The 144,179-nt window shown below is 35.2% G+C and overlaps 2 long non-coding RNA genes across 2 annotated transcripts; one reads left to right on the top strand and one right to left on the bottom strand.

Annotated features, from left to right (window-relative positions):
* The first annotated feature begins 34,518 nt into the window (after positions 1–34,518).
* On the top strand, positions 34,519–114,019 carry LOC144297009 (uncharacterized). The gene is made up of 3 exons (XR_013364018.1): positions 34,519–34,596; positions 90,096–90,190; positions 113,385–114,019. It is a non-coding gene; the product is annotated as an uncharacterized LOC144297009 (long non-coding RNA).
* LOC144297008 (uncharacterized) lies at positions 41,007–132,471 on the bottom strand. The gene is made up of 3 exons (XR_013364017.1): positions 132,340–132,471; positions 42,040–42,102; positions 41,007–41,470 (listed from the first exon to the last, which is right to left on the bottom strand). It is a non-coding gene; the product is annotated as an uncharacterized LOC144297008 (long non-coding RNA).
* Positions 132,472–144,179: the final 11,708 nt, after the last annotated feature.

Here is a 144,179-nt window from a genome sequence, read left to right as displayed (position 1 = left end):
CTTTTGGGAAATGTAAGCCCAGTAGTGTAGGTCCAATGATTGTTTATAGAGGGTTTCTAATATTTGATAATCTTAAAAATCCAAATTTATTTTTTATAGTATTGCCCCTTCTGATTGAATCATTCACAGCCTCATTATCATTGTTATTATTATTTTGTAAAAGCATTTTGTTCTGCATGATCTTATCCTTTCTTGTATGCATGTATTTTTTATTTTACCCAACATTTCATATCCAGAGTGCCTCACATCAAGAAATACTGCATCCAAAATCTATAAGCACTTACCAAACTCAACACCCAAAAAAACACATAATCCAGTTATGAAATGGGCAGAAGACATGAATAGACATTTTTTTTCACAGAAGACATACAGATAGCTAACAGACATATGAAAAAATGCTCAACATCACTCATCATCAGGGAAATACAAATCAAAACCACAATGGTATTTATCCAAAGGATACAAAAATACTGATTCAAAGGAGCACATGTATCCTGATGTTTATAGCAGCTTTATCAACAATAGCCAAAGTATAGAAAGAGCCCAGATGTCCATCGACTCTTGAATGGATAAAGATGTGGTGTATATACAATAGAATATTACTCAGCCATCAAAAAAAATATATCTTGCCTTTTACAATGATGTGGATGGGGCTAGAGTGTATTATACTAAGCAAAATAAGTGAAAGAAAACCAATTACAATATGATTTCACTCATTAAGAAACGAAACAGATGAACATGAGGGAAGGAAGAAAAAAAAAAGGAAGGAGGCAAACCATGAGAGATTCAACTATAGAGAACAAACTGAGGGACAGTGGGTGGGGATGAGCTAAATGGATGACAGGTTTATTAAGGAGGGCACTTATTGTGATGAGCCCCGGGTGTTATATGTAAGTCATGAATCACTAAATTCTTCTCCTGAAAACATTATTATACTATATGTTACCTAACTAGAATTTAAATAAAAACAGGGGGAAAAGAAATACTGCAATAGGAGTGGATCCTTAGATGCAGAGGATAAACTGATGGTTGCCAGAGGGGAGGGGTGGGAGATGAGTAAAATGACTATCTGTCAACAGCCACTCCTGACTCCCAAGTTCTTCAAGTATAATGGATACAGGTCTTTGGACTCTGGAATTCATACTGAGTGGGGGGGCCTAGGACTGCTACAGCTGCATGACAGCCAGGGACAAGCCAGTTTGGCTCCTTATGGGAAGCCAGTCTGGGGAACTGTGTGCCAGTTCCAGTTTCAGCAGTAATATCATCTTGTGAGAGGGAGACATTGCAACCATAAACTCTATGCAGAAGCTATATGCCTATTATAAAAACAATACTAATAAAAAATAGAAGTATATTTTACATTAATTTTACATTTTTAATATGCAGTCAACTTGCATCTATTTCTAACAGCAGATTTAAATTTTAGTTAAGAAGTTAATAGTGAGCCTATGAACTGTGAAGGCATTTCTCTAAAAAGATAAACTAAATGGTCTAGGTCATTTTCCAAGAAGCAAATGACTTAAAATAAAACTTAAAGCAGTGTTTTCCAAACTGAAAGGAGTACCTTGCTAGTAGGTAATGAAATGAGCAAATTAAATATAATTTTTTTTTTTAAATTTATGATAGTCACAGAGAGAGAGAGAGAGAGAGAGGCAGAGACACAGGCAGAGGGAGAAGCAGGCTCCATGCACCGGGAGCCCGACGTGGGATTCGATCCCGGGTCTCCAGGATCGCGCCCTGGGCCAAAGGCAGGCGCCAAACCGCTGTGCCACCCAGGGATCCCTAAATATAATTTTTAAAAATTATATTAGAAAACACTACAGCTTTAAAATATTTATGCACAAATATAGTATGTACATATCTGTTTATCGAGTCATGAAATAAAGTATATATCTGTGAGTCATAGACATTGAAAGTCTGAGTAACACAGATTGAAAATATGTGCTAACTAGTTTTTCTTGGACTTCATTCTCCACTTGACCAACAGATTTAATCAGGTCAATTAATTGTGATTTGGTACAATAGCCAAGAAATATTTGTTTACTTGTTTATAAATGTAAAACAAGTAGGCCAATACCTCTAGGTTCTCGTCATTGGTGGGGCTCATAGCTGAGACAAAGTACAATTTTCTTTATCATGTTAGCCCTGAAATTGTGGATGTCTTAGGGAAGAAGCATAAACCTTTTGGGGGAAAAAAATCCTGCCTTAATGTTGACTTAAATTTCAAATTGCTATGTAAATAAGATTGAAGCATAAACACATAAAATTTATAAATCCAATTATTTAGAAGCTTTGAAAGCAGAACAACAGAAATTTTAACCATAAGAAAATTAGGGGCATAGATTTATTTAGATTTAATTTTAATTGTAAACACAGTCAAAATAACATTGTCCTTATTTTTCCCCGAGAATTGTTGGCATTTCAAAGCCATTATGTAATTTTGCCAACGTTTTGCTATCAACTATACACAGTAAAAAAAGAAAAGAAAAAAGTACAGTTTTCCCATAAGAGCAGTATTTTCTTTAAAGAGAACTAGGAATTAGCATATTATAATCCTCAGACTTGTGATATGTTTTATTACACTACAAGACAAATGTACTTATTTTATGGTTGAGGGAGCCCATTAATTAAAATTGTCTTATAAATCCTCTAAACTCCTGCCTACAGAAAACAGAGCATCTGTCTTACTCAAAAACAAGCAACCTGGCTCTGAAATATGCACTGTTATCTAGCTTATTCCATAGGGGAAAATGATTTTTCTCTCACCTCTGACCTTTAAGCACTATGATTTAGAAAAAAAAGAGTTAATATTTAAATTCCAACTTAAATTTGTTCCTCCAATTTCAAACAGACGCTTTATGATAATAATTACTTTTGAATGTTCAGATGAGGTGTTTAAAGCCAAAATTACTCAAAAGAAATAAATTACAATGCTTCACAAAGGGAGCTCTTGTCAAGGCTATTTACCGAATGGAAACAAAGAATTTGGAATGTATGGAAATTTAAGAACTAAGATTTAATATGTAAATCTTCAGTTATGAGAAATATTTATGTCAACTGTTATTTAGAAACCAAAAGTTTTAAATTCCCAATTTATAGACAGAGATCAAGTTAAGCAGTGACAGTAACTTTGCTAAGATTTTACAGAGGGAGAGGATTGTTGATGTGGCTTTCTAAGATTGAAACAAATTTTACAGAATCTTATAGCTTGAAGGACCTTCAAGCACAGTATTGTCTCAACTCTGGCTACCCAAATGGAATTCCATCTGGAATCAAATGCGGAAAAGAAAAAATGTAGATGCCTGGCCCTCACCTCCAGAAAGTTCATTTTATTGGTCTGGAATTGGGCTGGGCATTGGTATTCTTGTTTAGATAGCTATCCAGATGCTGCTAATGAGCTGTTAGATGGAGCAAGATGGAGAGTCCCAAACCTGAGTCAGCCAACTGGTGCCTGTGCAAGACCACATTTCAACTGTGCACAAAAAAATGAGAAAAATAAGACTGGCAGAATGACCTCATCAAAACAGCTAATGTTACTCATATTGTCAATGCTGTATGATCCTTTCTTTTAGAAGATGTTGGTGATCATAGGTAACATTTATTTGTTGCTGCTTTGTTTGCTTACTTATTTTTTCATTTATGCAAAATAAAAATAGTTGTCAACACTATAAGAATCTTTCCAATTGGTTTTTCCTTCTTTTGGAAGGAAAAATCTGTGAAAACCAGAACACTAGGAATCACCACTCTTATTGAAATCCTTAATTTTATTGATAGCCAAACTTGTACCTACAGGTATTAAGTGACCATTCAGGGTCATATGTCCATTGAGGCCTACCATTGAGCCAGGAATCCAGTTTTCCTGAATCTTCCATTAGTCTTTCAAAGTAGTCTTTCATTAGAATGACTTAATTCTTTCTAAGGTTTAAAGCCAACAATGTTTTATGCAGTCTTTTTCATGCTAGAGTTGAGCCCAGATATCACATGCTCTATTAATAAAGAGCATGTTATTTCAGTTATTTCAGTAAAAGATCTGCTTGATTTTGACACAAAAGTAGGTTCATCTGATTTTTCTTTTTTGGTTTACTGAAATAACCAATTAAGATAAAAAGAGAAGGGCAATCAGAAATCCATTCATGAGATAAAGGACATTAATAGTAATGCGGACTTTCCTGATAAAACCAGGCCTGCTTAGCATTGTACTCTGGGCCTTCCTCAGTTTCCTCATCTCTTGTTCCTACACCTCTGCATTCCAAGCAGCCCTACTCCCAGCAGCTCTGTGTTCTCATCAACTTACCTTTGCAAAGTTTTTCTGTGAAAATACCTTCACGTTCTTCTCATCTCTCACTTTTATATAAATTGTATTAATCAGAGACTTATTTCTGACTAATCGTGGGACAGAAAATGATTGTTCAAGTGTCACTCCTAGATGCTTCTATAGAAATTTCTATCCTGGGGCACCTGGGTGGCTCAGTGGTTGAGCATCTGCCTTTGACTCAGGTCATGATCCTGGAGTCCTGGGATCGAGTTTTGGATCATTCTCCCCTCAGGGAGCCTGCTTCTCTTTCTGCCTATGTCTCTGCCTCTCTCTTTCTCTGTCTCTCATGAATAAATAAATAAAATCTTTAAAAAAATCTTTATCCTAACATTTAATGCAATGCATTGTAATTTATCTATTTCCTGGTTGTACCGAGTATGTCTTGAGGTCAGCCCTGTCTGTGTCCTTAGTATCTACCCAGTGCATTGCATATTTTCCTATACTTTCCATCCAAAAAGTGTTCCTTTACCAACTAATAAGAGTAGTGAGGAGTTCTTCATAACATGGAAAGACCATACTATGTGTAGAACTGAACCTTCCCAAACTCCCATATTCTCTCCATGTTGTTATCTCAGTCTCCTGAAACATCTCTTCCCTCCACTCCAAATGTCTAAATCCAACCCATGTATTAAATTCAATTTCCTCTGTGAAAGTATCTCTAGAACAGGCTATCTGTTTTAATCTGTCCTTCCTTTCACTCTGGAAACACTGAAATCTCCTTGATTCATTGGTTATATAACATATAATGCTTATTTTAGCACTAAACTGTTTTGTGTTTTCATTCTCTTCAATGTGTCCAGTATTCTTATTTGTTCCTTTGTGAAAATTTGATGAAAACTCTGAATTTGTTCTCCAGGGGAAAAAATGCACCTAGGCAGATACATACAAAGAATTTATGAACCCCTAAAATCCATTCATATGCCCTCTAGGGGTCCAGGCTGAGAAGGCCTAACCTAGAATAAAAAGTTCTTGAGAATGTGAAATGTATTGATAGCTAAGTCCCTCCAAAGCCTTATGCAGAAACTTGGTGAATCCTGTGAAATTAATTAAATGGATTCTGTTTGAACTTTAGGGACTCTGAGGACTATGTGGAGTGTGAGTGCAAAGAGCCCAGCATCCTTTATGATAAGAAAATTGTTTTTTTTTTTAATAACTCATTGGTTTGCCCACTCATTCACTCAGCAAGATTATCTTGAGTGTCTTATATGTTTCCAGTCATTCTGTTAGGTACAGGGAATTCGGGGAGAATAAGAAAAGGGTCTCAATTCTTGAGGAGTTTCCAAGAAAATAGTGATATTAAAAAATAGATTGTAATTATGGTAAGTGCTACTGAAAGAAAGAGAGGGAGGGAGGGTGACAGAGAAGGAGAGAAAAGAAAATGAAAATAACAAGAGCAGAGAGGATTGTTGGAGAATATTACTGTGAAATCAGCCTGGAATTTTTAACCATTAGAATTAGAAAATAAATCTCAAAAGGCAGACATTTATCAGGAAGTGGTCCTAGGGTAGTTTGTTTGCCCTTTGATTTGTTTAGTTAATTCAGTAAGCATCCCCGCAGTATTTCTGGCTTGAATCTAATTATTCTAAGAACACCATCATTTTCAGCAAAATAAATTCAATTCTTTATTCACTGAGCAACTAATGAAGCTTTGTTCTCCCTTATTGTAAGAGTGAAAGTGTTACAAATTGATTTCAGTAATAGTTAAGGTTCTTTTGTTATAAGTAACATAAATTATCTTTGACTAACTTAAGCAAAAACAAAACTTAACAACTAAACAAAAACATAAGGGTTATTGCTGGAATATTCTGGTAAATATTTACCTTGCAGAAATCAAAAAGGACTTCAAGTCTAGTTCTTTATTAACATTAATGCAGAAGCTTGCAAACACTGTATACAGACAGGAGTGGAAAGGCAGAGGAGGTAAAGCAAGGAGGCGGGTGGAGATGGAGGAAATTGAGAGTAGGAAGGACAGCTGGATGAATTTTATTGTTGGTTAGGTGGATGGAGCAAGAAAAAGAAGCTGCTTAGAGGAACGCTGTGCTGTGAGCTGCCTCAGCCTATAGTACATGGGACTTTTGAAACTATATTCAAGAATGTATTATAGAGGAACAAATTTAGTCTTATTAATTTACTCATTATAAGTTAACCTTCAAAGATTATGGTGCATACTATCACAAACATATTTCTACAAAAAGAAGTATAATCATAAAAATATTGGGGATCCCTGGATGGCTCAGCGGTTTAATGCCTGCCTTTGGCCCAGGGCATGGCCCTGGAGTCTCGGGATCGAGTCCCCCATAGGGCTCCCTGCGTGGAGCCTGCTTCTCTCTCTGCCTGTGTCTCGGCATCTCTCTCTCTCTCTCTGTGTGTCTCTCATTAATAAATAAATATAATCTTAAAAAAAATTAACAAAAGCTCAACTAAGAGCTGTGATTTTTTAAAAAGATCTTATCTATGTATTTAATATATAAAGATAGAGCACACAAGCAGGGGGAGGAGCAGAGAAAGAGAGGGAGTAGCAGACTTCCCACTGAGCAGGGACCCCAAGGTGGGGCTCCATCCCAGGCCCCTGAGATCGTGACCTGAGCCAAAATCAGATGCTTAACCGACTGAGCCACCTAGGTACTCTGAACTATGTTTTTTTTTGTTTTGTTTTGTTTTTGTTTTTTTTTTTTAATTAGCCCTTTTTTCCAGTTTTACTGAAAAATAACTGACAGATATCACTGATTAAGTTTAAGGTGTATAGCATGATGGCTTGATTTATATATATTGTGAAATATGAATAATAGGGCACCTGGATGGCTCAGTCAGTTAAGCATCTGACCCTTGGTTTCAGCTCAGGTCATGATCTCAGGGTTGTGAGGTCAAACCTTGCAACCAGCTCTCTCCTCAGCTTAGAGTCTGCTTGAGATTCTCTCCCTCTCCCTCTACCTCCCCCTGCTCACACACACACTCACTCTCTCAAATACATACATACATACAAGCTTTTTATTTAAAAAAATAACCACAATAGGTTGAACTATGATTTTATAATGCATTCGTGGCTAGAGACTACAAAGAATACTTTAGTGAAGTTTCACACACACATACCACATACACAAAGCACTAGATTCCCTGAAGTTCCTTGAAGAGCTGCATATGATTTTCCTCTGATAGAAAAATATTTTCTAGGCTCATTGATACTGTATAAAAAAACAGAGGACAGCTCTGCCATCCTTTCATTTTAGTTCTCTCTAAACCAGAAACATGGGGGCACCTGGGTGGCTCAGTGATTGAACATCTGCTTTAGGCTCAGGTTGTGATCCTGGGGTCCTGGGATTGAGTCCCTCATCGGGCTCCCTGAATGGAGCCTGCTTCTCCCTCTGCCTGTGTCTCTGCCTCTCTCTCTGTTCGTCTCTCATGAATAAATAAATAAATAAATAAATAAATAAATAAATAAATAAATAAATAAAATAAAAATAAATAAACCTGCAATATTCTCCCAAAGATAGAAAAATATGAAATTACTTTTAGATGGATGAGAAAAAAATTCTAACCCTATAAACTTTTCTAATATTTCATCTCAAAAGAAGATAGAAATCCTAACTAAAAGATACTATTTTGATTTAATGCTTTAGGGGCATAAACACAAGAAGTAAATTTACTTTGTGTGATGATTTGAAGTAGTAAGATTATATCTGAAGGCCATTTAAAATGTGTTATTTACAAAATTATTAAATAAAATTAAAAACACAGCTGAATGTAAAAGGTGCTACTAACAATTGATGTTCATGATTTTAAAAATGCATTAGTGGAGTGCTTTGTTTATTATCACTGACATGTTTATAGACTCAAATCCAATAAACACTGCAATTGTTTACAATGTGCTATTGCAGGAATAGTCATACAGTTGAGTGAAATAGAATAGCATAAAGAAATAGAAACATGCTTATAATGGAATATAATAAATGATAAAGGTGTTATTTAACTGAATAGGGAGAAACATGGAATATGCAATATCAAAGTATGGGACTGTTGACTAATTATTTGAAAAGAAACAAATATTTTTATATTATTTCTTCTATCAAATAAGTTTACATGGATCAAAATTGGATTATTTTTAAGTGTATTACTTTTATTAAGCATTCTTTTCCCCTCCTCCTAGTTTGGAAGAGAAATTGTACCAGATAAGAATAAAAATGCCTTTGATTCAGGATTTCCTTGGGATGCATTAAAAGCCATCTGTAAAACATTGTGTGGTTTGAGGCTAAATATATTTTTTTAATTTTTATTTATTTATGATAGTCACACACAGAGAGAGAGGGAGAGAGGCAGAGACACAGGCAGAGGGAGAAGCAGGCTCCATGCACCGGAAGCCCGACGTGGGATTCGATCCCGGGTCTCCAGGATCGCGCCCTGGGCCAAAAGCAGGCACTAAACCGCTGCGCCACCCAGGGATCCCTGAGGCTAAATCTTAAATGGATAAGTTTTTGGTCTATATTCCAAAGGGGGCAGATAACTTCTTAGCCTTATTTTAATAATTTGCAGGTTAAAATAGTATAACAGAAGTGGAAAATAATCTTCCAGATTGTACTTTCTCCTTTCTGTTTGAAATTACAATATAAGACAAGTACCACCATCCCTTTTTATTTTTTATTTTTTAATATTTTATTTATTTATTCATGAAAGACAGAGAGAGAGAGAGACAGGCAGAGGGAGAAGCAGGCTCCATGCAGGGAGCCCCATGTGGGACTCGATCCCGGGACTTCAGGATCACGCCCCAGGCTGAAGGCAGACACTTAACTGTTGAGCCACCCAGGCGTCCCCCACCATCCCTTTTTAAATCTTCCTAAAATCAATACTTTTCCATCTTTTTCTCCTCCTATTTTACAGAGAAGCTAGAGGTCTCAGAATGGAACCTGAGCCAACCTTCAACACCAGTATCCACACCTACCCGCCCTTCCCCTCATGCTGTTACGAAAAAAATCAGTGTTTCCCCACACATGCATTCCTCCCACTGTTATTATTCTTCAGTTCCCATACATCTGGATGTTTCTTGTTGGCGTGTTAAAATTCTCAAATCTTTCTTTTTCCCTAGATCCACCCTTTCCCCTTTCTTCCTTCCCTAATCACTGTTTCTCCCCCACCCCCCTACTCAGCCCACTCCTATGTACTTACTGCTGCTACTATTTCAATATCTCTAAGGTCAGCCATGACATCGATGTCTCTAAATATATTATATTTTTAGTCTTTTTCTTAGCTAATCTTTCAGAAGCATTTAACAGTAGTGACCACTTTTCTGGAATGGCTATTTTCAATGGACTTCCTTGATGATGCTGTTCATTTTAATCCAACTTCTCCTGCTGCGATTTTTTAGTTGCTTTGTTGAGTTTTCTCACCCTGTATCCAGTGTTTAATGTTGAACTTCTTCAAATCTTAGATTAACTACACTCTAAACTTTCTCCCTAGGGGATCTAATATACATGTATGGGAGATGTGCATATACAATAATTCCTAGATTTATAATTGCAGCTCAAAACTTTCTTCATCTGCATTTCAGACTTGCTTGTTTTACTAAAGTCTTTCTGAAATATCACTAACTTTTTACCAATTTTACCAGAAATTACTAATTTCTCATGAAAATGTGGTTTTCTTCCTGAGAAAGGACAAAATGCCCAGCACCTAGGAACTTCTCTGACACTGATAGCTTAACGGTAGCATTGCTAACAGCTGGCCTGGCCCTCACAGGCCAAATCATTCTCCTTTTGGACAGACACAATCTCAAAGAACACCAGTGTCACACAAAGTCACTCTCAAACCATGATAAAACAAGACCCCCCCCCCCAAAAAAAACCTACTTTGTGTCTTTTTCCAAGCACACAGAAAAGCAAAGTCTTTATGTAACTCACAAAATATCAAAATTTCCCTCCCCAGCCATTGCTTCCTTACCAATTGTAATTTTAGCCTTGTGTAATCCTGATATATAAGATTCATTGAGACACTATCATAGAATTGTCTTCACTCTCTGACAGTACCCAAACTGGAGTGAAACTCTGCTTTCTTGAATTAACCCCCAAATGACCCAATCAAAGCCAGTTTCTTTAATAGGGTTTTAGATGTCCCAAGGTTTCCCACAGCATACATTATCCCTCACTGGTGTGTATTAAACCCAATTTATTCAAATACAGATGTTTTCCTGGTGGTAGTTCACTCCTTCTTTTAGAACTTATCCCATAAATAGAACTTATCACAGAAATATGTAAATAGTTGTTTTATGTCTCTCCCATTCAAATACTAGCTCCCCGGGCATAGACCATGTTGGCCTTATTCACTGCTGTGTCTTCAGTGCTCAGAATAGCACCTCATGAATAGCAGGGTTCTTGTTGTGCTCTTAGTTATTTATCTCCTTTTATACCTACTAACTGTACTACACAGGGTTATAATAAATTAATTGCCAATGTCCTAAAACTGATATTTTGTTTCTACAATATTCCTAATTATTGGGTCCATTTCTCTCTAATTTCTCTCTAATTAGGTACTAGAATCACATAATTAGGAATTGTCTTAAGCTACTTGTTGATGCTACTTATCGATGAACTGTCCTAGGCTACGTGTTGATAGACTCAAAGCATATTGATCATAGGTATCAATTGGTAAGATATTACTTGAAACTTATGTAATTATTGAAAATGATTTTGCATCAGTGATTTCACCAGGGTGCAGTTATTTAATTGACCCTGTAACAAATCCAGGAGATGTTTCATAAAAAAGCTAAGGAACATGAGTTCATTTTTGCTATCTCTATTTACATCAGCGACATTTTGAGGAAATTCTTTTGTAAACTAGAAGACTGAATAATCTATAGATGTTATAAGGACACCTCTTGGTAACCAACATATTTTTATAATTAAGGAATTATTGTTTATAATGCACAACTATCACTTTTCATTGAATTTACTTTTGTGACTTAGCTCTATGTATTTAAGAAATTTTAATATAGTTTGAGGTTTTGTTGAATATTAAAATTTTCACTATTAAAAAAATTATTAGAATCTTTCACCAATGCATGATTTTTTATCTTTAGTTATCCTCTCAAGAGTAGGAGAAAAGATAAAGAATCCCCACATATTCCTCTGGGAAGGTTGTTCCTCTAAATCATCAGGAACTATTCACATCTTGTCTGGTCCTTCAGATCCATGTATATAATGTATAATGAGCATCTTCTTTTAGAAATCATACATAAGGGATGCCTGGGTGGCTCAGCAGTTGAGCACCTGCCTGGGTGGTCCCAGGATCTGAGATCAAGTCCCAGGATCTGAGATCAAGTCCCATGTCAGGCTCCCTGCATGGAACCTGCTTCTTCCTCTGCCTGTGTCTCTGCCTCTCTTTCTCTCTGTCTGTGTCTCTCATGATTAAATAAATAAATCTTAAAAAAAAAATCCTACATAAATACACTTCAGATACAACAGGTAGGATACGATTCATTGTCTTTCCCAAACATATTAATCTTTCTCTTTTCTTTATCATGTTAATGTAATATTGTATATTTATCTATAATAGAGATATTTCTGCATTTCCTCCCCAAGAACATCTTTTAATAAACACCAGTTACTAATTACTCTTTCTTTTAAAAATCTTCAGAAACAGCTCTCTGCTCTCCAATCCTCTTGTCACTATCCATAGTCTCCTGCCTGGACCACTGCAGGCAGTAATTTTCTGACATGTCCCTTCCCTGAATTTTATACTACTTATGCATATATACCTATTTCCCTTCACAGACTATCTTCCAGCTATATTAGACTAATTTCAGCTCTTCCAATGGGTCTGCTATCTTACACATCCTAGGTTTTATACATTTGAATCCTTCTACCTGCCTGCTCTTCTTTTGCTTTTGTTTGTTTTGTGTTTTTTTTGAACTAGAAAGTTATTATTATTTTATAGCCTTCCTTAAATTAATGAACCAAGGTGATTACATCTCACTTTGTGAAAATTTACTACTTATTCCTGCACTGCACTGTACTGATTTATTTATATCTTAATTTCTTATAAGAAGAGAAGATACTCAGAGGCTGGGTGCAGGTAAACATCTTTATATCCTAGCACCAAGCTCAGTGCCTAACAAAAAGTACGCAGCCAAATAATGTGTTGAGTGAATGAATGAATGAATGAATGGGTTCTGACCTCTAAACTTGCAAAAAAAAATCCAATTTTAATTTAACATAGGATATTTTATCTTTCCACATCTAAAATATTGAATCACACAGATTGAGCTATGAGCTAAAAGGAGACAAATGGTTCCTTTCTTTTTCCCTTCTCTCCTCCTTATCCTCACCCTCTGCTCCACCTTCCTCCTTCCCTTCTTTTTTCCTCCTTCCTTCCCTTTGCATGTTTTCTTAAGCATGTACTATGTTCTAGGCACTAAAAATACTGTTGAGGATATTTCTGAAACATTTATTGTTTTAATTTATTTAAATTAAACAATTTAAATCATTAAATATTTAAATTAATTTATTAATTTATTATTATATGATATATATTATTCCATATTATATTTATTAAAGTATTTTTAATGTATTATTTTAATTCATACCTGCCATAGTCAGAGAAATTTGATGGACTTGATAAAACTCATACCAGGATGGCATACATTTTAAATATTGCCCATCCCCCAAGCAAGGAGTGTTGTTATATCTCTGTTGAGTTTCTTGGAAAATTTGGAAGGCATCATTCGCAAACTGTTCATATAAAAAAACTGATAAGGTACTTTGGAATCACAAGGCTTGTAAAACCCGGAAAAGTCATTAAGTAAACGTTTAATGGAGGAGTCTAACATATTCCCCTGGCTGCAATGAGGAATATATTTATAAAGGTTAAGCAATTTGCCTTATAAAAACAATCTATGGATAGGGAAAGGGAAGAAAAAATAAAATAAGGTGAAAATAGAGGAGGAGGTAAACCATAAGAGACTCTTACCTCTGGGAAACAAACAGGGTTGTTGGAGGAGAGGTGGGTGGGGGCTGGTATAATTGGGTGATGGGCATTAAGGAAGGCACTTGATGCAATGAGTACTGGGTGTGATATGTAACTGATGAATTACTAAATTCTACTCCTGAAACTAACACTATATGTTAACTAACTTGAATCTAATAAATCTACAAGTAAAACAGTACAACAACAAAATAATCTATGGATGAAGACCTCTCCAAAAGTTTAGTAATAGTTTGAAATGTCTTTTCACAACTGTTACAAAATTTTTGCAACTTTCATAGTCTGTACTTTTTTCTAGATAAATATATTTAGCTGACATAAGCTGTTTTCTCATATTTATTCAAAAAATTTACTTTCTATTAGAGTAATGGCACTTTACATATGTATATTAAAAGGTGTTCTCATATTTATTCAAAAAATTTACTTTCTATTAGAGTAATGGCACTTTACATATGTATATTAAAAGGAGTTTTCATTTATTTTGTCTCCTTTTAAGCATCTAGCCTTCCCCTAAGAGCAAATCACTTTGACATAGACTTTTATTATTGATCTAATTTTGTCCTATACTATATCTCTTTCTCTTTTGAAGTTCTCAGTTAGACCTACTGAGTAACAAATGGAATTCAAGATTTTTAATAAGTATTTAAATCTGTTTGCATTTGGCACTTATTACACACAATGTCATTTTGAAATGTGTTGATTTTTGTCATTGAAATTTCAACTATAGGCACAGAAATACAAAAGCGAACCGATACATAGGCAGACATTAATAGATTTGCAGTTAATAGTCTTAAAATGTCTTGCTTTAAGCAGTAACTATCTTTGAAGTGCTGGGTAGTGTGGCAGTAAAGCTGAATTCCAGAGAGGATAAAAGGAAGGGATAGAGAAATTGGTTGGTTTACTGAAAGTTTACTCTGAATTTCTTGGATCTCAGTTTGGTACCTGCCATTATTTTTGGAAATTTCTCTGCCATTACTTACGTAAATATTCTTCTATCCCATTCTTATTTCTGGGATTTCAATCATGCAGATGTTATACTGGTATCGTCCTGTATCTTTTGTATATCCTGTGTTTTAATTTACTATTTTTTTGTGTGTTTCAAGCTGATAATTCCTGGTATCCTATCCCCAACTTCACTGATTGTTTCTCTGGCTGTGTTGAATCTGCTGATGTGCTTATCGAAGGTTCTTCACCTTTGTTGCTGTGTTTTGTTTTCTTTTGTTTTTCTAGTATTCCTAGATGCTTTCTTGCAACTTTCACTTCTCTGTGTTCATATTACTCATCTGATCATGAGTGTTTTCTATCTTGTCCAGTAGAAATTTTAACATATTAATTATAGTCCCAACTTTAACATATTAACTATAGTTCTAATTTAGTAATACCCAAATCTGTGTTAGATCTGAGTCTGGTTATATAGTTGCTTTGTCCCTTTGGAGTATGTTTCTTCTTGTCTTTTCGTATGTCCATTTTTTTTTTTTTTGGTCTGGAATTTGAAACTCTTAAGACAAATATATTTGTCAAATATATATATATATATTTGTGGAAAACTATACACAATGTAAAATTTTCTATTTTAACCATTTTTAAGTGTTCAGTGTAGTGGCAGGGGAAGGCAAAGTGGTGGAACTATTGGATGTTCTGATGAGGCCTTAGTCTTAGACAAAATTTGTTCTTGGGCCTTGAGGCTATGGCTTTTCTTCCCACTGTAGTACTGTGCCCAGAATGTATATCTGGCCTTCCAATGGGGATAGTGGTTCTTTCTGTTTATCTGTTTGTTTTCTGTTCCTGTCCTCCAGCTACAATGGCTTCCTACTAAGGTTGTAAGGTGAAAAGGGAGATGAGTCTATGTGGCTTGGCAGTGGGCTATTCCCTTCTCCCAGCCAGCATCAGATAGAAGATTGTTCTTGAGATTCTCTTGAGAAAGTTGGTAGTGGGAATTAATAGATATTCTTTAATTATATCCATAGTGTCATTAAGTCATAGTAAAGTGATTAGTCACTAAGTGTAAGGATGGGGGTGAAGCTGTTGGAAGTTCAAGGAGAAAGAAGTAGATATGCCACAATATTCTAGGAGAATGGAGATAAATAGATGTCAGAATACAATATAATTCCTGGGTGGCATTATAAACCCACCTAAGATTTATAGTCATAAATTTACACTGAGACATGTCAACATACTTGGGTATGTTTTATTTACATCTCTATCCAAACTTCTGTTTAACATAGTTACTGAGTTTTTTATTTTTTAATTTTGAGGATATATTTATTTTTAGAAATTCTAATTGATTTTTGTTAAATCTAATTATTTAACTACTTATGCATCTTTGAATGTAAGAGTTAAAGCAGCTGATTTGAGATCCATATGCTCTTTTTACTTGAGCAAATGCTCACAAAAGGAAAAAAAAGAAGGTATATGACTCAATCTAATCTTGTCAAATGGACCTCTTGGTAACTAGATTAATGATATTTGCCAAAAGAGAGAGACCTTATTTATTGAATGTCCTTAGTAGAATGTTCTTGGCTAAGAGATTACTTATAGCAAATAAACCCAGAATCTATGAATCATGACTCCCTGGAGAAAGTTAATATGGAATAAAATTCCTTGGAGCATAAAAGTTGGTAATATTTCATTATTTAAAAGTACTTTGTGCTGTAGAGAAAACCTTCTAAACCTCACTTGGTGATCTCCTGTATAATTGTAAGACAGAGTCTACATCCAATGCAGGATGGAAGGACTGTGGGAATCATACAAGATGTCCTAGACAGAGATGTCTCTCTGCATTATGTTTCTTTTCCTGGTTGCCTATGTTTCTTTAATAGAGCTTGATACTGGGTAATCAGTCTGATTTGATAATCCAATTCTGTATTTCAGCTTACCTCAGTATTTTCTTTTATTTTATAAACTGTTTCATGCATACTTTATCTTAAAGTTTCTTTTGTATTGTTTGTGATATTTTGATTTATAATAAGATGCATATTTGGTCTTCATCCTGGCAAGATCTTAAGACCCTTGGAATTTCCTAAGTGATAAAGTGCATCTAGAAGGATTTCCTCTTTATTCATAGAAAGCACCTTTCAATCAAATCTGAGCTCATGTTAATGAGATGATTTTTGGAAAGTTTTTAGATAAGCACTGAATGAGAGCTGGTTGCCAGGAAAACTAACCATGTGATGACAGGGTTGGAACTTCCAGTTCTACCACTCTGGGAAGGGGAGTGGGACTAGAGGTTGAATTTACTCCCCATTGGTCAATGATGAATGAATCATGCCTGTGCAATGAAGCCTCCTTAAAAAAAATCTTAAAGGGTAGAGTTCAGAGAATTTCCAGTTGGCTGAATACATGAGGTACTAGAAGGATGGCATTCCTGGAGAGTGTGTGAAAGTTCCATATCCCTTCCCAAATATCTTGCCCTGTACACTTCTTCCATCTGGCTACTTATTTGTATTCTTTGAAATAAAAGTAGTAAGTAAGCCATTTTCCTGAGTTTTGTGAGCCCTTCTAGAAAATGGTTAAACCCAAGGAGGAGGTTGTGGGAATATTTGATTTATAGGTAGTTAGTCTGAAGCACAGGTAAAATAGATTAGTGTCTGAAGTCTGGGAAAGAAGGGGACATCTTGTGGGTCTGAATCCTTAACCTGGGGGATCTGGTCAGAATTTGACTAAATTGTAGAACATTTAGCCAGGGTCTGCTAAAAAGTTGGAAAATTGCTTGGTGCTGTGAGGAAACCCATACATTAGGAGTATAGAGTATTCCAAGTAGCATGTAAACAAAAAATAGAGGAATTTTCCCTTTAAATGTTGTTTTTGATGTTATAAAGTTATAATGCTACTATTCTTGTGTGGATAATTTTCTGAAGCACTGCGTCAAATTTGTGCATAAGCCATGCAAGTCTTTACTAAATAGAGAGATAAACAGTTTATGATTTCTTAGATACACCAAAAGTATAATCCATAAAAGAAAAAAAAGATAAATTGTTTTTATCAAAACTAACAACCTTTGTGTTTCAAAAGCTACCATTATGAAAATGAAAAGACAAACCACACATTGCAGAAGATATTTGCAACTGATATATCTGATAAAGGACAATGCACCCAAAATATAATAGAAGACAAACAAAATGGCCAAACTATTTAAGGGATATTTTACTACAGAAGATGTATGAATGGCAATAAGCAAGTTAAACAATATTCAGCATCTTTAGCAATTACAGAAATGCAAACTAAAATTGCAGCAAGATACCACCAAAATGTCTATAATCAAAAAGACAAAATACCAAGTGTTGGTTAGGATATGGAGAAACTGCATCCCTTATATGAGATGGCCAGGAAAGTAGGATGATACAGTCACTTTGGAAAAGGATTTGACAATTTCTTAAAAAGTTAAACATAAACCTACCATATGATGCAACAATTTCACTTCTAGGAATTTATTGAAGAGAAATAAAAACAAATATAAATATACGGACAGGAACGCTCATAGCAGTATTTTTCATAATATTCCCAAACTCGGAACAATCTAAATGTCCATCAAGCAGTGAGTGAATAAACAAATGCGGTATAGCTATACAATCAAAAAGTATTTTATAATAAAGAAGTAACAAACTGCTGATATGTGCTACAGCATTATGCTAAGCATTATGAAAAAAGACAAATGCATAAAGACTACATAATGCATGATTCCTTTTATATGAAATGATCAGAAAAGGCAAATTTATAGAAACAGGAAGCAAATCAATGCTTCCCTTGGTCTGCTGGGAATAGTGTAGATTAAGTGCAAATGGCACAAAGAACATTTTAAGTGATGGAAATGTTCGAAAACTGGATAGCCAGATGGTTGCACAAGTCAATACATTTTCTAAAACTCACTGAATTGTGTACTTCCAATGGGGAATTTCGTGGTATATAAATTGTATCCCAATAAAGCTGTCAGAAATTTTTGAAAAAAAATTTCTAATTTGATGGGCTAACGGACAAAATCATATGGTACAAACATAAATCACTGCCTAGGGGATGCTGTTTCCTCAGAGAAACTCTTAAAAAGCAGTGATTCTTTGAGAAACCAAAGCTGAGGATTTGCTCTTCAGGTTCAGTAGGATAAATTGGATTTTTTTCTTTTGTATTACATCTAGAAGTTTTTAGATCAAATTGACCTATTCACATTCATTAAAATTATATTACACTGAATTATGGACAAAAAGCTAAAGTAAGGAAATACAGTTTCACTTACAAATGACAAAAATATAAGAATCCTTTATATTATAAACTGCTTTCCAATTTGTCTTTGCCATAAATAGTCAATTAACCAAGTGTATAGTGTTGAATATGAAATAGCAGGTAGCATTTTTGGTATTATATTCAGTGTGTAATAAAGATATATTTTATTGCATGGAGCTCTTTAGTAACTTCCATATGGTTTATGGCTTCCTACCATCCAACTTACCATCTCTTTGAAGCACTCATTTTATGGACTAAAGCAGTTTATGGTTATACACAAAATAATTTCTAATAGAGTAGCACCGTATGTGCAGTGCTTTCAGTTACATTTTAAGCATCAATTCATTTGTGTTTATTCCTTACACGTTTGGCATATGAGCCTTCTCTTCCTGCCATTATTCTTAATTATATAAAATAGCTTTTTTCCTGCCAATTCTTTTAGTTTCCTCTGATGCCGGCGTGTCAGTTACTTGATTGCTAAAGATTGCAAGGTTCAGGGAAGTTCAGATCTTGCTGTAGATGCATCCCAAAGGATGTGCGTTGTGTGTGTCCATTATTTTCCGTATTCTTAAAACATTGGCTTCAGAATTGGAAGTTCTGAAGCTAAAGAAAACTAATCTTTCATTTAACAATTTAGTAATTTTAGTAATTTCTTATAGATATTTAACAATTGCCTTAAAAGTAAATTTAAATAGTAATAGATGTATTGACATAAAATGACTAGGTATATTATATATTAAATACATACATATACATTCATATATATTATATATTACATAATATATTACATATTATATTATATATATTATATGTTACATAATACATTATATTATGTAATATATTATATTATTATAATATTATATATATTACATAATATTATATATTACATATGTAATACTATATATACATATAAAACATATATATACATGTGTTATACACATGTATATACACATTTATATACACATATAATAGGCACTATTTAGCCAAAGCACCATTATTAGAGTTTCAATTCTTTTAAAAAGAATTGTGGTACCATTTAATCAGTTCTATTTCTAGAAAGATCTATATGTAAACTAAAGCGAACGTGCCAGGTTGTTAACTCCATTTATTCATTCCAAATTCATTTTTTCCCCCGTAGTATATATGGAGTTCTTATTATCTAGAGATTGCATTAGAAACACAGACATAAGTTGGATCTCATTCTTCCATCTAGAAGTTTTTTGCCTACCAGAGGAGACAAATGTACAAATATATTTATGTGTTAATATGTTATAGATTATGTGATATGTTAGGGGAACATAAGGAAAACCTAATAGAAGATTGCTTCTCTCATTATGTAAAGGGGTTACAACATATGAGCAAAAGCTAGTAAGTGTAAGATAGCATGAAGAGGTTGAGAATAAGGGTAGCTAAGTAGCCAAATTTGGGAATTGGAAATAGAAATTAATGTAAGCTAATAACTAGGTTAAGAAAGTTTTAAATGTCATACTGAAGCATTGCATTAATCTTTTGGGCAGTGGGGAGACAGTAATTCATCTAAAAATGGAGAGTAACCAAATCTAATCTGTATATAACATATAATTCCCAAGAATCCTATTTTTTTGCTTTTGCCTATAAAACTAGATTACATACCCACTCTGTATCCAATTCTTTAGGCATAATCCCCCATTTGGTGCTGGAACTGCTTCCTAAAAGAGTCCCGCAGTTCTTTCCTAAACTGTTGTCTGCTAAGGTTCGAGAAGAAGCCCTGAGATTCATTATTTGTCAATCACTGTTCTGTTTTAGCTGACTAAGGGCAGAGGTGTCCCTGCTGAAACCTCACTCTCCCTTCAGCTCTACAGGGCATGTCACTAACCATGCAGTGACTTTGGTTTGGGGCTAATAGAGGTACTGCACAGAAACAAAAGCACAACCCCTTGAAGCAATGGCATTGAGCATTTGTAGACCCAAACGCAATGCCAAAATCCTATCCTCACTTTCTGCCTTTTTCCAGTGTTGTCTCCATGTAGCCAGAAAGAATGTATAATCACCAGGAAGAAAAAGCCTTGCAGGCAGCTCTATGCTCAGAGTCCTGACTTCATTATCTCACCTCTTAGTCCAAGGTTAGCTTTATTAGCCTTTCCCAGGCGAATATCTCTCCAGGATATCTTTCCAGAATATATTCTGAAATTCAGCTTTTTCCTTTTAGGGAAACTCTTCATCCTTACCTCTCTGAGACAGATAAAACAATAACAGAATTAATAAAGTTTACAATCTAGCTTATTTGATATTAAGTAAATAAAAATTGCTTCTATCTCATTCTTATTTCCAGAGATCATTGATTTTGCATATTTTCTCCAACCTCTTTCATTTAAATATACATATCCATGCATAAATAAACACACAACAAATATATTTTTTGCCAAACTTGAATCATTAATCTGCAACTTGCTTTTTTTCTATCTAGCAGTTTAGCAAAAATATATATATGTATATGTGTATATATACACACATACATCATTCTGTTAAGTGGCTGCTAAGTATTCCAATATATTGATATGCCATTTTAAATTTAAATCTGACCTTATTGATGGGCATTTTATTGTTTCCAAATATTCTGCTTTTATTTATAGTGTTTCCGTAAGCAAACTTAATTTGTATTTAAATCTATTCATGCTATAATTTCTCTAGACTTATTTTTGAGATATGGAATTGCTTGCTCAAAGGATAGGCATATTGAATATTTGAATACAACATTACCAATTGATTCTTCCATAATCACTATATAAATTGCTTATTTTCTAACATTCCAATAAACACTGGATGTTATTAGCCTTTCATATTTTGTTTAAATTGACTATTTTTTCACTATAGTCAAGCTGATCACCTTTTCATATTTTATTGGCCATATGAACTATAATTTATGATATTTGCATATGTTCATTCAGGTTGTCTTTTTTACTTTTTTATAAAAGTGCTTTATATAAAAATAGTGACCAATTATCTGTTATTACATAGGAGAGTTTTATGTATAATGGCTGAAAGCTATATTCAGCTCACTGTCAATTTCTCCCTTTCTCTTATTTACTTCTTACTTTGTAGTGAGTATCATTAAACTGTGTGTATATTTTGTGAGTGTAGTTGAATAGCAGTCTTATTCTCTATGATGACAGAGTTTTGTTTCTTGCTTAAGAAAGACCTCAGCATGAGATTCTAAAGAAAATCTTCTACTTTATTTCCTGGTTAAGTCATGATTTCTGTTCCACTTTTAGATCATTAAGCTGAAAATTATTACATATATATTAGAAAATATTTCATTTGTATTTTCTTTTAAATGGTTATGTAGCATTTTATTATGATTTTCCTGAGGCCTGGGAATCAAAGAAAAGAAAGAAAGTTTGCCCATTAATGAGGAGTTGTACATATACAGACACAGCTGAAATGGTGGGGAAATGGGAATGATTATATGGAAGACAGATTGCCAAAATGTATAACAGAGTACCCTGGTTGAAAATTACCAAAGTGATAGCAAACATGTAATGAGTGCTTATTTTGAGCCTGGCTGTGTATTAAGCATTTTTCGTGCATTTTAAAGAACTTCCCAATGACTCTATAAACCAGAATCTACAGATGTCCAGAAAAGAAATTGAAATTTTAAGAGATTAAATAATTTATCCAGGTCTTACTGAGCAGAAAGATCATACCTTAACCAATATGGCATTGGGTTTCTGGACATGGAAGTTTGTCTGACTGAATGAGTTTCTCTCATTCAGACAAAGGTCTAGGTGGAGGGATGGTGAGTACAGCAAGGCTGTACTTGATATCATGCTAATTCAGCCTTGTGGGGATTTATGTGCTCAGAGAATGGGAGAGCTGCTGGTTAAAAATCAACAAGAAAGAATGGACAAACTATTTCAATGTGCCAATATACATATTAAAAATTCACAAAAGTGTCCATCTTTTTGTCTCTATTAGCAATCTAATAGAACTGGAGCAGTAAAACTGAAATACCTGTTGGGGGTCAACATTGGTATCTGCTATCTGCTGAGGAATCCCTTCAAAAAAAAAAGGTGGAAAAAAGTTGTTGAAGGTGTTCTAATACAGGCTGAGAAATTAGTGATGGAGTGCTGAGAGAGATAGAAATAAACAATATAATATAATAGTATGAAGAACGTCTCCACAGATGGTAGGAAAGTCATGGACAGATGGAGGAATGGATAGCATGGTAGAGTAGCCTGGAGGGTATCTCCACAGATTAAGTAAGACATAGTGGACAGATGCAAATAGAAAGTGAAGGCAACATTCAGAGTGTCAAGATAACAGCTGGGAATACATGTGGAACCAAGGGAGAAGGCAATATTGTCCCACTAGGGTAGAGTTTAAGAGTTCGAAAACTTGTCCCAGTTAGTGATATGATAAAGTCAGAGTTCAAGAAATCTGTGGTCGGTGTCACCTGATCTGGCCCATAAACAATTAGTGAAGAGCAAGATCACCTGTTTTTTTTCTAAAAACTTTTGACTTAAAAATTGTTTCTAAAAACAATTGATCTAAGATCAATTGCACAGAATGAGTATTGTACATTATATTATTTTCAAAATTAAAGGTTTTTTTTTTTGGTCAAATTATGACATTGCCAGTGATTTTAATAGGCCTTTCAAAGCACTCAGGAAATTGGCCCACTATTTTTACCTTTCTCTGTTTTCCAAAGAGCTAGCATTTCCGTCAGGGTTATTTCCAAAAATAAGCCCACAAGCAATACCTTACTGCCTTTCACTTCTCCTACCTTCAGGCAGCAAAGGTTTAACTGTCTCCTCTGTATCTTTCAAAAGAGTAAAGAATACATCCAGAAATATCTTACCAATATTGTAAGTGATATTATCTACAGTATAGAGATGGACATAGCATTATCAAATAGATGTGAAATAAAACATGGAATTTAGTTAAATAAATGTAATTTAAGAAACTAACAAAATATTGTATAAGAAATTTACCATTTGCATACATTCCACTGCATACAATTTTGCAAGAAATCTATTACCAAACAGCCAAAAAAACTACGTAACAAGAAAGGGCCATGAGAAGTAAATGTTTTTATTATAGCAAGAAAAAAATATATAAAAATCTTTCCCAGTCACTGTTAAACTGATTGTGAATACTAACTTATGAAATACCCCTTAGAAAATGTATATGTATATTTTTCAGTGTGTGGATAAAATAAAAAAAATATCAGGGCTAGGAAAACCAGAGGATGTCGTTTTGGGCCACCTCTTTGCTTAGAAAGTCTTAACTGTTCTGACTTCCTAGCAGAAGCATTAGTATTAGCATGTTAGTGAAAAAGCAGTCTTAGCAGTAATCAGCAAAGCAGGCAGGCTTCTCCACCCTGTTCTATCCCAAACTCAAGTTGGCCTGACTTTATAAAAGTCAGTTAACCTCCCAGAGAGGCTTAAACTCAATCTCTTTGTCTATTTCAAAAGCAAAAAATGGCTTTACCTGTAAGGCTGTGTTTTGTCTTCTCTGGTTTCCATAGCAATCTTACTCAAGTTCTGTAGATTTTAATTGTGGAACATTTTTCTCAGCTGGTGGAGTTGGAAAATGTAACTTAGTTTCTGGTAGCTAAACAATTTTTATTCCTGTCAGTAAAGGAGAAGTATAAAAAAATTACCTGTACAGATCAATATTTATTTAATTACATCAATATCTTTTTAAAATGAAAATGTGGTATTCAAAAATGAAAATTTAGTATTTGATCAATCCATTAGAAATATAAAATATTGTTTTAAGGCTTTCAAAAGTAAAATTATCTGCTGCCTAAATTCTACCAAAAACACACTTCATAAAGGTTATATTTAAGTGTGATTTTTTTTAATGATCATGCTATTTATATTTGAGGTAGTCGAAGTTCTGTGTTGATATAAAGGCAGATACCAGACTACTATCTTATCCTGTTATCCACAGAATCACCTTCAATAAATTGAAGTTCGTAATATTTGTCATTTATCAAGTACCATATACCAGAAACTATGACAGGTACCTTCTGATATTCCCTAACATAGGTATCACTATGAAACGTGTATTACAGATAAAAAACTGAGGCTGGTATTAATTTTGCCCAAGGTCACACAGATCATAAGTCTGGGAATCAGAATGCAAACCCAGTACTGTGTGCTTTTAAGCCCATACTTTAACCATTACACCGTATTTCCCTTCAAAAAAACAAACAAAAATATTTTTAATTCTATATACTTATTATAAATCTCACATAATAAGTTTGTTTTTTAATTTAGCTAGAAGAAAAACATTTATTTATTCTAAGGGATTTTATGCTTCATTTAATAAGATAATAATGACTAACATTGTGTGTCCACAAGTATTCTAAGTAATTTCCTCATTAACTCATTTAATCTTCACGGTTATTTAAGGAGGTATTTATGTATGTATGTTTTATTATTATTATATGTGGAAGATGAAGTTAATAACCTACTTAGTTATACTTACATGAAAAAATATTTGAAAATGTCATGGCAAAAGCATCATAAGAAACATAACAATAAATGACAAACCAAGAAAATATATCTGTAATTCATGAAGAGGATTGATATCTATAATATATAAGAACATCTAAAACCTCACTCATGATTTTAAAAAGAAAAAATGAAAAAAGAAAAAATATATTGAGATGCTGTTTCTCAAGACATCATACACTCAAGAATCTAAATGGTTGACACTTAACCTGTTGGTGAAACAAACACTCTAGTGCAATGATTATGGGAATGCAAGATTGCACGATTCCTATGAAATGGAATTTGGCAATATATAGAAAATGTACACATATACTTACTCTGTGAGTATGCAATTTTACTTGTAGGTATCTGAGAGAGAGAGAGAGAGAGAGAGAGAGAGAGAGAATGAAGAAAAGAAAACCAATACTATTAGAAGTAGTTTGTTGATGATCAAATAGGCAATAGGAAAGACTCTTTCTGGGGATCCCTGGGTGGCTCAATGGTTTAACACCTGCCTTTGGACCAGGGGTGGTCCTGAAGTGACGGGATCGAGTCCCGCATCGGGCTCCCTGCGTGGAGCCTGCTTCTCCCTCTGACTGTGTCTCTGACTCTCTGTGTCTCTCATGATAAATAAACTCATTAAAAAAATTTTTTTAAAGACTAATCATTATTAAAAAAAAGACTTTTCAAAAAATTTGATGGGGAACAAGAGAAAAAGCAGTAGCTTTGAGGATAAGGGAAAGAGTTTCAGCAGAGAATGAGAATATGTGATAAAAAGAAAAGAGATTATTCATTCATCAAGACTCCAAAGGAATAGGAAAGATCGGGGGTCAAAATAACTATGGGCATGTAGAATAAAAGAACATAAACCCAAGAGTGCGTGCTATGTGCATCATGTGTATAAAGTTAAAAAGCAAAAAAAAAAAAAAAATTAAGTCTATGCTGTTAGAAATTAGGATAGTGATTACCATTGACAAAGGAGCAGTAACTGGGCTGGAGAATGAGAGGGATTTCTGAAATGCTGGGAATGTTCTGCTTCTTAACATGTATGCTGATTATATAAGGGTGTTCATCTTGTAAAAACTTAGCTGTACAAGTATGACTTCTACTCTTTTCTGTATTTATTTTACAGTTCAATTTTAAAAGACCTCTGAATATTAGGAAGGAGTATTACAATTTAAATAGTGGGGCAAAGGGATGCCTGGGTGGCTCAGTTGGTTAAGTGTCTGACTCTTGGTTTTGGCTCAGGTCATGATCTTGCACTCATGGGATCTATCTAGCACTTCCTCAGACTCTGCACTCAGCAGGGAGTCTGCTTTAGATTCTTTCTCCCTCTCCTTCTGCTTCTCTGCCTCTCACCCTCACAGATCAGCTGGTTATGAACTCTCATTCTCTCTTAAATAAATAAGTAATTTTTTTAAAAAATTGAGACAAAAATGTAGAGAAAGTGAGAGGTAAATTGGATGTGACCTTGAGGGAGGTTTTCATCTATGGATTTTATTTGTAGAGAGATTTTGTTTATGGCTTTTATTTGTAAGAGAGAAGGCAAGTCATCTATTAAGATTTAGAGGACAGCTGGGGTTAGAGACTGGAATGCTAGAGTAGAGGTGGGGAAGGGTGCTGAATAGATGAGTGAAAGCTAATAGATTCTCCAACAGCAATGAAATCTCAAACTCAATGAATTAATAATTTCATACCTTATCTCTTTCCAGTTAATATTTGTACAAAAAGAAAAAAAAAAGATTTGTACAAAAAGGGCAGCCCGGGTGGCTCAGTGGTTTAGTGCCGCCTTCAGCTGAGGGCGTGATCCTGGAGTCCTGGGATCGAGTCCCACGTCAGGCTCCCTGCATGGAGCCTGCTTCTCCCTCTGCCTGTGTCTCTGCCTCTCTCTCTCTCTCTCTCTCTCTCTCTCTCTGTGTCTCTCATGAATAAATAAATAAAATCTTAAAAAAAAAGATTTGTACAAAAAGATGAACCTTATCTAAAGAAATTTTAAAAAACCAAAATCATGAAACAGTTTATATAATTGCTCTATTATATTTGAAAATACGACTATGAGCTCCGGAAGACCTAAATTAAAAAGTTATAATGGTCATTTTCATGATTTCATTGTTCATGAGCAGAATACACACACATTTCTCAGGGACAACAACTCATAGCATTTCATTCTGATGGATATTTCTTATGTAAGCTTATATATAGGGATCCAAAGTGGAATGATGACTGTATCCTCAAATGTATCCTTAAAAAATATACTATTCTGAGTTTCATAAAACTATGAGAGCTAAGGACACTTTGTCAAAAGCCAACAAAAACAATGAGTAAGATTGTGGAATGGAATATATTTATAAATGTTCAGGTTTTTAACAGTCCAGCTTAGTCTAGGGGTAAAAATCTGAATATATAGAATAATGTGTGCTTTCATGTTCTAAAAACAGACTTCCAGGCTTTTTACAAGTCAGAAAGTAATATATTTGTGTCTAACGTATAGGCAGATTTTCTTTTTCATTTACAAGTCACCTGTATGTTTGATGACCAAACAAGCAGATGGCATTATTCCAAAGCTATTTTTGGGAAAGCTGAATGATCTAAACAACATGCTGCTTGAACAATGACTGTGTTTTCCCATAGATAAGGGACTAAGAATGCTTACAAGGAAAATTGGAATTTAAAAAAATATCTGTATTTTCTCTAGTCTTGTGAAGAACACAAGTTCATAACAGAACTAGTTGGAAAAGTTATGCCTCATTTTCCCCCTAGAATTCACCATCTAGAAGGGCTACGTACATCTACGTTTACTTGGTATTGAGGAAGCTGGATAGGTAGCTATGGGAATAAAAGACCTAGAGGTGTTGGTAATGAGGGTGGTTTTAATGATGAACTATTGGGGCCATTTAGATCATGTTGTAATCATAAGAGACTGAGAGCCTCTGAGAAGGACCAGAGAATTGATGGGTTCACTAGTGGCACAATAATGAAGGGAATATAAATATTCAGGCCCAATAATGATGGCGATATCTTTTCGTACATCCACAAAGATGCCTTGCATCATGTCTGAAAGAGGCCATATTGTATTAATTTAATAACTAATTTGATATTTATTGTTTTCAATATTTGTTATTCAGAATCTGGAAATCAAATGATTTCCTTTAGAGAAAGTCCAAATAATCTGAATTAGGATTTGTCTTAGAACATTTTGTGAAGGCCGGGGCACCCAGGTGGCTCAGTTGGATCAATATCCAACTCTTGATTTAGGGTCAGGGGGTGATCTCAGGGTTGTGGAATGGAGCCCATTGTTAGGCTCCCCACTCAGTAAGGAGTCTGCCCATCTCCTTCTCCCTCTGCCACTTCCCTTGCTCACACTCTCTTTAAAATACATTTTTCAAAATAAAATTAAATTGAAAAAAAGAACATTATGTGAAGGCTAGACTGCAAAATGCAGGTTTTATCTCTAAGTTATAGAGCCAGTCTCTATATAGCTTTGTCAAATTGTATAATATAGAACAAGCAATAATCGATTTAATATGCATCTGGATATTGGATAGACACCTTAAACATACGTGGTCAAAATCCTGTTCCACCTAATGCCCATCTTGATTTCCCTTCTTGATTTTGCATCCTATTTAATCTTCCTTCTTGGAAGATTACATATTTCCACTCACTAGTATGACACTTGCAGTGTCTTCCTGTGGCAGGATTATACTTTTCCACCCAATTTATTTAGCAATAAAATGAAAGCATAAATTGACCTTTGCCAGTCCAAGAAGCCACCAATCCTCTTGTTCTCCTTCCTCTGTCACAAGAAAGTCGTGACCTAAGTAATGGCCATTCCTTCCTCTGGATGCCTGAGTGAAGAAGATACTAATTTTCTCCCATTAGTTTATTTAAAAGATCTATAATTTGTCTAAATAAAATACTATAATGCTCTATTCTGGATGTTATAATATATGTAGCTATAATATACATGAAAATAATAGCACAAATAATAGAGGATGAGATAAATGGAACAATATAACCACCAAATTCTTATATTCGATCCTTACATTTGATGTGTAATAATACAATAGCAAATCTACAGACTCTGATAAGTTAAAGATACATATATATTGCAATCTATAGAGCAACCATTCAAAAAATAAGGCAAAGAATACAGCTAAAGTACCAGTAGAAGAATTAAAATAAAATATGAAAAATTTGATTAATTCAAACGGAGAGAGGAAAGGAGAATACTGAGTAGAAGCCATACACAAAATAATTCATATTCAAAATAATAATAATAATTCATACTGCATGACTGCATTTATATGAGGTGATATAAATGAAAATACTAAACAGTGGTTGAAAAAAATCATTAAATGTGTTGCTCCTTTGTGAGAGCAGAGCCAGAGGAAAATTTCTGGAAAATGATGAAAATATTCTATATGCCTCTATGAGTACAGGGTACATGGGTACATGCATTTGTCGAAGTCATTCGACGTGCACTTAAGATTAGTGCATTTCACTGAATTGAAACTTGATACTTCAAAAAAGAACTATAAACAATACCGAACTGCAGTCAATAGCTTTTCATTTTGCGGTGATTAACAGTTTGGAATTAACAACTTGGTTGTTAATTTGTTGGTATTTTCTCTGCTGTCTGGGCTTGAGCAAATGCAAAAACAATGGGATTAATAAGAGCCAAGTTTCTCATTATCAGAGAAGATAGTTAGGAACATAGAAAGAGGTCTGACAGACTGCAGGTACACTACCTAGATACCCCTTTAAGAAAAAAATTAGCTACCCAGAAATGATGGATGTTACCAGTAGCCAGCCTTGCTGCAGAGAGCCACCTTGCTTGAAGTCACTCCTTTTTCCAAGTAGACCATATACAGTGACTGATGGAGGTGAGTGTCTGAAGGCTAATCATCTTGATCTGATGGGGACAATTTTCACAGACAGCATTTGCTCCAGAGGTCCTCTCTGTGTTGATTGGCATCATTGCCTGAGGCATCACAACTGGACTTCTCCTTTTATTCAAACTTACACAGGAGCCTTCCTTTTCACAGTTGTGGATTCTTAAAAAAATATTGTGTACCCAGTAGTAATGAAATCACTTAGAGGACAGATCGCGATTTCTAAAAAACAGTTTATAATAAGAGGAGCCAGGTCTCTGCAGAGAAATAGCTGACTCCAGGGTTGTGGTAGGAAAAGTATAAGATGAGCTTAGAACATCTTACAGCAGAAATATAGGATGTGCTTAAGTGATGGTGGGGCCACTGCAAAAGAACAAAGGAACTTTGAAGGAATTTGAAGGAATTTTCACTAGAATATTAAAATATATAATAATAATTATATATATTGAATGAAATAAGATTCTGTGGGTCAAGTGGATCATAAATAAAGGAGACAGATGGGAAACTATAAAATAGAATGAAAACTTATAAACATAGAAGAATTACTGGTGGAGTTAGAAAATCATCAATGGATCCTAAAAGTAGTAGGTTGAAATTTTGATGAGGAATATAATATGTATATAGTTTCAATGTATTTCCCCGCTAAATATATATATATTTATTTATTTATTCATTTATTCATGAGACAGAGAGAGGCAGAGACACAGGCAGAGGGAGAAGCAGGCTCCATGCAGGGAGCCCGACTGGGACTCTATCCTGGGTCTCCAGGATCAGGCCCTGGACTGAAGGCGTCGCTAAACCGCTGAGTCACCCGCGGTGCCCTCTCCACTAGATATTAATTAAAGACAGGAAAGCAGTTATTTTAGTTTGGAGAGACCAAGTGTACACCACCTCAACCAAGTAATCAAAATTAATATCATGAATATTGAGACTAACTGAAAGAAGCATGTTCATGTAATGTGATGACCTGAGAAGGACAAATGTTACTTTTATTTATATTTTTCCCCAAAGTGTATAATCTGAATTTAGTCATGTGGAATCATGAAACAAATTCAAATTGACAGGAGTTCTACAAAACCAACTGAACTATAGTCTTCAAAATACTAAGGTTAAGAAAGATAAAAAAAAAGGCAGAGAAACTTTCCAATTAAATGAAACTAAAGAAATATGGCAGCTAAATGTAATGCATGAGAAAAAATCGTCATAAATAATAGGTGAAATTTGATTATGGAATGTGGATTAAGAATATACTGTATCATTTTAAAGTTCCTAAATTTGAAATTACACTAAAGTCCCTTTCCCTCAGGAAATACAATCTGAATTATTTAGGGTTATTGGGGCACAATGTCCAGAAAATAAATGAATAAATATACACTCTCTGTATGTATGTGTCTATAGACATTATAGAAAGAATGAGACAGTAAATGTGCCAAATTTTCCAATTGGTAAATTTGGTAAATAGTATAATAAAGTTTATATAAAAATAAAATGTTATGAATATAAATTTTCATTTATTTAAAATGTTTCCATATTCCAATAGTTAACATAATTTTCTCTTTTTTTGTTAACATAATTTTCATATTAACTGAATACTCATCATGTGGGATTCCAATACATTGTTTTCTCCTTCCTTCCTTTTGTTTTGTCAACCACTGCCTCATGTACCTTATGGTTATCCCTCTAATTACCTAATTACAGTATTGTGATACAGAAATTACCATTCACATTTTACAGGTGAGAAAATTTACATTTAGAAAGGTTTGTCCAACTTGAAACATCTAGCATATGGTATAGGGAAATACAAACCCGTGTCTAATTAAAAACTTCAGGGTGATGAGCACTGGGTGTTATGTGCAACTGATGAATTATTGAAAACTATATCTGAAACTAATGATGTACTATATGGTGGCTAAGTGAATTTAAATTAAAAAAATCAGTTTTACAATTATGCCATGGTAAGGATATGATTGCCATGGATGAATATGCCACAGGGGGGATAAAAAACAAAACAAAAACAAAACAAACAAACAAAAAAAACCTTCTTACTCTTACCCTCCAAAATGACTTTGGAATAAACTGAATCTTCTGCCTTTGAAGATATCTTTTCCATTCAGCCATAAGTACTAGTTCCAAACTTGGTGCTACACCTCAAGAAATCCTTCCATTAGCCCATTTGATTTCATTTAAATTTAATTGTAAAATTTATTTTTAACTTTCGTGTTTTGAAATAATCACATTCTTACAGAAAAAAAATACAAGTATGAAGAATATTTTTTTCTAAACTATTTGCAAGAAAGCTGCCAAGATAATTATTATAGTTATTAGACATAAGATACTCATCTTTGTCAGGAATATCACAGAACTGATGCTGTGCTCTTCTCATTGCATTCTATCAGGTGCATATGATTTTAATTCTGCTCCATTAATGGTGATGTTCAGTTTGGTCATTTGAATACAATGGTGTCCACCATGCTTCTCCACTTAAAATCACTCTTTTTTCTCTTTGAAATTATTAAGTTTATTGGGGGCAACAACTTTGAAGTTAAGTTAAAATCCTATTCTTCGTCAAACTCCCCTTTCTTCTTTTATTAATTCATAAATATATGGGTATCTGGTTTCCTATTTTATTTCATGAGTCATCATGCATTACTATCATTATATATTTTGATGCTAAAGTTATCTTTTGTGGGTAGAAGGAGCCCATTCCAGCTAGCTTGTCTTTTCTTTTGATATAAAGCATTAATTCTTTAGCATATTTGCTTTCTGACATATTCCTGGTTCATCTTGTACTTCTCTTCTTCAGTCCTAGAATTGGCCATTATTTAAGAAGTCTTGCTTCCTTTTATGAAAGAATTCCATATGGTAACCCACATCTGAGTATTAGATATGCACATTGTTATTTGTTAGGGGTCATTACTCCCAAGCCTTTTATGTAGACAAAGCTAGGAAATATATGTATGTACACATCTATGAATGTATATATTCACAGACACATTTACACTCCATAGTGATTTTTATTGTCATTAGTATTGGTGAAAACCATTAATTTATACTGATTCCTTCCATTACAATCCATCACAAAAGGGTTCACTCTATTTTTCTTCTGTTTCAGATTTAAATTCCTTTTTCTGACAGTGAGAACCCTGGTTTATATATTCTTTGCAATACTTATTTAACCAGTTCCCTTGTAGGTAACCAATCTTCCATCTTCATTATCACCTTGTCCTCCATGCAGATGTCCTCCTCACCCCACTTAGGTTTCAACACCTGTGTCTTTACACTCCAGTGCAGACCCTTTCCTCATCATATTTGGAGTCTGACATTCTGTGCTTGGTTACCCCCGTGCGTAGATGCTCTCCTCACCCTGCCTAGACTCCACCACCCCATTCCAGTCTGTGCAGATGTCCTACTTACCGTGGTTAGTCTCTGACACTGCATGAAAACCGCCTCTTTGAGGATATGCCCTTATGAACCCACATAGACTTTAACAGGCTGTCCCTCTGCATGGAGTTCTGACGCCTCATACTGAGTTCCCCTATCCATACTCTCCTCTCTCCATGTGGGCTCAACATACCTTGCTAGGCCGTACTTGTCACAGTGACACCACATCATCCCATTAGGGAAACTCTTGTTTTACTACCTTTTCAATCAGCTGGTATTCTAACACTCTATTTATGAACATAATCCTCAATATATTTGGTCTCTGAGACTTTATTCTAAGCAGCCTTCATATGCAGACATCCTATTCACCCTGCTTGGACTTTTCTTGCCTCTCTAAGTCTTTGATACCCTGTACGAGGGTCTATCCTAAGCCTGTCTTCCTCATTGTGCTTGGGCTCAGACATCCTGTTCTGAGCAACCTTGATTCTCCTCCCTCTTCAACCCCTACAAACGTCTGCTGTGCACTGTCTCCTGTAATGATTTTAAGAATGAATTATTTAGAAAGGAAAGAGAAGGGGAAGGAAAGCAAGTGAAGGGAAGAGGGGGAAATCAGAGGGTGAAAAAAGAGCAAGAGGAAGAAGAGAAATAATTCCAATATATTTTAAAGTATTAATAAAGATTTTCATACTCAAAAATATGTCAAAGTATTGTTACCATTTTCAAACCATGGGTTAAAATAATAAAGGTTTGTAACTAAAAATCTTTAAAAGCTAAATGGAATAAATCTTTATATTTCTAAATCTAATTCCTGGAGGTTTCTACCAGTATACATAAGCTGGACTCTCTTGCCCAATTCCACACTTAAAGCAGCTTCTTCCAACCCTTCTAAGCTCAGTTCCATTTCCTGGCATCTTGCCATTCTCCATGAAAAGAATGAAAAGAGAAGACATTCTCTCTCTCTCTCTCCCCCCCTCCCCTTTTTCCTAAAGAACAGGCCCTAGGCAGGTTGCCACCCTTACACCAAGGTGGAAAGAAAAGGATGAGAAAAATATCTCCTAGTTTTTCCCCATACAATAAAAGGCTCTGGGCACTTTTCTTCTGTGGCTGTTGGGAAACAAGCTGAAGCAAGAGTCAAATCCACATACGTAGCTACTAGAGGCCAAGTGACCTTGTTTACCCTGAAAGACTTGAAATTTGACTAAATGATTTCCTAACTTCTTTCTCATGGGTTTGATGCAATAGAAAGATTTATTTCCTCTCAGAGACTCAAAGTAGATAGCAAGTGCCAGAACTTAGAGAACTCAGTCTCCAAATTGTATGAGCCAGATTCTTCTATGCCTTCTTGAGAGTAAGTAATCATATCATATATGTAACAGAAATAATATTATTAGGGTTCTATTAAAATATACTCTCATAAAGGAAAACATGGTTTATAGAGTGCTTGAACGTGAAGAAAGTTGATATAAACCATTTATTTTGTCTAATATAAATGTGCTCTTGAATGCACATCAGTAACCACAGTAAAGGAAATTTTATACCATAATTAATTTTTATCTTTCTCTCTCAAAATGTATTTGCCTTTGATGAGTAAACGCTTCTGTTTTCAACATCAAATTTTAATACCTTGAAGTATATGTTTGCCTATACTATATGTATGTATATATATAGAGAGAGAGAGAAAGAGCTGAGTCCAAAAATATGAAAAAATGCAAAATTATTTTCTGAACAATCATAGTTTCATAAACGCTACTTTATTCCTTTAATAAAAATGTTTTGTAAGTAATGATCATCTACTTATTTGTAGTGTACATAAATCTGAATGTTAAATTATTTGATTCAGTAAAAGTAAGGTATTGAATTGTCATGAATTTTTTTAAAGATTTTATATTTTTTATTTAGAGAGAGAGTGAGAGAGAGAAAGACCATGATCAGTTGGGAGGGATTGAGGGAGAGAAGGAGCAGACTCCTTACTGAGCAGGGAGCCTGATATGGGACTCAGACCCAGGACCCTGAGATCATGGCCTGATCTGAAGGTAGACACTTAACCCCCTAAACCACCCAGGGGCCAAACTGTCATGGAATTTTAGGTTTAGCCAAATCTTGGAGATCCAATTCTAGCCATTCAAAAAGCAAACCTCAAACAGAGTAAATCATAGCATTTTTCATCATGGGTCTACTTTGTATCTTCTGATGTCTTTTATTTATTTATTTATTTATTTATTTATTTATTTATTTATTTATTTGAGAGAGAGAGTATGTGAGCAGGGGAAGGGGCAGAAGGAGGAGGAAAGAAAGGAAATCTCCAGCAGACTCTCCACTGAGCATGGGGTTTGAGGTCATGACCTGAACGAAATTAGGAGTCGGAGCTTAACCAACTGAGCCACCCAGACACCCCAAAGCTCTTGATGTCTTTAAGTAAGTTCTTGAAATAACTGCTTGCTTAAATGAGAAACTGAATGTGTCCTTATTCACAGATAAGTGCATAGATTCTCCTCTGTCTTACTTGAGTAAATATGACATTTGACAGTAATCCTCATCCAAATAACACCACCACAAGATTATGACTATATATTGATATTAATCATTAATAGTGGAGAAAGACAGTAACAAATTTTTATTAAAGTTGAAGTCACATTTCACAGATCTTTCTCTCTTTTCAAAGCAAGTCAGGAAAACTCTAATCCTGAGATTAAGTGATAGTTCATCAGAGAAAGGTATCTCCTGTCTCTGGGTTGAAGTTTGAAAGCTTGTTGAGAAAAAGGACCTTTACTTTCTACATAGGGCAAGATATAAATCAGATGCTGAATAGTAAATGAATAAGTTGGATGAAGAACTCATGATCTAGAAACTGTAATCTTGGGTTGTCTTTGTATTTTTATGGGAATGTGACAGTAGACTGAGGTTGTTGCCACTAGCCACTGTCCTTTTCTGCCTTTTGTTTATTTGTTTTTTTATTGTCCAGTGCTTTAACACATTTGGAAGTTAAAGGCTGTGTTCTAACATGTGCAGTCAGGGCCAAGGATTGATTATTGAATAAATAATTTGATTGTAGATGTGGTACATTCTGGCATAAAGAGCACATTGAGACTCTTTAGGATAATATAGCCTACAGACTACATCTGCACAGCCTATGCAATGTATGAATACAGAACAGGGAAGATTTCCCAGATGTCTTAGGGAGTAATTCTGCCAAACTCTAAAACCGGCTACGTGGGTTATTTTACAATTACACAACTCAAAATGAAAATAAATTCACAAGATACAAAACAATGACCTTCCTTTCTCCTTGTTTCTTCCTTTCTCCTTATTTTCTATTGAGAAGAAAGTTGGGCAGTTACATATATATATATATACCTTGCCTTTTATTATTCTTGTGACAACCTTAGTATATTAGTAGACAAGTCTCTCTCAGTGACAAAGTATGGAAACCGGAATAAATACAATTTGGGAGAGGTGGGAGATGATGACATCTTTTATAAGAAATAATAGGAAATTCAAGATATAAGGTGACTCAAGACTCCATGAACTCAAATAATATCATCAGATCTTTCTCTTCCTCTCTTTCAGCTTCCATTCCTCATTCCCTCCTGAAGTTTCTTAAGTCTGTTTTTGCCTGGGTGTTTCCTTCATTCTTTACCACAATATGTGGGCTTCCCCCAGGCAGTTTGAACAAAGTAAGTGGAGCCACAGAAAACAGGATAATAGAACCACCAAATTTATCAGTCCTAAGGGAAAGAAAATATCTCTTTCCCAACACCCGACTGAAAGTTCTACAGGTGTCTGAGAGAATTCTATGCTTCATAGGTTTATTTTTGGGCCAGTCATTGTGGAAAGGAGAATGCAGAATATTTAAATGCACAAACCATCTTCCATTACCAAGGAGTTAAATTTGCAGTGAGGAAGGACAGTTTCCACAAATCAAGTTGTAGGCTGTTGCCAAAACAGAGTGGGAAGATAAAAACAGGAATCTATAACTACATTCCTCCCATTAGTTGCCCACTCTTTTTCCATTCACATAATTCCACAAAGGTTCTTTTCTTATATTAAAAAAATACAAAAAGAAAGCCAACCCAGTCTTCTCTCCAATGAGAAAAAAGCCATATTCCATTATAGCTTCCAGAAGCATATCCAGGATATTTGGAAGATAGTTTCCTTTCCTTGAGACCCAGATGGTCTTGCTATAACCAATTATAAAAATATCAATTTATCTACCCCTGATATCTGCAGCAATTAGTGGTAACAAACCCCACAGAATATCCTTAATAAAATCCCTTCTGTGCAACTGGACAGAGATGGTGTAAGGAAATATGGCACTGAAGCCAGTCCTGTGGTCTCTTTTTGTTGCAGCCATAGTTTTGCCTCCTATTGGACCTTATCCGTTGTCCTCTACATTTACCTGTGAGAGGAATGTTGAAAAAGACTCTTCTGCTGAGGTCTGCCCAGTCTTAGTATTCTGTTGCTTTTTAGGGTAGATTCTGAAGCCTAGTTACTGACTTAGGAATTAGAGAGTGAAAGCCTTCTAATTGCCTGAGTGGAAATTCTCTATGACTTTCTTTCCTAATCCAAAGTGAGATGAAGGGACATGAGTCATTCATGAATGACAAAGGTCCACTCAATTCTTCATATTTTCTCCCCACTGCATTTTGAGATGCAATCTTCATTGCCCTGGATCCTTGCATAATTTCTATGAACCCAGCTTTCTGCTGACTCATGTTCAACATGTAAGATCATCAAGAAATGAATCTTTACTTAATAAGCTCCTGATCCTTGGGAGATTGTTTCTTTTTATGGCATAACCTAGGCTATTGTAACTGATATGAAGTGTGTTAATATAAAAAAAGAGGGTGATCACGTTAAGAGGACAAAATTAAACCTGTCCATAAAAAAAGTAATTCATGAATTCAACTTTACTGAAATTTAAAGACTTCTGTTCTCTGATAGACACTATTAGGAGAAAGAAAAGACAAATTACAGACCAGAAGAAATTTGTAATTCCTATATCTGATAAATAACTTGTATCTGAAATATAGAGAGAACTCTCAAAATTCAATGATAAGAAAACAACCCAATATAAAAATGGTTAAAGATGTAAGTAGATATATCATCAAAGAAGATACATAGACAGCAAGTGAACACATAAAAGAATGCTCAATATCTTAGCCAATAGGAAAATTGAAATTATAACAAAATGAGAACATCATATCTTTAATAGAATGGCTAAAATTAAAAAGAAAACTTGCCATGCCAAGCATTGGTGAGGAGGTAGAGGAGTCTCACTTCTAGGTATATTTAACCAAGAAAAATGAAATCATATTTCCATAAAAAGACTCAAGTGTGAATGTTCATGGCAGCTCTATAAAAAATGTTCATGTTGGTCAACCAGTGAACAGACCTTAGAATAACCATACAACAGACTGTCACTTAGCAATTAAAAGAAAGAACAATTGATAACTGCAACAATATGGATTAATTTCAAAATACTTATTCTGACTAAAAGAAACCAGAGCAAACAAAAAAAAAATCACATAATGTGTGATTCCATTTATGTAAAATTCTAGAAAGTGCCAATTATAACAGGATACAGAGCAATGGTTTCCTGGAGACAGGAAGGGTAGGAGCAGACAGGGACAAGCAAGAGATGTCAAAAAGTCATGAGTAAGCTTTTCAAAGTGATGAATATGTTCATTATCTTGAATTTGGTGATGATTTCAATGATATATTCATGCCAAAACTTATCAGTTTGTACACTTTAAACACATGCTGTTTATTATATGTCAATTATGCCTCAGTAAAGATGTTAAAAATTTCATCCAACTATACACTTTTTTAAAGGAGTGAACTTTACTGAATGTAAATTATACCTCAAGAAAAGTATGTCACCTGAACATGAAAGCAATTATATATAAGTAAGGAAAGAGTAATTTAAAATAGTAAAAGAAAAAAAGTGTTTAGAGGTTACCTAATAAAGTTGCTACTTCTGGACCTGGCAAACCACTTCACTGTTAGTCACATTGGCTTTCTGGTATAAAACTTGGTTTACCTGTTCCTAAGGAGTAAACAATGGTCATTTCTTTTATAAAGTGTTTGGATTAAGAAAAACACCCACAAACCAACACATTCTTTATCCTATGTTAAAATAAAAGTACAGATCTCAAAAGTGACCAGAAACTAGAAAAATCAGTTTTGTATCAGTTTTGGATATGCTCATGTTTGCTTCACAAAAGAGGGAAACAAAAACCATTTTCTCTTCCATTTCCAAACATATGCTTTTTAATTCAAAGTGAAATCAATAGTTCATCACTATTCTGAGGACTTATCTGACTGCCAAGCTGATTGGTAGTTTCAACATCCAAGCAATGTCTGGTGAATATATATAAAATAGCTTTGGGTTTTCTAACTAAAAGAAGAAAAAAAAAATAGAATGAGGAAGGATGGATCTTGTGAGGTATTTCCAAATTCACCACAGCTTTGTCATTCAGGTCACAATGCCAACCATAGCTCTTCAATCAAGTCTACTCGACTTAATGGAAATAATGAATTAGACCAATTCCAGGAATCCAGATTTTTTCTGGGTGCCTTTGTGTTGGGGGAATTACCCGGTTTGAACTGAATCAAATTTAAATTAGCCTTATGATAAAAAAAACGTTATGAATTTATTTCCATATTCCAAATAAAATCACATTATTCTTCTTAATTAACAATAATAATTATATTTTACCAGGCTTCAGTGTGAGGGAAAAGAGAATGAGACCATTTGCCGTGTTAACAGTAGAGTGTATGGAAGGAATGCAGCTATAACATGGTCACAGGAAGAAAGGAAATTAGGTGAGCCGATAAAATATCCCTTATCCAGAGTTGACAAAAAGATTTTTATTTTGACCACAAGCTAGATGAAAATACTTATATTCTGATTTTTAAACATAGTAAATACAAGAGTATTGCCTTTATTATCTGTAATAGTCTCGTCATTATACAAATTATAAAATATATACATTTTTGTGTATGTCAGTTATATCTATTTTGTAAAGCACATTTAAATGATCAGAGGCTGAATACTCTGAACTACATCTGAATTACATCTTTAGCAGAATTCTCAAAATTATTGTTTTGGAGCCACTGAAGGTCATAAAAAAATCACAATGAGGCAACTGGAAAAACAGCATTGGAGAACATCTTATCTTGCACTTTAACCCCAATTAATCCTCTTCACTTTCTTTTACTGTACATAATTATGAAACTATTTCCTGACTTCCTTTGACTCTACAATGGTTTCAGTTCATAGACATAATTGAATCTTTCCTTAACTCTAAAAGGTCAATGACAGAGGTTTGCCTTAATATATTTTCAAAAATATAGATCATGGCCAATTGGGAAAGTATTTTCTTTACAAATTACTCCTATGAAGGCACTAGGAAAGGTTTGAAAACTTGCTTCTATTGTTTTTCTAACTCTATGGTATTTTTGTATGCATTAATTTTCCTAGAAGAGTGACTTTAGAATCATATTTTCAATTGTGTCTTCATTGTTGGATGGAGTTCCTAATCCCAATAATATCAAAACTAGCTAGAGCTCTATAGAGATAAGACAGGGAATTTCCTTATCTCTGAAAAACTTGGAATGTACTACAAATTTAGTTCTTTTTGCATTCCCAATGACATAGAAAAGAATAGCACAAAGGAGAAAGAGACCCTTTGCATAACAACATCAAAAGTAGGCAAAGATTTCTAATTTTTTTTTAACTTATTTATGATAGTCACAGAGAGAGAGAGAGAGGCAGAGACATAGGCAGAGGGAGAAGCAGGCTCCATGCACCGGGAGCCTGACGTGGGATTCGATCCCGGGTCTCCAGGATCGCGCCCTGGGCCAAAGGCAGGCGCCAAACCGCTGCGCCACCCAGGGATCCCAGTAGGCAAAGATTTCTGAATATCTTCTCATTTTCCTTCTGTTTCTTAAAACTAGAACCATACTTTAGCATAATGTTGTTAGATACTTATTGAATGATGTTTACAGGCCTGAAATAATCTGGAAAAAGTCTAGTGCTCTAGAACGTTCACCATTTATCATCAATATTTATGGTTCATAATTGCTGTTACTTATTTTCCTTCTTCTTTTTATTATTTTGATTCCATCTTTTTTGTTGAGCATACTAATAGCCAAATAATGCTCACTGAATCCACCACACAGGATTGATTCACTTTATTTTCTCAAGGTCTTGTATGGTGCTGAAAACAAACAAAAAAACATGTATTAATGAATGCTTGGACAACATATTTATAGTTTTCATTTTAGTAGGAATCTCATCTAACTAAATCTTAATGAAATCTTAAGCTGAGGAATCTGTTAAGGAATCATTAACTTCTCAAAGGCAATGTTTTATTTATAATTACATGCAAAATACGAACTCAAATTAAACTGTAAATGATCTTTAAGTTTACTAACTTTACTTCCCCAAAAGAAAAAGTTCCTACTCATAGAATAACCAAGTTGTTTCCAAATAAGTCAAAACTCCCCTTTGGAAATTGGACTTCCCCAAACACCTAGAATCACAGTGGAGTCAAAACAGGGTCTTAAGAACCTATAAGCTTTCTCTACAAAAATGACCAATGTCTTCACAAAAGGGACTTGAGGGGGGCACCCTCCCATAGGAATCTCTTCTGAGAAGAAGCCTAAGACCAGAAACCTCAACATTAGCATTTCACAGTACTCAAGCAAACAGGATTTTTGCTTAGGAGCTGAGGAATCTGTTAAGGAAACACTCCAGAGTATCAAAGGAGGAGGAGAAAACCCATACTTTGGCCGGCTTCTCAGCATCAGCTCTGCTTTTTCATTCTACTTTTTGGCTGCAAAATTCTTCCTACATGAGGGAGGAAAGGAAGAAAGTTACTTATAGAACATTCAGTGCTATGTCTGCTATGATCATAGGTGACTTTCAGGACCTGTTCCTCATGGAGGAGAAAGAGTATAGTCAGAGAGCAGCTGCCCTATGAAAAGGAGCAGCACTTTTTTTGTCACAAACTTTGAAGAAACTTAGCCCAGGTATTGAGGCTGACAGGCTCAACACAGCTACATATTCTACATGCATCTGTACTTTGCTTAAATAGCGAGATGTTGCACAAAGCAATAATGTATTTTATGTATTTATTGCATAAAATGCTCTCTGTTTACTTCCATAAATCACCACTCACTGTGGCTATCCCAGAACTACCACTCACTTAGAACCATTAGATTAGAAGTAGCCATGGCCTTGGACAATTTTTCACAGCAGAACCAGAAAACAAGATACCACAGTCCCCTTGATATTTAAGCATAAGGGCAAGATAGGAAATATTTGGAAGAACATATTTTGTCTCACCTCCACCTAACAGCATTCTCTAAGTGGAGGGAAAGGTTGGAAATGTAGAGAGAGTAAGATGCTGGTATGATCTAGGGATCTCTGTGCCCAGTCCTGACAGAGAGGCCATGGTATCATCTCTAGAAGTGTGTGCACATCTGAGAAGAGAATACTTTTGCTGGACTTTTTGTCTGAGACCATGGGGAGTAGGAGACTTGAAGAAGTTTCCATCCTGCTGGGGATGGCTGTATAGGGAGTCAAGGATAGCCTCATCAAGTTTTCTCCCATATCACCCTTGACATGATATGGGAAAACAATGTAATTTTTCCATGCTCTTGAAAATGTTATGAAAGTGAGGTGAAAAGATCTGTGGACTTTGAAAAGGTTTCTCAATGACTAGAGAGCTGCTGCAGTGTAGAACAAGCAGCCAGAGACCGGCGGGCATATGGACACCTAGTGGATGTCAACAAAGAGAGAGAACTTTGCCCAAGGACCAGATGGGACTGTCAACCTCAACAGATACCAACATAAATACAAAGGATTGCCGTGGAACAGACACCCTATCCACAGCTGCTGCCCCAAGAGTCTCTTAGAATGTACATATTTTGGACAAGAGGCGAAAAGGAGGGCAAATCCAGAACTGATTGATAGTAAAATCTAAAAATTACTGTTTTTGACTTTCTACCAGTAACATAAACCATGTTCTCTGGCACTTCTAGTTTAAAAATATGTATATATCTGGCACAAACACATTTTTTATTACATTGGTGAGTACATGGGAAATGAGTTAATTTCCAAGTACTCCTCCTCCACAAATTAAGATGTTTGTTAATACTTTTGGTGAAGAGATTATGAATCAAGAGAAATTGCTACAAAACCATTGCCAGAAGAGTAAGTTGGTAAGAACACTCAGGACAACAGTTGGTACCATTATATAAAGTTGGACATGTGTGCATCCTATGACTTAGTCCTCTTACAAGAATACATCCCTGGAAAGAGCTTTTTAGAAAATCCATGTAAACATTATTCTTAATAACTCTAAACTGGAAAAAACCAAAATGATGATCATTAAAGCTACACAATTTAGTATTTTTCACATAATAGAATGTTAATATAGCTCATTCTATTCAGTAAAAGGCTTACAACTAGAATATAATCTGTTAACTTCTTAATTCAAATATATAATATTTATGGAAAAGTGTGCAACACATAAATATTCACTCCAATGAATTGTAGCAAAATGAATTCCTGGCCACCCAAATTAAGGAAGAGAATACTGTCAGTACTACAGAATCTCCTTACCCACCCTTGCAAGCATTCCTCCCCAAACATACTATTTTGATAATACCATAGCATAGTTTTGTTAAGGTTTATTTTGATACAGAAGAATATAAACAAAGAACTCCCATATGCCATTAACCTAGATACACTGTCTAAATTTCTGAAAGAGTAATTGCTGGATCAAAGACAAATCCAAATACAGTTTTATCACATAAAGTCAAATTTCCTTCCTTAAGGGTTGCACCAAATTACATTCCTACCAGCAACTTCTGGGAGTCCCGTATCCTAAGCCTTGTGGAATAGAGTATATTGCCTGCTGGTCTTGAATTTTCGGCACTGTGATAGTTGAGAAATGGATCTTAGTGTTGTTTAATTTGCACTAAACCTGAACTTGAACACCATCTTACATGTTTAAGGCCCTTTTTATATCATTTTTTATCATTATTTTCCATGATTTTTTTTTCCTTTGGCCCATTTCTCTCTCAGGTTTCTGATCTTTTTTTCTCTTCAAGTTTTAAGAGTTCTTTTAGGACACCTGGGTGGCTCAGCAGTTGAATCCCTGCCTTCTGTCCAGGGCGTGATCCTGGAGTCCCAGAATCAAGTCCCACATTGGGCTCTCTGCATGAAGCCTGCTTCTCTCTCTGCCTATGTCTCTGTCTCTATCTCTGTCTCTGTCTCTGTCTCTGTCTCTCTCTGTGTGTCTCTCATGAATGAATAAATAAAATATTTTTTTAAATAAGAGTTATTTTATATGAGTTTTAATATTTCTCTATCTCTTTTATATGTTGCACTTATTTACTTCCAGTGTGTCAGTTGTTTTTCAGCTTGGCTTATGGCAGTGTTTTTGCCATGCAGAAGCATTTATTTTTCAATGTAGTTCAATTTAACAAACTTTTTACTAATATCGATTTTGAACCCTTGTTAACCTTTTCCACACCTATCTTTACCCCAGCCCCTCTTATAAAATTTCAGCCTTTTTATTCTGGCTTATATCACTTTTTGATCTGGAGTTTATTCTTATATATGGCGTGAGGTTTATCTATCTGATTTTTTTTTTTATTTTACAAATGGCCATATAGTTATCCAAGTATCACGTATTTAAATGCTCATTTTTACCCTAGTGATTTGCAATGCTAGTTTTAATATGTACTCAATTTCCATATTCTAGGCTATCTTATTTCATTAGACTATGTCTCTTTCCTTATATGAATACCAAACATTTTTAAGCATAAATACCTTATAGTCTACTTCCATATCTGGCAGGACTGTTCCCTCTCATTTATTTTAATTTTCAGAGATTCCTAGCTATTCCTGCATATTTACTTTTATGTGTGGGTTTTATTTTTTTTAAGATTTTATTTATTTGGGCAGCCAGGGTGGCTCAGCAGTTGAGTGTCTGCCTTTGGCTCAGGGTGTGATCCTGGAGTCCAGGGATAGAGTCCCACATCAGGCTCCCTGCATGGAGCCTGCTTCTGCCTCTGACTGTGTCTCTGCCTCTCTCTCTCTCTCTCTCTCTCTCTGTGTGTGTGTGTGTGTGTCTCATGAATAAATAAACAAAATATTAAAATTTTAATAATTTTTATTTCTTTAATAAATAAACAAAATCTTAAAATCCCCATGCGGGGAGCCCGATGTGGGACTCTATCCCTGAACTCCAGGATCACGCCCTGAGCCAAAGGCAGAGGCTCAACCACTGAGCCACCCAGGTGTCCCTATGTGTGGTTTTTAGTATCAGCTTCTCTAACTGTACTAAAAAAAAGTGGACAAATGTCTTTAAGGTGATAATTTTTTTCTAATTATTGCTTTAAAAAATATCCAGTTCGTGGTTGCCAGAGTGGAGGGAGGGAGGGAGAAAGATAGCTGGCCACAAAAGGACAGCACAAGGGATCCTTGTGATGGGACTGTTCAATATCCTATTTGTATAACTTGTAGACACACTAATCTACACATGTGACAAATCAGTTTGATTACTTTATTATTTTTCAGACATGTAATATTCATTTCTATTCTTCCACTCTTAACACAACTTTTTAGTTCTACGATTAAGTATATTAAGTGCATCAGTTCTTTCGCCAGTTCCCTAGCAGTCTGTCTGTTAGGTGAAGTACCTCCTCTACTAGGTATTTAGTAAGGGCTCACAGGTAAAATACCCCTTCAGTTCATGCATGTTCAAGATTGTTTTTCTGTATCTTCGATGCTTGAAACATATCCTGGTTAGATGTAGAGTCTGATTTCCTTTATTTCATTTCTGGAAATTGCCTCATTTTATGTCTGGCATCTTCTACTTAACCTTTTATTTCTGAGTTTTATCTATACTACCACAGGTAATAATTCACTTCATTGAAAGGTATTATTGCATTTTGTGAATGTATCATGTATCATTTTATTCATGGACACCTGATTTGTTTCCAGCTTTGAACTATTATGAATAATGCAGCCTTGTACAATTTTATACATATCTCTTAGTGCCTGTGTTTACACATTTTTTTGGTGTATGACTTCTTTATACAACTTTGCAACTTCTTTGTGATAAAGTATATATATATATATATATATATATATATATATATATATATTCAATTTTAGGAACTGAAAAACTCTTTTTCAACGTATTTGCACACATTGATAGTGGATAACAGCAGTGCACAAGAATTCTCTTTGTTTATATACTTACCAACACCTGTTTTCAGCTTTCTTGTGGGTAGTCAGAGGTCTCTCATGCAGCTTTAATATACATTTTCCTGATTCCTAATGAGAACAAACACTTTTCATACATTTATTGGTCATTCCAATTTCTCTTTGGTGAAAGGTCTGTTAAAATTGCATGCTCATTTTTTTATTAGGTTGATGGTCTTCTTAATTTTGTTTATTTACTTGTAAAAAAGTTTTTATATATTCTACAAAGCAAACTTTTTGTGAGTAATGAACATTTTAAACAGTTCCTCTCATTCTGTGGCTAGTCTTTTCACAATGTTACTGGTGAATAAGATGAACACTAATTCATAATTTCAATTTCAATGTGTTTTATCATTTTTGCACATTAGGACTTTCTTTCTTTCTTTCTTTCTTTCTTTCTTTCTTTCTTTCTTTCTTTCTTTTTTTTGCTTGCTCCTTAGGGATCCTATTTGATATAATGGATTTTTTAAGTATGTGATAAAATATACATAAAATTCATTAGGGCTTCTTTTCAGAGTATCTGTTCCTACTAAAATGATAAAGGTGTTCTTCTTTTTGATAGATCCTGCCACAGGTTTATTTGTACAAATAGCACAGGAGGACACCAGACCCATGCAGACAGAGGGCCAGGGGTCATACCTGTCTTCTGTCCTCACATTGGCAGGCAGAAACCTCTACACTGGAGCCTTTGTGGAGGCCTGGCACCTTTGGGACCTGCGCTGCAGGAGTAGGAGCAGGAGCAGGAGCCAGGGTCGCAACTGCAGCCTGGGCCTTGGTTTGAGCCTTGGCCTTGGCCTTTGGCCAGCAGAGCCTGAGACCTTTGGCAATGTGGGCACGAGCATGTTTCCTGAGCTTGGGGTGAGCGATGTAGGCAAGTCGATTGAGCTTGCGGCTGCCTCCCTTTGGGATCTTGGGCCTAAACTCCTTGGGATTGACAAAGGCCTTGATAGCCTCAGCACCTGGAGGCATGGCCTTGGCATTGTTGGCCTGCTTCTTCTTCAGGCCCTTTTTGTTGTGCTTCTTGGCAAAGCACAAGTTCCTCAGGAACTTGGGGTCTACCCCCTTAAGAAATTCCTATCTTTGTGACCAGGATTTCTTGTGACTGTATGTACGTGGTGTGGTTCTTGGACTTGGCCATGTCTGCACCAAAGCCCATGGCTCTGCAAGCACCTCAGACAGGAAGAGAAAAAGAGAGGAGTGTTCTATTATTATACTCTAGAAGCTTTATTGTTTTGCCTTTAACATTTGATCTACTTGGAAATGATTTTTTTTATTATGGTTGAATGGTCAAAATTTATTTACCTTTCATGGATATTTGAATATTCTAGAATGATGTGTTAAAAAATTACTCATTTCTCAATGCTCTGCAGACAACCATTGACTAAAACAAGTGGCCACAAATGTGCGAGTCTCATTGTGTAATCTCTTTCCATTTTTAAATTTTTCCACCATTACCATACAGAACAGAGAGAAAAAATTCTATTATTTACAAAATGCAAAGCGATAAGTAGTACTCAAATTCCTACACGTATTTATTGAAACATGTACTACCTTATTTAATACATGCATAATGAAAGAATGAGTCCTGAGTAATCTGCCACCATGATCATTTATTCAAAAAATACTTTTTAAACCAAATCTTCAATACTGAAACAAACTCAGCTTACTCAACAGGTATTATCTTTTTTACATATACATGGATTCAATTTGTTCATATATTGTTTAGGAATTTTTTCCTCTGATTTTGGTAAAATTTGCCTATAATTATCCTTCTTCTAGTGTCATTGTCAGGTTTTGATGTCACAGTTAAGTTGGCCTCATTAGATGATTAAAAAGTGTTATTTTTCAAATTTATGCTCTGGAAATTGATGCCATATCTTTTTTGATGGCTTTCTTTTTTATATTTTAATTTCAGTATAATTAACATGCAGTGTTATATTAGTATCAGGTGCACAATACAGTGATTCAACAATTCTATACATTACTCAGTGCTCATCAAGATAAATGTAATCTTAATCCCCTTCACCTGTTTCATTCATCCCCCAACCCACCTTCCCTCTGGTATAGCCATGTTTGTTTTCTATTCTTAAGAGTCTGGGGTTTTTTTTTTTTTGTTTTTTTTTTGGTTTCTCCTTGTTTCTTTATTTTGTTTCTTAAATTTCACATAAGAGTGAAATCATATAGTATTTGTCTAGTATTTGTCTTTCTCTGACAGACTTGTTTCATTTAGCATTATACCCTCCAGATCCATCTGTGTTGTTGCAAATAGCAAGATTTCATTCTTTTTTATGGCTGAGTAATATCATTATATATCATTATATATATACGCACATCTCTTCTTTATCCATTTATCTAGTGATGGACACTTGGGTCGCTTCCATAATTTGGTTATTGTAAATGAATCTACAATAAATATAGGGGTACATATATCCTTTTGAATTAGTTTATACTTTGAGTAAATACCCAGTAGTGGAATTACTAGAACATTCAGGAATTCCTTTCTAATTTTTCAAGGAACCTCCATACTGTTTTCCACAGTGGCTGCACCAGTATACATTGTCACCAACAACACACAAGTGTTCCTTTTTGTCCACATACTCACCAACACTTGCTATTTCTACTGTTTTTTATTTTAGCCATTCTGACAGGTATGAGGTGATATCTCATTGTGGTTTTGTTTTGTATTTCCCTGATGATGGGTGATGTTGAGCATCTTTCCATGTATCTATTGACCATCTGTATGTATTTGGAGAAATGTCTGGTCATGTCTTCTGTCCATTTTTTTAATTGGATTATTTGGTTTTTGGATGTGGGGTTGTTTAAGTAGTCTTGTTGATCCACTCTTTTCCTATCCAGAAGCTTTTTATTTTGATGTTGCCCCAATAATTTATCTTTTGCTTTTGTTACCCTTGGCTCATCAGACATATCTAGAAAAATGATGCTATAGCCAAAAGAAATTCAAAGAAATTACTATCTGTTCTCTCTTCTATGACTTTTATAGATTCAGGTCTCATATTTAGGTATTTAATCCACTTTGAGCTTATTTTTGTATGTGATAATATACATGGTCCATTTTCATTCTTTTGCACGTAGTTGTCCAGTTTTCCCAGCACCATTTGTTGAAGAGACTATCTTTCTCCTATTGCATGTTCTTGCCTCCTTTGTCAAAGATTAATTGACCATATGATTGTAGGTTTATTTCTGAACGTTCAATTCTGTTCCATTTATCCATGTACCTATTTTTATGCCAGTATCATTCTGTTTTTATTACTACAGCTTTGTCGTATATCTTGAAATCTGAGATTATGATACCTCCTGTTTTGTTCTTTTTCAAATCACTGTGGCTATTCAGAGTCTTTTGGGGTTCCATACAAATTTTAGGCTTATTTATTCCAGTTCTGTGAAAAATGCCTTTGGTAGTTTGAAAGAGATTGCATTAAATCTGAGAATTGTTTTGGGTAGTATGGGCATTGTAACATTTGTTCTTTCTATCCATGAACATGGATATCTTTCCATTTGTTTGTGTCATCTTTGATTCCTTTCAGCAATGTTTTACAGTTTTTGGAATATAAGTCTTTTATCTCCTTGGATAAATTTATTTCTAGATATTTTATTATTTTGTGTAATTGTAAATGGGATTGCTTTTTTAATTTTTATTTCTGCTTCTTCATTATTAGTGTATAGAATTGCAACGTATTTCTGTATATTGACTTTGTATCCTGTGACCTTATTGAATGTATTTATCAGTTCTAGTAGATTTTGGTGAAGTCTTTAGATTTTTCTTTATATAGTATCATGTCATCTTCTAATAGTGAAAGTTTTACTTCTTCATAACAGATTTGGATGCTTTTTCTTTTTCTTGTCTGACTGCTGTGGCTAGGACTTCCAGTGCTGTATTGAATAAAAGCAGTGAGAGTGGATTTTTTTTTTTTCTAATTTTAGGGGAAAAGCTCTCAGTTTTTCACCATTAAGTATGATACTAGTTGTGGGTTTCTCATATATGGCCTTTATTATGTTAAGGTATATTCCCTCTAAACCTATTTTGTTGAGAATTTTTATCATGAATGGATGTTATACTTTGTTAAATGTTTTTTCTGCATCTGCTGAATGATCACTTAGTTTTTGTCCTTTCTCTTGTTGATGTGATGTATCATATTGATTGATTTGTGACTATTGCATCCCTGAAATAAATCACACTTGATCTTGGAGAATGAAATTTTTTTTTTTGAGAATGAAATTTTTAACATATTGTTGGATTCAGTTTGCTAATATTTTTTTTTGAGGATTTTTACATCTATGTTCATCAGAGATACTGCCCATAGTCCTTTTTTGTGGTGTCTTTATCTGGTTTTGGTATGAGAGTAATACATGCCTCATAGAATTAATTAGGGAACTTCTCTTCCTCTTTTATTTTTTGGGAAAGTTTAAGAAGACTAAATGTTAATTCTCCTTTAAATGTTTGGTAGAATTCACCTGTGAGCTGTGTGGTCTGGGAGTTTTTTGATTACAGATTCAATTTCATTGGTGGTTATTGGTCTACTCAAATTTTCTATTTTTTCTATTTTCTCCTCTGGGAGATTATATTTTTCTAGGAATATATCCATTTTGTCTAGGTTCTCCAATTGCTGGCATATAAGTTTTTCATAAAATTTGCTTATAATCCTTTGTATTTCTGTGGTCTATTGTTAGTTCTCCTCTTTCATTTCTAATTTTGTTTATATGGGTCCTCTCTTTTTTATTTTTACTTTTTGATGAGTCTGCCTAAAGGTTTATCAATTTTCTTGATCTTTTCAAAGAACCAACTCCTCGTTTCATCGATCTATTCTAAAGTTTTTGTTTTTGTTTTTGTTTCTATTTCCTTTATTTCTGCACTAACATTTATTATTTACTTCCTTCTACTGGTTTGGGACTTTTTGTCCTTCTTTTTCTTCTTTAACTATAAGGTTAGGTTGTTTATTTGAGGGTTTTGGGAGGTTTGGGGAGGTTTTATTGTTTTGGTTTGTTTTTTTTTTTTGCTTCCTGAAGTAGGCCTGTATTGTTATAAACTTACCTCTTAGAACAGCTTTTGTAATATCTCAAAGATTTTTGGACCATTGTGTTTCTATTTTCATTTGTCTCCATGTATTTTTTGTTTTCCTCTTTGATTTCTTGGTTGGCTCATTCATCATATAGTAGCATGTTGTTTATTCTCCATGTATTTTTGTCTTTTCTGACTTTTTATTGTGATTGGTTTCTAGTTTCATAGTGTTGTGGTCAGGAAGATGCATTGTATGACTTCAATATTTTAATTTGTGGTGACTTGTTTTGTGGCCTAACATGTGATTTATTCTGGAGAATGTTCCATGTGCACTTGAAAAGAATGTTATTCCTCTGTTTTAGGATGGAATGTTTTAACTATATCTATCAGAACCATGTGGTCCAAGTGTCATTCAAAGCCATTGTTTCCTGGTTGATTTTCTGTTTAAATGATCTATCCATTCATGCAAGTAGATGTTAAAACCTGCTGCTATTATTGTGTTACTATCAATGATTTCTTTTGTGTTTGTTATTACTGCTTTATATATTTGAGTGCTCTGAGTTGGGTACATAAATATTTACAATTGTTATAATTTCTTGTTGGACTGTTCCTGTTACGAATATGTAGTATCCTTCTTTATCTCCTGTTTTAAAGTCTATGTTGTCTAAGTTTTATTATCCCAGCTTTCTTTTCACTTCCATTTACATGATAAATCCATCTCCATCCCTTCACTTTCAATCTGCATGTGTCTTTAGCTCTGAAATGTGACTCTTGTAGACAGCATATAGATGGCTATTTCATCACCCTATGTTTCTTGATTGGATCATTAAGTTCATTTATAAAGTAATTATTGAGATGTGTGTATTTATTACCATTTGGTACTTGTTTTATGGTTATTTTTCTAGTTCTTCTCTGTTCCTTTATTTTCTTGCACTCTTCTCTCATGGTTTGCTGGCTTCTTTTGGTGATACACTTGGATTCTTTTCTCTATATTTTTTGCATATCAATTATTGGTTTAAGATTTGTGGTTACCATTGGGTTTATATATAACATCTTCTGTATGTAGCAGTCTATATTAAGTTGATTCACTTCCCTGTATCCTATTCAGCTTGTTTCCTGTTACTGTGTCCTCCAGGTCACAGGATCCACTCTTCTTTTTCCTCTAGTCTATTATTTATTCTCTCTAGTGTATTTTCAACTCCAGTTATTGAGTTCTTCATCTCTGATTGATTCTTTTTTATGTTTTCTATCTCATTGATACAGATATCAAAGGGTCTCACCGATGTCCTCCACTCATTTCTCAAATCCAATAAGTATCTTTATGGCCATTACTTTAAATCCTCTATCAGGCATATTACTTATCTCCATTTCATTTAGCTCTCTTGCAGTAATTTTGACCTGTTTTATTTTTATCTGGGATATATTCCTCTGTCTCTTAATTTTGCCTAACTCTCTGTGTTTGCTTCTATGTATTAGGAAATCAGCTACATTTCCTGCTCTTGAAAGTAGTGGGCTTATGAAGAAAAGGACCTGTGTTGCCTTGCAAAGCAGTGTTCCCATTTACCAGAACCTAGTGCTTCAGAGGTGTTTCCTGTGGGTCCGTGCATCCTATTCTTGTAACTGAGTCATGTTTAACTTCAGTCCAGTCATCTGCAATGGCTCTCTCTGCCTGTTGTGGGCAGACCTTGGTCTCTGTATTTTTAGTGGACCAGTCCTGGTCTATCTTGGGCTTCAGTTGTGTCAGACCAAGCATTTGCAAGAGCTCCAGTATAACTGAAATGCAAATGCTCTCCCTATGTTACCCCTTGAGATTTTTTTTCTTAAAGATTTTATTTATTCATGAGAGACACAGAGAGACAGAGACATAGAGAGAGAAGCAAGCTCCTCACAGGGAGCCTGATGCAGGACTCCATCCCTGGACTGGAATCCCTCTCTGAGCCAAAGGCAGACTCTCAACTGCTGAGCCACCAAGGTGTCCCCTCTTGAGAAGTTTCTGTTGGTGACTAAAGCCCGAAGTCACATCAGATGTCTATCCCCAGCCCTACTGCTGAGGTCACAGTCAAAATGGTGTTTGTGGTTTTCTTCCCCCTCACTGGGGCAGGAGTCAATTTGGGATGGTGTTATTAGGGCTGCTTATATATTGGCAGGCTTGTGATACTGCTTTGGATGGACTCTTGCTGTGGATGTGTTGGAGGGTGTGAGTCTCCAGGAGAGCTCAGGGGTGAGACGTGCCGTGTTAGCAAAGATAGCTCTGGTCTGCTGGAGGAGAAGACCTGAAGGCACTTTTGAAGTATTCTTTGCAGAACTGGCTGGAGAGGTAGGTCTGCAGAAGAGTGTGGGGTGCAGGGAGGTGCTATTAGCAAGCTAGGTGGAGTGTTTTTGGGCTGCTCTGGTTCCCACAGGTGTCCTTGTATCTAGGCTGGGGGCATGCAAAAGGGAAATAGCACCTTGCAACACTTGTTCTTGGAGAAGTCTCCCAAAGATTCCTATTCCTCCAGCACAATTTCTGAGATTAGTAAACAAACCTCCCTCTTGTTTACCCCAGGTATTTTTCAAACTGTTGTTTCTATGATGTATTTCAGCAGTGCTAGTTATTATGCTGTCTCTTTAAGGGCATGAACTCAGTTTCCCTTACCCTAGTTTTTAAAGTTTTAGATGTTAAGCCCCACTGATTTTACTAAATCAAGAAGGTAAGCATCTCTGGTTTTCAGAGCCAGATGTTATGGCGATTCATCTTCCCGTGGGGTCATTTTCTGGATTAGTCACACTGATGTGGGTGTTATCTTAATGTATTTCTAAGATGAGGCAAGCCTAAGGCCCTCCTACCCTGTCATCTTTTCTGGAAGTCTTGATGTCATATCCTTTTAACTATTTGGGATAACTCACTGATGAAGTAATTTTGACTATTTTTTAAAGATGTTTGAGTCTTAGAGTATAACCAAAAAATAGTAAATATTAGAAAACTGCATATAATATGTGACTTATATAAAGCTCAATAAACACAGAGAATCAATACATAATTTAGGAATATATAATATTTTATAAAACAATAGCTGTATCTTAAAAGGAGAATATTAAAAATATCAAGACTGTGGTTACCTTGGAGTTACTGCCAAGAGAAGGAAAGGGGTACCCAGAAAGATGCAATATTCAGGACATTAAATTATTTAAACATTCCTTTAATTATTAGTTTTATAATGTACATACATGTTTTACATATTTTTGTACATACATATTTTACATATTAAATTATAAATATTTAAAAGTAAGTAAATATTACTAGAGAATATTTGCCTCATCTTAAATGATTGAATTTTTTAAAAATTAAATTTGCTGATATTTTCAATAATTTATTAGGTTAAATTAAGGTTTTTAGCCATTGAGTGGAATCAAATCTCAAGATGCACATTCTACTCAGATAGGAAAATAAAGCACGTTACACTTTTACACCCTAGAATTTTTTTTTTAAAGATTTTATTTATTTATTCACAAGAAACCCAGAGAGAGAGAGGCAGAGACATAGGCAGAGAGAGAAACAGGCTCCCTGTGGAGAGCCTGATGCGGGGACTCAGTCCCAAGACCCCGGGATCACACTCTGAGTTTAAGACAGATGGTCAACAAGAAGCCACCCAGGGGTCCCACACACTAGAATTTTTTTTGTCTGGGATTTTCCTATTTGCTATCATTGCTTAATAGATGTTTAGTAAATATTGATTTAATAAATAAGGTAGTTGATTAAGTCATGACATGCCAGCATATTAGGTGAAAATGTGGACCCAAATAATGATTAAATATCCCCTAAAATGCAGGAGGGAGGATTTTAATTAACAAAGGAGAAAGGTAAAAACTTTTGCTAGAGAGACGGAAATTAATCTTATACAACTGTGTGAAACTTTAAAATGTCCTTGCAAAGAGCAATATAAGGTCTTTGAAATATCTAGGGAGAAGAGCTCATTTGACAGTGAGGAAATTAGAATAATTCTAGGCATAGAATGTTGCCCAGTGACTTATTAAGCATTTTCCTCTTGATTTAAAAGATCAGCCAAATGCTAAAGTGCCTGATGGAACTTGGCCCAGCTTCCTAAAATTGCTAACGATTGATAGCCACCGTTTAAAAAAAATACAGATTGTAGCAGCATTAGAATAAAAACTGAAAAATTATTTCCTCACTCACAAAATCGAGACAAATGGCAAACATTTTCAGACAAATCATTTGCCTAGGTATTTCTGAAGTTAAATGATAAATTTTTAACCTATGAGGAAAGGAAAGTAATGGTATAAATGAGCAAAATATACAAGACCGTGGGTAATCTACCAGGAAAGAATCCATTGCAATAAGCAACTGGTTGTGGGAATCATAAAAAGATGGTGTGTGTGAAGTGCTATATCCATAGCTATAAGTCCTTTGAAGAAATCACTAAAGCTCTAACTAAAATAAATAGCTTTCAGGGTTTCATCCCTTCACTTTAGGAGTCAAAAATAATTTAAATTGCAGAACAAAAGCTCATGCTATATCTAGGGGATTAAGGTTGTCCTGTCTACTACCAACTCCTCTACTTACTACAGTGAGTATCTTTGATAAAATCTAATTCCTTTGTCAATTGCAATTATCTGTAAAATAGAACAATTCGGCTCTAACTTTTTCAGAGTTGTTGTAAAGATCAAATGAAATATATTATACATATAAACATATACATTTTATATTTATATATGTGTATATGTATGTCTGCATATGTATGTACACATATATGTATGTATATATGTATATACACCTATACAACCATGTGAAAGGACCATACGTGATATATTAAAAATTATTCATCAAAATTTATCCTTTTTAAAAGATTTTATGTATGTATGTATGTATGCATTTATTTGAGAGAAAGCAAGTGAACAGAGAAGCAGAGGGAGAGAGAGAGAAAAAAAAAAATCTCAAGTAAACTCCACACTGAGCATAGAGCTCGACCCGGGGCTCAATCTCATGACCTGAGATCATGACATGAGCCAAACCAAGAGTCAGATACACAACAGGCAAAGCCAATCAGGTGCCCCATTCATGAAAATTTCTGATAAGCTGTTAGGTAAGATTTTATTGACATTTTATTTTGTCATTAATTTTATTGACACAAAATACACATTTTATTTGCTTAAAGATAAGTTTTAAAGTCAAACAGATAAGCTTAAATCTGTCTCCCTCAGATATGTGAGTAGGTTAGTTACTAATATCTTTAGTCTCAATTTTCTGTCTATAAAATGGAGAATCTGCACAGACCCACTTCTCTGAAAGTCTAATATTTTTTATTTATTTATTTATTTATTTATTTATTTATTTATTTATTTATTTATGATAGTCACAGAGAGAGAGAGGCAGAGACATAGGCAGCAGGCTCCATGCACCGGGAGCCCGATGTGGGATTCGATCCCGGGTCTCCAGGATCGCGCCCTGGGCCAAAGGCAGGCGCCAAACCGCTGCGCCACTCAGGGATCCCTGAAAGTCTAATATTAAATATTCTGAAAACAGGAGCATTTCATAACTTAGTTTTTGGAAAATGAACTAACACAAATCCATTCATCTTGAAAACCTGCCATGAACTGATGCGAGACTATTTATAATCTTCACCTATACCACTTAGTGTTAATATGCAGACATTACACCATAGAAAGTAATGTATTTTATTAGGTAGTTCTGCTCTGGACCCTGCTGGAGGTGTTGCATAATATATGATACAGGCTCTTGTATTACTTTTCTAAAATTCCCAAAACTCTCAACTCTAAGACATATCTGGCCCCTATGTGGACCTACATAGTACTTTCCTCTTCAGTGTTATGGGAATTATATGTTATGACATAATGTGTTAAGCTCCAGGTAAACTCTGAGGGTACCCTTAGATGGGGTCACACTGAGATCTAGGGAAGGAGGATTCAAAAGTTCATTTTCCTTATTGCTAATAGAGAACATCAGATATCCTAGGTATTAAACCTGTTAGGATTTTAAATTTTTTAAAAAGCTGTTGAATTGCTCTATATGCTTCTATCCAAACTTCTAATAAATACTCCACACTGTAACAAAGACAAATCTGATATTCACTTATCTGTTTGTAGTCCTTCAAAGGCTTCCCATCAATCTTATAGTAAACACAGTAGTCCTTACTATGTGTGCAAGACCTTTGCAGGGGCTTCCCCTCCATGCTGCAGCCCTCACTGCCTGTGCTTACCCAACACTAGCCCTTTAATCCCTCATGACTGCCTGTACCTTCTCATCGCAGGCCTTGGCACAGGGCTGTCCCCAGGGTTTGTAAGGCTGTTATTACTCTCCTCTACTCAGTTAATGTCTACTCATTCTTGCAGAGCTAGCCCAACTGTCACTGTCTACTGCAAGCCCTCTAAGATTCTTCTATCTTTTAACTCAGACAAATCCCCCATCAAAACTCTCATAGCATCATAGCTCTACCCTTTGCAGCAGTTTCCCCACAGTTGTGATCTTACATTTGTGTGAACCATTGGTAAATTTCTATTTCCCCTTAGTATACTGTGAGGCCCTTAAGTTAGGTGCCGTTTTTTCCTTATTGTTATTATTTTTCAACAGTGTGCCTTTATTTAGTTAGTTAGTTATGATTTTATTTATTTATGATTTTATCTATTTATTCATGAGAATAAACCCTAAAGATTATCAAAAAGACAAGAAATCATTATTAAATGGTAAATGTAAATCTTCAATTAGAGTGAAGAAAAGCAAGTGAATATAGTGGTGAAAAATTAAGGTTTTATAGCTACAAAATGCCCGCTAAGAATGTTAAGTGATTAGACATAACTGGTAGACACATAAACATTTCCTTGTTGGTTTTTCAATGTGTGCATCATATGCCACTAATTGAGAGAAATCCTCAGAGCAGTGTGGGCTTGCCAGGCCAAGCTACTGTCAGTGGTGAGGACCTGATACCTGCAGTCTTAGCTACTGAATTCCTGAGGGCAAGGCTGAGAAGTATTTTAGACATCCTTTGCCCTCTCTCAAGTGAGCACATGAGCTCGACTCCCTCTGTACACATTTTGCTATATATAAATCCAGCCTAACCTTATGTGGCCAGCCTACAAGACTTTTTCCTTGGTTCTTGCTTTGAACTTTAGTAACCTGCTCTAATTATAGCCCTGAATTCCAGATTAATTGTTCCTGCTAACCCTGGTCCACTTTCTCTTATTCTAGAATGGTTCATTCTAAACTAAATAGGCTCCTACCTCTAGGGAGATGATTCTCCACTGGGTCCTTGCATTTCATCAGGGGTAAGGACTAGGTAACAGAGGCATTGGTAGCCTTTGTTCCAGACTATTTTTTTTTCAAGGATAGTTGTGTAGCTAATAGGCTTAGAAGACAGAAATAATATCCTCCTTAGGAGCAGAAGCAGTTTTGTGTAATATTCAGTACAATAGTACAATAAAGATAATATTTTCCTCTGAAGTAAAGACAGGACAGGCTTACATGTGACCCTTTATAAAAGATTTAAATTCCCAGCCTTGGAATTCCCAAATTGTGACATAAACCCACTGTTGTGTACAATATCTATCTGGACTACTTTCCATCACTCCCATGGGACCCGGTAATAAAAGGAACAGATACAAACATGGATCTCAAGTTGCTTGCTGCACTGAATAATAAAGTCCTTTGTCTTTGATGTAGGTGTCTTCTATTTTCTGCCAGTATCTATGAAACTGGCAGGCTAACATGCCTACTTGCAAATAGGGTAAAAATCACAGATCCCTTACAGTTTTTTTCTGTTGTCCTACTCTGCTATCCTCCTGTTAGTAACAGTCACTGCTTCCTAGAGGTGCTCTTTGCTTATATCTTGAAATTAAGAGTCTAAGAGTCAAGCTATTTTAGGTAAGGCCCAATAAGCCCTAGAGATTTGTGATTTGACCAAAGTCCATCCCTGAGGCTGTCCCTCCTGCTGGTCCATTTAGTTACTTTGTGTGATTCACCTTCCATTTTCAGCTGCAATTGGATTGATCACTTTCTCTCTACTAGTTGGCAATTTAAATTACAATGATGTTATATTATGCATATTCCCAGGTAGCTCACCTACCTACATTCCAAAGCAATGTGTTTTATGTCAGGGTGTCCTCAAACATGTGAAATGTGAACTCTCTTCTACATAGTAAGAGAGTTGTCTTATTTCTAGTTTAGCTGCATTGTCTATTAAAGTTGGCACAGTGAATGGTAAAATTAGATGTTTAATAAATGAATGAAAGAATGAATTAAATATCTAAATTTTTAATCATTAAAGATTAATTTTTATTGTGGTAAAAAACATAAATTTAATCTACTCTCTTAACAAATTTTTAAGTGTATAGTACAGTATTGTTAAACTATATGCCCTTTGTTGTACAGCACATCTCGAACTTTTTCAGCTTGCGTTACTGAAACTCTGTACTCGTTAAACAGAAACTCCTCATTTCTCCCAACTCTGATCCCCTGGCAATCACTATCATTCTTTCTGTTTTTATAAATCTGACTACTCTAGGTGGTTCATATAAGTGGAATCATACAGTATTTATTTTTTTGTGTCTGGTTTATTTCACATATAATGTCCCCAAGGTTCATTTACGTTATAGAATATGATAAGATTTCTTTCTTTTCTAAGGCTGAATAATAATTCAATGTATGAATATATCACATTTTCTTTATCCATTCATCCAACAGATATTTAGATAGCTTCTCTCTCTTGGCTATTTTGAATGATGACACAATAAACATAGGGGTGCAAATATCTACTCAAGATCCTGTTTTCAGTTCTTTCCAATAAATAACCAGAAGTAGAATTGCTGGATTATATGCTAATTCTGACAATTAATTTCAAGTAAATTTAATAACTGTACTTTCAATCTAATTAATTAATTATCAAGTTAATATTTTCATTTCTGGATTTCCTCTTATCAAAAGTTCTTGAATGAACCTATGAACTCCCATGCATTCTAGCTACAATTCAGTGAAGCATAGCTAGGTCTTTTTCTGACAGGTCCATCCCATCCTGGCAGAGCTCACTTTACACCTGCTGTGGAGCTCCAATGAGAAGACATCCCCTTACACTTTCTCCTCTGTATCGCATTCTTCCAGTTGCAAAGTACTCAGCTAGTTTGAGATCTCTACTTCATTAGACTTTCTCCCAGCCTTTAACTTGAATAATTTCCTCACTGCTAAGTAATCCTCTCTTACAATGAAATAGAAAACTGTATCTAAAACCTCTTCACCATTTCCTGAAATTAACCAGTAGAGCAGGTGGTTGGTTGTGACACAATCCTGGCATCTACTACATTTGGACTAAATTGAGGGATCTATTTTATTGGTGCCTGTAATTTCTGGATCCAAAATCAATTTTGTTCTTTCCTCAGCAAATATCCATATTTTCTATTTACTAGGCTTATGGGTCTTAAAAAGGTACATCTTAAACTTTGCTTGTATTTATCTAATAGATTATTAGAATTAGGAATGATTAGGTCCAACTTCCCTTACTGAATACAATATCAGAACTGTCTGCCCTCATCATACTGGTTGACATTTCTAAATCTTTCATTTGTTACCTTGGTTTTGTACCTCATTTCTAGGATTTTATAGTGGTTCTTAACATTTTTTCTTTTGGTTTCAAATATTTTGACAATTCTATTTCAAAATCCAATGAAAGCTTTTGTCAATGAAAGCATTTGCATTGTGCTGCAGAAGAAACTTTAAAGTACCCAAGGAAGCCCAAAGCATCCCACAGAAGATAACTCACTTGCAAAATCTCTTAGGTGATTAAGGAAATCAGGATATCTGCATTTCTGGATGCCAGTATGATGGGTTCACTGGCTTTATCAGTAGGGTGAATAAGGTCACTGATAATTATACACTCTATTCATGGCTCATTTTTATTGAGCCTCATAAGCATATCTGGTAACTATTATGCCCTTATCGGTCATCCTTATTCTCTTTACTCTTCCTGGAGTTATCACATCTGCCACAAATATTAATGTGCCTAAAGTATAACTGGCAATGAGTGCCATGATACATTTGATGTTTGAGAAATAATGAAATGTCACTTCCATTATAGAATAATGTGGCATTTAATGGAGCTATGCAGAGTTATTTGCATTACTATTCCACTGTAATGATGTTGCTTGCAGTCACAGCTGACAAAAATATCACTGAATGTTAATTCAGATGAACTTTAAAGTCAGCCACAAGGGGATTGACCTGAAACAAAAGTTTCTGGTCTTTGCCTTGAAAAGAGCCTGCCCTTAATGGTATCATTAAAGGTTTGCCCTAACCTCTCAAGCTTCAAATTTGGAAAGGTATGTAAGGAGGGAGGGAGATGGAGAAATAGCATAGAGCACATGCATGCACATGCCTGTAGAGCTGTTGGTTTGCTTCAAACTGAAGATGTGACCATGACCCTTATTAGTTGGTATGAGTCTAAGCAACCACAGTACTGATTGAGATGTTAATTAGACTAGTGTAGAATGTATTCATGGGAGTGTGGGTTTTGCTGGAAAAAAAATTATGATTTCAAATAAAAGCTTCTCAAAAATCTCCTCAAGCACACGTGCTTTTAAATATAAAAGGAGCAAAGCTTTCCTATTTTTTACAGGTTCATAACGATTGGCTAGAAATATCTTCTCTATTGCTCATCTTCTCCATATTCAGAAATATTTATTCAAACTAGAATGTATTATCAATATAGGTGCTTTCAGTCCAATAATGTGTAATACATACTCAAGAACAGGAAAAAATAAAGTACTTACTTTCGCTGTTATTCTACAAGGAATTATACTTTTTTAAACACTTGCGTGTATAAGACTCTGCTTAACTAAAAGATAGCTGACACCTACTCTAATTACCCTCCTCTAGGCAACTTTGGCCATGTTCATTGTTCTTTTTAATTCCCAAAGTTAGATTCATAATGTTAATACTATAATCCCATTATAAATATCTTACTAAATTTCCATTTCAAAGTTCTCCACCCAAAAGAGATATTTAATAATAAAAACATAATCTGTAAAAGAACGCTTTCAAATATTCAACAATTTACTTTCAAATATCAAATAATTCATGAAAAAAATAAAATCAGATAGTCAAACAGATACTTTAGCTTAGCCCTCTGATCCTTCAGCCTTTCCATTTCTGTTCATCTTTAATGCCAATAACCTTTGCTTTTAGTCTACCTTAGCCTCTGCTATATGGCCACGTCCTAGAGCTTCTCAACATGAGAAACTGCTACAATTAAAATATGTCAAATTTGTCTGTATATCCAACCCCTCCAAAGTTCTTGCTCACACCCTTGTGTTACAGCTGGTTTCTCCACTTTGTGATGTCCAATACATTGGTCCCACTTTACATCAATTACCATTTTGACTGTACTTCCCTTTTGCTAGTGTTAGACTCTCTGGTCTATCATTAAAACCAATCCCTTGGAAACAACCTTCACTCCCTTGCATATCTCTACTCTTGCCATAGATATCAAACCATAGTCTAATCCTGAAGGACCTCAAATACCTGCCTTCTCTTGTCTACATCTAAAGGGCTACACGTTGCTTGGGGAGAAAAAAAATCACACAGCCAAGCAGACTGGTTTCACAATAAATTCATTATCATCATTTGTAAATGCATACCATATTGCAGAAATAGGCTTAAATTTTCAAAAACCAGGACAGTTATTTCCTGCATGCTCCTTTCTTCTAAAATCTAGTGTTTTCTCTGTCTTCCTCTCACTGACTTTGTCTCACAATTTAACAGTCTTTTCAAAAAATCAAATTAAGTGCATTATTTATATCTTCCTCCTTTTGAAACCATTGTAAGATAATTACAAATAAAGCTTAAAAGTTACAAGAGGTGTAAAAAGAACATCAGAGATAATTACAATTTTGGAAGATAAACAGCGGATAATTGAGCAATAAGTGACTTAATAGAGAAAGTTCTCTGCTACAGAAAAGATTTAGAGGAAGATGACAAGAAGAAAGCATATTTTCAGCCCAAGGAAGATTCATAAATTGGTGGCTGAAATTACATACAAGTTGAGAAACTAGGCTGGGTAGAAAGCAGGAGAATTGGTTGAATTTCGGTAAATTCAATAAAGTGGCATTTTAATACACAGATGCCACAAAATACTCTACAAAGAGAGATGACCATCCATCTCTCACACCAGTAGGGAACAGGAGATTTAAATTGGCAAGATTGTAAAATTGGAACACTAGACACAAATGACTGTACTATGTTAAAAAGAGGAGAGATCCCATGAAAATCCAAAAATTAAATGGTGAAATTTGCCAGCTCCATTCCTGTTCTCTGTTTCCAGAACATTTGCCACTAAGTTTTAACACCCAGACAGAAAACTTGGAAAATCTCTGGAAGTAAAATGGTCTTAGAGAAAAGAAATTTAATGTATTCCTTAAAATTCACTAACGAATGTGACCTCTATCATACAGTAAAGCTACCAGTCAACTAGACAACCCACAAACCTAAAGCTCCCAAATAGCTTTTCATGTCGTGTTTTCAACTTTGTATTGAGAGCTACATATCACCAGACTTTGAGAAACATAGTGTCAGAGATTAAAACACTACGAGTAAAAACAAAATGGACACAGAATGAAACAAATGGAGAAAATAAAGCAAATACTCAAATGGTTATAATTTAAATTATGTAATTAATATGATAGAAATAAAAGATATATTGCATCCATGACACAAGACAAAATCCTTTTTTAAAAGAGCTGAGGAAATGGGGATAAAAGACATAGAATAAGAAAGCATAACATAATGCATAAACTTGTTGAGTCACTGTGTTGCACACCTGGAACTGATAGGATGTTGTGTGTCAATTATACTCAAATAAAGGGGAAATTTTTTAAAAAGAGCAAAGGGAAATTAGGGATGCTATAAACAAAATAAAAATATTTTAGAAGTACTGAAAGACACTTGAGAAGATATCTTTGAAAATTGAGTAAAAGTAAAAAATAGAAAGGAGAAGTACATATGAGGAATAATAGGAAAAGTCAAATATATTACTGTAAATGCAGTTCCATAAAAAGAGAACAAAATTGAAAGAAGGAAATTAACCAAAAAAAAACTCACAGATATTTCCTATAACTAGAGAACACGCTATTCTAGGTTCATAGAGCCTACAGTGGGCCTTGCCTAGTGGCTAAAAAAAAATATTATTGAAAAAAAGAACATCATCATTACATTTCAAGTCCTGTAGATGCACAAAAAATTCTAAAAGTTTATATATGGAGAAAAGAATAACAATTTATAAAGAAGGATCATAAGTCCAAATGAAATTAGAATTCTCAATAGAAACTTCAGATAATAGATGACAATGAAAGAAAAATATTTTCCACTATACAATTTGAAATCCAGGCATTGAAAACAATTTTTTCAAGAAAGGCAATTTCTCATGAGTATTATAGAACTGTTTTGTAATAATTTTAATTTAATAAAGGAAATGGAAAGGAAATAGAATCTATTAGCCAAAACCCTCTCAGTTCCTCACTAAATCTTCAGAAAGTTTTAACTTACCTCTATTTTTTTTCCTTTCTCCTGGTTATAGCTGATGACATGTTTCTTCTTCTGTAAAAGGCCAAACTATCAAGCAACAGAATTATCTATTATCTTTCTTCTGTATCACCAATCCCTTCAACTTTATTAGGTCATTTCGATAAGCACAGGAACATTGTAATAAATAATACCCTGAAATTTCATTAGGTAAACTATTTTAAATCTTACTGAATTCCTTATTGTCTAGTTTCATTCTCCTCTCTGCTTACATATACAACCAAATTTTTTGAAAGAAATACTCATGCACTCTACCTCTATTTTCCCTCAATCTTTAGTTATTTTTTGTTATTGATTTATTAAGTCTTAATTTAAATTCTGGTTAGTTAACATGCAGTGTATTATTAGTTTCAGGTGTACAAAATATAGCGATTCAACACTTCCACACAATGCCTGGTGCTCATTACAAGTGCACTCCCTAATCCACATCATCTATTTCATTCATCTACCTCTTCAACCCCCCTCTGGTAACCATCAATTTGTTCTCTATAGTGGAGTCCATTTCTTGGTTTGCCTCTCTCTCTCTTTTTGCCCCTTGGCTTGTTTGTTCATTTCTTAAATTCCACATATTAATGAGATCATATGGTATTTGTCTTTCCATAACCAACTTATTTCACATGCATAAACTTTCTAGGTCCATCCATGTCATTGCAAATGGCAAAATTTTATTATTTTTTATTGCTGAGTAATATTTCATGTGTGTATGTTTTGTGTGTGTGTGTGTAGCACCTCTTCTTTTTTTTATAATAAATTTAATTTTTATTCGTGTTCAATTTACCAACATACAGAATAACACCCAGTGCTCATCCCGTCAAGTGTCCCCCTCAGTGTCCGTCACCCATTCACCCCCACCCCCCGCCCTCCTCCCCTTCCACCACCCCTAGTTAGTTTCCCAGAGCTAGGAGTCCTTATGTTCTCTCTCCCTTTCTGATATTTCCCACACATTTCTTCTCCCTTCCCTTCTATTCCCTTTCACTATTATTTATATTCCCCACATGAATGAGAACATACAATGTTTGTCCTTCTCCAATTGACTTACTTCACTCAGCATCATACCCTCCAGTTCCATCCACGTTGAAGCAAATGGTGGGTATTTGTCGTTTCTAATGGCTGAGGAATATTCCATTGTATACATAGACCACAAGACCACATCTTCTTTATCCATTCATCTTTGGATGGACACCAAGGCTCCTTCCACAGTTTGGCTATTGTGGCCATTGCTGCTATATAAACATCGGGGTGCAGGTGTCCCGGCGTTTCATTGCATCTGAATCTTTGGGGTAAATCCCCAACAGTGCAATTGCTGGGTCGTAGGGCAAATCTATTATTAACTCTTTGAGGAACCTCCACACAGTTTTCCAGAGTGGCTGCACCAGTTCACATTCCCACCAACAGTGCAAGAGAGTTCCCTTTTCTCCACATCCTCTCCAACATTTGTGGTTTCCTGCCTTGTTAATTTTCCCCATTCTCCCTGGTGTGAGGTGGTATCTCATTGTGGTTTTGATCTGTATTTCCCTGATGGCAAGTGATGCAGAGCATTTTCTCATGTATAGCACCTCTTCTTTATCCATTCATCAGTTGATGGATACTTGGGCTGTTTCCATAATTTGGCTACTGTTGATAATGCTGCTACTATCAACATTGGGGTGCATGCATCCCTTTGAATAAGTATAGTAGTGCAACTGCTGGATTGTAGGGTATGTAACTTACTTTGCTGGGTTTTTTTCTTTCATGAATTGATGTTATATGTTGTCAAATGCTATTTCTTGTTTTGTTTTTAGTTTCTATATAATTTATTTCTACTCTTTATTACTTCCTTCTTTCTGCTGGCTATAGGCTTCATTTGTTGTTCTTTTTAGGTGTAAGGTTATTTTGCTTATTTGAGATTTTTCTTGCTTCTTAAGGTAAACCTGTATTGTTACATACTTCCCATTTACTATCACTTTTGCTGCATCCCAAACGTTGTGGGCCATTGTGTTTTCATTTTCATTTGTCTCCATGTATTTTTTATTTCTGTTTTGATTTCCTGCTTAACCCATTCATTGCTTAGTAGCATGTTGTATAATCTCCATGTATTTGTGGTCTCTCCCAATCTTTTCTTGTGGTTGATTTCTGATTTCAGAAGTTGTGGTCAGAAAAGGCACATGGTATAATATCAGTCTTTTTTATATTTGTCGAAGCCTAGAATGCGATCTACTCTGGATAATGTTCCATGTGCACTCGAAAAGAATATGTATTCTGCTGTTTTAGGATGGAGTGTTCTGAATATACCTCGTCCAGTGTGTCCTTCAAAGCTATTGTTTCCTTGTTGATTTTCTGTTTCACAATCTGTCCATTGATATGAGTTGTTAAAGTCTCCTACTATTAAGGTATTATCAATGAGTATTTTTATGTTTGTTATTAAACGCTTTATGTATTTGAGTGCTCCCATGTTGGGGTCAGAAATATTCATAATTATTAGATCTTCTTGTTGGATCATCCTCTTTATGAATATATAGTGCCCTTCTTCATCTTTTGTTACTAGTCTTTGGTTTAAAATCTAGTTCGTCTGATATAAGTATGGCTACTCCAACTTTCTTTTGACATCTATTTATGTAATAAATATTTCTCAATCCCCTCACTTTCAATCTGCAGATGTCTTTAGGTCTAAAATGAGTCTTCTGTAGGCAGTGTATAGATAGGTCTTGTTTCTTTTTTATCCATTCTGATACCGTGTCCATGTCTTTTGACTGGAGTATTTAGTCCATTTACATTCAAAATAATTATTGACTGATATGTATTTAGTGCCATTTTATCACTTGCTTTGTTGTTTCAGGAGATTTCTCTGTCACTATTGGTCTCGCCTTTGCATTCAGAGATCCCTTTAATATTTCTTTCAGGGCTGGTTTAGGGGTCACAAACTTCTTTAGTTCTTAGTTGGGAAACTCTTTATCTATTCTGAATTAAAACCTTGCTGGATAGAATATTTTTGGCTGCAGATTTTCCCCATTCAGCACTTTGAATTTATCATGTCACTCTCTTCTGGCTTACCTAGTTTCTGTTTAGAAATCTGTAGCTTGCCTTATGAGTCTTTCCTTGTAAGTTCAGAACTTCTTTTGTCTGCTGCTTTTGAGATTTTTTTTTCTTTATCATTATATTTTGCAAACTTAATTACAATATGTCTTGGTGATGGCTTGCTTTGGTTGATTTTGATGGGGGTTCTTTGTGCAATCTGGATCTAGATGGCTGGTTGCTTCTCCAGATTAGGGAAGTTTTCAGCTAGGATTTCCTCAAATAAATTTTCTGCCAACTTTTCTTTCTTTACTTCTTCTGGGAATCTAAAATACAAATGTTATTATGTTTGATAGAGTCACTGAATTCCCCAAGTCTATTCTTATGTTCCATAGTTCTTTCTCTCTTTCATTCAGCTTCATTATTTTCCATTATTTTGTCTTCTATACCACTTATTAATTCCTCTGCTTCTTCCATCCTTGTATTTATTGCATCAAGCTTGATTCCAATTTCAGTTTTTACATTTTGCATTTCAAACTGATTTCTTTTTAACTCTTTTATCTCTGTAGTAAGAGTCTCCGTGAAGTCTTCTATTCTTTTCTCAAGCTCAGCGAGTATCCTCATGATTGTTGCTTTAAATTCTCCTTCTGGAATGATACTTACATCTGCTTTGCCTACATATTTGGCCATAGCCTTATCTTATTCTTTTATTTGAGATGAATTCCTCTGTCTTGGCATTTTGTGAAAGTCTCTGCATTCTTTTTTGTGTTAGAAAAACCAGTTATATGTCCTGCTCCTGAAACTGGCCATATGAAGAAGTCATGTGGTGCCCAAGGCCTGGTGTTTCAAGATGTGTCTCTGGTGTGTGCTGCATGCACTGTGCTGTTGTGTTTTGACTGCTCTATCCTTCAGGCACTGGGGAGGAGAACAGAAAAATACTCTCCACCTGGGATAAGGACAGGTAATAAGGGTTTAAAACCACAGCAGAATGGTGTAATTTTAAGGGCATCCTTGAGGATATTCCTAATGCATGTCTTAACCTGTCAGCAACATAATCTTAGTAAGGCTAAAGATAGGGAATAGACAGCAATCAAGCATGAGGCTCCTTTTAAAATCTGCAAGTGTGTTATTGAGTATGTTCTGGTTATAGCGTTTTTCTCTGGAATTTCCTTGCTATGGGTATATGGTGGGAAAAAAATTTTGATTTTATTTTCTCAACTTTGGAATCTCAAACTCTCTCTCCAGCAACAAGTAACATTTCACTAACACTGTTATTAAAATACTAAACCTTTACCATTTACTCAGGAGTGGCAGTATCCTTATCATCCATAAGCTTCAGGGGGGGAAAGTGAACAGAAATAATAAATTCTATAAATTGCCTTTATCTCCTGTTCATTCATCTTTATTATGCTTTAGCTTCTGCCTGGTTTATCCGACCTTGTTCACTTTCTCCTTCACCCACCAGACTTCAATCATGCTGGCGTCTTTTGGTTTCTCATTCTCAGAAGCTTTTTCCTACCTGAGGATCTTTGTATATATTCTTGCTGAAATGTTACCCTGCTTGTTGATATGATAATAACAACCAAGAGACTAATGGCAGCCTCTTGTTGAAATGTTACCCTCCTCTCTCTATTCACAGGCCTAAGTAAGCACTTTTGTTCTAGGTGTCAACTTGTATTAGGTATATCACAATAGACTAATAGTATAATGGTGGTACACAAGTCGATTTCAACTCCATTGTAAAAAATTAAAAGACAAAACTATTTTGTCTTTAGCCATAGCTACAATTTTAATGGATACACAACATAAAAATATGTAAATTGTGAATCAATAACCTAAAGAATGTGTATGAGGAGAAGTAAAAGTATAGATTTCCTGTATCATCCAAGTTCAGATGCTAGCATAAAATAAAATAACTACAAAATATTTTATGTAAGACTCATAGTAAACACACATTAAAAGCCTGTAGCAGATACACAAACTTTAAAGAGGAAGGAATCCAGGCATACCACTATAGAAAAATCATCAAATCACACACACACATACACACACACACACATAACAGCAAGAGAGGAAAAACGAGGGCAGCCCCGGTAGTGCAGCAGTTTAGTGCCGCCTACAGCCCGGGGTGTGATCCTGAGGACCTGGGATCGAGTTCCATGTCGGGCTCCCTGCGTAGAGCCTGCTTCTCCCTCTACCTGTGTCTCTGTCTTCTCTCTCTGTGTCTCTATGAATAAATAACTAAAATCTTTTTAAAAAGAGAGAAAGAGAGGAAAAAGATAATCAAAGGAACTACAAAAGAGTGAGAAACAGTTAACAAAATTACAGTAATAAATCTTTACCTATCAACAATTACTTCAAATATAAATGAATCAAACAAACCCCAATCAAAAGACATAGAATGCCACATGGATTAAGAACAACAAAAACAAGAACCAACTATATGCTGACTACAATAGACTTGCCTTAGCTTTCAGGACACACATAGGCTGAATGTGAAAGTTTGGAAAAAGATATTCTATGTGAGTAATAACCAAAAAATGAAGTAGCTGTTCTTGTATTAGACAAAAGGAACTAAGTCAAAAATTGTCACAACTGTGAAAGGGGTCAATTTAACAAAGGACTGTAACAATTATAAGTATATATTCACCCAACACTGGAGCCCCTAAGTATGTAAAGCAATTACTAATAGATCTAAAGGGAGAAACAGCAATACAATAATAATAGGGGACTATTACCCCATTTTCAACATTGAATAGTTCATCTAGACAGAAAATCAACAAGGAAACAGCAGATTTGAAGAAATGAATAGTCTAAATGGACCTAACAGCCATACAAAGTACAATCCATCCAATAGCAGCAAAATCCATATTTTTCTCAGTTGCACATGGAATATTCACCAGGATAGATCATATGTTGGGCTACAAAGAAAAGACTTAAGAAAATTAAGACAATTGGAATATCAAGTATCTTTCTTAGCAAAATGGTATAAAACTAAAAATCAATAGTAGGAGGACAATTGAGCAATTCACAAATACATGGAAATAAAATATTCCCAAGCAGCCAACTGATAGAGAAGAAATCAAAAGAGAAATCAAATACATATGTTGAGTTGAACAAAAAATGCAAATATGACAAAATTTATAGGATATAGCAAAGGCAGTTCTAAGAGGAAAGTTCATAACAATAAAACAATTTAAAGGTCTCAAACAAACAATCTAACTTTATACCTTGAGAAGCTAGAAGTAGGACAAACTAAGCCCAAATTTAACAGAAGGAAAGAAACAGTAAAAATCATAGCAGAAATCATTGAAATAGAGCCTGCAAAAACAATAGAAGAGAGCAACAAAATAAGAGCTGTTATTTAAAAAGATAAAACTCTGTAACTACACCAATAGCAAGATGCTAATTGGAATATATATGCCATGTAGGAAAAAGGCTTTAATCTTAGAATTCTAAAATGCCAATCAGGCATAACATTATGGTGTTTTGAAATGTTAGCTCTTTGTTATCTACGATGAATTTTTATTTTCACCTGATCTCTGAGCACATGTTCAGGTTTCTCTGTGTACACAGAAATACATGACCTGTATAATGCCTGCTAGTTATTCCTAGCTGAAATGTCTCCTCACAATACCTTTCTGTTCTTCTCAGAAAATAAATTCCTGGAAATGAAAAACCAAATAAATCCCCTTTTACAATTTTCCTTTAAGGCTGAAGCATAGCTAAACTTACCTAGCCAAGGCCTAGTTTCACACTTTCTTGGATTTCACCTTAAGATGAAGGCAAACCTTGGTTCATCCCACCAGTCTGGTAGGAACGAAGGAAGACAGTACGCCATGAAATGAATAATGTTTGATCTTTTTCCTACTCATGCATTTCTCAAAGATTTTTTTCTCCACAATGGTGTGAGTGTCTTGTGTCATTTTGTTATTCATTAATTTATTTGATTAATGATATCAATATGCCAGGCGTTGGTACCAGGTACCAGAAATTCAGTGGTAAGCAAAACCATTGTCTCTGTCGTTCTAGAGCACAGAGACAGAGAAAAAGAAAGACATAGTTGAATAGTAATACAGGTCTCCATAGAAATCACAGTTGTGAGAATGCTGGGAAGTACTCCCCAGGCTAACTGGACTCCTAAGCACAAACCCTGATCCTTTTTTGAAGTGAACACAGTGTTAGGAATTAAGGAATAATAGAGGATCCAGGGTGCATATGGGGTAGGTTCAGGGACTATGTGCAGATATATGTTGGGAAAACAGAAAGCAGAGGGAACAGATGATAAAGAAATATGCCTTTGCGATAGGAGTCAGGTGGTTTATCAAAGATTGGAAGAATTTATATTTTCAAGGTGATTAATAAGTTAGTACTTTGCACTAAGATATTTAAAAATCAATTTGGCAAATGACACCATTGCCAAATCGATCTGTATCCCGAAGGTTGAGGCCAGTGGGATGTGGAGCTATGAAGAGCTGAGAAATGGTAAATAAATTTTCAGAGCCAGATTGGGCACTTTGTGATTTGAGACAACCTGTGTTTCCAAAGGAGACAATTCAACCTTCTGTGTGAGAATGAATGACATTTTGAGCCAACCCCAACAAGGGGGCCTCTAGTGATCATCACAGAGAGAACAGATTGTTTAGAAAAGAAACTCTGGCCAAGGAGAATTTCATCAAGAGGAGCCTTAGGGTAAAATTGTGCCAACAGTTTAATAAAAACAAACCTGTTTGGTGGAAGGTGGGGGAGAAGGAAGAACGGACTCAGTTGTACTCACTTGTAATTCATCATCTTACTTTAAATTAACTAGTTGAAATGCCCATTAAAATTTTATGAACTTGTACTCCTTTTAGAATCCTTGGACTGATTTTTTTTATTGTACTGTTTTCCATTCGATAAAAGAACACAGTAAGATCTCAGTAAGCATTTGTTGATAGATGTAAATATTATATTTGCGTTTCAAATTATTACAGCTATTCTTATTTTTGCATTTTGTTCGGTAAACTAGAGGATGTAGAAGAATCATATTGTAAAATACATAATTCATGCCTTAAGAAAACAGGATGGAGAAGATTACAGAGCATTAAAGAAAGTCTGAGGGGAAAGATTGAATATATATTTGGATTCAGTAATGAATGACTTACGTATGGTATTTGCAACTTATTTTTCTTTTTCAAAAAATGGAAATACAAATATTGGGGCTCCTGGGTGACTCAGTCAGGCATCTGCCTTGAGCTTAGGTCATGATTCCAGAGTCCTGGGATCAAGCCCTGCATTGGGCACCCTGCTCAAGGAACCTGCTTCTCCCTCTCCCTCTGCCCCCTGCTCATACTCTCTCTCTCTTTCTCTCTCTCTTTCTCTCTCTTGGCTCTCTCAATTGCAAATTAATGAATTATTAAAAAATACAAATATTTATCCATGCTTTGGCAAAAACATTCAGATTTAAGTTACCCATGTATTTACTAGGCTGTTACTGGAAAGTTCTCACCAAATAAGATGTAAATGTCAACTGAAGTCATCGTATCCCTTGATACCATAAATAAAATTCACAATCTCCATCTCACATCTCTTGAGAAGTCCCATATCCTCTACAGCATTTCAGTGAATTCCAAGGCTTTCTCTTTTCTCGGCCACCTATTGTGTTTTCCCTTCCACAGAATTTTTAGTCTCATTTCAACTTCTAGTGCTGCTGCCGTTTTACCTTGTCCACATTAACACAAACATGGAACATGTATACATTCAGAACTCAAAGAATACTCGACATGACGTATGTTGAAAATTCCAACTCCAGTTCTCAGGCTGCTCATCTGAACTACTTCCTTGCCTTCACACCCCACATTTGGTCCATTAGCAAAACCTATGAGCTCTACTTTCTGAATATACTCAAACTTTGTCCATTTTCAAACACTCCTTCTGCCACTCTGGTTCCAGCCCTCTTCCTTCCTCTTTCTTTGCCTTTGCTTTCAATCTATCCTAAACCAGCTGCCAGATGGATCCTGTATAAACATAACCTGTCATCTTGCTGCTCAAAATCCTCCAATGGCTTTCAGTTCACTAAGCCAGCAGCCTATAGGCCTCTGTGTGATCTGATTCCCAATTACCTCTGTGACAGCCTCCTAATCCTCAACCCATCATTTGCTAACTCCAGATTTACTGACCTACACGTTGTTTCTTGAAGACCTCAAGCACATTGCAACCTCAGGCTTTGCATTTGCTGTTTTCTCTGCCTAAAATGCTCTTCCCTCCAATTCCTTGATGGCTAGTTTCCTCATTCCTGGAAATAAAGTTTATCTCTGCAGCTAGCCCTCTCCTCCTGACATTAAATAAAATGTAGCCACCTCAACAAACATTTGATGCCAGAACACTCTCAGTGCTCAATGTGTCTCTCTTCTTTTTCTTTCTTCCTCATCCTTATTTCCATTCTCATCCCCAAATTTTTCAGAACAGCAGAATATCTCTGATTTCCCCTCTTTTTTCAAATCATGCTTTGATATCCAAACTTTCTTTTTAAAAAAAAAATGATTTATCCATTTGACAGGGATAGGGAGAGAGCTCTAGCACAAGTAGGGGCTGCTGCAGAGGGAGAGGGAGAAGCAGACTCCCCACTGAGCAGGGAGCCCTAGATGCTGGGCTTGATCCCAGGACCCTGGGATCATGACCTGAGCCAAAGGCAGATGCTCAACCAATTGAGTCCCAGGCATCCAGAGATCTGAACTTTCTTATAATATGCAGCCTGTCAAGCTGAAATTTAGCAAAATAAGAGATTATTCAATTAGGAGAACAAGTCAAAACTTTTTTTAAAGATTTTATTTATTTATTCATGAGAGACACTGAGAGAGAGGCAGACACAGACAGAGGGAGAAGCAGGTTCCATGCAGGGAGCCCAATGTGGGACTCGATCCCGGGACTCCAGGATCAGGCCCTGGGCTGAAGGCAGGTGTCAAACCGCTGAGCCACCCAGGGATCCCTGAACAAGTCGAAACTTGAAGTCAGTTGTGATTTTGAGCTCTCTCTTCCTCTCCCTTCCCCTTTCCCTGGCTCTCTGCCTTTTGCCACTGTGGTGCTAGGAAGCTGGAATTTAAGAACTAGCCTATTGTAGGAGCAAGGAGGAAAAGAGAAATGTCAGGGTGTTTTTCCTCTGGCTCTTCTTACTGTTGTGTGATTTGGAAGTGGCTACCTCCCTTTATAACTATTATCTTTCTAAGGATTTTTCCTTTTTCAACTTGTCTCTGACAAAAGCTTTTCCTTCCCAAACTTCTTCAGGCCCAGGGTTGGGGTGATGCCCACCTGTGCTAGAGCCTGAATGCCCTAACAGCTCCCACTGGTTCCCTTAACTTTGATTAAATAAATTAATAATCATTTGGTAAATCCATGATAACTTAAAATGATAGCATCTTATTTATTAATTAAATATAATTAGTAATTGAAATATTAGTAAGATTAAAATTACAATATGTGTAAATAGACTTTAACCAGTTAAATGACATGAAATTTTTAACCAGTTAAGTGACATAAAATTTTCATATTGGGTATTAAAAAATCCTGATCTATCTTCTTTACAAAAGACACAGTTAAAATTTTTTTGAAAGATTGAAGGAATAGGAAATGGCATATATCATGAAATAAATCCAGAGTGGCTATAATATTAGTCTTAAGACAAGATAGGTATAAAAAATTTACTACATAATGATAAAGGATTCAATTCATTGAGAAGTTATAGGTCTACAATAGTTTTATCTAAAATCCTTGAGGCAAATATATTTAAAAATTTAGAAGTTGCAGTTTTACGGGTGCTTCAAATTCCAAATATGGTGATTAATTGAACCACGTGTATTTACTAGAAGGATTTAATAGAACTGACAAATACGAGAAAGAACGGACAAAGGCAAAAGAATTAGCTAAGAATAACATGGATTAACAGAAAAGCTTGGAAGAGATTTCTCCATCTCAGAAAGAAAAAGAAATGGGAAAAATAGATCACTTAAAGGCATCATAGGAGCCTCAAAGCAAGCCTCTAAATATATATGTTTTATGAATATCCTGGAAATAGCTTAATTACATATGTAAGTCATACCTCCACTTCTTTGTTTTTCTACTTTGGTTCATTAGCTGATTTGGGCATAAAATGGAGAATTGAGTTCATTATACTCCTCAGTTTATGGCATATATTAATCTTTAGGTAGGAAAAGTTCCCTCTCTTGCCTGATTATTTTATTTTCTTCTATTCCATTTTTTTCATGCTTAATCTTCTTACCACTAGAGATAATCATCTTAATTTTTGAAAATATTCATCTTTTTATGTGATTATGTTCTTGGAAAATGACTGCTGCTACTTTATGTTCATGTATCTTTAATTTACCTAAATGATACTATTATACATCTCATTCTGTTTCTTAGAAACAGAAACAGATTATTTAGCAGAGTTGAGATAACCAGTAGCCCCCAAGAAAGAAAAAAAACACTGGAGGGAATTGTCATCTGGTTAATTTACTTCCCCTGATGTCTGACTAAACTTCTTACAGTTGAGTCCTTTGTAGGTCTGTGTCCAATAAAAACAAAATTTTACTTTTATTTAAGTTTGCTTAATAAGTTTCTCTTTCTTGCTGTAAAAGTAAATCCCAAATGAGGAAAGGAAGTATGATTAATTTTGTTATCTTTTATTTTGAGTACTTACACACTGTGGCTATTAAAGTGATAGATGAAAATTGGCTCCCTCTTTGCACAGTGAATATATAAGAAATAATTAATAGAAGGCAAAGAAAGACAATAACACATTGTTAACTGCGAGCTCCTTGGTCTGGTAGGCCCTAAGATGCTTTAATAAACAAACATTTCTCTGGAGTAAGGATGTAATTGAATCTTCAATATACCAAAGGACTAAACAGGTTAGTCTTCTCTGGGGAAATTTCAGATGAGGGAAATAGTGGCTAATTCCCTATCTACGTTCAAAAAGTATTTCCTTATGAAAACTACAGATTTGCTGGCATGAAAGACCTTGGAGAAAATACCACATGTCCAAATATCCCTTTTTTAGGATAGTTTCGTAACTGTAGAGTAGTGATATGTATTCATCTTGGATATATTAGAGTGACAAAATGTTGGAATTAGGGAATTGCAGAGAATAGTGAATAACTGAAACATTTTTCTAAGAAACTACAGAAGTAACTACTTAGAGACACATAAACATACTGTAAAGCAATACTACAGACAAAGGTGACCTTAATGGGAAATAGGTCATTTGTAGCATTTCCAGTCTTGATCTTTCTCAAGTATTGTTTGAAAGCCTGGGTAGAAGAAAACAGGAAGATTAGAAGGTTGAGATTTAGCTAGGAGGCAAGGATCAACTGGCCGGTTAGCTCAGTTGGTTAGAGCGTGGTGCTAATAGCTAGGAGGCAAGGGCCCTCGGGACACTGGCACTACATTGGTTGGAGTGGTTGGTGGGCTGTGTGGTCCAGGCTAGATAGAATAAGAGTCCAGGACCTAAGTGTTGAGAAGGCAATAGAGGAGTAAAGATCATGGGACTTGTTGGAGTCAAATTGGAATAAGGAAGTGATATGGCTAAAAATAAAAGGTTAGTTTTTCACTTTTCAAATACAGATTAGTTGTTAGTGATGACAAGGTCGAGAGTGTGACTATGAGCATAAGCTACTATAGTAGAGTGGAGGTGAATGCTTTTGGAGTCACATAACTTGAACCTAGAGTGTGGATACATAATTAACTGCTCTACCATGGATAGAATTTGAGAATAGAAATGAACAATGTGAACTGAGGTGCTTGTGAAGTCATTAATGAACAGATGTACATAGTTTTGGTGATAGGTTCATATATGATAGCAATGTTGAAGAATATCAGAAGTATGACTAAATAACCTAAATGGAAAAGAAATAGTATTATTTATACTACAGTAGAGGAGTATTGGCTTCATGCCAGTATTAGGAATTTGATAATAGAGCCCTATTTACCTTATGCACGCCTTTGCGTAAATCCTTTGGCCCTGCCATCACATATTGTACCAAAGTCTGGACAGAAAACTAGTTACTGACTTTGGAAGCTAGTTTCTCTTTTTATAATTTTGGTAATGGATCATTTTAACATTTCCTTGCATGTCTGTTGCTTTCTAGATTACACTACTAGAGCTTACTGCAGTCTTGAACACCAGCTTTGCCTATCACCAATTTTTAAAGCAAAAACCATTGTCATGCTTTACTGAAACTTTCATTGTTCTCCCTTGCATTAACAGGCTACCTTAAATATCAGATTCTCCTTACCTTCAAAGAACAGCAAGATGAAGAATTAAAGGAGGTTAAATAGTGCTCATATTCACAAAGCTCCATTGCTATGTGCCCTCGCCAGTCTATATTCATACTGCATCATCTTGCTTTCTCAGTGTATGGGTAGAAATAAGAAACAACAACAAAAACACTGTTTTAAGGTAGCTCAGAACTTTTGCAACTCTGTGTTAAACTTCAAAATGACAGATAAAGCAGATATTTTCCTCCAGAGTGTGGTGGCTAACAGATGTGGGCACTTAATATGATTTCTGCCCTTATTCTGTATCTCTCTTTCTCCATTTCTCTTTCTCTCTCCCCCAACCCTACACACACACACACACACACACACACACACACATTCTCTCTCTCTCTCTCCGTCTCTCTCTCAATAGTATATCCCAGACTTTGACACTCACACATAATATACACATGTAGTAGTAGAAACCAGGAATTTCAGATTCTGACTTTAAGGACCAGTAGTAATATGCATCATGGAGAATCCAAGCTGGATATGGGGAGTAGATAAGCACATAGCAGAACAAGATAGTGTGATCCTATCTAATGACATTCAAGTTCAAAACTTAAATTCTTTTGTCTGAAAATAAATCCCTACCCTGTCTATTGGGTTGTCAGATCGCTGTCAGATGTCAGTTTGCAGCCTCAGTAAATATGGAAAATTATAAAAATTCCAATGAATCTCTTCTTTATTAGATATGTACTTGCTCAATTTTCTTTTTTTTTTAAGATTTTATTTATTTATTCATGAGAGACAGAGAGAGAGAGGCATAGACACAGGCAGAGGGAGAAGCAGGCTCCATGCAGGAAGCCCGATGTGGGACTTGATCCCGGGACTCCAGGATCACGCCCTAGGCCAAAGACAGGTGCCAAACCGCTGAGCCACCCAGGGATTCCCTCAATTTGCTTTTAAATGTCATAAATGCCACAAACATTTGATAATCATACATTATCTAAGTATGAATAAAGTAAATGGATTATGCAGTAGAAATTCACAAATGGAAATCTAACATAAAAATCATAGACCAGGGGTTCCTAGGTGGCTCAATCAGTTTGGCATCTGACTCTTGATCTCAGCTTGGGTCTTGGTCTCAGGATTGTGAGTTCAAGCCCCATGTTGGGCTCCATCCTGGGGGTGGAGCTTGCTTAAAAGAAAGTCATAGACCAGTATTTTTCAAAATGTGGTCTTCAAATTATGCTAGTTCCTAACCCAGGATTGAGCCCCACCCCACATCAGGCTCTCTGCTCTGCAGGGAGTCTGCTTCTCCTTTTCCTTTTGCCCCACCCCCTGCTCCTTCTCTCTCTCTCTCTCTCTTGCTCACTCTCTCAAATAAATAAATAAAAATCCTTAAAAAAAAGAATTTCAGAAGCAATATCAAACAGCCTTATTACAAATAAAACATATGAATTTGTATAAGCACAAGTAAATCTGAGATTGTGAGGGCTTTTCTTTTTTTTACAAACAGCAGGAAAAGTAAAAGTTGAATGTAGTAAAGATGACAGTATCTTAAACCTAGATTGTATTTGATCAATGATTCTTTTGCTCTAGTCTAAAAAGCTGAAAAATATGAAGTTTTGTCTACAATAATTCGAAGAATTGAAGGCTTCCTATCAATGAAAAATAAAAACAGTCACTTTTGATAAACAATTAACTTTTTAAGGAAAAATTCAAATTATCAATATTTAGTATAAATTGGATGAGTTTGCATGAAGCAACACAAACTAGAAACATCATTCAAAATTTTATTTTTATGAGCCAATTATACTCATAGAGTGAAGCCTGAAAACTAAAGAGTAAATAATAAGTAACAATAGCCAGTGGCAAAGCAAAACAAACCACATACAAAATATCTCTATTATATAATAAAATGGCTTCTCATTGTTATCAGTAATTCAACTTGGATCATCAAATTATTTCATGGTTTTCCAGCAGATATTTTAATTTGTAGATGTGAAGTCCTTAATATGTAATGTTTACCTAATAATATGTGTGGTGCTTACATGAGAGTTAAGTCCATGATATCTTTTCTTATTTATTTGCAATATCCATTGCTAGGGAAGCTCTTTTTTTTTTTTTTTTTCATTTAGTTAATGGTTACTTTGGGTGTCATGATGTAAAGTGAACTGAGATTACACATAATCATCATCATTTATTCAAGTGGAAGAAAAATGTTTCTCATAAGATTGAACTTCAATGCCATTCGATGCTTGATTTATCCAAAGTGAACAAAAATGACTCAATATGCCTCTTATATTGGTCCGTGGGAAAAATCTGATGTTCTGAAATTAAGGTCGATTCCTTTGGAGAACAATTGATTTTTCTTCTAGCAAGACCATGGTCAAAGTAACTTCCAGCCTACTCTAAATTTTTAACCTGGGATTCTGAAAAACATTAAGGAGAGAATCTGTACTGCAAATTAATGTGAGGATTGATTTATGTTTCATATTCTCAATAGTTTTTGTTTCACCTTTGCTAAGCATATATGTAAGGTTCAAGAGAGTTGATATACCAAAAAAAAAAAAAAAAAGTTTTTTTTTTTTTTTTAAGATTTTATTTATCCATTCATGAGAGACACACAGAGAAAGAGTCAGAGACAGAGGTAGAGGTAGAGGGGGAAGCAGGCTTCCCACAAGGAGTCCAGGATCCTGGACCCCAGGATCACGCCCTGAGCCATAGGCAGAGGCTCAATCATTGAGCCCCAGGCATCCCCCCCAAAATGTTTTTAATTAAAAAATTTAAAATTTAAAAAATATTTTAGAAAGACTGCTGATTTACCTAGCAGTCTCTTAGAAGTGGGGGTGTGGGTGGGGAGTATTCATTATTGATTTTCCCTGACATAATGGGGTCTTTGGGATTCCAGATATTTAGTGAGAGCTTCTTCTTTTGGACTTTAGGCTGAGATTTTTCTCCTGTTTCCAGGAGGATATAAAAAGTAGAGTTCAACCTATGATAGATTCATTTGAATCTTAAATTTAAAGACACTTGCAGAATGAAAGTGAGATGATGGAGAAACATTTATGTAATAATGTAAATTGATGGCAAAAGAAAGCCAGAGTAGCAATACTTATATTAAACAAACTAGAATTTAAATCAGAGTGTAATAAGAGATGAAGTAGGGCACTATATCATAATAAAGGGGACTATCCAACATGAAGATCTAACAATTATGAATATTTATGCCCCTGACTTGAGAGCACGCAATATATAAAGTAATTAATAACCACATAAAGATACTCACTGATAATAATACGATAATAGGAGAGGACTATAACACCCTGTTTACAGCAATGGACAGATCACCTAGGCAGAAAATCAACAAGAAAACAATGGCTTCGAATGACACACTGGACCAGATGGACTTAACACATATATTCAGAACATTCATCATAAAGAAGCAGAATACACATTCTTTTCAAGGGCACATGGGACATTCTCCAGAATAGATCACATACTAGGTCACAAATTAGACTTCACACAAGTACAAAAGGAATGAAATCATACCATGCAACTTTTCTGGTCACACTCCTATAAAACTTGAAGTCAACCATAAGAAATAATTGGGAAAGACCACAAATTCATGGAGGTTACACAGAATGCTACTAAACAATGAATAGGTCAACTAGAAAATCAAAGAAGAAATTTTAAAAATACATAGGAAAAAATGAAAACATAGTGGTCCAAAACCTTCAGTATGCAGCAAAATTGGATATAAGAAGGAAGTACATAACAATACAGGCCTATCTTAAGAAGCAAGAGAAATGTCAAGTAAATAACTTAATATTACACCTGAAGGAGCTAGAAAAAGAACAACAAATAAAGCCTAAAGCCAGTAGAAGGAAAATACTAAAGATTAGGGCAGGAATAAATGATATAGGCGCTAAAACAAAATAAAGCAATAGAACAGATCAATGAAACTGGGAGCTGGTTTTAAAAAAAATTAATAAAAATTGATAAACCCCTAGCCAGACTTATCAAAAAGAAAAGAGAGGAGTGTCTGGTTGGCTCAGTTGGTGGAGCATAGGACTTTTAATCTCAGGGTTCAAGCCCCATGTTGAGTACAGAGATTACTTAAAAATAAAATCTTTTTTTAAAAAATGAAAGAAAAAGAGCCAAATAAATAAAATCACAAATGAGAGAGGAGAAATAACAACCAATGCCACAGAAATACAAACAATTATAAAAAAAATCTTATGAAAAACTATATGCCAACAAATGGAACAATCTGGAAGAAATGGATAAATTTCTAGAGACATAAACTACCAAAACTGAAATGAAAAGAAATAGAAAACTTGAACAGACTGATAACCAGCAATGAAATGGAATCAGTAATCAAAAATCTCCTAACAAACAAATGTCTATGGCCAGATGGCTTCACAGGTGAATATGCCAGACATTTAAACAACAGTTAATATGTATCCTTCTCAAACTATTTCCAAAAAAAAAAAAAAAAAAGGAAAGGAAGGAAAACTTCCAAATTCATTCTATGAGGCCAGGATTACCCTAATACCAAAACTGAACAAAGACTACACTAAGAACTACAGGCTAATATCCTTGATGAACATGGATGTAAAAATTCTCAACAAGGTCCTAGCACCTTAAATCCAACAGTACAATAAAAGAATTATTCACCATGATCAGGTGGGATTTATTCCTGGGCTGCAGAGGTGGTTCAGTATTTGCAAATCAATCAATGCAATACACCACATTAATAAAAGAAAAGATAAGAACCATATGATCCTTTCAATAGATGCAGAAAAAGCATTTGACAAAATGCAGCATGATTAAAAAAATAGTAAAAACCTTCAAGAAGATAGGGTTAGAGGGAACATACCTCAACATAATAAAGACCATATTTGAAAAACCGACAGCTGATATCATCTTCAATGGGGGAAAAACAGAGTTTTTCCTCTGTGGTCAAGAACAAGACAGAGATGTCCACTTTCACCACTGTTTTTTAGCATAGTGCTAGAAGCCCTAGTCACAGCAATCAGACAACACAAAGAAATAAAAGGCACCCAGATTGGCAAAGAGGAAGTCAAACTTTCACTATTTGTAGATGACATGATACTACAGATAGTAAACACAAAAGACTTCACCAAAAAATTGTTAGAACTGGTACACGAATTTAACAAAGTCTCAGGATACAAAATCAATGTACAGAAATCCTTTGCATTTCTATACACCAATAATGAAGCTGCAGAAAGATAAATTAAATAATCAACCTCATTTACAATTACACCCAAAACAATGAGATATATAGGAATAAACCTAGCCAAAGACATAAAAGATCAGGGCACCTAGGTGGCTCAGTGGTTGAATACATGCCCTCAGCTCAGGTCGTGATCCCAGGGTCCTGGAATTGAGTCCCGCATTGGGGTCCCCACAGAAAGTCTGCTTCTCTCTCTCCCTATGTCTCTGCCTTTCTCTCTCTGTATCTCTCATGAGTAAATAAATAAAATCTTTAATAATAAAAAAATACATAAAAGATCTGTACTCTGAAAAACCATAAAATACAGATGAAAATTGAAGATGACACAAAGAAATGTAAAAATATTCCATGCTCATAGATTAGAACAAATATCGTTAAAATGTCTATATTACCCAAAGCAATCTACACATTTAATGCAATCTCTATCAAAATGCCACCAGTATTTTTTACAGAGCTAGAACAAGCAATCTTAAAATTTGTAAGGAACCACAAATGACTCTGAATAGCCAAAGCAACCTTTGGAGGGGAAGAAAAAAAGCACAGGTGAAGGCATCACAATTACAGACCTCAAGTTATATTACAAAGCTGTAGTCATAATAACAGTATGGTACTGGCAGAAAAATAGACACATAGATCAATGGAGCAGAATAGAAAACTTGGAAATACACCCAAAACTAAATGGTCAATTAATCTTTGACAAAGCAGGAAAGAATATCCAATGGGGGAGAAAAACAGTCTCCTCAATAAATGGTGCTGGAAAAACTGAACAGTAACATACAGAAAAATGAAGCTGGGCTATTTTTTTACAACACAAAAATAAATTCAAAATGGGTTAATGACCTAAATGTGAGACCTGAAACCATAAAAATTCTAGAGGAGAACACAGGCAATAACTTCTTTGACATTAGCCATACCAACTTCTTACTAGATATATCTCCTGAGGCAAGGGCAACAAAAACAAAAATAAACTATTGGGATTTCACCCAAATAAAATTTTTTCACAATGAAGGAAACAATCAACAAAAACTAAAGGATATACTATAGAATGGAGAAGATATTTGCAAATGATACATCTGATAAAGGGCCAGTATCTAAGATCTATAAAGAACTTACCAAACTCAGCACCCAAAAACCAATCCAGTTAGAAATGGGCAAAAGACATGAACAGACATTTTTCTAAAGGAGATATACAGATGGCAACAAACACATTCAAAAATGCTCAATATCACTCCCACCAGGGAAATAAAAATCAAAACTACAATAAGATATAACCTCATACATGTCAGAATGTCTGAAATTAACAATGCAGGAAACAACAGATGTTGAGCAGGATGTGGAGAAAGGGGAAATCTCTTACACTGTTGGTGGGAATGCAAACTGGTACAGCCACTCTGGAAAAGAGTAACTCAAAAAAATTAAAAATAGAACTACCCTATGACCCAGCAATTGCACTACTAGGTATTTACCCAAAGGAAACAAAAATATTAATTCAAAGTGATACATGCCTCCTGATGAATATAGAAGCATTAACAACAATAGCCAAATTATGGAAAGGGCCCAAATGTCTATTGACTGAAGAATGGATAAAGAAGATGGAATATTACTCAGGCATGAAAAAGAATGAAATCATGTCTTTTGTAACAATGTGAATGGATCTAGAGAGTATAAAGTTGAGCAAATAAGTCAGAGAAAAATATGATATGATTTTACACATATGTATAATTCAAGAAAGAAAACAAACAGACATAGTGTGGGGGGGAAGAAAGGCAAACCAGGAAACAGACTCTTAGCTATAGAGAGCAAAGTGAGGGTTGCTAGAGGGGAGGTAGGAAAAGGGAAGGGTTAAATGGGTAATGGGGATTAAGAAAGGCACTTGTGATGAGCGTACAGGGTTGTATGAAGTGTATGGAAGTTTCTACACCTGAAACTAATATTACACTGTATATTAACTATCTGGAATTTAAACAAACACTTGAAAAAAAAGTGAAGTTCAAATTAGCTTGTTTCTTCAAAGGACCCCAGTGTGAAACTGGCAGACTGCTCCCTTTAACTTTGTGGTATACAGCCTAAGTAAGTAGGTAAAAAAGAAGCTCAAATCGCCATATTAAATGGTGAGATGGCAAAACCAAGCTAGGTCGCCTTTATTTAACAAGAACCAAAAAAGCTGAAGTCCAGAAATGGTAGCTAGCTAATACAAACTATCAAAACCTACATTCCTCTCAGTAAAACATAAGGTAGTTTTTACCTGTGGTGCCAGAACCTACATTATAATATGGTTTGAGCCTTTGAGGTCTTTGATAATCTAGAAGGTTATTGAACCAATTTTTTACTAATGTTCAGAATATGTGCTCTACATATGATTTATAGAGGCTACCAGCGTATCTTGTAGATGTGCCCAATTGAGGAACTACAATTGGAGAAAAGGAGTGGAAGAGCTAGAGCACAATGTTAAGTCCTAATTATCTTTGCTTTTCAAAATCAGACAAGATAATTAAGTGCAACAAAACCTTACAGCCTTTGCTAGAATTTCTCAGTAGATCACCTGCACACCAGATACATTAGAATTAATTTAAGTGCCAACCATGAATTTCCTGGCCCTTACTACCCGATAAACTAAATCAAAATCTCTGCAGGCTTACCTGGTATACATTAGTGTTTGAAAGCCACTGCTGATTGAACAACAATCATTCATTCATTTGCAAATGCATTCATCTGTGCCTTCAGTTAACAGAGAATTTTGGAATGCCCACTGCAGCAAGGAACTGCATGTCACTGAAGAGAAATCCGAATTAAGACATTGTGACTGGCTAGTCCGGTTTATATTTTAACAGAGGAGATTAGAAATCTATAAAAATCAATTTAATACTGTTAAAAGTCTAGAACACATAGAATTCTGTAAATCCTGTAAAGTGTTTTGACATGAGATATTTCATTTTAACCTTGTAATATCTCAATCGCTACTTCTAATGTTGTGCTCATTAAGCCATATACTACTTCATCAATGTTTGCATACCCATGAGACCATTAAGTCCCCAAGAGTAGGGGCCTGAATTTATTCACCTGGATATCTCTTGAACAATGAACAGTAAGGCACACACAACCAAATGTGAAGTTTGTTAAACTGACTAAGATGTATTATTATGCTTTATAGTACAGGCAACTTTAATATGTTGAAAAATTCTTCAATTCCACAACTTTCTAAAGATCCATTTTATTTCCTTATTCTGTTCGTGTCCTCATATGTCTTCCTAAAATTATTTTGGTATCAACTTTATTCAAATCCAATCATCTTTTGACCATTTAACAGATTGTATATACTGTTTTAAGTGCTTGAGATAATTAAATAAATGACAGACTCTGTTTAGAAGGGTGTTGTGTGCTAGTGAGGAAACAGACACATTAATTAATATTATTCAATAAGAAAATCCCTATGATAAATTATAGTAAACAACACTTTAAAAACAAAAGCAGGGAACAATCATTTAAACCCATGGGAGGATGTCAAGGTATATTTCATTATTTTGTTTAATTTTAATGCTTATTTAATTTATTTTTAACATTTTTCCGGTATCTCTTTATGAATGTGTATATATACATATATATACAAGTTTATATAAAGATGACCATATTATATATGCTCTTTCAATAGAGACATGATTCTATAAATAACTTTTTCTTTATTTTCTATCATCCTCTTACAGTCATTCCAAGATAACCAGTGTTAATTAAATTCCATGGTTTTGTTTTTAAGGAATAGATTTCCAGCAGTGGGATTGCCAGATTGAAGGGTATATGTGGTGTTAAAACAAAAATTGCACCAGACAAAGCTAATCAGACACTGAAAACTTTATTCAAAGCTATTGCAATAGGGGAGCGAGAACACAACTTAAGTCCACTCAATTCTGCTGAAACAAAAGGAGTGCTTAAGAGCTGGGATGGGACTACAGAAATCACAAGCCATCTATGTTTGCTCATTAGCTTTACCCAAAGGAAAAGTACACAGTCCTCATATCTTCATGACAGGAGATAACTTTACAACTTGAAGGAAGGCAGCCACTGAAATTACGTTCCTACCATCCACAGAGATTAGGGGGAAAGGGTACTATCTTCCCAGATGAGTACATTTCAAAAGGATGGCTCCCAGATCCTTGAGAAAGATAGCCCTCGTTGTAAAACTGACAAAAGACTTTTGAAAAAATTTACACCTCAAAGGGGCAGAGAAAGATTTACAGTTACAAGCTTTCCAAAGCAAATACTCTAAGAGAATAGGGCCCTCAGTGGTTAGGACATCTGGATTCTATAAGGGCCACAGTGAAAAGGAGATCAGGGGCCAGGAGACAGGAAGAAATCTGTCAAAAGTTCAATCAAGCTGAGGGAAACATTAGGCCATTTTAGCCAGTAGATTTGATTTTATTGGCTATCACCAGATTGATTATTTTTATCAAAGGTCTATAACAATTCACATTTTACCATTTCCCCACCTTCTCAACATTAGAAATACAACTAATTTTATGTCCTTACATTGTGATTGGTAAAAAAAGGAATATTTTATTTTTGTTTGGACTTTTATTTCCCTGACTACTAAGAAGACTAAATATCTTTTAGCCATTTAATTAGATGCTTCTTGTAAATTTCATATCTTTCCATTTTGTCTTCATTTTGGTTGGCCTGTCTTTTTATTTTCATTGTTAATATTTTTAATCTTATTTGTTTATGGACTTTTATTATCTTTGCTATATAACTACTTATTTGTTATTCATTTTGGTTAAAACATTTTTTTTTTAAGATTCGCTCTATTTATTCATGAAAGACACACACACAGAGAGAGAGAGAGAGAGGAAGAGACACAGGCAGAGGGAGAAGCAGGCTCCATGCAGGGAGCCCAACATGGGACTCGATCCCAGGTCTCCAGGATCATGCCCTGGGCTGAAGGTCGGTGCTAAACCACTGAGCCACCTGGGCTGCCCTGGTTAAAACATTTTTTTTGACTGATTGCCTGGAGCCAGGTTGAGGGGAAAGGATTAACTGCAAAAGAACAAGAGGAACCTTTTGGGATGATGTACTATATCTTAGTTGTGGTGAGGCTTACATGAGTTTGTATATTTGTCAAAACTCTTCAAACTATACACTTAAACTGGCTAAATTATATATAAATGATACCTCCATAAAGTTGGGGGAGGGGAATTAGAAAAAAATCCTTAACACATAGAACAATTAAGGTTTGTGTATTTCATTGTATGCAAATTTTATACATCAAAAGAAAACCCTAGCAAATATTGAATTCTAATTAACAATTTACATACTGAAATATTTAGGGGATATGTTGCCTTCAAGTTCTTTTGAAATGCATTAAAAATATAAAATGAATTAATGGATGGATAAAGGGAAAGGTAGATATGACAAAACAAATGTTTTATCATTTATATAAATGATAGATGTTGATATAATAATTGTTAATTGTAGGTCTAAGTAGGAGTATATGACTGTTTTGCAAAAACTTTCATAATAAATATATATAATAAAAATATATCCTGAACACCTAAGTTGCTATATAGTATACTAAAATTTCTTATAAGACTTTACTGCTTTAGGCAGAATTATAAGATCACCCTCAAGATTCCTAGCCCCTGACATACCCTCATCTTCTTCCATTTATTCAATCAAACAGGAATCTAGTTGCTTTGAGAAGGGACTTTGTAGATGTAATTAGCATCTCAAATCAGGTAAGTTTCAGAAAGGGAAATTATCCTCAGTGAGGCTAGTCCCTTTTCAGGCTCTTTCTGGCTCCAGTATTGATTGGTCCAGTTGTTATGCAATATAATGAGGACTCATTGTTCTGCTTCACCATTTTTGGTATATTGGCTTGATCTTGTAAGAGGATTAAAGTAGAAGACATACTAGAGCAAACTCAGTTTCCCTCTCCTCTCTTTTCTCCTTGTCTCCTACCTCTTTTCTTCTTTCAGTCTTTATATATTTAGTTACTTCCCTCTCTCTCCTGAAGGTTAACTAATAATAATATGTAACAATAATTATAATAACTTATAAAAGCAGCTCTCAAAAGCATCCTTCTTGGAATTCCCCAATGATCTCAAGCAAGAGGCATTAAAGAAGAAGGTGAGAGGGAGAATGAGAATCTCCAATCAGTCCAGTGAATACTGCTACCTGACCAAATCCACCAGACCCATGCCTCTTCTTCTCAGCCCATAAAACTATAATCCCACTTTGACTTGTGAAGTCAGCCACTCTTCAGATGCTCCCTCATGCTCATCAGATGAATAAAGAGTCTGAACTCTATTTGAGTCACTTAAACTTTTTTTTTCACTGATACTGTTTAGGCTTATCACTTTATAGCTGCAAGATGGTTGCCACATTTTCTGGAAGGGCATGAAGTAACAATGTATAAGGACAGAGGATGTTTTCCTCCTGTGTTTATTTTAAGGAAGAAACTTTATCTGAGAGACTGAGTCATACTTCTCCCTCAGATCCCAGTGGCCAAGACTGAATCACATTCTGAAGTCCTACTTCAATGGAAGCTAGCAAGGTGACTATTCAATATTTTTAGCTGCTCTGTTGGGAGGTAAGTAAACAAGAAAGAAATCCTGAGGATAGGAGGAAGGGCTGTAAGGTATGTAGCCAGAAGTGCACAGCGCCACATTTTTCCAAAATGTTATTGAATATGTCATATCATTTCAAGTTAGTATGTTCAATTTTTCAAGTGCACAGACACAATTCTATGACACTCTTTCCTAATATTTTGATTGCAATTAGAGGAGTTTTCAAGTAAAACCAAACTATTTCAACATACTTTAAATAAGAGATTATTTTCCTGTTTGAAAATCGGCTTGAAGAAAGGCTCTTCATAAGAAATTTAAATGCTGGCATACAGCTGCTTGAGCAAAATAATCAGCATCAATACAAACAGAACATGTTATCAAAAGTGAAACAAAATGGTTAACTTGTACATTAATATCATTAACAGTAAGGGCCATGTGCTAGCCCTGAAACCAAACTAGGAAACCAGAACAGTCTCCCCCTTTGTGTCTTCTATTGTTTGAGGATGTGTTTCTGTTCAGGTCAATATGCATCATAGGTACCTTGCTAGTGAAATAAGCAGTGTTGCTAAGCAACAGGTGAAAAAATGATGTTAGAGAAAGCCATCTCTTTAAAGCAATAGCTGACAAGAGAGCGGTTGCTAAGTGTCATTTAACATACATGAAAATTGAACCTTGTGATCGTCTGCAGTTCAGTGTGTCAAGCTGCTCTGCACTGCTAACATTTTTAAAGTTGAATGAAAGGTAATCAAGAGGATGAAATGTGGACCCTTCCATCATGCTGTAGGTAGCTCCGAGAGGACAGCCGATCAATGATTCCCACATGTTGACGTATTCTGAGATGTAAGTTGCCAATCAGTAATCACATTATTGGTTTCTCCCCCCAGTGTCGCCTCTTCCTGTTTCTTCTTTTGGCTCATATTTGAAAAACATGTATCTGATAAAGAACTGGTATTTGGAATATATAAAGAACTCACAGAACTGAAGAAGGAAACAACCCAATTTAAAAATAGGCAAAAGATTTTAATAAATATTTCACCGAAGAAGATTAAAACTTTAAAAGTAGATGGCAAATAAATATATGAAAAGAAGTGCAACATCAATAATTAGAGAAATCCAAACTGAAACCATAGTGACATACCTCTTCACATCTATAGCAATGGCTAAATAAACCAAAACAAAACAGTCAAAAAACTCCAAACCTGAAAGTACCAAAAATTGCTGAAGGTATAGAGTAACTGTAACTTTCATACATTTTGGTAGAATGTAAAATGGTACCATCACTAGGGAAACCAGTTTGGGAGTTTTCCTATAAAGTTAAACATACACTTAACAAACAACTCAGTAATTCTGCTCCCAGATATTACTCAAAAGAAATAAAATTTTATGTCCTCCCAAGGACATGCGTGTAAATATTTCTAACTGGTTTTATTCTTAACATTCCAAAAAATGGAAATACTTCAAATATCTATCAACTGCTACGTGGAAAAACAAACTCATAAATGCATACAACAGAATCCTACTCAGAAACTCAAAAGAACACATCATCAATATTTGCAACAATATAGATGAATCTCCAATGCATTGTACCAAATGTAAAAAAGCCCCCCGCCCCCGCAAAAAAATCCTCATATTATATACTTCATGGCAGTGGCAGTTTGGAAAAGTCAAAACCGCAAGAGACAGAAAACCAATCAATAGTTGCCAGGTACTGAGAGTGAAGGGAAGTGATTGTCTAAAAGGGGGATGAGAGAGCTTTCAGTGGTGATAGAAGTGTTCTATATGTTGATTGTGATGGTGATTATGTGACTGTGTATTTTTTCAAAATCCATAAACACTACACTTCAAAAGGATGAATTTACTTACTGCAACGATATTATACCTTAATAATTCTGACTTCTGACTCCATAAAATGACAACAAGAACAAAACTCAGTTACTTAAAATCATTTACTCTCACAAATCTGTAGGTCATCGGGGAGATTTTGCCTCAGGTTGATATTACTAAGAGGGTTCTGCTCCTTATTGCTCTCTCTCGGGACCATTGGGCTGTCTGGGGCATGATTCTTCTTGTGCATTCATAAGGTTTTCCAACATCTCACTGACTAAATAAAACACTTGGTGAGCCCAAAATCAAGAAGAGATCAAACTACTGAAACTCCACTCTGCCCTGTATCTTCCTATCCCTGAAAGAGTAGAGAATTAAATCCAATTCAAAAATACTGTACTACTCAAAACAGGTTGGTCATGCACAATTTTAAGGAGCTTTTGGTGAATCAGGGTTATGGAAAATTAGAGGAAGGTGACATTAGCTACTTCCCACAAACACCTCAGCAGGTTATAATGAAAGCAAATTTCAGAACAAATTTTACCACATACCAACATTTATGGAATGAATATGATTTAGAAGAAGGAACAAAATGGTTACATAACCTGTTCTGTCAGTTTGATAAATGCCCATTTTTCTCTCTCTCTTTTTGGATACTGATCTGATCTTGCACTAATAGTTGAGGCAAATATAACTATATTCTAGATGCAAAATTCTATGCACTGAAAGGCAGCTTATAATTATCGTGAGCCAACCAAAATCCTCCATGCCAATAGATGGAGAAAGAATTCTTTCAGAATCGAAGTCTTTAGCACCCTTCTCAAGCACGTAAGCTATCAGGTTTGCTAAGTGCATATATCCTACTCAATTAATGTGGAGAGTGTGTCTAAAATGTTTGAGCTAATCTTCTTATCTTTATTTTCACTGTTTTCATCAATGAGATCCCATTTCTAACATTCATTATGCGAATTAGCAAACCACTAACTAATTTCAGCTGTAAATCCCTGTATCAAAAATTCAATTGTTGAGTGCCTTAAATAATGCAGTACATGTACTTCAGAAGTAGCTGCTTCTAAAATGGAGCTGTTCTGATTAAAAAGGATAAGTGACAATGCCAAAGATGTGAATCCTTGATTGCAGCAATTGACAGCACCTAATATGTAGATTGCCTGACACTAATTAATACGTATAAAATACCACAGTGACTATGCCGCAGTATTTAAAACAAATTGCCCAGGGGAAATGTTTAAGTGTTTATGGCAACATTATTCAAAAATATCTATATGCCCAAAGGAGAGTGGGTAAATAAAATTATGCAATATTCCAATAATAGAATACTACAAAACAAGAAATATACATAAAAACATTGATGAATTCCACAAATGTTATGTTGAGTGAAATAAACCAGACATAAGAGAGTAAACACTACTTCTCTGGTTCCACTTCTAGAGAGTTCAAAAATTGGCAAAGCTAATGTATGGTGATAAACCTTCTCCCCCTTGCGGTCAGGCTGGAGTAGTATTGATCCCAACAAGAATGAGAAAACTTGCAGGGTGTTGGAGACTTTCTCTATCTGAATGGGACAGACTGCATTAAGGGTGTATACATATGTAAAAAATCATTAAGCAATAGACTAATGATCTGTGCCCTATATGCACCTCATTGTATACATTTTATACCTTAACTGAAACATGAGAAACCCAAAAGTTTTTAAAGTAAACTATAACCATAATATTGGTATAAAACCTCATTCTAGTTTCAGTGGACCTAAATATGGGCAGCAAATTATTATTTACTGTGAATGGTAAATGAGAAAGAGAAGTATCTAATTATTACTTCAGAACTACACTCTGGAATTCACAGGAATTCTGGAAAGTTGTTCTCATCATCCATGCACCAAGACTCCTATTCACTTCTGCCTCATGCTTGGACTCATTTCTCTCTGATGACCTGTAAGTACCAATATAGATGTAGACCTCTTGGTAGCTATACCTCCATCCCCAAACCTCTTCCCTATTAGAATTGGTTACTTCAAACTCTGTGTTCTTGTAGTGATTTTTCTTAAATTTGACAGGCTAATTATTTTATGTGAGATAATTTTTCTCATAGTGCTTCCTCCCTCAAAAGATTTATGGAGGTCTAGAATTGTGTCCGATGTGGCATTTTTATTACCAGAAACAAAGAATGCCTGCACGTAACAGGACCTGTTTGTATGTATTTAAAGGAGTAATTTCCTCTCACACTTTCAGAAGCTCACAGAAAGGGTCTTCAAGGTTATGAGTCCACCCTCTAGGATCTATGGTGAGGAAGAACTGAGCTTTACCCTGGTTATCAACATTTTCATTGTACCAGGGTAGGAGTCAATAGGCTATTTCTTTGACTGTAGTGGATCTGTGCAATTTTTGGTTTTACTGTTACTGTCTAACATCAGACAAGCTTCATCAACTGCCTGAAGAACAGCAAGGACCTTCTAATTAGTTTCTCTGTATCTGGTTTATCCCCAATTCCCCGACTCCTCATAAGCTCTACAAACCACTTTTTTTTAATCCTTTTTTTTTTAATTTTTAAAGATTATTTATTTATTTATTCATAGAGATGCAGAGAGAGAGAGAGAGAGGCAGAGACACAGGCAGAGGGAGAAGGAGGTTCCATGAAGGGAGCCCGACGTGGGACTCGATACAGGGTCTCCAGGATCGTGCCCTGGGCTGCAGGCCTCGCCAAACCGCTGGGCCACAGGGGCTGCCCTACAAACCACTTTTAACCACAACAGACCAAAGGATCTTTCCATAGTGCTAGCTGAGCATCCTGGCCTAAGTGACCTTCCTTTTTATTCTCAGAACTGTGCTCATAATAACATAAATTCTTGTTTGCACATCTATCATCAGCAATACACCATAATTCAGGTGAAGGACTTTGTTTTCCTTAATTTTCTTTACCTAGCACCTAGGACAGGCTAATATAGAGTAGGTGCTCATGAATTAAATAAATGAATAAATAAAAAGCCTTTATATATTCCATATACAATCAGTCCCACTGATCAGAAGATCTTTACAGAAAAGTCTGCTCTTTAGTATATGTGTGTGTATATGTATAAAATATTTTCCATGTATTAAAACATATATGTAATTGGATCTGAACTTTTCATTTGTTAGTAAAATTTTACCAATTATTTCTGTGTCACTTTGTATTCAGAGTTTGTTCTTCTAAATATATTAGAAACTTTGGGGGGGGGGATAATTTATCTATTGTGCCTTGTTACATATTCTTATATACATATCATGCTTAGTAAAATACTATATTCAATAATCACATATAACTGTGATAATTACTATAACTTAACAAAAGCTTACTTTTGTTCCAAATTTGACCAATTGCTGTTAAAGTTTAATTTACAAAATTAAATGTAAAGTTCCATAAAACAGCAGAAGTTTATACCTACTATGTGCAGCCCCTTCTAATCTACCAGGTGATTCCCCAAAGCCCCACACAGACCCAAAATAGGACATACAAAATGTCATCTTTTCCCACAAGGATCTCATAATTTAAAGAAGAAAACAGCCAACCACAAAGTGATTTAATATGGAGGAGTGGACATCTGGGTGTCATGTTCTCATTTCCATGCTAGTGGATTGTTTGATGGTTGATTTAGCACAGAGGTTGAAACTACATTGAGACTGTGAATGACTCTCCTTATAAACAAGAAAATGAAAATGGAATATGATGAAGTTGATTTGTAGAAAGAAACAACTATTCTTATAAGTTAAAATTTTTCCATGGCACATGTAATTCAATACCAAAACCCAGGTAAGAGTAATGAAATGTTTGCAAAGCACATTGAGTTACTTGAAAATAAGGATTGCATGACCATAAGGCATGATGAAGAACACAAAAACACCAGAAAAGGTATTTCTAAAATCTAATTTCAGGAAAAATACTGTTCTTTCATTATCTTAATGAAACTTGAGTAGCCCCTGTGATCTCAGTGCCAAGCCAGCTTTTTCCAAAAATGAAATGTTTCTTTGCCTTAGCTGTATTCTTCAAAATGATTTGGGAGAGGGCAAGTTAGTCAGTAACTTATCACTACAGAGGAAGAAAAGGAGAAGCCACAGAATGTCCTGACTGAAAGAAATGGATGAGATAGCATCTTCTTAAACATTTTCTACTTATAAAAGAAACATTTCATAGTATATGTCAAACAACAGATAAAAGTTTGGAAACAAAAATAACATTTAGTTCCTCAAAAATAGCCATAGATCTTTGATCAAATTCTACAGCAACCATTCCACAGAATTTTGTTAGAATTGTGCTTCATTTAGAATTGCACATTTGCTGTCATATATTTTCACATACCCAACACATAACACATACACATTTTAAAAGCAGGGAATTCACTCTGAATAATGCCTCCCTTCTCATCCTTTTGCTTTGACATTTCAATTTCTGGGTGATTTCCAAAACAGAAAATGTTTATTTGGCTCTGCCAAGAGACACAAATAGTTAAAGTAAAGAGCACCTAACTACTTTTCAATAGTAAGCAGGGTTCGTTAGCAAGTATTGTCTTGCTTAATCTCCTTGGGCTTGGAGGTACACGTCTGCCAATAACCCCAATGCACCTCTTACCTTTGAGGATCCTTAAATACTCTGGTGCAACCAAGGCAGTTGTCCGGTCATTCTATCTCAAGGTCAGAAGCAAACATTGACGTAAAACTAAATCATTTCCAAATGTTATCCTTGGTTACTCAGAAATGCAACAACAAAACTTCACTTAAACTGGTCTTTCATCACAGGTGATACACTTTAAGAATGTGAAAGTATGTAGCATTGAGGCCACATAAATAGGATCAGTGCATCAGAACCCTGGGTGAGAGAATCCTCACTCAGTAACCTTCCTTTGGGTAAATCTACACAGAATGTCTGTGAGCCTTTCTTTCTCTGCATCACCCTTTTAATGGTTTGCCTCTCCCATCATCTATTTTGGGGCTCAGAACCTCAAGATCTAAACCTACCAGAACTCAGAGGTTGAGTGGGAGCTGTTAGTTTCATTATTATTAGCTCCAGCATTTCTTTCCTGGGCAAACCTGGGCAAATTACTTACCTTCTCTGTGTCTCAATTTCCTTATTGGCAAACTAAGAATTGCACATATAGGTGTATAAGCAGTGGTTAACAGTACAGGTGCTGAGCTAAACTGCTTGAATTTATATCCTGGCTCTGGTATTTACTAGTTCAGTTACTGTGAATAAGTTGCTTAACCTCTGGGTGCTTTAAAAATTTTTCCCCATGTGTATGATAGATCATAGCGATCTTTATGAAATAGAAATATTTCAAATATTTCATTAATCTGTAAATGTTAAACATACCAGGAGTAGTTGATAAATATTAACTATTATTATCATTATTGTTATTTTTGTTGGAATTTCTGAGGGGACTGCCAAAAAACAGAGTTATTTATCCATAACTTATTAAAAAGATTCAAAATGAAACAGAGTAAACATAGAGGGCAAAATATTATCTTTCTTACTGGCTTTTGGCTTGAACTGTAGAATTATGCTGATTTACATTCCCTCTCGCCTTGCCCCATAGCAGCGTCCATGTGAGGCAGCCCCAGAAGACATGGAAGGATTTATGCTCTCAGTAGTGCTTTGGCTACTTTCGAGAGAAAGAAGAGAGTGCAGCTGAAGAAAGACAGCCCAGTTACTCTCCCCAGAGGCAGAATATGGAAAGAGGGGAGGAGAAACCCTCAGTTGGAATGCTTCAGTTCCATTCACAGGCAGGAAACCAGAGGAGGAAGTTTTCCCAAATAACATTCCCATCATCATCTACCACCCCTAGCACCAAGGATGTGCTCTTTTTAGAGGCATCCAGAACAGGGCTCTTACCTCTTCCTCTAAATATTTTTTTTTCTTTTTGATATCCATGTGTATTAATTAAAAACTATGGAGTTTAAATGTTTCTGTCCCTTAGCCATGTGTCAAATCCCTTTTTATCATGTATGCTTGCCAGCAGAAACTGGATTGGGGGTTTTATGGCATCATTTAAAAATAATTATTTCACATATGGTTACTGTCTTTCTTATGTCAGGCAAACAATTTGCCTTCTGCACTGCTGAAATAGGGATGTGGTCATAAATAGGAGTTCAGGCTGTTGGGAAAAAGGCTTTGCACTCACTGTGTTAACAAATGCCATGGATAGAGTTCACTTTGAGAGAGAAATAGTAAAACCAGTATGGAACATCTGAAACATGACAATGTAGATCAAAAGAAAGGGACATTCACTAGCAATGAAAATCTAAAAATAAGTTAGGATAACAATTCCATTTACAATAGCATCCAAAAGAACAAAACACTTAGGAAAAATTGAATAAAAGGAGTGCAAGTCAAGCTCATGGAAAATTATAAAATATCAGAAGAAATTAAAGAAGAGCTAACTAAATGGAAAGATACGTTATGGCTATGGATTGAAACATTGAATTTTTTTTTTAAGATGGCAATACTCACCAAATTATCTATAGGTTAAACACAATTATCAAAATCCTAGTTTTTTTTTTAACAGAAATTGAACAGCTAAACCCAAGATTCACATGGAAATTAAGGAACCCAGAATAGCCAAAACAATATTTAAAAAGATGATCAAATTGAAAGGACTCATAATGCTAAATTGTGAAGCTTGTTATAAAGCTACAATAACAAAGACAGTATGTTCTGGCATAAGGGTAGACAAAGAGATCAATGGAATAGAACTGAAAGCCCAAAAGTAAGCCCTTACATTGTGGTCAATTATTTTTTAACAAAGTTATTAAGAAGATTTAACAGGAAAGAAGTAGCCTTTTCAGAAACTAGTTCTGGAACAATTTGCTATCCACATGTGAAAAGTTGAATTTGGACAAGACAAATAACCCAATTAAATATGGGTAAAAGATTTGAATAGATATCTCTCCAAAGAAGATATACAAATGGCCAATAAGCACTTGAAAAGATGCTGCATCATTATCCAGGAAATGCGAATTGAAACCTGATAAGGGGCACCAGAATAAAGGTCTCCTTCAGCTCAGGTCTGATCTCAAGGCCCTGGTATCCAGCCCTGTGTCAGGCTCCTCACTTAGCAAGGAGTCTTCTTCTCCCTCTTCCTCTGCCCAGATGCCCTTGCTCATTCTCTCTTTCTCTCTCTCAAATAAATAAATAAAATATTTTTTTAAAAACCCATAATAAGATGCCATTTCTTACCAACTAGGATAGCTATAATCAAAAAGTGTTCTTGTTATCTAACAAGAATATGGAAGAAATGGAACTCTCATACATTGCTGTGAGAAAGGAAAGGGTTCAGCCACTTTGGAAAACAGTTTAGTAGTTTCTTAAAACGTTAAATATTGAGTTGCTGTATGACCCAGCAAAATGTTGGTTCATACAAATAAACATATGGGAATATTTGCAGCAATATTATTTAAAATAACTAAAACCTAGAAACAATCCAAATGTTCATCAACTAGATAAAGAATATTTGTTCATCAACTAGATAAACAATATTTGAATATCTATAGGATGGAATGATATTTGGTAATAAAAAAGAACAAAGTATTTGTGCATGCTAAAACATGGATGAACCTCAAAAACAGTATGCTTAGTGAAAGAAGTCAGACACAAAAGAACACAAATTGTATTATTCCATTTATATAAAATGTCCAAAAAGGCAAATATATATATATATATATATATATATATATATATATATATAGAGAGAGAGAGAGAGAGAGAGAGAGAGAGAGAGAGAAAGTAGATTAGTATTTTTATAGGACTGTGAGTAGGAATGGGGAATGATTGGAGTATGAAATCTCTTTGTGGAGTGATGAAAATATTCCAGAATATGGTAGTGTTTGTAAAACTCTTTACATACAATAAAATTCATTGAATTGTGCAGTTAAAAGAACTTTATGGTATATAAATTGTGTCTTATTCAAGCTGTTCCAAAAAAGAAAAGAACATTTTTTTCTGGACTAAGAGTGAAGCATTCTCTTAAAAAATATATCCTACATGTTTCACATTTGCTAAGTGATTATAAAGCAATGTCATATTTAGGATTTAAATTAATCTTTACAATTTCATAAAGTGGAAATTTTTATTTCTGTTTCACAGAAGAAACCGACTCAGAGAAGTCCATTTATCCACCATGATTTTACAGTAGATGGGGAACAACAAATCCAAATGCAATGTTTGTATTTTTAATTCCAAATAATCCACTATTTTGTTATTGAAGTTGTTGCACTACAGATTGTCTCAAGTATGTTCAAGGGCTCAAATGCAGTAGAAGTTTATTTCTTCCCCATGAGAGATTTCAAAGCAAGCATCCCTAGTCAAGAATTAGGAGATCCAGACTCCTTTCATTTTGTGGCTCAACCATTTTCTAGGACTTCATCATCATCTCATTTACTGGCAACAGAGGAAAGAGGGCATGGAGGGTTTTTTTAAAAAAAGACTTTTCCTTGGAAGACACACTTTATCTCCTCACATTCTGTTGGCTAGAATTTCAGTCATACTTAAATGCAAGGGTAGCTAGAAGTGTAGACTGATTGTGGATCCTGAAAGAAGAGGTGAATGGATTTTGGTGAACAGCTAGCAATCTCTGCCACAGAAATGTAACCTTTAAGAAAAAGTGTTACTTGTGATCTGAAATGGCAAGTTTAAAGTCAAACTTGTCAAATGCATTCTCATATCCTTGTAGAATTAACTAAGGATATTATTTTTCTATAAAGAAGCAATCAGAAAAAAACCTAAACCTTCACTCTGAGTTTCTAACTTTGCTTATTAAGAACACAATACAAATCATGTTCCTTTTTTTAATTGCCTGGGTAACCAGGAATTATATGGTTCTAAGTTGACAGTGTTCAAGCATTGACTGAATCATCACTTAATCGGTTCATACTTCAGTTCTGTCATTTATTGCTATGCAATTTGGACATGTTATTTAATACTTCTGAATTTCAGATTCTCCATCTGCAGAAATGGAATAATAGACCTAACCTGTCAAGGGTTATCAGAAAAAATGAACATACCTAGAACATTAGCTGATGTGTCAGACACTTCACAAGTATTATTTTATCATTAGCTTTACCCTATAAGGTCCTTTTAAACACTGTTAGTCTATGGTTTGGTGATGAAAGACCTAAAACAATTTAATTTCTTTTATTTCTTCAGTGTATTCTTTTTCAGACACATTTTACTAAGATGCATAGCAATAATAATAATATATGCTTTCCTTCTTCTCACTCCTCCCCTCCTGAGTAATTAACTCAATGTGTATTTCGTTCTGCACATTCCAAAACGATAGTTTTTAATCATATCAAGTCCAAAAAAAAAAAAAAGAAAAAAAAGTCACATATGAGTCTTGCTGAAAAGACTGACAAATGATCATGTGAACACAACTTTTCCATTAAGATAGTTCTCCGGCTGGTAGATATGGGCACTCTTTCTGAGTTTCTCATAGTTTGCAGACAGGTTCTCTCCTTTATTTCATGATGCAAGAAAGGAAGAGTATATTAGCTTTCTATGCTACAGCTTTCACTTGCTTCACCTTTCTCCCAAGAAAAATGTCAGAAGAAATCTTTACTTTCTATTGAATAAATTGACAGGAGCAGAGGTAATGAAATGCAGCTTCCTTTTAGAAAAGGAGAGATGATAATAGATATCTCTGGAAAAGTTTTCCTTTCTTTTGTTTTAATTTGGTTTTCTAAAAATTCTTTTTGTTTTGTTTTTTAATATTTTATTTAAATTCAATTTTTGAACATATAGTATAATATTCTGGGGGTTATCCCATCAAGTGCCCTCCTTAGTGCCGTCACCCAGCTACTTTATCCTCCCATCCACCTCCCCTTCTGCAACCCTTTGATTGTTTCCCAGAGTTAGGAGTCTCTCATGGTTTGTCTTTCTCTCTAATTTTTCCCCACTCAGTTTCCCTCCTTTCCCTTATAATCCCTTTCACTATTTCTTGTATTCCACAAATGAGCCGGCCATGGCTGCCACCAGCTGTCCTCATGACTACCTTCAAGTGCCTGGCTCTGTTGTGAGAAGCTCTTGATGTTCTTTGGGATCGTGGAATGAGGAGGGAGGTATAATCTCTTGCCCAGGCATAGCCTTACCCTACACTTCCCCAGTGTGCCATCCATCCCTCCACCTCCAGCTCATTGTCTCTTTCCTCTAGGCTCTTCATGTTCAAATAAGCAGACTTCAAGGGATATTGAAGATGGCATAACCCTCACCACCTAAACTGATACATACTCCAGTTACCAAAGATCCACTGTCTTTGCAAGTCTATGTGGTAGGAATGCAGGTCATTCCCAGACACTACTTCTCTTAACTAAAATCTCTCCTATTGTATAGACTTCAGCAGCATCAAAAGTGTCCACCAGCATTGTGACCCCACAATTTTCTGATTGAGTTGCACCTAAATTTTCTCACTTAGCACAGGTAAGAGAGCCCTAATTCCTTGGAAGGGGAAATAAGTCAAATGCCATTCTTTCTTACTCCTGGTGAGGAAAGCAGGAAAGAGATCGTTCCCACATTAAAAAAATCTCTCTCCAGGAAGACAAAGATTTCCTCTGGCCCTGCTGATAACCCATCTTTAGAGAGCAGGGAAGACATGATTAAAGAAAAGTGTTTCCATATAGGTTTTGTAATTTTGCAGTGGGCATGCTAGCTAGGGACATTTGAAATAGCATGTAGCACCTTTTTTCTTTTGCCTCCTTAGATTAATTATGCTTATGACCCTCAATCAAATGGACTCAAAGTCAAGGGGGAACATAAGAATCCCTGTGTTGATATCTCAGTATTACCATGGACACTTAGTATTTTACCACATTTTCCCTAACCTGAATTTGTCATCTTATAAAGGGCAGTACAGTCCATATAGTCATCTAAGTTAGAGGTTAAACGCTTAAGGAAGATGGAAGTTAAATAAATTAATGCATCAGCAAATACAATTAAAATGAGGTCTATCAACAGGATCAGGTGTTAGGAGACATAGAATAGTGGTACCTACTTAGCCTGAGATGAAAGGAGAGTCCCTGAGGAAGTGGCATTTGATCTGAGCATGGAGTTAATAAGGCAAGTGGACTAAAGGAGGAGAACTCTGAGATCTTAGGCAGGCAGCCAACACCATGACAATGAATGTAAAGAAAACCAAAGAGACAAGTAAGAAGTGAAGAGAGGACTTTGAGATAAAACTCTAGAGATGGGAAGGGAATCATAAGATCTACTTGGCCCTATTGAGGCTTTTGGACTGTAATCAAAGAACAATAGGATTCTATCAAGGTGTCAACAATGCCCTCAAGCAGGAAAGTGACATGGTAAAGTTTGCTTTTCAAGGAGCTCACTGTGGCCAATGTGTCAGTGTCAGTAAAGGTTTAAGAGGAGAGTAAAAATCAAAGTAAGGTGACCAGTGAGTAGGCTATAATAGCAATTATTAACTTAATTAATAACAATTAGAACAAGAAATTAAAATTCATTCTAATAAAATTGTCTATGTTCTATTTATTGTACCAATACCATGGGCTATTTGGAACACAACTATAAAAGTATACATAATACTGAATTTATTTTACTTCTTCAATCAAGAAATATTTTTCATATTACTATGTAGCAAGCATTATGCAGAAAATCACTAAAGTAAATGACTATAAGGTTCTGCTTGGGAAAAAAGGTCTTAGGTTACTGAAAGACTTAGACATGTACAAAACTAATTGAAAAATAATGCGACTATCTTGACAAAATAAGTAATTGATATGGGAGAGAGTGAAGAAAGAGTAATATTGATCCATCTTTCATACCTTTCATTGGTAAAATCTTTTTGAAAAATAAATCAACAATGGGATTTTTCCATTATGGTACATTTTTACAGGAAAGATTATTCTTTGCATACTATGGTTATCATTTGCTGGTTCCATGGTGGTTGCTAGGGATGAGGATTATGTAAGGGAGGAGCATGAGTTCACATGTACATGAGTAGTCATTTTGTGAGGTGTCTGTTCCACTTCTTTATAAAGCTAATGTTGTTCACTTTAATAGGTCATGAATAAAATAAAACATTCTACAACTGCTATTAAAACTTGAAGACTGCCCTTTTCATAAAGATTTATTTATATATTTTTATCTAGTGGGCAGAGTTAAATCATATAAACATAAATGTTTTTAAATATAATTTGTTATTTACACTTATCTCTGCCTTCTAAGATAGGAGAGTACGTAGACAGAAAAGTAGCCTGGATAGAGAGCCCTAGAGTATCCTAACACAGAGGGGAAGCCATGAAGAATGTCAGAGGAAGAGCCATGAAGAGCAGAAAGGTAGTAGGAAAATCAAGAGAACATAATGTTCTTGAAACCAAGAGAAGAAAATGTTCCCAGAAGGAGGAATTGGTAAACAGAGTCAGATGGTGCTAAAAAGTGAAGATGAAAAAGAGTAATGACTGCTGCTTGCCAATGTGTCCATGGCAAAGACACATTGTGATACTGGGAAGAAGAGCCAGTATGAATGGTGACTAGTGCGAACTGACCTAATCAAAGAGGTGAAGAAGTGGAGAGCCTATTGGAAAAGTGTTCAAAAAATTTCCTGTAAATGTGGAATGGAGAAAAATGAAGCCAAAGAGAGAAATGGTATGAGAGAGCATTTTCCCCCAAAAAAGAGGTTCAAAAACATATTTGTAAAGAAACGATAAGGAAGAAGATAAAGGGAAGTAGAGGGGGAGGAGGAGATAGGAAACATTTATTAACTACTTACTATGCCCTGGGCACTATTCTGAGAATTTTACAGGCATTAATTAATATCATCCTAATTACATCCTACTATCCTATGATGTACATAATATTAATAACACATTTTGTAGACGATGAAACTGAAAGAGAAATTTGGCAAATGATCTACAAAGCTATTAGTTCAGCTACTTGGTCTACACAGCTAGAAATAAGGGAAGCAATGCTCAATCAAGGCAGGTTCTACCTAGAGCCCACCCCTGAGCCACTATGTTATATCCTTTTGTAGAAAAGGGGGAAAGTGGATCATTCAAGAAAGAGAGAATACCAAACTGCTGACAGAAAGTTTAATCAATTAAAATCTTTGCAGAAGTGACTAAGCAAAAGATACAGGGCATCAGTCATGAGGTTGCCCTGTAGGGTGAGCAAGGTTCCCATATTTTACAGGAACCCAAGAGCTAGTAGAGAAAATATGCTGAAATGCAGGTAGGATTGTAGATAGAAAACAAAGAATTTCGGATCAATTTTTTTCAATACAAATTTAGAACATAATTGAAGAGAGAGGAGGAGTGGGGAGTGATGTGTTAGGGAGAAGAGAGTAGAAGAAAATGACATAGTATCATTGCCTTCTTAAAGATAACTTTACTACAAGATATCCGATCCTCAATGGAGAATATATAGAGATAATAAAAACAAGAATAAAATAATTATTTCTAATCCAGCCATCCGGAGAAAACCACTACTAATTTTCATTTTTATTTCCATGTATTTTATTATAACTGAACGGTGCAAAGGTTTTTGTAACCTGCCTTCCTTGTGTAACAATGACTGTTTTCTCTTGCCAATAAGTATCTTTCACTATTCTTCTAAGTATCCTTCTTTCATTAATAAAGCTGTTCCATTGTGCTGGTGTACATTATTCAGTCAATTCAGTTCTGGGTGTTTAGATTCTTTCCAGTCTTTTGCTATTAGAAACAGTGAAACAGTGAACATCTTTATAGGTAAAGAGCAATGATCCTTTTGATAATGGGAAAGTGAACATACTAGGAAGTGTAATAGGATTTTTTGACTCAATAATGCATGCACTTAAGTTTATGATCATGAATTTTAAAAATATTTTACGTATTTATTTGAGAGAGAGAGAGAGCAAGCACAAGTAAGGGTGAAAGACAGGGAGAGGGAGAAGCAGACCCCCTACTGAGAAGAGAGCCTGATGTGGGGCTCCATCCCCGGACCCCGGCAGCATGACCTGAGCCAAATGCACATGCTTAGCTGATTGAGCCACCCAGGCATCCCCTATGATCATGAATTGAAACAAAACATAAGTAGCAGTTCTGAACGTATCTTCTGCAATGCTCAGCTCCTCAATATACACACAGAGTAGGCAGATAGTTTGGTGTAATTTGAACTGCTGTTTAGTTAGATGAGGGTATCAAAGAAAAAGAGAGGAGGGAATAGAGGGTGTAAAATGAGGTGATTATGATACACTGTAGATGCTACACTGAATAAAGACGTAAGTGAATTTATGCGATGAGTAGGAAAAACAATGGAAGAGTCAAGTTGGTGGAGGTCTTAATAAAACAGACAAGTGGCTAAAAAGCAGGCAGATAGGTTAGAAGGAAAGCAGGTGGTAGTGAGAGTAGGAAGTTCAAGTAGGAATTCTGAGGGACAGTGCCCCGTAGCATGTAGTACGTAAGAACACAGATTTCAAAGCCAGAATGCCTTGGCAAATCCCAACATAGTCATTTAACACTCGTCACTCATCTTTGTGTTTCTGCTTCCACATTTGTAATATGAAGATAATAATGGTATCCAGAACAGAGAGATATTGGCAATAAAGGAATCAGTATATTAAGTGGCCTAGAATATTACCTGGCAACTAGTAGATACAGTGTAAATGTTAGATGCTATTAATATTATTGAGGGTAAGTCCAGCACTCTTGAACTTTTGTTAAAAGGAGTATTTAAGAAAACACTGAAGTTTTACCATGGAAGATTTCATTTAGCCCTCTATTTCATTTTCTTAAATATTTGATCAATTCTATATTTCTAATTAATATATTTAGAAAAAAATAATATATTTAGAGATTGATTGTGGTGATTTTTAATAATGCAAGCAACTTCCCTTCATGAAAAATCCTTCACTGATCTTTCAACTTTTAATTGAAACAGGTTTGAATTTTATGGGCATTTCTCCAGTGAGATTCTTAGATTTTACTTTCTACCTCCTCTTCATTGATTCTATAGGTCTAGTAAATGTGCCTAAAGGTAAACAACAAAACTGAGGAATTGAGGTGAAGGAAAACACGTAGTCTGAATAATCATATAGCAGAAGAAAAAATATTGTTTTATTTTCCTTTCCAGAGCATTTTAAATGCTAATATTCTTTAACATTTATCTTTCTAGCATCTCCTAACAACAGATAATAGTTTAAATAGCAAGACTACAAACTAGATCTGAAATTTATTTTTCTAAATACTTGATATTAGTTTTCTTTGCCAATTACTTTATGAAATAGACATATGCTTGTTTTTGCTTTTAATGAATTTGAGAAATAACTGAGTATCTATGTATACTAAGTATTAGAGCTACAATGAATAGAATATCATATAATTAGTAAAAAAGTGATAGGCACGGGGCATTTTGTAGTGGTGGAAAGTGAAGCACAGTACTAGTGAAACAGCAGGACAATTCAGGATTTGAATTCCAGCAACTTAGCCATCTGTGCATTTAACCCCTATTCTATACTGCCTCCTGGTGAATAGCAGAGCCATTTCATTGCATAATTTTAGAGTTATCTTTGCCATTGAAGTCCGTGTAAATGATATTTCCCAGGAAATATTTTATATTACACAAAATATTTTTCATAGTTCTTAGGTCGTGTTACAACAATAACATTAGCTCTTTTTGAAATGATGGGAAAAAAAGTTATCAGTAATATAATTTTTAATAAGGACAAGGATGATTTTCACTGCTAATAATAATGATAGAATGAGGGGCACCTGGGTGGTTCAGTCAGTTAAGCATCCAACTCTTGATTTCAGCTCAAGTCATGATCTCAGAGTCAAGAGATTGAGCTGCATGATGGGCTCCATGCTCCATGTGGAGCCTGATTGGGATTCTCTCTCTCCCTCTTCCTCTACCCCTCCCCAGTTTGTGCATGCTATCTGTCTTTCTCTCTCAAATAATGATGATGGTGATGATGATGGTTGAATGCCATTGCTCTGAATGGTTTGTTTACCTAGAATAGTAAAAGAAAAATTTAAAGGAAATGTTTCAATAGACAATGAACATTATTTATAGCTGAATCCAAGTAAAAGAGTGTGCTGCTTCTGCTGAGTAACACAAGAATATCTTCTCAATGCGTATAATGTGCTCAAAAGCTCCACATTTTGCTTTTTATTTCTGCTAAATAATTCCTGGAAAGAATTCCAAAATTACTAAATATTCATTTTCATGTTGTGTTCTGATCCCAAGTTCATAAAAAGAAGGATTTGACCAAAAATATTCTAATCACATGTAATGCCTTCTATTCTGTCTTTAATATTCATAAAGACAGTCTGATCTCTGACCTGATTCTTGCATTGATCCAATAGGCATCAGAGAAACCAATGTTCATAAAAATAATATGATGGAAGACATTTCAACCTGATACTGAATTTAGTGAATACCATTTGGGGTTTCTTTGCACCTTTCTCTGACTCACCAAGCATTCCTGGAGAAAGAATTGAAGTAGGAGAAGGAAGGTGAATATTAGCTTCATACATTGGTAGATGTATGAAGATTGTTGATACTACATTCTAATTATAGCCACATCAAAATTCAGGAAAAGAATAGAAAAGAAAAGCCCTCTGGTTCTCAATTTCAAAATGTGTTTCTTTGGAAATATAATTCGCTCTTAAACTCTTCTATATGCTATCTTTACCTTTTAAATTTTCATCTCTAATAGTTGTATGTACTGACCACTTACTAAGTGCTTATAACAATATGCTGAGCAATTTGCAAACATAATTTATTGAATATCTTTAGCCACAGTGTAGTTTTCAAAGCATTTCCTAAAACATAATCATATTTGATTCGGACTGCAATCTTGTTAAAGTGGAAAAATAATTATTATAATTTCACAAAGGAAATGGAGACAGAAAAATCTAGTGATTTGTTCTAGATCACACATTTGTAAGCAGCAGAGGTGAGAATCAAGCTGTCTTCTCAACTCTAAAGCAGTTTCAACACAGGAAGAGCCAAGATCTTTCATTTCCAAAACAAAAGTTTAAATTACATTATTTTAATTAGATTTTATTTATTTATTTCTTTTAGAGAGAGAGCAAAGGGGGGCAGAGGGAGATGGGGAGAGAGAATTTCAAGCAGACTCGATACTGAGCACAGAGGCCAACTATGGGGCTCCATCTCACAACTCTGAGATCATGACCTGAGCCAAAAACAAGTCAGAGTCTTAACCAACTGAGCCATCCAGGTACGCTTAAATTACATTTTTAAGACCTTTCTATTTCTTATATACTTTATATATCCAAAAGTATATTCTTGCAAGGATACAGATAGTACCCTAGACATTAGGGCCGTATGCTTTTCATTTCGTATGCCATACGTTTTTATTGTTCTTCATAAAAGTAACCGGAACAATAGCTACATAGATTTAGAGCTATTTATCTTAGATTTTCACATTTCTCTCTCCCATTGCACATAATTTTGTTAATAGAATATTGACTTATCAAGTATTTAGACTGTAAACTATGAAGATGGAAACCATGAGAATATTTTATTCACAGTTTTATTCCCATGATAAAGCACAGTGCCTGGCACCTGATAGACATTCAATTAATATTTAATTAATTTCGATCAAAGTAATTTAATTTCATAAAAGGGACAACAAGTGATAGTGGGGAACATGGGAATGTATTTGCTATGAATCCCTATCAGCAGTACCTATGTATTTAAAGGCTCATAGAAGTGGATTATTCAGTCTTCATTATCTACTTTTCATTTGATCTATTATTAAACTTAGGAACTGAGTTGACTCGGCTTAGCACCTATTGTGGGAAAACAGTGTCAAAAGCTCTGATTCACAAAAAATTCAGATCAACAAAAATAATTGTGTGATAAGAATTATTAATTCATTTAATAAATATCTATGAGTGACTATTATGGACTGAGAAGACTCAGAGGTAAACCAAATCCCTTGCTTCATGAAGTGTAGAATCTGGTAATAGAGGCAGATATTAAACCTATAAAGTAATGAATGTGTAACAGATCAGTCAGAGACAAATGTAGGAAGAATTCTAAAGCAGGAGAAGGGAACAAATAATGATTTGAGGGGTGTAGTGGAGGGCTACGTAGCCAGATTGTTCAGAGGCATCCTCTTCTGGGAGTAGGTAAGGATGTTTCCATTAGCAGAAGTTCTCAGTGGGGAGACAGAAGAGAGGTGAGGTTTGGAGTGGAATGATAACACTGGTGCCAATGCAGCAAATGATGTGTGGTGTCCAATTCAAGGTGCACACTCTTGGTTTCCACTCTCTCCCCCATGGAGCTGAGAACTAATGGCTGAAAACAATGGTGTCCTCTGTGAATTCAAGTTAGTAATCATTAACTTACTCTTATTTCTTAGAAAAAGGCAAGTGTGCACAATGTTTCTTTCCATGCATATGACTCATCTCCTGCACTCCGATCAACTTACTTTAATTATAATAGCTTTTTGTGGAGTGCATGAAAGAAGTAAAGAGATTCACATAGTTCCAAAAGTTTTATCCAATGGTTTGGGTCAAGACTCTTTTTTTTTTTTTTTTTTTTTCCAAATGTTTTTCCAATTGACATTTTTTTTCCAAATGTGTCTTTGTATACCTGGTAATTTTCAATTGGATGCCACATATTGAGGATTTTTTAAAAGTGCTGAATATTCTTGAGTTAAAAAAAACACTTTAAACTTTCCACTAGGGTGCAATGAAGTTACTTGGAAACGGCTTTTCCTTTTAAGGCTTGGTTTCAAACACTGTTATGTGGACTAGAACAACTGTTAGTCTTGGGCTAATTACACTCCACTACTGAGGCAATAACCTTCTAAGTACCTGATACTTCATGTATTATGATGTTTTTTCTACTCTTGCTAGTGAGAAACAAACAATTCCAGGCTCTATTAAACTCCAGGGATTATTGTGCTTTCTTTTTAAATGGCTTTTTCTCCCACCTTGAATAATTCCTCACAAATACATGCTGGTCAGTATTCAGCTGATGATTCAAAGGGCAACCTCTACGGTTCTCTGTGGCTCTCTTTCTGTGCTGATTCTCTCTCTGTGGCATTCTGCTCTGTGTAGTCCACCCACCTGGACACCCCCATATACCCAATTCTATCACATCAACTTAGGAAACCTACTTAGGCACTCTCTGGAGTCCTCTCCCAGTGCTGTGGCTAGAAATACCTCTAAGAAGAAAAGCCCCAAGAAGGAAAAAGGAGGGGGGACAATTGTGGGGAAGTTTCCTCTCTCATGTGATTATTTTTGTGCACTGCCTGCTTGTGCAATGTCTGAAAACCACTATTTCATATCTTTTAGTTATTTAAGATAGAAGGGTTAATCTAGTTCCTTTTATTCCATTTTGGCCAGAAGTAGAAGTTGGCTTCCAAAGTTTTTGGGTTGTATTTAGGAAGAAGAATTATAGCAGATTAAATGAGGTGAAATGATTGTGTTGACCACAGTTAAAATGTAAGACTACAATGATCATTTGGAAGAAAAGAAAACAAAAAAAAAAAATTAAAAATTAAAAAATAAAAAAATCAACAACAAAAAAGAATGATCATTTGGAATTAGGTTTTGGGGAGTCTTAAGGCCTGGTTTATGGGGCTTTGACTCAATATTTAAGTAGAGGGAAGCCAATCACAGCTTGAATAGGAAAGTATCATGACAAAAGCAATGATTTAGAAGGAATCACTTATTAGTAACACCTAGAATGGCATACATATAGTGTGTGTATATGTGTGGGTATGTAACACAATATTATAATAACCCAGACACATAGGATATTTACTTACATAACTCATACCTAACAACATGAAAACAAAAATACAAACAGGGTAACATAAATAATGCCCCACAGAATCAGGATTGCTGGCTGTGGGCAAGGATGTGGAGAATAAAAGAAACTTGAGGGGCATCTCTCCCAGAGATTTGGTTCATTTCTTTTCAATCAAAAGAGAGCTCAGATAAGAAACTGGTCACAACAGTAAACTATTTATAAGAGACAGGTTTCTGGCTCATGTTTTCCAACAATATAGATGGTATTAAATATTACAAAACCACATATTATAATTTTTTAAATAGGAGTCTACAAAATGATAAGTAGGTTTCTAAATACTGGACATAATTATAGCTAATCAAATTTACATTTCATTTTAACCATGATATGAGTGTCTGATCTGCCATTTCCTGGTGGTCTCCACTCATTAATTCACTTTAAGGAGGATTGATTCAAAGGTGAAACCTAATCTCTGTAGGCAGTTCAAATCGACAATGTATACATTCTGTGTGAAGAAAATATGTGAAGCAATGAAAGCATTCATAGCTAAAAAGTTAATTTTAAGTTTTTTCTAAGTTGATTCTGTAGCCCCACCGAAGAACATAGGGATATCAGTCCCTCTGTTTAAAATAGACCTAGTATAGTCTATGTCTATTCTTGCCATGGATGAATCTTTCAGGAAATACATGAGCATTTAAAACAGGAACTTCCACAGAAGAGAGAGAAATTCCAACTACAGAGACAGAGATTCTGAAATTAGTAATAATAATAATAATAATAATAATAAAAGCTAATGTTTATTAATGAATACCACATGCAAGGCACTGTGCTATGATGCCATTCCACATACTTGGTCATATTATATCCTCACTCTATGAGACAGGCACAGTTTCTTAACCTCTCTAGTTTCTATATACACACCTATAACATTCAGGTAAAAATAAAACACTCTTTTAAATATCATCCTGGGAATTAGAAGATTTAGTCTCACATAAACCTTTGGAACAATTATAGTATATAATAAATATTTAATAAGTGTTACCCCTAAATATTATTATCCTCCACCTTACAGTTACAGAAAGTAAGGCAAAAAAATTTTAAATAAGTTGCTCTAGAAAGGGATCTGAATTGTCTGGGGAAAAATGCCCACTGCATAGCTCATTGGCAGATAGTAATCAATTAATTACTGTTTACCTTGAATCCCTGGGGATAAAAGTGATGGCCTCTGAGGGTTGAGGGGCGCAGTAGGATGAGCTGCACTTCAAGTTCAGTATGCTGCAGCTTGGGGAAGACAGCCCTTCAGTGGCCTAAGATTCAGTGTGTCTTCATTTTCAAGTCACAGTCAGGTGCAGACACAGCTCATCCTGCCACAGTAAAGTCACAAAATGCACTGCAGTGGGAAGCCCCAGTCCTCCTTCCGCAGTCTGGGAGGGAATGGAGGTCATGATTTTACAGCTACCTGATTTGAGCCTTGGTACTCTTTCCCTAGTATGCATGAGATTCTATGGTATGTGAACAGAATGGACTGGGTTTCAGAACAATTTATAGTGACTTTATCAATTCTAATATTTGAATACCATTTAATGCTTCAATTATGATATATCCTTACCTCTGCCTTAATTTTTCTTTTTCCCACAGAGAGAAAGAACTCAAAAGCAATTTCCCAAAGAAGATGGAACATGAAAAGCATTGAAATAATCTCAACATCATCTGTTGCTGTACTTTGTACTTTAGATCCTAGTAGGGACTCAAGTTTTTTGTCTCTTTGGTCTTCCTTGTGGGATAAGAATTTGAGGAAGGAGATATCTCTGCCTCAGGATTGCTACATTGAGAATCACTCACAAGAGACCTCAACCAACATAAATCTCTTTGCAATGAGCTCTAATCCAGAGAATGGAACTCTATAACAAGGTCAGAAGGTTGATTCAACTGCCTTGAAATCAATGACCCTGTATATTTTCCCAGGGAATGTTAAATTTTGTACTCGGGGCGGTGGGGGGTGGGGGGGGGACACTGTTTAAAATTACTTTCCTCTAAATGTAGGAGGCAATTTAGCTGACCTTAAGCTTTTAAAACTTATTCTAATATACTATTCATCTTTCAAGCATATTCCTCAAAAATTTTACCTATTACACTTAACTTTTTAAAAAACTAGCAAACAATTTATTCATGTTTTATCTTGCTGTTTTATTCTGTTTCTTAAATATCATTTTCTTTAATTTGTTTTTAAAATCTTCCAGATGGTGATATTTTTCATCTCTTATTTATTCTTAGCTTGTTTTCCAAATTTTCTCTTCATCTCATTTTTTTTTATCATTTTATCTTTCCGATTAAATGAGCCAACTGACATACTTTTTGTGTAATTTCATCGTTTGCTTCCCTGTGATTTTTTTAAACAAATTTATACATTTTTACATGTTATTAAGTTTACTATATCTATTTAACTCTCATTCATCAACTCATATCAACTAGTAGTACATTCTCTTCACTAATCACAATTTCAAATCGACAATGTTTTAAACATTTTGTTTATTTATTCCCTAAGTATACCACAGCTTACTTTCTTCAGTCATTAGTGACTGAAAGTAGGAAAGAGTCAAAATAAAAATTTATGCTCTCTTTTATAGAATGTCAAGACTGATTTCATGTTTATGCTTCATAATAGCTCTACAAAGCAGAGACTAAATTAATATTCATTCACCCTGTTATTTAATTCACACAATCCAAAAGTCAAATTAACCCACAAGAGAAAAGTAAGCCTAGATCCCACATCAGCTGCAACATAGGGGGTTTGAATTTTCCCAGAAAATTCTATGGAGAGATAATTAAAGAAAGATAATTTGAATAGTAAATAGAATATTTTGCATACTTTAGGTTTGCAGTATATGTCAGTGTCTATCCATTTCTATGTCTTTATATAAAACTTATATAAAATATAATACTGTTCAATAGCAAGAAGAAATCTGATAAATGTTTTGGGGTTAATATTTGACTGAAAGATTCCCAAGCAGGAGGTATTAGTTATTTGAGTATAATTCTCACTGGACACTAGATACTTGGTAACAGGACAAAATTAGTTATTTGTTACTTAGAGGTAGAGACATACTGACCAGTGCATCTTAGGGTTTACTTCATATGACTTCCAGGGCTAGTAGCCTATTGTTAAAAATATTTAAAATCCAAAAATTTATCTCTGAAAATACTTCCAAAGATATATGGGTCAGGAGACTTTGTACATGAAGTTTAATAAACAAAGATATGCTCATTCCTTCACATACTGTTTATGGCTGCTTTGTTGCTATAATGTCAGAAAATTGTAAAGAAAGATTAAATATTAATGAACCCAAACCCCTGTTCTATAATGTGTAGTGAAGCTAAGGAGGGAAATAGAAGGGGGGGTGTTTATTACAATAATGATGGCTTTGTGAAAGCTCACCTGTTGTTCTATTCTATAAGATACATAGAAAAGTATCTTAAATGAAGACAAATAAAGGTGTAATTAAAAAGACTTATGAAGAAGAGTTTTAATAACTAATCAGAGTCCTAAAACTCCAATCATTCTATTTTTCTAAAAGGTCAAAATATGGAATTTTAATGAGTTAGTAGGTACTTCTTTGTCTAATAAACAAAGAAAAAAGATTGTTTAGATTTGATTCTTATTTAATTGTTAAAGAGTATAACATTTTCTTATCACATTTACCAAATATTTATGTAATGTGGCTGAATAGGGCATTGAGGACAAAGAAAGTAAAGGCCATTAAATTTATCTCTCTTAGAAACTAGAAAAATATAGCAACATTCCCCACATCCAGACAAAGAAATCCTTAAAAAGCTTTTCCATGCCATCCAGTGTCTTTTACTGAACTAACTCACCGTCTGGAATTTCTTATCCCAGAAGCCCCTGCAGTATCCTTATGTAGTTACAGCCCTTCTCATCTTCCTCTGTCACTATGTCAACAGTGACAGCTTCCACAGGGAAGTTCAGAATATTATAAAGATAAGTATAAGATATGACACTTGGAAATCTAGCACACTGACTCCTGAGAACCCCTACAGAAGAATTAGTGGATGAGTAGTGAGAGTGCATAGTCTTAGTCCTCATTCTGTTTTCTAATCATGTGACTTTAAATTCACAGTTTTAAATTATTTTATCACTTAACTCAATTATAAAATAAAAGAGGACTAAAAGCCTTGTCCTTCATACTAGTGGTTGTGAAAATCAAATTAAATAATGCACATGAAAAAACTTTATCAACTAACAAATGCTGCAAAAATAAGAATTTATAACCATTTGGCGAGGAAAAAAAATAGGGAAGTAAGAATAACCAAAAAATAATGATTTTGAGAATGATAATAAATTCAGAAGGATAACAGGTTTGGAGAAAAAGGTTAAAACTGATGGCAACCTCATAAAAAGTAGACTTTGATATATTCATTCTTAAACATTTCAATTAACATATCACTAAGGTGGGGACAAACCCTGAGTTAGAGCACAATTCTGACTTCTAAGCCAGTACATTTTCCCCTTTACAGTTCCTTTATATCATACTAGCCTGCATTTAAAGAACAAAGAAGAAAAGTTATTATCAATGACAATCCCACTAGATCCAGGTTGAAGACTGGGCATACAGTAGAACAGAGAGTATCATTCAACCTCAGGGATTTCCATTTGTCAATGAATTTGACACCAAGTCTAGAAAGAGAAGAATCCAACCAAAACATTACTATTTGTAAGACAAGAAAAACAGGCCTTATGTTACTTTAGAAAATTCTGTCCTATAATATTGCTGAAGGTGATACAATGAAATTATACTTTTACCAAGGAAGTTAGATTTTAAGCACACCAGAAATTTTGTTTTGATCAGATATATGAAACATGAAGACAAGAGATGGAACATGTATTTTTTAAAGCCTGAGGACTCTAAAACATAGACATACTGTGTAAGCAAAAAACCCATTCATATTTCTTAATCTAGTCCAGAGGTCTGAAAACTATAATTCCTACAGGCCAAATTTGGTTTGCTACCAGATTTGTACATAAAGTTTAATGAACAAAGATATGCTCATTCCTTCACATACTGTTTATGGCTACTTTGTGGCTATAATGGCAGAGTAGCTATGACAAAGATGGTATTGCTCACAAAGCGTAAATTATTCAGTATCTGGCCCTTTATAGAAAAAAAAATTGCTGAGTACTGGTCTAGACAATTTTTAGTCATGAATGAAGAAACAATAATTATTCCTTATAGATCTATTATGTGTAATGCATTGTGCCTGGTAAAGTACATCTCTAGTTCTGCCCATATTTCTTTATTTAATTCTCACAACCATCCTGTGTAATAAAGATTACTGTCTAAACTCCATAGATGAGGAAATTTATATTCAAAAGTCTAAGTAAAACTAACCTAAGATTATACTGTAGTCAGTAGCAGATTCAGGATTCAGATGTCTGTTATTGTTGTTATTATTTGTTTGTTTTAATCTTCATAGATGATGGTCTTTGTTTTTTTTGTTTTTGTTTTTGTTTTTTGTTTTTTGTTTTTTTGGTGATGATCTTTGTACTAAGCTACACTATCTCCCAGAAATTCATGTTTACTAAAAACCAACTTCATAAACTGAGTCATATATGAGTATGTATATGTATGTGGAGGAAGTAAAGGATAAGATACAGGAGAAGAAACAGTCACTAAACTTAAAGACTGATCGATGGACATTACTCACTCTGAAGAACCAAACAAAAAAAACATTGAAAACAAAGTATCATTAATATGTAGGATAGTATTATGCAGTCTAACATATGTGTTATTAGAGTCAAGAAAAAAAGGGAATAGAAAATATACTTGAAGTAGGCTGAAAAGTTGCCCAAGTTTACTAAGAAAAATACCAACTTATAAATCTAAGAAGTATAAATATAAAGAAAAATATCCTTATGTATATTTGTCAACTACTAAGCCCATTATCAAACAGCTAAAACCCAAAGATTAAGACAAAATCTTTACTAAGCCCATTGTCAAACAGCTAAAACCCAAAGATTAAGGCAAAATTTTGAAAGCAGAAATGGTACATTGCATGGGGGGGGGGGGGGGAACCATGCAAATGGCAGATCTTCTATGAGAAATAATATAGGTCAGAAGATAACAGAATGTCATCAATAAAATGATATGTGAAGCAGGGATTATAACAAGACTTTTATATGCAGTGAAAATATCCTTAAACTAACATGGAAAATTTAAGACATTTTTCAGATAGAAAATTGAAAGAATTTTTTACTTAACAGGTCTGTAGTGAGGAAAGTATGAAAGACTGTTATTGTTGCTGAAGAGGATACACATTCTATGGAAACTTGATGTGCATGATGGAATAAAAAATACTAAAAATAATTTATGAGTAAATATAAAAACTATATTTTTCTTCTTAATTTCTTTAAAAGCCTAATGGAGTGGCTATCTAAGATAAAAATTCTAACAATCATCATGGGGCTTCTAATATATTATAGTAATATATTTGACAATATCACAAAGTATGGGGTTAAAGCAAACTATACAATAGCTAGATTCTTATATTTCTTGTGAACTCAATATCTGTGAATATCAACTCTTAGGTTCATCATGAAAAGTTAAGAATGTGTATTGCAATCCCTAGAGCAACCAACAAAATATAAAACAGAGGTAAGATTGAAAATCCAAAAGAGAAATTACTATGGAATACTAATTAACATTAGATTTATAAGATGACAAAAAAGGAGGACTAGATGATTAAAAAAATTGAACAGATGCCTTTTTTGTGTGAGCAGATGGAATAAATAAAAGATAAGCAACAAAATAATAGTTCTACATCTAAATGAATCAATAATTACATTATATGTTAATGAATTTAAAACTCCCAATTGTAAGGGAAAGATTATCAATCTGAATAAAAAAAAAACAAAACACAGAATTATGGACATCTACAACTAATGCCTTGTTTTATAAGACAGGCATAACTCAAGTACAAAAAAAAACAAGTAATGATAAGAAAAGAATAATAAAAAAGTATGTCTTTTACATAATGCAAAAATTCTCAAAAAAATACTAACAATCAAGTAATATGTTACATCAACTAGGATTTATTCAGGAATTCAAAGCTGTTTTAACTTCCAAACATTGAATTAAGAAAATATATTGTATTACCAGAATAAAGGAGGAAAATAAATATAATATTATCAACAGTTAAGGAAAAAATTTGGTGAAAAAGCAACAAAAAAATAATATATTTTTTAAAGATTTTATTTATTCATTCATGAGAGATACAGAGAGAGAGGCAGAAACGTAGAAAGAGGAAAAAGCAGACTCCTTACAGGGAGCCCTATGCTGGACTTGATCCCCGGACCTGGGATGGCTCCTTGAGCCAAAGGCAGGGACTCAACCACTGAGCCACCAGGCATGTATACAATGGAATACATTGGAATATTCCTCAGCCATTAGAAACGACAAATTTCCACCATTTGCTTCGACGTGGATGGAACTGGAGGGTATTATGCTGAGTGAAGTAAGTCAATCGGAGAAGGACAAACATATATGGTCTCATTCGTTTGGGGAATATAAAAAACAGTGACAGGGAATAAGGGGGAAAGGAGAAAAAAATGAGTGGGAAATATCAGAAAGGGAGACAGAACATGAGAGACTCCTAACTCTGAGAAACGAACTAGGGGTGGTGGAAGGGGAGGTGGGCAGGGGGTGGGAGTGACTGGGTGACGGGTGCTGAGAGGGGCACTTGATGGGATGAGCACTGGGTGTTATTCTATATGTTGGCATATTGAACACCAATAAAAAATAAATTTACAAAAAAATAAAATAAAATAAAACAGATGCTACCACAAGAAAAAAAAAGTATTTTTATAAAATTCTCAGAAAATTCAAAATAAAAGAGAAATTTCCCAGTCTATTCATGACAAAATTTTTTTAATTAGTTAAAAAAAAAAGTATTTTTATAAAATTCCCAGAAAATTCAAAATAAAAGAGAAATTTCCCAGTCTATTCATGACAAAAAGAATAGTCATGACAAACCTATAGCTAATGTCATATTAATGATGAAATACTCAAAACATTGTTTTTAGAACAGCGCCAAAGCAAAGATCACCATTTCATTACTTAACATTCAGTATTGTCCTGAGAGGGATGTCAAAGTGAATGTAACTAGGAAAAAAATTAAAATTAAAATGAATAGAAGACATAAAACTTGGAAAGGAAGGAGTAAAATTTTCTCTGTTCACAAAAGCTGTTATTAAATATGTAGGGAAAAATAAATAAATAAATAAATAAATAAATAAATAAATAAATATGTAGGGAAATCTTAGGCATGGGTTAATAGATATTTTCTATAAAGAGCCGGATAGTAAATATTGTGTGTTGTCCAGGCCTCATGGGTTCTATTGCACTTAACTCTTGTGCAGATAACATAGAAAGTATGTAAGTGAATGAGTATGTCCATGTTCCAATAAAACTTTATTTACAAAATCAGTGAGCCAGATTTGTTATATATGCCATATTTTGTCAACTCCTGATCTAAGAAATCTACAAAGCAGCTATTGAATCTACTAAGTACATCTGTCAAGTTTACAGATTACAAGAATTGAATTAAACTTCATTGCATTTCAGTATGATAGCAGGAAACAACTAAAAATGAAGTAAAAATTCCCATTAAGGATATCACTAAAACTATAAAATACACAGGAATACATTCAAGAAAAAGTGAAAGATGTCTGCATTGAAAAGTACAAAACACTGCAGAAATGGAGACTATATTTCCTAGGCTGTGCCTTTGATTCTTGTGATTATTCATTCCAAAAGTGGAAGTCTAGGGGATCCCTGGGTGGCGCAGCGGTTTGGCGCCTGCCTTTGGCCCAGGGCGCGATCCTGGTAGACCCGGGATCGAGTCCCACATCGGGCTCCCGGTGCATGGAGCCTGCTTCTCCCTCTGACTATGTCTCTGCCTCTCTCTCTCTCTCTCTCTCTCCCTGTGACTATCATAAATAAATAAAAATTTAAAAAAAACAAAAAAAACAAAAAACAAAAGTGGAAGTCTGTATCTCCTACTCCCTTTCACCCGTTTTGCCCCCCCCCCCCCCCACTCCTCACCCTAGCAGCAGGTTTGTTCTCTGTATTTATGGATCTGCTTCTGCTTTTTGTTTGTTTGTTTATTCATTTGTTTTGCAATAGTGCTGTACGGTGACAGACGGTAGCTACACTTGTGAATATAGCATAATGTAGAAACGTGTAGAAATATTATATTGTACACCCAAAACTAATGTAACATTGTGTCAACTATACTCAAAAAAACAAAGCAAAATGGCAAATGAAGTTATACTATTTATCAAATGAATAAGTATTTCTAAGATATCATTTCTCCCCAAACTTACTTATAAATTCATTGTACCGGTAAACATAAACCCAGCGACATTTTAGAACATAGAAATGAACAAGCTATTTCTAAAACTTTCTTATTGAAACTTAATGGGCTTAGAACAGCCAAAATAATATTTTTTAAAAAGAATGTAATTAGAGACTTTATACTACCTGACTTTAAGAATTACTATAAAACTTCATTAATCAAGTCAGTACAATACTGGCATAGGATAGTAGAACAAAGGGAACAGAATAAAGAGCCCAGAAATAGACCCACCTACATGTAACCAAATGATTTTTGCCTAAATCCCCAAAGCAATTCAATGGAGGAAATTAAAGTCTTTTAACAAATGGTATTGGCACACTTTCACAATATAGAATAAAAAGACCCCCCCAATCCTTACCTCACAGTGTGTTCAAACATTGTCTAGATGACTTACATGTCTAAACTTAGAAGGTAAATATTTAATGCTTCCACAATAAAATGTAGGACATTATCCTTATGATGCGGAGATAAGCAAAAGTTTTTTTTTTTTTTTTGGACGGACACAGAAAAAGCAGTAACCATAAAATAAAAACAATAAACAAATTACAAACATCTGTCTATCAAAGGACACCATTAAGAATGTAAATAAACAAGGCATGGATTGGGAGAAAATATTTACACGACATAAATCTGACAAAGGATTTATATTTAGAACTCATATGTAATGGGAAGGTTTTATGTTTCTTTTTTTTTAAGCTAAAGCATTGAATACCCAGTTCACAAAAGAAAATATTTGAATGTAATTTAGTAAGTACATAAAAATACTTAATATCAATCAGCAGGGAAATAAAAATTACCCCACGATGAAATTACCCCACGATGTCCATAAGACATACTGGAAGAGCTAAAATTAAAAATACTGACAATATCAAGAAATGAGATTGTAAAGCAACTCTCATGCACTGCCAGTAGGAACATAAAATGTTAAAATAATTTTGGAGAAATATTTGACATTTTTTTTTATTTTGGCAATTTCTAATAAACTTAAATATATATGACTCAGCAATTCTACTCCAAAGTGTGCACACCTCCCCACCCTGCACCTCCCAAACGAAAACATATGCTTTATATCAGCCTTACAGAAAACTACCCAAATATTGGGAAGAATTTTTAAAATATGGTATATCCATGCAGTGAAATATTAGTCGCTATAAAACATAATGAACTACTACCCTAATATGCATAAGCACAAGTTTAAATTTTATGGATAGATTGAGCAAAATGAAGTCAAATCCAAAGAGTACAAACTGCAATTTCATCTGCATGAAGTTCCCGAATAGGCAAAATTAATATGTGGTGGGAAAAAAAAAATCAGAAAGGAGGATGAGGAAACTTTTTAGGGCAAAGAAAATATTCTATATCTTGATAGGATGTGGGTTTCACAAGTGTGCTCATGTGTCAAAACCAATCAAATTGGACACATAAAATTTGTGCATTTTACTGTATGTAAACATTTCCAGATACAAAAAAGAACTGGCAATAATATGGACTCCAGTTTAAGTTTTAGTGTTTACAATGATATTCTACACAAATATAGAAGGGCAAATAATGAAATACTAAACTCTGTGGTTTGGGAGTGGAATTTTATCAGTATGTAGTCATGATTTCTAATATATCAAATATAGAATTATATAAAAATGTGTAGAAAAACACCTTTTCTTAGTTTTAATTTAAATTCCAGTTAGTTAACATACAGTATAATATTAGTTTCAGGTGTACAATTTAGTGAGTCAACACTTCCCTGCATCACAATAAGCGTGCTTCGTCATCCCCACTACCTATTTAACCCATCTCCCCACCCACCTCCCCTCTGGTAACCATCACTCTGTTCTCTATAGTTAAGAGTCTATTTCTTGGCTTGCCTCTCTCTCTTTTTTCCCTTTGATCATTTGTTTTGTTTCTGAAATTCTACATACAGGTGAAATCATTTGGTATTTGTCTTTCTCTGACTGACTCTTCTCACTTAGCATAACACACTCTAGCGCCATCCATGTTGTTGCAAATGGCAAGATTTCATTCTTTATATGGCTGAGTAATATTGATATATATATTGATATGTGTATATATATCTCGCAACTTCTAACAAAGTAGATTTAGAGGGAACATACCTCAACATAATAAAGGTCATATGTGAAAAACCCACAGCTAATGGGGAAAAACTGAGACCATCCCTCTACAGTCAGGAACAAGACAGGGATATCCAGTGTCACCACTGTTATTTAACATAGTACTAGAAGTCCTAGCCACAGCAATCAGACAACAAAGAACAACTTTCTATATTTATCTTTTTCTTAGTTCTATCTAGAATAGATGACATACCAGTTTCAATGAGCATACCCAAATACCATTTAGTTTCTAAATACCATTCTCTATTAAAAGGAACCAAAACTACTTGAAGGATTGAGGCAGGAGAAATATGAATTGAGTCTGGAACATTCTGTTACAGCAGAAGGTAAAGAAGTGCACACACACACAAAAAATGATGAGGCTATCGTAAAGGGATACAGAAGGGATTCTCACTGGCCAGATTCTGAGGAATTTGAACATGAAGATAAATAATAGCTGCAAAAATATAAATCCTTTAATAGAATAAGAAGTTATTAATTAACCCAAATATATAAATAAGGTAAATAAGTAAATAACTAGGAAGAAGAGAAATCTCTTCTTTACAGTGGAATGAATATTAACAAATACCTAATATCCAATAAAGTTGGAAAATCATCAGTGGATGATAAAACTAGTGAGTGAAAATTTGATTACACAAAGGAAACTTGCATCATCTCAAAGTATCTCCATACATATCATTTATTAATAAAGATGAGAAAATAGGAAATTTATAATGGAGAAGCCTGACAATAACCATTTCACTAAGAAATCAAAACTAATATAATCAAAATTGGGAGAAATTGACATCATAAGCCTCCTTACATGATGCATGGAGAAGAACCTTAAGCCTTACTTCAGTGATATCCTTGATCAAATAAAAAAAACATAATCTGATTCTAAGGAAACATCAGACAATGATCAGAGACATGCCACAGTGTCCTGTACGTTTCAAAAATATTGAGGTCATAGAGACAAAGAAAGGCTGAAGAACTATTCCACGATAAAGTAGACTAAAGAGATTTGATAATTACATGTAATCTATGATCCTGATTGGAATTCTTTGAAGAAACAAAAATGCCAAAAAGGACATTTCTGGGACAATTGAACAAAACTGAACATGGACTCTGGAGTAGATGATAGTAAAGTATTACTGTTAAATTTCCTGATTATGATAACTATACTCCAGTTATTTTAGAGAATGTCAATTTTTTAAGGAAAAACACACTAAGATAATTAGGGATAAAAGTTTATGGCATCTCCAAATGGCTCTCAAAGTTTAAAAATGCTGAAAGATAGACATGAAGAAAGAAAATTATAAAGCAACTGAGACAATATGTAAACTATTGACGAATCTGGGAGTTCCTTGTACTATTCTTGTAGCTTCCTTGCAAGTTAGAAATGACATGAAAATAATAAGCTACCTAAGAAGGGCTTCACTCCTTTGTAGCTACTGGAAGCATGTATTAAATGATTATTTTTAAGGTATCTGCCAAGCTCCAACTTTTGCTTTTCTCTGTGGTCCTGCCCCCAAGTCCAATGGGGAAAGTTTCTGGCTGCCCAGTTTACCCTGTACAGGACCTATCTTGGTTACCACTGACTGAATCTACTGAAGACACCTGACCTATACTGTCACTATAATTTTTTCACCAGGAATTTTAAAATGATTTACTTGAGAAGAAATGAATGCCCTTTTGTTCTCAACAGTTGCTTTTTCCCAGAGTAGTTCGGTCCCTCTCCTTCCACCCTACTCATAACTGATTTATCTAAATGGATAGATAGTGATGCTCTGACCTTCATCATTCCTTAGTTCTTTGGGTGTTTTGTTTTTGTTTTTGATTTTGTAGTAGAAGTAAAACCTTGCACGCAAATGGCTCCTATCCCCAGAATTTGTTTGCTTTGTCTTATCCCTCCATGGTGTACATTTCCTGGAGAGACTTTGTCCCTGCAAGGGTGAGACTTGTATTTTGGAGAGGACTTAATTTAGGAGGGAAAGTTGCAGGAGCCCATTTGGCCTTAAATCCAACCCACATCCTCCAATCCAGTCTTCCTAGGAATAAGGCTGATATTTTTGTCTTCATCTGTCTGATTCCTACATCTCTAAAATTGGTTCAGAACCCATAGGGGGAAAGGCGCGTGATTAATTATCACCCTCCAACTGCAACAACTGCCAAGCAATCTCTGCAGGGTGACTGGAAAAGCAGAGAAAAGCAACCTACAGGAAAAGAGATGACGCAGACTCGATAAGCATTGATGAATAGCTTGTTGATTTCTTTTTCTAGTTCCTTCTTCAATTCCACTTATATTTATCTCTCTTCTTGGATTCCAAAGGATACAATATTTCTTTAGAATAAATCTTCCTTTGGGACTTAGACTAGGATCTAAAGAGTCTGAAATAATGCCAGGTTTTATTTTTCCTGCCAGTATGGGGCATTCTTAGATTTATATTTTTGTAAATTTGACAGTAATGGATATTTTACTTATTGATTGCTAGAAAACCAGGTCTCATATTCTTCTAAGAGATATTTAAACTTCAGGACCACAGAGAAAGAAAGGCACATTTGGGGGCAGGCTGATCATAAGCTTGTACTTCAGTGTGCAAATCCTCAGTATCAGCGTCAGAAATGAAGAGAAGAAACAGAAATGCCAATCAAGGAAAGCTGCAGATTTCACTACTGATGGTGAGATCAGAACCCTTTGTCTTGTTCCACTGTCCTGAGTTCTAAAAGTCAAGGTGGAAGGAATATACTTCAAACAGGCCTGAATAGTCTTCATACAATGACAGTACTAGGGGGTGATTTTAGCAGAGAGATGATAAAGTGATTGAAAATTAGTTAAGAATGTGAAATAGGGAACTGGCTGACATTTAGCCATATTTAATGTCTTCTTGAGTCAGTTCTGTGATTGCCTTGGCTGAGTTAAAGGGCATAAAATCACTTCAACTGATGAGATTAGCCTCCCCGGTTTTAAATAGAGAATTAACATTCAGGCCTTCTTTAGGCCTCTTAGATGTGTCAGAAAAGTAAGGTCATAGGGCAAACTGCTACCTCAAAAATTAGGAGACAGGTAGGTATAGAGAATCACAGCTTACTGAAGCAGAAACCTATGAACTGAAAGCTCCACAAGAATCAATGCTGGGATAGGAAAACCTGAACTATAATTGTCAAATTGCTGACAGCTCAGTGTAGACAAGTCTGGGAATTAAAAACCCCAGGAGGACCCAATCAGACAAGGATTCACACTTTTGTGAGTTCTATTTCCAGGAGCTCTATCAGGTCCTCATAGTGAAAATCAGAGAAAAATCCTCTAGTGCTAATGGCAGGGGAAAGGAAAAAGAAACTATTACAAATATGTCCAGGATGTCCTTCAGGAGATGAATGGATAAATAAACTGTAGCACATCCAGAAAATGAAAAATTTTTAGTGCTAAAAGGAAAATGAAAAAAGAAATATTATTCACTGCTAAAGAGAGATGAGCTACTAAACCATAAAAGACCTGGAGGAAACTTAGATGCTTATTATTAAGTGAAAGAAGCCAATCTGAAAAGGCTACATATGGTGTGATTTCAACCATATAACATTCTGGAAAAGTTAACAAGTTTAGTGGCTGCCAAGGCTTAGAGAGGAGGGAGAGATGAACAAGCAAAACACAGAGGACTTTTGAGGGAGCTAAACTAATCTGTATGATACTACAGTGGTGGATGCATGTCATTATACATATTTCAATTCCCCATGGAATGTACAACACTAAGAGTGAACCTTAATGTAAACTGGACTTTGGGTAGTGCTGTACCAATGTAGATTCATCAATTAAAATAAATGTACCACTGTGGTATGGAATATCAACAGTAGTGGAGCTAGTGGCATACGGGGACTTGGAGATATATGAGAACCCTCTTCATTTTCCATGCAATTTGCAGTGAACCTAAAAGTCCTCTAAAATATAATGTTTATTAATTTATAAAATGAAAACAACAGAATTCAAAAAAGTCAAAGTGGTTAAACAGTCATTTGTTCAAGCAAGAGTGATTGGTATTCATTTAATATAATCACAAAAAAGATGGCAGCAGAAAATAATGTTCCGGGGTTAGATGTGCCTGATTGGAGAATGGAGTGTTTTCTATTTGAGGTGTAACCAAGTCTCCTTTCTGTTACATGTAAGACAGCTGGTACAAATCCATGCAGAAATTTCTTGCCTGTGGCAATGCCAAAAATTGCTCCAATTTTATAATCTCTACAATGATAAACTTGATGTTTCTAGTTTACAGTCTACATTCTCAAGGACAAAACTGTTCTCAAATAGTCAATATTGACATACACAAAAATCTTTCTTTCCATCTTTTTTTTCTTGAAGAATGGAAAAGCTACACACTTGGAAGGAACCACCACACTTGACTCATTGCATCACCACACTTGGCTCATTGATTAGCTGTGCTGGCTCTATTGTACATGATTCTGAAAAAAACTATCACCCCATGAACACAATCCCAGTGAAGGGAAACCTCATTGCATATTTCTAGAGTATCAGTGGGGAGCTTTTGTGTCCCTAGGGTATCCATTCTAGATTAAAACCTAAAGGCAAACACACCATGTTGAGAGACCCCAGCATATGAGGGAAATATCACAAATAGGTGGTTCATGTAGTCGATCTCTCTTTGGTGAACCAAGGGATTATTCAACTGAAGAGGTTCCTTCCTATAAGACCCAAATCTCTAGGGTAAAAATCATATCTTCATTTCATGGTTTTCCTTCAATCTGAAACCCATATAAATCTAGACATATATAAATACTAGGCCCATAAATGCCACATCTGGGTTGTCTCCAACACATTGCCAGTATCAGGATAAGAAAGAAACTATTTTCTGTGGCACTTGAAATTCTTCAGTTAAGGACCCCCAAAGACGGAGTACTTCATATCCAGGTATTGAGATATTTCAACCTAATGAAGTTAGTTATTATTCCTGAACACCTCTTAGGTTGTAACTTGCCTGAAAGTTTAACTTGGGTCAGGTGAAGTGAAGCAGAAATGTATTTATCGATTAGCAAATTTCCTTCTTCCCCTATACCCAGCTCTCTGACTCTCTCAGCAATAAGGTAGAAATGTTATGCTATTTACCATAGGCTTTCCCAGGAAAGAGAGAATCTGCTTAATGAATGTTGGGTAACAGTTTGGTTTGAATAGATTGCCTAAGCAAGAATCAATCTCTTAATTTTTCCTCGGACAAGTTAGGAGAGACCTAAAGGAAAATTGGCCTGTTGCCCCCGGATCTGTAGAACAATTACTTCCTTCTCCCCATCTCAGATGCCTCACGGCCATGCATCATGGCCTCAATAGTGAGCTAAGTGAAAACTCCTAACTCCCTTTCTGAATGATTAACAGATAGATGGGATATATTTTAATCTAAGACAGGTATTTATGACAGGAATAGGGTTTCCCTAGATGTTCTAATTAGAACAAATCCTCCACTTGTTTTTGTCTAAAAGTTGGACAGTAAACTTCCCAAGAAGACTCAAATTTTGTTTTACTCAGAATCTGGTAGTTCCATAGAAATGCGATGTGCATCTTGTAGAAATATGATTCAAGGTTTTTTTTTTAAGTTAATCCAATGATATTTTAAAACTCAACATACACACATACACATGTGATATTGCAAATTGAACCTACTAGAAGTCCATTAATATTGGATAAACTCATGTTGGGTCTGATTCAACTTAAATCTTTCCTGTCAACCTAGTTTAATTGATGGTTTCCTGATAATAAAATGAGTTTTAAATATTATGATTTATGATTATTGATCTGGATGATTTGTTTTCATATTTTATGAACAAACAAAATAGATGAACATTTTGGAGACTAAAACTGAGATAAGAGTACAACTGTTCTCTGTAATTTTTTATTACAAATGTTCTGTTCATCCAAACAGTATTACAAACTTAATTTTATATATGTAAAATATCACACTAGTGCTTCACACCATGCTTCTTTAGATATATGAGATATGAGTATAGAGTGATATACATCCTAGAGTAGTTATAAAATGAAAGTAATAGTTGTATTATTTGAATATCTTTACTTTCAGGGCAATTCCCAAGTCTGTTATTTTATTTATTTCTTAGAATAAGGTAAGATTCCCAGTCTCATTTTATAGGTCATGGAAATGACAAAAATGTACTGACTAGGTCGCTAATAGATTGAAGTGAAAGCACAGGTTTTCAAATACTTCCCCAGGGACTATTCCATCTAGTCACTTGAAAAATTGACTTTCTAAAATAATTAGAGTCACAAAACTTAAATCCTCCCCCAGGGACCAAAGTTTCTGAAAACTAACTAGAGTTTTCGCCCTCTCTGGCAGCATTAACTTTTAATAGATCATGAAAGTTCTCCAGCCCACCTGCAAAAATGCTTCTGAAAAAGAAGCATTAACCACATAATCAATTTGTGGAACAGAGAGTCGATGATGAGCTGAAGAGAAGAGAGAGAAGGGTAAGAGAAATACTTTTAATAAATAAGTAAAATTTAGTAAATATTTTAGTAAAATAAGGTCATTTATCTTCATTTATCTTGTAATAACATCTTGATTTACAGAAAGGGATGAGTTTGGGGTTGGGGTGTCAAGATTAGGGGGAAGGGAGGTAAGTGTGAATTACAGTGGTCAATCTAGACATAGCTGCCTGATGAGAAAACACTGACTTCTGCAATACTACCGTAGAATTATGAACTGTACAGTGTTGTCACATAGGCTCTATCTCATGCTAAAAGCTCAAATCATTGATATCTCAAAGGGTAGAACTGAGATTTGATGGTGGGTCTAGAGTGAGCATTAAAAATGGGTTCCTGACTCCCAAATATTGGCCATATTGCATTGTCTTTCTCATCACTGAAGTAATATGAAATATTAATAAATACTGGGAAATGGTAAGTATGTCTGCTACGTAGGAAAATATGTTTATTGTACAAAATAACTTTTAAAAATTGAAGACATTCACCTTCAAGGAGAGGCAGCAAGTTTATTAAATACATCTGAGGACTCAGTGTAGGTACTTCATCTCCATTATTAAAGACAGAGAAACCATACTTTAAAAACTAGTACATTTCTTCAGGTTTCTAGAGGGGAAGAAAAGGTGCTAGAAATGCTTCAAAAATCACATTGAGAGTGACTGATATGAGGGATTCATGGCACTCTATTTACCAGTTAGGAGGAAACACAAATGATGCCTATTATATATTTCTTTATTTTAGTAGGAATGATATAATAACTCTAAAAATAATAATTTCTTTCAAAAAGCAGGCCAGTACTTGGAATTTCCAAGCACATTAGTTTCAGATAACAACTACTAAGGCCAAGTACTCAGGCTTAAGTCTCCTCTTGAATAGTGAATTTTTCATTTCACAGAGTTATAGTTTGGTTAGTGCTGTAGTGAATATCCAGTGAAGCCTTGAAAAATCCCTCGTAATTGATTATCCCTATTCTCTCTAAAAAAACCAATTAAGCAATAAACAATGGCTTTTATCCCAAGATGACCCATTTTAATTTCTGACATCTACAAATATCACTTATTTTATATTGAGTCAATTATCTACCTCATTAAATCTACCCATTGGTTTATCTTCAGTCATTTATATGATTTAATATGTATATATATAAATAAATTTGTTACATGTATATGTTGTTCCTAAATCCATGCTTTTGAATTTAAAATATATTGTGAACACCTTTCCATGTCAGCATGATAGAAATATTTCACCCTTTGAAGTGAATCCATAGTATTCCATGATTTGAGTATGTTGGTTTGTGTAATGAAACCCCCTCTTTTTTTTTCTTTATAATTTTTTTTAAGATTTTATTTATTTATTCATGAGAGACACAGAGAGGCAGAGACACAGGCAGTGGGAGAAGCAGGCTCCATGCAGGAAGCCCAACGTGGGACACGATCCAGGGACTCCAGGATCGCAACCTGGGCCGAAGGCAGGCGCTAAACCACCGAGCCACCCAGGGTTCCCTAATGAAACCCCTCTTGATAGATGTTTAGATTGTTCCCCTTTTTCCCTTTTGTTTTGTTTTGCTTTATTTCTTTCTTTCTATACTTACATAACTATTTTTTACATCGGTGCTTCTGAGACTCTTTGGTTAAGACTTTTGTATTAAAAGTTATTATTAGAAAAAAAAAAAGCTGCCAGTGTATATCTATGAAGAATGCAATGACCACTAACACAGTTTGATGCCACTGCCTTGATTAGTGGTAAGGTGTTAGATATTTTATACATCTAGAGTTCTCATTTATCAAACAAGAACTTGTAAATTATCCAGCAGAGACCCCTGTTTGAATGAAATGCCCAAAGAGGGACACAGGATGTGGCAACTGTCCTGTGGAAACTAGAAGTCAGGTTACTAGGGCTTTCTATGCATTGCTCTACTTACTTACTTACAGTGATATACCTTTGATCTGTCCTTCTATTTTACCTCTAGAAGTTTGCCTTGCATCTGGAAAACAAGGTAATTTTCCTAGACTTCTCCAAATATTTAGTCTAATCAGCTAAAAGATATCACTACTAGCCTACCTCTTAGCTGCTCTTGCCTTAGGTTTCATGCATTTACTCTGTTCCAGCTAGACTCTGAACATGGCTCTTATCTAGCACTGCAGCTTAATTTTCAACTTGACTGCTCAGGGTTAAGTTGATCACTGGTCAGGGAATCGAGCAGAACTACTTGCATTTTCAAACATGTAAGAAATAAATTTACCAAAATTTTAAATGCGTGTCAAACTGTTTTACTTTACCTAAAGTTCATTGTTAAGATTAAATGTTTTATGAAAAATGTCTATTTTTCTTAAAGTATTGTTTTTCCTTCTCCAGTTGAGTTCTTAAAACGTGTCTCATAGATCTTACATCTAGTAACTTTTTCCCTCTTCTGTGAACTACCTCTTCATACCAAATACTACTGTAGTGAGAGCCAGACTATTATATTTAGAACCCCCAGGAACTGCTGAGGTTTCCCTTATCTAGATAAGCAGTTTCCCTTCTGAAGCTTTATTGAGCACAGTTTCACTCATATTCCCCTTACCTTTCTATGTAGGTGTAGAGGACATTTTCTGGGCTCAAGTCACCTTCCTAGGACATCTCAGTTCTAGCAGGGACAGAAGATGGGCTCCACCTGCATATCAGAATGCCACTGGAAAAAGAGCAAATAGATGTGACATTCCAGAGGAGGAATCAATCATTCACTAATCCACCAGATAGTAAATCTTTGACCAATAAATATTACACAAAACACTAAGCTGCATTTTGTAGGAAAAGTTGAGGAAAGATATGGTTCCTTTCCATAAGGACCTTACAATTTATTGTCAGAAAAATATGTATACTTTTGCAGGTAAATATATCTATGCGTGTTTGGCTAAGCCAAATAGAAAAAGCAAAGAGTACCCACAGAAATAAACACTTATGAGTAAGTAAATAATAATAAACTAATTAGTCATTCATAACACATAGGTTAAGAGGTGATAGAGAGGGGAAGTTTCCAGATGAAGTCACCATTTGACTTCTTTTGACCTCCCCACCCCCAATGCTCACAAAATCTCTTGAGCTGGGCCATATATAGTTAGTCTTCCTTGGACCTTTCTCCCAACAATATCCCTGCCTTTTTTTTTTTTTTTTTTTTTTAATGAGGGAGAGGGAAAGAGAATCTCAAGCAGACTCCCTGCTGAGTGTGGACCCTGACTCAGGGCTTGATCTCAGGACTCTGAGATCATAACCTGAGCTAAAACCAAGAGTCAGCTGCTTAACCTACTGCACCACCCAGGTACCCAGGTAGTAACATTCTTAAGGGAAGATGCAAGAAACTCCTGTTCTCTAGTTCCTTTTTCTCAACATCCCTGCCCTTTTTTTAAAAAAATATATTTATTTATTTATTTATTTATTTATTTATTTATTTGAGAGGGAGAGAAAGAAAGTACAAGCAGGAGGAGGGGCAGAGAATTAGACTCACCATCGAGCAGGCAGCCCAACGTGGGACTCAATCCCAGGACCCTGGGATCATGACCTGAGCTGAAGGCAGACACTTAACCAACTGAGCCACCCAGGAGCCCACCATCCCTGCTCTTGGTCCTCAATATTTTACCTCATGAATGGGAAAAATAGTCAAAGAATAACAAACTCAGGAAAGACCTGGAAGGAAACTTTTTTTCCTAAAGCCTAGCACAAAACTTACCTATGAGGACTACATAGCCTTCTCAGGGCCAGGAGTCCCCCCAAAGTAAAGAATGAGAGGGAGTAATCTTAACTTTTTTTTTTTTTAATTAGAATGTGCTACTTACGTATACAAGAGGATCTTTGTCAGGAACGTATATTATATAGTATTCTGTTAAAATAGATATAATTTACACTAAAAGATTAAAAAATTACATTCTAGTTATTAATGAAAGCAATTTGAAAGATTTAATCATACCAGTAATAAATGCATTATAAATGTATTATCAGTATAACCAGTACAACCATTTTAATTTTGATTAGAAACTTTTAAAAAATATTATAGTGGTTTTTTTAAATTTACATTTATTTATATATTTATTTACTTACTTACTTTTAAGTAATCTCCACACCCAACATGGGGCTCAAACTCTCGACCCTGAGATCAAGAGTCACATGCTCTTCCAACTGAGCCAGCCAGGTGCCCCACTTTAGAAACTTTTATTCATATATAGTTATTCTCTACCAAAGCGAAAGTTCAAAGGAAATTGATAAATTACAGCTGGAGGATTAATATCAGTAAGCTTAAATGACTTCCCTATAATGGAAATAAATAGCAAAGGAACTCTAGAAAACAATGGATGATATTGAGGTCCATTTATAAAGAACTCTATTTATTGTTAGAGGTGAAAAGATGCAAGAAACTTCTTTCCAGCTCTAATTCCTGATTGTCACTTTAAAGGAGCTGATATCATTGAGATATTGACATTTTTTCTAGAGGTATTTCCCAGTTTCCTCTGTATGTCAAACTTTTATGTGATGAAGTAATCAATAACATTGATTTCATACATTGTATGTACATTCATACATTTCATAAATTGTAGATTTCATACATCTAAGCATTGGTATGTTTAGATAGAAGTAGAATTACAAATAGGCAGGTCATATTTAATTCAAAGGATGTCAAGGGCCTCAAACACTTTTTGATTCACCATCAGAACTTTAGAGAACTTGCTAGTATTTGAAGTTCCATAATACAGGATCTAGAATCTGACAAATTAAATTTGTCCAGCTGAGTCTGTCACTGATAAACTGAATAACTTTGGGCAGGTTACATAACCTTCTTGAGTCACAGTTTTATCATCTGCAATGAGGGACTCATATTAATATCTACCTCACAGGTGGTATCAAATTGATTAATATATATGGTGCAGGGCCCTAGGAACCACCTGAGGCAGAATTCAAAGATGACCCCCAATGCCTCTCACCCTCGTGTGATCCTCTTGTCTTGAATGTGAGCAGAACCTGTGAATGTGATGCGGTATTACTCCCTAGATTGCATTAAGTTGCAAGGCAAAGGATTTTGCAGATGTCATTCAAGTTACTAAAAGCACTCTCCTTCCCAAATTTAAGGTTATATCTCGGTAAGTCAATCATTAACTCTCACTGCAGACTTGAAGGGTCAGAGTTCTGTCCCACCCAGCCTGGACCCAAACATTTTTCCTGAGCTAAGTGCGGTGCCAGTTTTCTCTGGGCATGCTCCAGAAGTCTCATCTCTTCCTTTCCTTCTCCTCCCAGATTTGCTCAGCTGGCCAGCTGCTATTTCTCCAATGCCTTCTCTCTTTCCTTCCTTCCTTCCTTCCTTCCTTCCTTCCTTCCTTCCTTCCTTCCTTCCTTCCTTCCTTCCTTCCTTCCTCCCTACCTTCCTTCCTTCCTTCCCTCCTTCCTTTCTTTTTTTGAGAAAGAGAAAGAGGACACATGAGTGGGAGTGAGGGCACTTGGTAGAGGGCGAAAGGGTGAGGGAGAATCTGAAGCAGACTGGAGCCCTCTCTCATGACAGTGAGATCATGATGAGCGGAAAATAAGAATTGGATGCTTACCCAATGGAGCCACCCAGACACCCCACCCCCTCCTCTCCCTTTCTTTGGAAGTACTGCATACTTGCTTTTTTCAATTGATTTCAGCTGTTAGGCTTCCCTCCTATTACTCCTCATCAAGTGTCACTATGATTTTCTTAGAAACTTCTTGAAATCAGCTGATTCTGGAGGGACTTATGGATAAAATCACTTGTGGACAGTTAGCTGCCATAGCAACTACAAATGCAGCAGCCACACCACGACTTTATTTGGCTTTAGCTTGGCTCAGGCAGTAAACAAAAAATCAAATTTTATCTGTGATCATGGTGAAGTGACACCAGAGAAGGCATCAAGATACATGTTTTTTTTACTACCAAAATTTTCTCATCCCTCACAGAAAATGAGAAAGTCATTTTTGCATATGTGCAATTGAAATTTAAAATGAAATTAAAGTTTAATCAATTTAAATGTAAAATGAAATGTTCATATTTCTAAAAAATGTTTAAAAATGTCTTTGTCTCCTGATCTATTCCATGAATTTAGGAACTTATCCCAAGAAAACAATCTGAAATGTCCCCCAAATAGTTCCATACCAAGTTGTTCATCACTGTTGCCTATAAGCAAAAACTTGGGGAGTAACCTAAATGTCTTCATCTGAATATTGCTTAATACTTATTAAAATCTATGCTCAGGGACACCTGGTGGCTCAGTTGGTTAAGTGTCCGCCCTTGGGCTCAGGTCATGATCTCAGGGTCCTGGGCTCAAGCATCAGACTCCCTGCTCAGTGGGGAGACTGCTTCTCCCTCTCCCTCTCCCTCTCCCTCTCCCTCTCCCTCTCCCTCTCCCTCTCCCTCTCCCTCTCCCTCTCCCTCTCCCTCTCCCTCTCCCTCTATCCCTCATCCCCTCACTCATGCTGTCTCTCTCTCAGATAAATAAACAAAAGCATTTTTAAAAACCTATGTGTTAAAATATGTGAATGTCGGTTTTCTTTATAAAAAAAATTTATGAACACGGGATTGAATATAATGTGTGAAGTTTTAAAATGTTGGTTATGGAGCGGTAAATGTAGTATTACCCCAATTTTATAAAATAAAAACATACATATGTTTTTGCCACACATAGAGAGAAGCTGGAAATGAGAGAGAAGGAAAGAAAGAAAGACTCCATTAGCTAAGAAAAGCAAATAGCCAGCATTTTGCATTGTCCTTTGGGGAATAGCAAAATCCTCCATGGAAATCAATTGTTGCAAACTTGGTATTTAAGCAAAGATTAAAAAATGTTCTTTGTGAAGAATAAGGCACTACGGCAACAAGCAGATATCCCAGTGGAAACTGCATAAACAATTGAGGACCAGCAAACTGAGAGAAGAAAAATTAAACTGTGGGCTTTTGCTATACAAAGAGCTACCACAAATTCTTTACTGAGGAGAAACAATGCTAATATAAAAACTGTACTGTGTAATATCATCATTATTTCATAAATATTTATGTATAGATCAATAGTTTGGTAAAATTCATGCGCATGCAATTCTTGGGCCAGGCAAGGCTTTGGGTGCTGATCTGAGGTATGGCATTGTGTAAGCAGGACAGAGCTGAGCTGGGAACCACAGGTCTGACACAGTCACTGCAATCTTGGGCTAATGCCTGTTCCATTTCATCAAAGAATAAAATCTCATAGGAAGGGACTAAACTTGAAATCAAAACACCAAAATCTGAGTCCTGGTTTTTTTATTCATCTATAAAATATAAAACAAAAATCCTTTAGTACTATGAACTGGAAATCTATATTATCAGAGTAATAACATCTACTGTATTTATCTGTTAAGGTTATTATACGATAAATAAGAAAATATACATTAAAGGGATTTATAATAAATTAATTGCTTTGGAAATATAAATTCTTGTTTTAGGCCTCAGTTTCAATGTTATAAAATCCTGTACTTGAGCTGCATTGTTAAGTTCCTAACCTTATGTCAAACCCACATGGTATTAAGGCAGAAAGATGATCAGATCAAAGCTATGCTTTTCAGCTTCTTGGCTAAATACGAAGATGTGAGTGGGAGTGGAGCTGGAGTGCCAATGAAATATGAGACATGAGACCAACTTAGTGAGCCCAGAGTCAGGCATTCATAATTATGGTGCCATGGCTGCATTCCAAGTTGTACTTGACCTACTTGGAGCTAATAAATCTTGATGTGTTAATTTGGTATTCGATCCTGGTCATATCCTGACTTTTACTACAAAGGCTGTATTCTGGTTATTCCAACCTCCATCCCCAGCTCACCCTGTTCATTTGGGCTTTATTACATGGCCCAGAACTGATCATGGGCAGTGACTTCTGTCAAAGTACATCTCAGTATGGACAAAATGGACCAACATCCAGACCAAATGCATAACACTTCATGGGTCAAAAGATTTTTTATAAGAAATGTCTTATCTATAAAATGGCATTATTTATGTGACAGCATTTGCAAAAGAGATTTCATTTCTGCCTCTGCAACTGCAGCCTTGCTTTGGCTTATTTATATTTTTATTAATATATGCTTTTGTACATTTACATGGACCCAAGCCACGAGCCATAGATGAATTTCCAGCAATATGGTCACTGCACCTTTATAGCTAAAGGGACCGACAATAGCATTTTACTTTTGTTTCCAACTCAGCTCTGGTTTGTGTAACCCCTGGGTTTTGTAGGCCATGATTTTCAAGACCCTACCTTTTTCACTTGCCAACTACCTTAACATTCTCTAACCCTATTATAAATAGCATTTTGTGAGCTATTAAAACAACAAGCAGGGGTGCCTAGTCAGTTAAGTGTCTGCCTTCAGTTCAGTCACAATCCCAGATTCCTGGGATCAAGCCTCGCATCGTGCACTATGCTCAGTGAGGAGTCTGCTTCTCTCTCTCCCTTTCTGCCCTCTCTCTTCCTTTTTCAAAAAAAAAAAGAAAGAAAGAAGCATATAAATAAAATCTTCTAGTAGAATCTAAATTATATAAGGTGATTGGTTACATAGTGCCTGAGCAACATGCTCTTTTAACTCTATCATTTGATCACAAAATATGGCTGACAAAATTTTGATCAGGGCACAGAATTAGGTACAGCAATCACACAGAGGCATGATGTTAGCCGAATGGTCAAGGAAAATGTGTGACTTCAAAGACTACTCAAAGATCCATTTCTCTCTATCTACCCACCCCAGGAAAACTAGTCCAACTAAAAGATTTAAGAAAAGGTAAGGAAAAAAAAAAAAAAAAAAAGAAAAGGTAAGGATAGCCTGACAAGTAACATTGTGCCACAGACCATACGATTTGGCTGCAAACTCCTTACAAGTGACCAAATACCCCTGAAGCTGGAGAGATGCAATGTAATGATATTTAGTTACTTAGATCCTCTTCCTTTGATTAATCAAATTAACATTTTGAATATTTGTTTAATAACAGTTTCAGCTTACCTCATGTTTAAAGCCTTCACAAATGTCAACACATCATAAATACTGCAGGTGCAGCTATAAAACAAACATGTAAATTTAGGTGATGTTAATATTTATCCTATAAAAAATTAATGTGCATATTCATGAGCAATACACGAGGGTAATATATATGTTTCTAATAAGATTTCTTTATTACACAGCTGGTTAGACTCTCTATTTTACTTATTTCTGATGTGGTTTTGCATTCAGTAGAGTACTATTTTCCGACTCCATATTTAGATAATATGATCACAGTACTTATGAGTGGTTTGAAGAACAAAATGAAACAAAAAGTGACTATCATTATAGGTTGTAAACAATATGCTTTCGTGTTATTTCAGGGGAAAGAATCAGACCTGATTTTGCCATTTCTGCTAGCTAGGTACACTCAGGCTCTTTTAAAACCTTTTGGGGTCACTTGGGTGGCTCAGTCCGTTAAACAGGTCATGATCCCAGAGACCTGAGATCAAGAGCCCTGCTGAGCAGGGATCCTGCTTCTCTCCCCCCCCCCCCCTTGTATTCCCTCTCTCAAATAAATAAATAAATAAATAAATAAATAAATAAATAAATATCTTTAGGGGGAAAAAACACCTTTTGTAATCCTGGCATTTGTTTAGAATTGTATATTTTACAAGCACAATTAAGAAAAAATTATATTATATTCTTTCCCCCTTGAGCTCAACTCTCAGATAATAAGGAGGGCAGATCAGGGTCCTTGACCCCTTACAAGGAGGGCCCTTGTGGTTGCACATGAGTTATGAGAACTGGCACAATCTTTACCAATAAACAGAAGAGGCTCTTGGCTGAAACCAGTCCAGGGTGGAGAAGTCTGACCCATCCATTGGCATTTTCCTAAAATGATGATCATGACCCCAAATGGGAGAGTATTTCTTTCTATCATGATATCTCAAATAATTACAGAAAATCATGTGTTGTAGCCACAAGTGTACTTACAATAACTTACGTCTCACTGAATGTGTGTAGTTACGGATGGGACAGTATTTTATAAGAGTGAGAGTTTGTTTCCTTTTAAGAAAACAGGAGAAAAAACTGTTAAATCTTATCAGGCTCAAAAAGAAAGAAAGAAAGAGAAAGAAAGAAGAAAGAAAGAAAGAAAGAAAGAAAGAAAGAAAGAAAGAAAGAAAGAAAGAAAGGAAGGAAGGAAGGAAGGAAGGAAGGAAGGAAGGAAGGAAGAAAAGAAAGAAAGAAAGAAAGAAAGAAAGAAAGAAAGAAAGAAAGAGAGGTATTATCTCTTTTTTATATATATTTTACTTAAAGTCAATTTGCCAACATATAGCATAACACCCAGTGCTCATCTCATAATGTGTGCTCCTTAATGCCCATCACCTAGTTATCCCTTCCTCCCCCTCACCTCCCCCTTCTGCAACGCTTGGTTCCCCAGAGGTATTATTTCTTTTAAAATAAACTTTCTTTTGGCCTTTCCAATTCTATTCTGTTTTTCTCTAGGTGTATCTTTATTAATTTAATTTCTTTTCACTATCACCAAATAATGCCTTCCCAGGTGCCTACCTTTTGAGAAGTAATTACTGTTGCCCTTTGTTTTCTAGGCATGGCAAGCCACAGTGAATGGAGGTGACAGTGAGGCCCTGGCTGGTCTGAATATTGCCTGACACGAGGGCAGGCTAGCTAGGTCACAGTGACTACACAGACTCCCTAGGGCTATACCACAGTTAAGGAAGATGTTTATAAGGAATGAGTGTCTTCTTATGAAAAGAAAACAGAAGCAAGAAGAATGAAGTAAATTTCCCCATCATAGGCTCTCAGCCTGTTTCTAAAATCTCTTGTCAAGTTTATAAATATAATTGTTAAGTGCCTGGTAAGAGTGGAGGACAAAATACCAATGTCCAGGATCAAAGAATCCTTTCTGAAAAAAAGAGAAAAATAGAATTGTATTGATGGTGCCAAGTCAAGGGCAGGAAAACAAGTTATTTCTCCCTTAAAAATGTAAGCCCATTTTAGAAAAATTTCTTCCTTAGGGCCATAATTAGCCAATAGTATCATCCTATAACAGAAGATATACTGTCTGACTGTTCCGTGCTGAAGTATGTCAGTATGTGCATACCATACAGAGGAATCCTACACTCCTACTGTGAGAAGAGTTGGAATTCATGTTATGTGGAAATTGAGCAGGACTCTGACCCCAGGCATTTATTTCTACTGATTCTCACTCATGATGCCCTATTTCAGGATATTAAAACTAAACCTGAACAATTTTAATTTATAATTAATTATGTTCAGCTGTCTTTACAATTAATAGCTGTTCTAGACCTGCTGACCTAACCTTTGGAAACTGGCTGCATAACTCTCCTTAAAAGTTTGGCTTTCATACCACTGGACTAAGGTTCAATTGTACTAGCTAATTAGGAATTTTAATTTTGTTTTAATTAAAACATGTCAGGTCATGTGTTAGATGTTCACACAATAATAAAAACCTAGATTATAGGTATTATCCACAGTATCTTCTCCCAAAAGCATGATGGAGGAGACATCATCTAATAAGGGAATAGTAGATATACCAATGAGGTTGGATTTATACATCTGTGTGCCATATTGCATACAGCCTCTTTTTCTTTTCCTGTTCTATATTGTGATGGTGAGAAGGATCCTATATTCCTTTCAATTTTTCCAACTTACTGTACTCCTTTAACTGATTTTCCAGGGCAAGCAACATGTTTCATTGCTATCTTACAATATTTTCATGCTCATGAAACATAGTCCTTGACTGTGCATAGCACAGGCCCTCCTCCGTTGACAACTGATAGATTCTCAGAGAGGGGGAAAGAGTTTTAACGCAGCTCTCTTTTCCTTGAGGGCTGAAAAAGAAAAGAAAAGAAAACAGATGCTAATGTATTATGTGAGGGCGTAAACACTACCATTTTTCCAGGGAAACAAGAACATTGCTAATGAGAGCGATTAACATTTCAGAACTGACTGCAGGCATTTAACTATGTAGACAACATTTCTACTAAATTTTAGAATTCATATATTTTAAGTAATTGTAAATTTGCCACTTCGATTTTTATTGCTAATTCCTTGCAAATACTCTAGCACAGTGGGATCTGAATTTGACTTTATGGCTTCACGTTGCTGTTCTTTTTTATTAAGTTAGAGGCATAGGTGAGTAGAAAATACTTTTCCTTGGCCCAAACGTTTATGTTGGGCCAAGGAAAAGTATTGAAAATAAAACAATTCTTTTTCTCCCTCCCTATTTAAGTAAATCTGATCAGAAAATAATACATTTCTTCCTTAAAACCTCAGTTCCTACATATAATGTGATTAAGAACTTTGTATCAATCTTGGGTAAGGTTTTAGAGATCAGCCTGTTAGGAGTTGAATTATGTCCCCTCAGAATTCATATGTTGATACCTTCAGTATCTCAGGGTGTGACCTTATTTTGAGAAAGAGTCTTTATGAAGAGAATTTAGTTAAAATGAGGTCAATAGGATGGATCCTAATTCAATACGACTGATATCTTTTTGAAAAGGGGGAAATTTGAACACAGAGACATGTGGAGAAAGACAATATAAAATGACTTACAAAGAAGACAGCCATCTCTAGGCCAAGGGCAGGGGCCTGGTACATACCCTTCCCTCACAGCCCTCAAGAAGAACCACCCCTGCTGACCCTTTCATTTGGACTGCTAGCCTCTAGAACTGTGGGACAATACATTTCTATTGCTTAGGCCACCAATATGTTGTACTTTAATATTGCAGTCCTGGCAAACTAATATATTGCCTAAAAACCTTTGTGAGAGGCCGAAAAACGGCCTCCAAAAGAGGTCACATCCTGATCCACACCCTAATCCTCATCCTAATCTATGAATATGTATAATTGCATGGCAAATTTCAAAGGTAATTAAAGTTGCAGATGTAATTAAGTATGCTGATCAGATAGACTTAAGACAGGGAGGGATCCCTGGGTGGCGCAGCGGTTTGGCGCCTGCCTTTGGCCCAGGGCGCGATCCTGGAGACCCGGGATCGAATCCCACGTCGGGCTCCCGGTGCATGGAGCCTGCTTCTCCCTCTGCCTGTGTCTCTGCCTCTCTCTCTCTCTCTCTCTCTGTGTGACTATCATAAATAAATAAAAATTAAAAAAAAAAAAAAAAAGACTTAAGACAGGGAGGTTTCCTTGAATTATCCATGTGATCACAATGCAAATACAGGGTCTTACATGTGGATAAGGGAGGAAGTGAAAATATAATGTGATATAATAAAAATTCAACCCGCTTCTGACTTTGAAGTTGGGAGAAGGAAGCCATGAGCCAAAGAATGTGAGTGGTCTCTAGAAATGAATTTTCCTCTAGAACCTCCAGAGGGAGTACAACCCTGCTGTGTCCTTGGCTTTAGCCCCGAGAAACTGATTTCAGACTCCTGACCTCTGGAACTATAAGAAAAATAATGTGAGTTATTTTAAGGCACCAAGTTTGTCACAATTTGTTACAACAACAATAGAAAAGTAACACAAACTTTATCTAATGTCAAAAATTCAACTCCGTATTTTACCACCCTAGACACTAGTCACCCTAGTCGCTCACTGCTAGCGTGTTCATATGATTCTTTTGCTAGAAAATGTTCTAATAGACTGACAAAAAAGGAGCCCCATGACTAAAATGTGCATAATGATTTTGTAAAGCTTTTTTTCTAAGTTTTCTGGAGACATTCTTAGTGATCTATAAATATCCAAGTACTAGGCCACCTTCCCTGTGCCTACTTCAAGCCACAATTAAATTTATCCCCAAGTAATCTTCCCCCAGGCCATCCAGGATTAAGATCATGGAATAGTTGGCAGTGCTTTCTTCATAGTCAAATACAAGCAAGTTTGGTAATTTAACATTTTTTTTGTCTTCGAGTCTTACCCTGTCTCTTTTTAAAGAAACAGCAATAATAATTTTGGTCTTCCAAAAAACAAAATAATGAAGAAACACAAAAAGAAAAATCACATCATCAGTGGTAATGTATTTGTTCTTTTTTTTTTTTAATTTTTAAAGATTTTCATTTATTTATCCATGAGAGACACACAGAGAGAGAGAGGCAGAGTCACAGGCAGAGGGAGAAGCAGGCCCCTTGCTGGGGGAGCCTGATGCAGGACTCAATCCGCGAACCCCGAGTTCATACCCTGAGCCGAAGGCAGATGCTCAACCACTGAGCCACCCAGGTGCCCCATGTATTTTTTCTTTGAATCAAGTTCCATTCACGGAAGAATTTATTAATGGTTCGGACTGCATCAGAGTATATGTAAACATTGTTTGGGTCATTGGACTTGACCCATAGGTCCCTTACAAACAAGTAATTCAATAATTATGATTCTTTGTTGATGTAGATCAAAGCTAAAGTACAGAATCAGTCTGCTTTCCTACAATAAAATTGATTATAA

This window comes from Canis aureus, chromosome 25, assembly GCF_053574225.1.
Source record: "Canis aureus isolate CA01 chromosome 25, VMU_Caureus_v.1.0, whole genome shotgun sequence".
Taxonomy (NCBI): domain Eukaryota; kingdom Metazoa; phylum Chordata; class Mammalia; order Carnivora; family Canidae; genus Canis; species Canis aureus.
This window is presented reverse-complemented; position numbering and strand designations above follow the sequence as displayed.